This window comes from Canis lupus, chromosome 28 (assembly GCF_011100685.1).
Source record: "Canis lupus familiaris isolate Mischka breed German Shepherd chromosome 28, alternate assembly UU_Cfam_GSD_1.0, whole genome shotgun sequence".
Lineage (NCBI taxonomy): Eukaryota > Metazoa > Chordata > Mammalia > Carnivora > Canidae > Canis > Canis lupus.
This window is the reverse complement of record NC_049249.1, coordinates 6,163,630-6,307,808: the sequence shown is the minus strand read 5'-3', so window position 1 is coordinate 6,307,808 and position 144,179 is coordinate 6,163,630. Positions and strand designations below refer to the sequence as shown.

Here is a 144,179-nt window from a genome sequence, read left to right as displayed (position 1 = left end):
GGGTGGCCATGGTGTAAGAGAATACCCTACCTACCCTCCTCTGTCCCAAGAGAATGAGTCTTGATTAGTTTCAGCCAACCACAATTCTACCCTTTCTGCCAGTGACTGGTTTGGGGATGAGCCCTGATATGACACTAACTGATATAACCTGAAGGGAAACTTGTTGGTAGGGGCTTTGGGGAAGGTTTTCTTTCATCTTAAGGAGCCATGATAGGGAAGGTTATAATCTTAAGATTCTGTGGTTTTGGAGTTTGTTGGATGAGGGCAGAATGCTTGGAGTAATTGCAGCCAAAAAGGGTCATGTTGAAGACAAATGCCAATACACTATGGATGGCACAGCGGATGGTGTAAAGAGCTCAAGCTCATGATGGCATTGCTGAGTCAGTGGATTAGCCAGCCCTGAAACTCCTTTACCTCTGGACTTTTCATCAACTGAGGTAACAAAATGTCCTTACTGTTTAAAATAGTTTACTTGGGTTTTCTGTTATCTGTCTCCCAAAGCATCCACACAGCCAGGTAAGATCAGATTCCCAAAGCAGTGTTTACATGACTTCTTGGAATGGCTGGAGTGATCCCTGTGACTACCAGAAAGTAATAGGGGAATAAAGAAGTGTTTGGGATCGTCAATGTAGTAGCAGCTGGATCGAGCTCCTATACAAACTGGGGACTCCAAGGAAGATCTCACAGGTGGGCCTGAGATTTGGACTTGAACCCTGCAATCAGTAAGATTAAGGCTTCATATGACAGGAAACAAAATGATAGTTTCCACCTCCAAGGTGCTATTCTTTCCATAATACTTGTTAACAGTGGCAGTTCCATGAAGTCCTCAGGGATTCAAACTCCTTCCACATCTCTGATCCATCATTACTAGGGTGTAGCTCTCACTTGTATGTCAAAAATGGATGTTAGCCATCATCACATCTAAATCTCAGGCAGACAAACAGAGCAGGAAGAATTGTTATTCTCCTTCCTTTAAAGGATGAAACAGGATTTTGCTGTTTTTTGTACTGCTCCTCCTCATCATTCCTCCTGTCTTTTTTCTTTTTCTTTCCAAACAACCAATACAGAGGCTCAAAGTAGATTTTAGGCCCGACTATATTTCAAATTTAGTCTTTTGATATACAAATGCTCAAAAAATGTTTGTTTTTGATGATAATGGGAATATATGACTCCCTTTGCTGCTTAGCTTTTAGGGCAAGGGTCACCACTCCCAATGTCCTACAGGGACAGGGAAGAAATAATGGGGATGGATAAAGTAGTTTGATGTAAAGAAAATGAATGGTAACAATTATCATAAACTGGAGAACACAACCCCCTTGAAAGGAGGCTTTGTGATCCAGTTCTGGCTAATTGTTGACAGGTGGGAATACAAGTTTCATGTTGCCAATGCTTCCATTATTTAATAGAGCTGGGGGGAAAACTCTGTCTTTTAAATATGTCTGTTAAATATGATTTTAAAATATTAGGTCAATTGTGTTTTTGTTGGGTTTGAGAGCACCTTGAGGTCAAATTTTGTAGATGATTAATTCAGCAGAATATGGAATATAATGGGAACTCAATATTTGTTGAATAGATAAGTTCAAAATTTTCCACTTACTTACTTCTTCCTAAAAGACTGAATAGAACATCTAGTTTTTTAACATACATGCTTTTGTCATGTATATGTTAATTGTTCCAGTTTTATTTCTCTCTCAAAACAGAATCTAATAATCTCTAAGGCAGAGACTATCTCCATCACACCAGCTTCTTCCTCTTAAAGGAGAGTTCACATAACACTTTCACATATATCTCATTGGACAGAACATAGTTATCTTGCTGGGAATGTAGGAAGTCTTATAGCTAAGTGAAATTGCTTGATTAAAAACTAGAGTTCCTTTACCAATGAAGAAAGGGGAAAGAATATTGGGAAGTTACCAGCAGTCCCTTCCGCACAACACTGAAGAGAAAACTCTCTTCAGGGGCAAAGCAATTAATAGTCACTGAATTCTATGCTACAGTAAATATTATTTATTATAGGATTACAGGATGTATTATATGTATTATATGATCTCCGAGCTAGAAATGGTCATAAAGCGTTCTTGTACAACTCATTCATTTTATAGGTAGAACATCTGAGGACAAAACTAGGGAAAGAATACACCCAGGGTCATATGATAAAAGCAGCAGTCCTGATACTGTCTTATACCGAAGGTCTCCACCAACCCTTATTAATGTCCAAAGCCCAGTATTCAGCCGTCATTGATTTCTCCTTGCCATAGAAATGCACCCAGGCTCCTTCACTTTACCACCACTCTCAGAACTCAGTATTACCTCACCATCTTTCCTAGTCAAGTCTCCTCTACTGTCTTTCTCAGTTCCTCCAGCCCAGAATGGCTTGTAGTTTTCATCATAGGGAGGAATAGTATTGGTTTGTAGAGGCTTCTGGAGGTAATCTCCCAGGGATAATTTTGAGGGCTCAGTGAGAAATATTACTGGGATTAATGAGGCGATAGTGGTTGCTGCTCAAGAAATGGAGACTCTTGGGATGCTCAGGTGGCTCAGCAGTTAAGCGTCTGCCTTTGGCTCAGGGCGTGATCCCAGGATCCAGGATCAAGTTCCACATCGGGCTCCTTGCAGGGAGCCTACTTCTCCCTCTGCCTGTGTCTCTGCCTGTGTGTGTGTGTGTGTGTCTCATGAATATATAAATAAAATCTTTAAAAAAAAAGAAAAAGAAGACTCTTGGGGCAAAAGTTTGTTATGAGACCTGGTTTCTTATCCCTTAGGGGTGAGGAAAAAGCCTTCTTCATGGACATATGAATAAAGTGTATGGTATTCACATGTGACAGCTCTATTCCTACAAGCTAGGTTAACCTTCTATCACACTGTAGCCACCTGGGAGGAAAGTGGGCAGTGTGTGACTTCTCACATTTCAGAAGTTCAAGGCCATCCATCACCCCATGCAGACTGCAATTGGCCACCAGGGCAGGCCCATCTGATCCTATCTTGCATCAGAAAGATAACTCTTATCACCACTCCACAATGTGAGCTTGTAAAAATAGGCAGGATTAGGTTGTGACCAGTGCCCTGAAGTTACCAAGGCAGTGAGGTTCCAGTGACAGTTCTGTCACAGGTCAGACACTAAATATATCTTCCCCACAATGACAAGGAGTGTCAGGGAGCACACTAGCCATATGATCCCTCTCAATCACAAGGGAGAAACCCCAGTCACTTTCCTCTCAGAGTCTATTCCTGAACCAGTCTCTGGCCCAGACTAAAAATAGATTCTGTGTCCTGGCCAACTGTCCTACTTGTGGTCTCCAGATAGGACACCACGTGTCAAGCGTGTGGGCAGCCGTGGAGCAGATGGCAGGACTCCTGGGTACTCCTGTAAGAATTCTTTGGGTCAGAGAGTGAACACATCTTCTACCTGCCTCATAGGTGGTGGGAAAGGGAGGAAGCCCAAGGCTGGAGGGGAAGGGGGCTGGGAGCGCTCCCTCTAACCCCTGCAAATCCACTGAAGGTGCCAATCTGACTCTCTCCTCAGCAAATCTATCAGTGATGTGTATTTGCTCAGATGTGCCCATTCTTTCCCTAACACTTCATTTCTTTGAATAGAGTACATCTGCTAGCCAGCTCAGTTAAATTTCTAATTATGCAAATATTGCATTAATACACTTCTGTTGCAAAAACCTTCAAACAATACAGAAGTTGGTTGAGAAAAATGTGAAAAATTCCCTTTTCCCTTATCTCTTTCCAATTCTATCTCTGTCTCCAAAAGTAATTGTAATCAACAGTTTGATATGTATCTTCTAAACTTTTTCCATGCACACATCACACATCATACCAAAACACATGCAACGTGCATGCACACACATATACACACAGAATATAGTATAAGAGGTTAATCACTCTAAGATTGTCTGGGCTCGAATAGCTATATATCCTTGGGCAAAATACTTTGCTTCTCTATGCCTTGGTTTCTCCTCTATAAAATAAGGATAATATTGTTCTCTATTTCATAGGGTTGTTGTGAAGATTAAATGTTGGTGCTTTTAAAACAGTGACTAATGCAGAGTAAGGGCTTGAGTCTTATTACATATGCAAATAAGGAGGTCATATCAGTTATTCATTGTTGCTTAACAACTCACACCAAAATGTAGTGGCTTATACACCAAACATGTATTATCTGTGGGTCACGAATCCAGGAGCAGCTTAGCTGGGTGGTTTTTTAAAAATATTTATTTATTATTTATGATAGTCACACACAGAGAGAGAGAGAGGCAGAGATATATAGGCAGAGGGAGAAGCAGGCTCCATGCACCGGGAGCCCGACGTGGGATTCGATCCCGGGTCTCCAGGATCGTACCCTGGGCCAAAGGCAGGCGCTAAACCACTGCGCCACCCAGGGATCCCTAGCTGGGTGGTTCTTTTTTTTTTTTTTTAATTTTTTTTTATTTATTTATGATAGTCACAGAGAGAGAGAGAGAGGCAGAGACACAGGCAGAGGGAGAAGCAGGCTCCATGCACCGGGAGCCTGATGTGGGATTCGATCCCTGGTCTCCAGGATCGCGCCCCGGGCCAAAGGCAGGCGCCAAACCGCTGCGCCACCCAGGGATCCCTAGCTGGGTGGTTCTAATGGCCTCTCATATGATTAGATGTTGGCAGGGGCTACAACCATCCAAGACTTGACTGGATGTGTTAGAGCTGCCTAACAGAGGTACACTATTCCAAGATGGCTCACTCATATGGCTGTCAGCAGGAGGCTTAATATCTTGCCACATGGATACTGCCACAGACTGCTTAAGTGTCCTTGTGACACAGCAACTAACCACCAGAGTGAGCAATCTAAGAGAGAGTGAGGAAGAAATCAAAGCATTTTTATGACTTTGTCTGAAATTGCATACGACTACTTCTGCTTCATTCTATTTATTAGAAGTGAATCACTACATATGGCCCACATTCCAGGAAGAGGAATTGAAGGAAATTGTAATAGAATTTATGGACATGTTTTACAATCACCACAAAGCTTATCCTAGACATATGTGGGTGGTATCATGCTCAATGTGCTGTCTTGCAACTTGCTTGTTATCATTCAACACCTTAGAGATAGATCTTTCCCTATCAGCAGATATAGAACTACATCAATCTCTCTAATTGCCGAATGGTATTTCATTGTAAATATATACCATACTTTTCACTGTAAATATGTACCATACCAAACCATTCTCAGTTTGGTGGGCATTTAGGTGTATTTTTCTTTCTTTGCAGAAAGCAAGAGCCTAAGTATGGAAGGGGAAATTCTTAGAGATCCATAGTCCACAGAGAAGTTTAGGGGTGCCTGGGTGGCTCAGTCGGTTAAGCGGCCAACTGGATTTCAGCTCAGATCATGATTTCAACATTGTGAGCCAGAGCCTTGCCTCAGGCTTCGTATGGTGCATGGAGCCTGCTTAAGATACTCCTCTCTCTGCAATAACCCCTCCTCCCCCGCCCCCACAAAAAAAAACCCAAGAGAAGTTTATAAGTACCTAATCCAACAAGTTAACAGTGGGAGAGGGAGCAAAGAGACCTCTAGATTCCAAGTGACTCGACAGATTACAATCTGAGGACACATATCAACATTTGGCTCACATAAGAATATTAACATACACCATTGTCACCACTGATTCCAGAGCAGCTGTTGCTGCCTCTGGCGTTGACTCTTTTTTTTTTTTTTGCTGACTTTTTTTTTTTTTTTAAGATTTTATTTATTTATTCATGAGAGACAGAGAGAGAGAAAGAGGCAGAGACATAGGCAGAGGGAGAAGCAGGCTCCATGAAGAGAGCCTGACATGGGACTCGATCCTGGGTCTCCAGGATCACGCCCTGGGCTGAAGGGGGCGCTAAACCGCTGAGCCACCTGGGCTGCCCTCTGGTGTTGGTTCTACTTTCCCTCCTAAGTGAGGCATGCCTGGAATCACAAGGTATGTCTTCAGCCTGATGTGCAGCTGATATGGCCAAGTGTTCATACCATTAGACATTAAACTCCACTGGTGTCTTATACTGGTTTGAACCTAACTCACTGTGACAGACAATTTTAGCCAGTTATCTGCCATCCCTCCCTTCACCCTACAATACCATGATTTTGTTTAGCTCTTCTGATTACCCTGGTTATGTTTAGGATGGCAATGGCCTAGTTTCAGAGATTGAATCTGATGAGTCAAAGTGATTCACTGTAATTTCATTTACCAGATACTTATATTTCCAGCCTCCCTTACAGTGAGGGCTGGTTCATGTAACCATTTTGGCCAATGGAATCTAAGAAAAAATCAGTTGAGGAACTTCTTAGAAAGACTTTGCATTTTGAATGAAATAATCAGACATGGCTAGCAACACTCTACACTCTCTTTTTGCCTTAAACATAGATATAATATCCGGAGCTGTGGCTGCCATTTTGAGACATGTGACAGGCAAAATTGAAAAGCCACCATGCTGAAGATTTGGAGTAGAAAACAGGAGACATATAGAGATTTTGATGATATTGTTGAGCTGCTGAAACAACTTTGGATTGCCTACCTACAGACTTTTTGTTATGGAGAAAAATAATTCTACTTTTTTAAAAAGGTATTCCTTGCTGGTTTTCTGTTACTTGCATCTGAAAATATTCCTGATGCATTTCCTGCTTCTCTCTAATCTCTGTAAGTACAAAGACTCTGTCTAACATGCTTCCATTGACTCACCAGTGCCTTTGGGAGACACATCTTTTCTGATACCCAGACAATTCCTACATTTCTGGCTTAGCAGAAGGCTGCCTGGTGGTTCCCCAGACAGGCAGATGGTTTCATGATACCTAGACCACTGCAGAAATGTCTCCCTGTTATATACTATCAGTCACTGGGAAAAGTAAGACATCAAATCACTCTGTAAAAGCTGAGAAATAAAATTTTATCTTTTTCTAACTAAATACTCTTGGGTAAGGTCAGAATGCACCAGTCTTATGTGAAATTCTGCTCATCAGCAAATAGTGTTATAGCAGGGCAGAGACTAGGGAAAGCCTCCCACTAGTGATAGCCAAACTAGGGAATGTTGGCTGGTACATTATCCAGGAGAAAGAATACTATCTTCTAGAAAGTGAAGTGGTTCTTTAGTAAAGTGGAGAGGAAAATATTTTAAGCATCTCATAACTGTTGACATAAGAAGAGACTGAACTTCAAAAAAAGGCATCTTGAGCCTGTTGAATATAATATGACTCCTGTAGACAATTCCAGAACCAACTTCGGGCCATGTATGGGGGTAAAACAAAGGCTGAATTAGCCTATAATCATCAGGCTTATGATAAATATAACTGGGACTGGTAGCATCTTAATTTTCTAGTGTGTTACTGTAGAAAGAAAGATTTTTGGAGTTCACAAACTTAATTGAAATCCAGCTTCCAGCTCCTACTAACTCTGTGACTCTGGGCCAGTTACTTTCTCTGAGCTTTGATTTCCTCCTTCATAATACTCCCGACCTCAAAGGGTTTTTATGAAGATTTAAATAAAATCAAATGGGCAAATAGCTAGCATATATTATTACTACTGTTACCACTTCCTCTACTATCACTACCAGTATTACTAACTACCATCACCTTCACCATCACTAATATTTACTATGGAAAAGACAAAGCAAGTTTTGCATCAGGATTAGTTCTGTTCTAGATGGAGCTTTTATTTTATTTTATTTTTTAAGGATTCTATTTATTTGAGAGAGAACACGAGCAGGGGAAATGGCAGAGGGAGAGGGAGAAGCAGACTGCCCACTGAGTGCAGAGCCGGCCCAAGGCCCAATGCTTCCCCTAATGCTGGTAGGAAAAGCCTACCCAGGGCCTGATGCAGAGCCCTGCCCTGGGGCTTGATCCGACGATGCTGGCATCATGACCTGAGCCAAAGTTAGACACTTAACAGACTAAGCCACCTAGGCGCCCCTAGACAGAGGTATGTTAAGTGAAGAAGACAAACGTACCTTTCAATGAATGAAGAGGGAAGATCATGGAATCAAATTCCTCTATCCTGTTGAAACAAATCATCTTCCTTTGGGTTTTAGAAGGACCATCTGGCAGGTGAATTGTCCTTGCTGCTTTTGGTCAAAGATTGGGGAGAACTGCTGGCTTTGAAGTAGTGCTTTGATAGCCTTTCAGGAAGCATGCCACCTACCTCTGCTGCCTTTTTGTTTACAGGGCTGTGAGTTTCCATTTCTGTCCTCCAGGAAGAATTTATGATTTACTCCCTAGCATTCCCTCTCCTCTAAGCCCCTGAATGCAAAAGATAGCTCTCCTCACCCCCCACCCCTCCAACCCTCCACCCCGTAGACGCTGCAGGGGTATTAATTGAAAGTCTGCTCTCTCCCAGCCAGAGGGAGCTTTCTCCACTGATGAACACCTTGATGATATAAACAGTGCTTCTATTTTGTTAGGAATGCTATCTCTTTCTTTCAAAACAACAAAACAAAACCTTTTTCCTTCTGAAAATTGTAATGCACTTGCACTATGGAAAGTACAGATAAGCAAAACAAGGAACATACAACTGCCCATAACCAGAACGTATCAGCATTCATAAATAATGTGCAGGCTTTTAGTCTTTTTCCTGTGCATTTTTATACACTTTATTTTCAAATTGGAATCTAATCACACTCCATACTATAGTCTTCAGTATATTTTCATTAATCAGTGAGAAATCAACAGCTTTCTACATCTTTCAATACCTGTTTTAAGCACTGTTTGCTTCCATTGAATTCAATTACGTGAGTACCATCATTTACTATTTTTACTGGTTCATGATTTAACCAATTCCTTGTTGGGCATTTAGGTTGTTTACAATTTTTCACTATTCTTAATAATGCTATAGTTATTAACAGCCGTCTCACTCATTCCTAATCTTCTACCTAGGGTCTAAGGCCTAGTGGAAGATCTGCTGGGAGGGCTATGCATATTTTAAAGGTTTTAAAAATTCATATCACCAAATGGCATTCCCCAAAAGGCTCTGTCAGTTTACAGTGTGTGTGGCAGCACCTCACATTTTTCAAGGTGCTTTCTCGGCAGTTCCTCATACAGGCCTGTATGACAGAGCAGATGTGACTGTACACATTTTAGAAGCTGAGAGAACCCAAGGACAAAGAGGTTACCAAAAAGTGTCCTCAGGTAAATGAATGGAGTTGCTAAAGAGAGATCTGTGTTTGATAGAACAAATTCTGAAGAACAGTTAACAAAACGACTATGGTAGTTGCTCTGAAGCTTTTCTTTTTTAAAGTAATTAGATCTTGGAGACAACTGTCTATTAAGTGTTGGGCCATAAAACCATGTCATCAGCATATAGGAGAGCACTTACCTTTCTGTTTTCTGTCCTCAGAGCAGGCACTTGGAGAGTCAGGAGTTCAGCTCAATCCAAGATTCCAGAATGGTTAAGTGACTTGGCAAAGGCCACTCAGTGAGTTAGTGGCCAAGTCAGGACTGGAAGCCAGGTCTCCCCATGACTGCTTTCTGAGACACATAATGTCCTTCTCTGTGACAGCTGGGCTGTCACCATTGACAATGCCACTCAATCTTTTATAGTTTTATAGACTAGAGCACTGACCTGGGGATCTTGTTAAAAAAGGCAAATTCTGGCCCAGTCTGAGATAGAGCCTAAAGTTCTGCATTTCTACCAAATTCCCAGGTGATGTCTAGGTTCCAGACCACTCTGAGTAGCAAGCAGCTAGAGAATGGCTCGGATAAAGACAAAGCAAATGACCTAGATAAAGACCGGGCTTATTGATGAATAGTATAGCATTTGAATGTCATTGACTGGAAAGGAGTTTCTGGTATTTATGAGTCTTAAAATAAAGGTCTTGTCCTTTTTCCATCGGAAACACTTTGACAGGAGACCAACTCAACAAGCCAAAGGAAGGCCTGGGGCCCTGGTGGCCAACTGATGTTCAGACACACCCAGTGGCAGCACAGTAAGTCCCTTTGTTGTGAGGAAGCAGGAGCAGCAAGACCAGCAGAATAAAAGCCACTTTGTTTAACATTCCAAAGGCGTTCCCAGTGTCTCCCAGAGTTCTCATTAACTACCTGGAGAATTACCAACTTCTCGAAGGAAATCTCGGATGGGATGCGCATCTCCTTCAACTGCCTTACAACAAAACTCATGACACCTGGATGATGGAAAAGCTGCACTTGAGAAGAGGAAACAGCCTGGGCACAGCAAGAGCTTTGGCTTGTGAGATTTCGAAATTACAGGCACAGCTTGCCCTCCCGCGAGTAGAGGCAAAAGATGTCAGCGTTATTAGCTGTCCTGGGCACGGAGCTTTGGGATTGCAATAATAACGGTTTTCAAAGCATGGGGGATAGGCAAGGGAGGGCCTTTTTGGTGCCTGGAAGGGTGAGGGGCTGGGTCCAGGCTGGGCCAATCACAGGGCCGGGGAACAAGGTCTCTGTGAATGCTGGCTGTTTATTTTTTCTTCCACATAAACTGCTCACTTATTAGCCTTGGGACTGCAACACAACAGTTTCCAGTAAATACACTGAACTGCATGAAGGTGACAGAACAAGGGGAGGCTCAGATGCGTGAGCGGAGGGTTCCTTCTTCCATGTGTTCTTGTCGTCGTCGTCCTGTATGGCCGAGAAGCCTTGGATCCGGCTGACCTTCATGTCGCGCATCCTCTGGGTCTGCCCGAGCCCCCGCGGCCCCTCCAAGGTGTGCGGGAGGGACGGCACACAGTGCGGCTCCCAGAGCGGGGGGAGCCACCGCCCCGGAGGAACATGGCGGCGCCCACGAGCCACCGTCTTGTGCTTGTGTGTGCTCCTGTTCACGTCAGCAAAGCTCTCACAGAGTTTAATGCGGCACGATGCGACATTTTCATCAAAAAGAGAGGCTGCTCAAAGGGGCCTCCTCCTTTTATTTCAAGGCCCTCTGGCTGGCAGAGAGGATCCTGACGTGGCCGCATCAGGCGAGGGATAGTCCGCGCTGGTCGACATAACTCGGAGAGCACGGGTTTCACTCCTCACGACACTTCCAGGTGCTCACACACACCCGGAGGTGGAATGGCTCGCTTGCCAGTTAGGCCAAATACTCCCCTGGTCACCAACATTCGTGCCGCTGCGATGGGAGCCGCCAGCCGAGCTCCTCTTCCTCGCCCCTTGCACGCAACCGCAACCGGAAGGGCGCTGGTTCTTTAGACTTGGAACCAGGAAGCGCTGCCATTAAAACTAGAGTAACAGGATCCCAGGGAAGAAGATTTTAAAAGTCGCGTTCCCTGGAGTTATTTCTGTGAGGTATAATGGAATGTGGGGCTGGTCCTCCTCCTCCCCCCATTTTAGCATCACTTTTGTGTCTATACACTGGGATTCTGATTCTGATTTATTTCTCTAAAGGGTTGTGTACTTAAAAATGGTTCCTTTTTAACTTCTTCACTTGACAGGAAAGGAAGATACCTCTCTGAGACTTAAAGCCAGTTCACGACATAACGCTATGGTGTTCACCACCACCCCTGCTCTGTCACTGTGGTGGTGCGGTGTTACTCCAAATCACATAGGACCCAGAATACCTGCCTGGATTCTTTTCTCTCAGAGAGGCCCATTTATTTTTTCCAGTTCTCCAGTTCCCAAAACCCAAACTAGTGCCCAGATTTATAATATTTCATGTACATCATGGTCTGGAAATAGGACTGACCTAAGTCGTGGTGAACAGGTTTGTCTGTGTCCCTATCCATTTAACTGGAATTCCCACCATGGGTTGGGCCAGCAATTTTCAAACAAACTCAGGTGTCGGTGCACCTGTGAGACACCAGAAATTATTGACTTACTTAATTCCATCAGACAAATAAGAAGCCACTTTGCCAGCAGAAAAGCCAGCTGGTAAAGCATACAATATTACTTTGTAATCACACACACCATATTAGTCATTAAGACTAGTCCCACATATTTTGGTTCTCCTGTGCACATGGTGAGCTTGCACTTCTCCATTTTCTTTCATGGGCATTGCCGTATAACATGGTTTGGCCAAAGAAATGTAAATGGAAACTTCTAAAGTCAGAGCAGGGTGCCCCTTATTCCTTTCCCAATAGTACAGTCTTTGTGGAAGTCTACATTGAGATGGAGCCCTTGTTCAACAAAGTCACAGAGTTGCTATGATAAATAGAGCTTCTCTGCCAACATACATTAAATGCAGTATGAACAAGAAATACATCTATGTCTGTTTAATAATTAATTAATAATTTGGAGTTTTGTTACCATAGCAAAACATAGCCAAGTCTAACTGATATATTCATTAAAAATAAAGTAATAAGCTGTTAAATGGAGTACTGCTGGTTTCCTCCTAACTTGTCTGTTAATTCACTTGTTCATCTTTAACTTGAGAGATCTACTACCTAATAGCCACATGATTGGAGAATTCATATCAGAAAGATTTAGGACTGTATGGGCAAAATTTTGCTAGATGGATAATAAGTACATGAGCTGATGAAGGCTTATGAATTATCTTACTTCATTAAAATACACCACAAAGACAGCACATCAAATAATGAAAAAACCATGATAGATAATATTTAATGATACCAAATACTAAAATCAATGATATTCAATGCACCTTAAATTAGTATCAATGGCATCTGAACCATCAATTTCCATTTATCATCCTTATTCAAGAGGACTTCTTCAGGATTACCCTTCTTGACATGCTAAGAGATTTTTAATTTAATTTTATTTATTTATTCATGAGAGATACAGAGAGAGGCAGAGACATAGGCAGAGGCAGAAGCAGGCTCCCTATGGGGAGCCCTATGTGGGACTTGATCCCAGGACCCCAGATCACGACCTGAGCCAAACACTGATGGTCAACCACTGAGCCACCCAGGTGCCCCCTAAGAGAATTTTTTCTAAGTCTGGGTCTTTATTTCAGGCTCCATGCCTTTCTCTTTTAATGGCAAAAGTAGTTGCCATCCATCTCCACTTGTCCTGCTACGGTACTAGATATCTATAATAATTTGGGTTTTTGAGACTGAAATTATTTTGTGCAATCCGTATTTATTATTTATTTTAAAGATTTTATTTATTTATTCATGAGAGACAGAGAGAGAGGCAGAGACACAGGCTCCATGCAGGGAGCCTGACGCTGGACTTGATCCCAGGTCTCCAGGATCAGGCCCTGGGTTGAAGGTGGTGCTAAACCATTGCACCACCAGGGCTGCCCCTGCAATCTGTATTTAATTTTGCTCTTAAACTCTCTTGCAGGTATATACTCCTAAGCTCTGCTTGTGCCAATGTCACATCAGCTTTTATGTGGCTTCCAAGTAATTTGGTACCAATTTTTGTTCCAATTTCACATAACTGTGTGGCTCTACATAACTTACTAAGCCTTTAAGCCCTAATTCCTGATTGCTGAAAGAGAGAGGGTCCGATTGGCTCAACCTGAGCCAGGTATTTATTCTTGATGCAGTCAGTTGTAGGCAGAAGAGGATCATGTGGTACATAGGACTGCCTTTTCCTAGCTGTAAGAAAGATGGAATTCCAGAGAAGAGAATGAAAGACATTAAGGGCCCTTTTAGCACAGAGAAATTTGTATACTTAGCAGGAAATGCTTGTTGTTAGAACAACTACAAATTTATAGAAGCAAATTGCATATTCTAGAATTCCATGTGAGGTATTGCAAGAGATTATTGTTTCATTTCTTGTTTATTTTGTTGACTACTAGCATTCGCTAGTGGAAAGCAACACTGGGTGCCAAATGTATAAGGAAAATTTACCAGAGAACTTAAAATTAAGTAAAATTTTTATCTACCAACTTATTTTTTGTATAAATTAGGAAAATCTCTATAAGAGCATTTTTATTTCAGTTGCCTAACACTTTGAGCTGGCTTGTAGGATATTGTAGAAGCATTGAGACAGACAATAAAAGCAAGAGCATAATTTTCATAAGCTTCAATTGGTCATCAGGGTAGGGACAAAGCAGAGGTTCTGATCCTTTTCTGGCCCTAGGGTCATGAGGGGACCTTAAAAACAATGTAATATGCTGACATACACACCAGAATGACAACCCAAGGAGACTGATGATACCAAGTATGGGTGAAGATGTGGGATAACTGACACTCTTATACAGTTCAGGTAGGAGGTGCAAATTGGTACAGTCACTTGAAGTAATCGTTTCACAGTGTCTACTGAAGCTGAACATAAGGTATACCCAAAGGACCCAGCAACTCCACTCCTAAGTATACACTCAAAAGAAATGCTTGCATATGTTCACTAAAAGATATATGCTGGCATATACACTATTTATAGTAGTCTTAAACAGGAAATTCCCCAGATGTCCATCAACAGTAGAATGGATCACAAATCGTGGTATATTCACACCATGAAATACTGTTCTACAATGGGAATGAACATGTTATAACCACAGCAAACAATACAGATGAATCTTAAAAGTATAATTCTGAGCCAAAGAAGTGAGACATCAAAGATGACATTCTGTACCTTTCATTTATACAAAATACAAAAACAGGCAAAAGCAACCTATATTTTGGAAATCAGAATAATAATTATCTTTGGTGGGAGTTTTAGGTGCTGGAGATCTCTTTCTTGATCTGGGCTTATGGGTGTTTGTGAAAATTCATTAACATATATATTTACAATCTATTCACTTTTATTTACATATGTTACACTTGGATAAAAACTCTTAAAAAAAAAAACAGTGATGCTTGGACCTACTTTAGACTAATTCTAATTTTTTGGAGGTAGAGACTGAGTACAGCATTTTCCAAAGCTCCAGGCAATCTTCATTTATAGTCAGGGATGTGAGCTACTTGCTGGTCAGTAAATTGAACCCTGGTCTGAGAACTGGGAAACCTGGATATTGATTCTGGCCTTGGGTAAATCACTCTCCTCCTCTCGGCCACATGACTTAGCAGGTGACTATAATGTCCCTTCTAGGCCTGTGATCCTAAGGCATTAGCATAACTCTGTTAATCCAATAGATTTATCAACATAATAGGTTCTGAGGGGGATATAATGGAAAAATAGAGTGCCAGGATTGTGCTCCAGGTGTTTATTGGCCCAGCATGATAGTGTGTCCAAGGGTCAGTGGTGTCCGATGAAGATGCACAGATGACATGGGAACCTACCTTAGTCTCTTTCACAGTTTTATCTGGAGGTGGAACCAAGGAGAATTTTTAAAAATAATTTTAATTCCAGTATAGTTAACATTCAGCATTATATTAGTTTCTGGTGTACAATCCCAAGTGGAAATTGAATTCACTTTTTTTTTAGTTCAATCTCATCATCTCTTTGGAATAGATTATGAATAATCTGGGAAATAAAGTTTCAAAAAATATCAACACTTGATGGAATCCTATAGGTCATTTGGTTTAGTAGTTTGCAAACATTTAGAAATAAGCTGTCCCTCCCACCCCCCCCTGCCAAAATAAGCTCTCCTCCACTGTTTTTCAATTTAAATTTATGCAGAATTCAAAATTATACCCAAATAATGAAAATGAATGGGTTCTTAGGGAGTTAAAATGTTTATTTTTTTAGTGAACAATATTTCACTTCTTGAGGAACAACTTATATGATCCAACTTTCTAATTTTATAATTGGATGACTGAGATCCAAACAAGTGAAATGACGTGTCCTAAGTTACACATTAATTAGTGACAGAGCCAGAGCAAATCCTATCTCCTGATGTAGTGATTCTTTTGCTCATTCAGCAAGCATCTGCTGAGCATCTACATGTGCCAAGTACTGTGCCAGGCTTGTAAGATCTGATGGTGAACAAGCCATAGTGAACATGGGATTGTCAGTCCTTCATCTAGGCCTTGTCACTAAAGTCTAAGCTGGTGTCTGTCACCTTTATCTCTGATTATTCTGGGAGTAGTCTGGCTCTCTATGGTCACCCTTTGGATGACACTAATGGCACTTGGAAAAGTGGGACTCTGAAGAGGCTCTCCTCTCTGGCGATGCTTTGAGGGTGGTTCAAAGTGAGCTTGGCTGCAGGTGTTAATATGAAGGAATGGTGCCACTTCAGGTTGCCCATCACTGAAGGGTGTTGCATAGGCTGGGAATCAATGCCAAGAGATGGCTAAGCCTTGGAACACTGACCATCAGCTGACTCTTAGGGAAATATGCCTGCTGTAGACTTGTGACCCACTACTTTAGTTGGGCCAGTGATCTTGGCTGAGGATGGGACCCTCTCTGTTCTAGAAGCAGCTGTGATTTGAGAAGCTGTATTATAAGTAAAGATTCATGAGAAACGAGAGACTATGACTTATATTCTATTTTACCAGATCACATCTCCCACTATAGCATTTTTTACACAGTATGTTACAAAGCCCCTGGTACTCCTAATAGACCCCTCAGAGCTGCTGGAGCAGGGATGGGGGATACATGGAAGATCTTGGTATCCATGGCTCATTGGATCTTGCAACTGGTTCCCTCCAAACTGCTCATATTTCTCTAGTTTAAATATTGAGATTCTGTAAAGATTTTATTCAAATAGAGATTTGTGACTAAAAATGTTTGACAGCCACTGCCCGACCCAAAAGCTTTCCTGATGACTAGTGAGAATCAGTCTATTATTATTATTTTATCTTCATGAATACAATCTGACAACTTTTTAGATAATATGTTGGGAGAGTCTGCCTTACATAAAAATTAAGTCCTTGTGTCACAGTTTTAGCCTGTTCGAAACATCTCTGTAATCTTTGAAGTTGAAAGTGGGACTAGCTAAAGGCAGGAGCAGCCATAGACATAGACATGCTGTGTCTTCCCTGGCGTCCGCCTGCTTTCCCACTCCTTCCTGCTAACCTGACATTGCTCCTTATCCTGGGCTCTCAGGCTCCTCCCTCTTCCTACCCTCTTCCTACTAGTTAGCGTATCTTGGCTAACTAGTCACCTGCTTTATTGCTGCAGGGTGTTGCTGGGAAATATCTTGCTTATTTCTGGAAAACTATAACCACATCATTAGGTTAAAATACCAATATGCTCAAATTTCAATCTCTTTTTTCCAGTTAGTTGCTCTAGCTCCTCTTTTCTTAGTAGCAAAAAGACTGATATCTGCTTTTAAAGCTTATCTCCTTTAGAATTAGCCAAAAATCACAAGTGGCCATCAAAACCATTTCCAGATCGAGAGTACTGGAATGTTCTATCATTCCAACAGTGTCACTATTTTGGTTATGCCATTCCATCCCTCACTGTCTGTGGACACTCATCTAACGATGCAGAGAGCTGTGAGTGATCACAGCAGGGCTGTGACCCCAGGGTCATGGTTTTCAGCTCTCTTATGTGCTTAAGGGATTCTTCCAAAGAATGATACTGATCAGGGTGGTTGGAGTCCAAAGGACCCTGTGTCCTGTGTCCTCACCCTGTGCCACACCAATTACCTTAACTTTGTGTTAAACTCAAGACACCAGTCCATGGCTTTTACCTTGGGTCAAGTTCCTTCTGGGCTGTTTGTGTCCTTTCCAGTGAGCGGGACTAATTGCTTCTACCTTTCTGCTCTGGGAAGAGAAGTGTGGTTGTGGTCTCTTCCTTTCCAGAAGGCTCCTTTGCCAATTGCTTTTCATCATTTCCTGGCTCCACTACTCGGGGTTTCTACATGTAGAGCTGTGGGGAGGAGGCAGCCATGGCCAGACCACAGGAAAGAGTCCCCATTTTTCCCCTTCCCTGGACAAGGGGTCACTCAAGTGATTTTTCCCATTAATACAAAAGTCTGCTTCAAGATGACTAGCTGTCTCCACCCCTGGACACAGAGAAGACTGGCATTGCATAATTTCCCTCAGCAGTCACCCCTTTTCAAATAATGCAATAACTCCAGCAATGACTATGGCCAGCAGTGACTCAATATGTCACACCCCAGGGCATTCATATCCTAGTCAGACAATTTGCTTTTTAAACATGCCCAGAGCTTTCCTGTTTTCAGGCCTATGTTCTACTGCTTCCTTCTCCTGCTTCCAGAAGTCTTTTCTCCTCGATCTCTATCCACAAATCCTGCCCATCCGTCAGACGCACTCAGAAACCCTGTCCAGACCTATTCAGCTTTTCCAGGGTACCTAAACTGAAGGTCACAAAACAACCAATTCTCCTTCTTCCTGCCCTTTGCTTCTGCCTCATTCACTGCACTTCCATGTCCTCCCTGGCTTTCAAGCCAGGTGGTATAACAGGGTGGAGGTACTTGGTCTGAATCCTGGTTCACCATGTTTTGGCTATGTGGTCTAGGAGATGTATTTAGCCTTTTAAAATCTTATCTGTAAAACGAGGATGATGATAATTCTTGCCTCATGGAGTTTTTGTAATAACCATGGATAAACCATGCATGCCTGGTACATAGAAAGTTATTCATTTAATATATATTTATTGTGGGGCTACTGTGTGCTGAGAATGTCACAGTGAATAGACTATGTATGCCTTCACGGAGCTCACATTGTAGTGGGAAAGAAATAAAAGAAACAAATAAATTAATAATAACAGCAAGAGCTGTCCCATGTTAAGCAGTTTCTATATACCGGTCATTGCTCTAGGAATTTTAATTATTCTCTTTTGTCCTCACAAAAACACTCTGCACTACATACAATTATTATCTACCAACAAGAAACTGAAGCTCAGGGAGTTACTAATTTGCCCAAAATCATACAGCTAGAAAGTGGTGAAGCTAAGACTGGAATCCAGACAATAAGACTTCAAAGCCTGTCCTTAAGAGGAAGAAAATAAAGCCAGGAGGGAGGCAAGAGAGTGAGGATGTGTCAAAAGGGGGCAAGGGAGATGGATAAAGACTTTGAGAAAGCGACATTGAGCTGGGGAAGGTCAGGAAAGGTATGAGAGGGACAAATACAGAGACTTTGCAGCAGGAATGAGCTAGACTTATGTGGACCAGGAAGATGGCCAGTCTAAGTCAGACTTAGTGACTAAGAGGAGAGTGAGCAAGGTGAGGTTGAGGAGCTGTTAATATTGACTATTTTACCTGCTATCAGTTTCCAGCCTTTATAATTACAGTTCTTGTGTCTCCTTGTAGCCTGTGAGGCAGAGACAGTGTTTCTTGTCCATATTTGTGTACGCCCACAGGCCCCAGCTCAATGCCTTATTAAATAAAAGACACTTAATATTTTGTTGTTATTGAATTAGATTTTCAATCTAATTAGGAAAACATAGGTTCTGCCAAAAATGAGAACTGGCTTTGCATCCTGACCCAGCCACTTCCTAGCATCCACAGGCAGCTCACACGCTCTCTCAATCTGTTTTCTCATTTGCCGCATGCAGAGAGGTCACATTTCCTTTATGGAATTTTTTTCAGGATTAAGAAATAGAATGTAAATAAAGCAGCTGGTACACGTTAGATATTCAATAATTCTTACTTCTTAACCTCTCCTTCTCCTAATACTCTGTTCTCTTGTCCTTAGAAGCATCTCTGAATCACCCCCCCAAGAAATGTTTGTTGTTGTTGTTTTTTAATTCCTTGAAAGCCTCAGAAAACTGACCTATCCTATACCCCAGATGATATTTGTGGGCAAAATGGTTCCTCCCTACTGTCTGAGCTCCATGGAAGCTGGACTGGCTTGTCCTGGGGCAGTCCTTGCTCCAAATGTGCCTTGTGAGGATCACCTTGACAACAAGCTACGATTTCAGAACTGTGCATTGTCTTGAAACTCATCCCCGCAGGATCTGACTCTCAGCCCACCGATGCCAGCCAATTGGGACTCGCATGGGCATCTATGGGATCAATCACTTCATGGAGAGCAAGGCTGTACCTGGGACCTGAGCTGAGTGTGCAGTATGATTGGCTTCTCCTTGCCAACTAGGCCTTTTTAGGAGATTTTGTGGTCCCTCCTGCAGATGAATGATTCTTATCTTAGCTTGTGGTCAGTTCCTGGATGACATCCTCAAATGGGAGGCTACCTTTTTCATTATTGGTCACTTCGAGCCCCTCAAGAAACTGGAGCCTTTTCCTTCTCTTGCCTGTGAACCAAGACCTAAAATTTGATTCCTTGTTCCTCTTTCTGCCTTAAACTTGTTTTGTGGTGAATCATCTGAAGCATATGACTCTCCCAGAAATTGCACTCCCCTGCTAGGAATTTCAGGGCATACGTGATGTATAGGAAAGCAATTTACAGGTGTGCTCCAAAGTCTCCAGATCCACAGTGGCCTGGCTATATGCATTCTGGTGATCACCTGGTCTGTTCAGTGAGTTTGTTCAGCCTCAGCTTTTAGTGAAATCTACTCCTTTCTGGCTGGACCTCACACCCAGCTCTTCTGCAGCCACTGGGGTGCTATTGGTTCCTTCTTTTGGATTCCACGCTCACTTAGGAACCTGTAATGTTTCCTCCACCTGGGATCCTGAGCCTAGAGAAGTTTTATTAATGTCCATCATCTCATTCAACTTCACATGTTTATCTTTTTTGTAGGCAGGTAGGCACTTAGTCTCGAGCCTTCCATTTTCTTTTACTTCCCCTTCACTCAGAGAAGAATCTATATTTACAAAACAACTCTATGTACACTAGGATTATTGTTAGTCTCAACAAAAACAAAGAAGGTCCAAAATGTTGATTGATACTGACTACTCATCAGGCCATTGGGCAGTTGCCATATAAGCATTCGTATATTTGTTTTCAAATATATTCAATTCATTTGAATTGAATTAGTTTTTGATGACTATACCAGGTTACATGGTTTTCAGAAACCCAACCCAATGCTTAGTGTGTCTCAGCTAAGATGCTTTCTGCCTTATCACTTACAAATGCTTCTGTAGGAGGGTAGGGGATCCTTTTTCACTGTCCTTTCAAATGGAGCAGGTGCTGATGGGCTGAAGGTAGAAAGAGGTAATAGTCATGATCATGGGAAGGCAGAAACTGGGCTGCAATTCGAAGCTGCAACCTTATCTATTATCCACCAGATTAACTGTAACAGAGCAAGTGGGCCTTCTGGCATTACAGCTGTGGGCACATGGCTTTGGCAACTGTCACAATGACCAACACAGCTCAATATAGAATCCATGGGCTTAGTAGGCTCTGGAAGCAGAGGCTGTGGCCCATTTAATTCTGCAATGCCAGTGCCTGGGCCTCGTACATCATTAGTACTCAATAAATATTTGTTTAATAAATGAATAAATCAAGATATGGACTATATATAAGTACTATGAGAATTTTAGAAGAAATATATTTTACCCTTTCTCAGGGCTTTGAAGGATGAGATATGACATGGTTGTATAATGTGTTACTAGGTAGGGAGCAAGCTAGAAAAACAGCTTAGACTGGGCAACCACCAGCTTACCTCTGAGAGGATGGGCATAGCTATTCACTGTAGTGTCTCTTTGTTAAGCAAATGTAAGCAGACACCTATGGCCTCGGAGAAAGGTATAATGGAGACTTGTTTATTGGCTTCTCCCTCTGGTTTGTAGCACTCTGAAGAAGGTTGGGTCAATTTGCACACATGGCCCTTCTGAGAAGGGAAAGGGCAGGAGCAGAGTTTGGAAATGAGAGGAATCTGATGGGGGCGTAATGGGGTGGTCAGGACTTTGAACTGACTAGCAGAATATCACTCCAAAGTCTCCAGAGAGGGACTTACTCCGAGGAAAAGAGGAATCTGGCTTTGTGACTTGGGCTCTACATGGCCTAATGACAGCAGTGGAAGTAACTAGAATAAAGCTCTGAGGGCATGGCTCAGCAGATAGCTGTGATTATAAGAGCTGTAACTTGCAACCTGAGTTAGGACCTGGAACAGAGCATAATCACTGGGCAGACAAGTATCCCAAGATGGTGCAGGGCAACCCTTCAACTGCATGAGGTAACAAAAAGTGAACAGAGTTTCTTTTCCTTTCTTTTTTTTTTTTTTTAATGATTTATTTATTTGAGGTGGGGAGAGGGGCAGAGGGTGAGAGAAGACTCTGCACGAGCACAGAGCCCAGTGTAGTGCTCAGTCTCACAATCTTGAGATCACGACCTGTGCAGAAACCAAAAGTCCAAGGCTTAACCATCTGCATATCATCCGGGTGCCCCCAGATTAGATTTTCTAGTTGGTGTATTATTTGTACTTAAAAAGCCCCTAGTATGCTTATACAAATTTTAGGAGAACACAAAGAGGAAAATATCATTCTAATAGGAGGTCTAATAGGATCTCCAGGGGATTAATTTGGGAAAAAAAGTGACTATGTTTGTACTCCAAAATAATAAAGTGGGTCACACCAGTTATAGGTTGAGAGCAGAGGATGATTGTTAGATGGGAGGCACCAAATGAGCAAAGATGTGGAAATAGAAACAAAGTCCAGAGTGTACACATTACTCCTAGGAGGCCATGGCATGTAAATATAGGAAGTCATTCTGATGATGTGACCTCCATTTTCTAGAAAGAATTGAGGCACAGAGTTTAGGCAACTTGCCCAAGTTTCCAGTAGTTAGTGAGAAGCAGAGCCAGGACTCAGTTTGATTGCTCTTAAACAAAATTGATAGTGGATTGGGAAGATGGAGTAGGATTCATTGAAGGATGTGGTGTTTGAACCGTGCTTAAGAACTAAGTGGGCACTTGATGGATGTGAAAGGGGCAAATAGTGGGAATGGAACCTGCAAAAGCACACTGTGTCTGAATGAGCACCTTGTTTGCTCTGATTGGCTATATGAGAGAATTTGGACTCTCAGGAAAGTTTTCTAGTATTTCCCAAAGTATGGAGGAGTCCAAGTTCTGAGGACAATAATAGGTGTATATTAATAGGGGCACCTGGGTGGCTCAGTCGGTTAAGCGTCTGCCTTTGGCTCAAGTGATGATCCCGGGGTCCTGGGGTCTAGCCCTGAGTTTGACTCCCTACTGGAGCTTCTCCCTCTTTCTCTGCCACCCCTCACCCTGCTCATGCTCTCTTTCTCTCTCAAATAAATAAATAAAACCTTAAAAAAAAAGATTTTATTTATTTATTCATGAGAGACACAGAGGCACTGACACAGGTAGAAGGAGCAGCAGGCCCCATGCTGGGAGCCCGAGGAGTCCATCCCAGAACTCCAGGATCATGCCCTGAGCAGAAGGCAGATGCTTAACCATTGAGCCACCCAGGCGTCCCAATAAATAAAATCTTAAAAAAGAAAAGAAAAGAAAATGTGTATATTAGTTAGGATTCTCCAGAGAAACAGAACCAACAGATGTGTGTGTGTGTGTGTGTGTGTATCTGTATAGAGATATTTATTATAAGGAATTGGAGGCTGAGAAGTCCTGAGATGTGCCGTCAGCAAGCTAGAGAACCAGGAGAGTGGGTGCAAATTCCAGTCTGAAAGTCAGCAGGCTGGAGACCCAAGAAGAGTTGATGTTTTAGTCCAAGTGCAAAGGCTGGGCAAGACCAGTGTCATAGGTCAGGCAGTCAGGCAGGAGTTCACTCTTGAGTTAGCCTTTCAGGCTATTCAGGTCTTCCATGGATGAGTTTACCCACATCAGGTGGGGCAATCTGCCTGACCAATTCAGATGTTAATCTCCTCTAGAAATGCCCTCACAGACACACCCAGAGTAATGTTTAACCAAATTTCTGAGGACCCTGTGAACCAGTCAAGTTGACACATAAAATTAACCATCACAGTGTGTTAGGTGTAAAGGGGGTCTGTGGTTTTAGTTGCCTGTGAATCGGCTCTCCTCTGCCTTCCTACTAGAGCTCCACTTTTGTTCAGAAATATATTTCTGCTCCATACAGCCACCTGCTTTAGGGAAGCTGACCCACTTCTAGCAGGAGAGGGATTGATCAGAAGGGAATGATATTTCTTCTCCCAATGATTGATTCAGGAGTGGCTATGATACCTGATTTTGGCCAGTGAGACCTGAGTGGATGCCAGAGTCCTTGCAGAGAAGTTTCTTCTTATGAAGGAATCATCTTTCATCTTTCTCTCTCATGCATTAGGCCTGAGCGTGATGCCTCGAATTGCCATCTCATGGTGGGTCTGACGTGAAAGCTGCAACGGAGAATGCCAGACTAGAAAAATCTCCAAAGCCTGTTTACCCTGCTGAACGTCTGTTTTGTGAAGTATCAACTTCCACTCTTGTTCATCACAGTTTTGAGTCAGAATTTTTGTTACTTGCAGCTGTATCCTACCTGTTAATCATGAAATAAGACTGGGGGCTTGGCTTAAACAAAGTTAATAAGGTTTCCTTTGTTCTGGGATTTCTTAGTGCAACAGCCTTTATTTTTGATGGATATCATAAACATCCAAGAATAGCCTGTGATGTGCAGCATCTCCCAAACAAGCATGACCATGCAAATGTGCATAGAGAAGGACCCCAGGAGACTGACCTTCGACAGAAACACTGGTACAGGTGATGGGAAGACTCATGGTACATGAAGCAGGCAAATGATAGCATCATGTGCTCAGGAAGCCCTGCCCCTAACTCCCCAGCCACACCAACCATGATGTCTCCCAAGACCATAACATTTAAGGAAACTTGGAAGTAGCTCTTCAGAAAAAGGTTACAAGCCCTGACTTACTCTCCTAACTCATTTCTTAGCCTCCCTCTGGTTCTCAAATTCTGTGGGGCTTGTAGGATTTAATACATTCATCTCTGAGCTTGGAACAAAATTTCCCCCCTTTTTTTTAGTCACTTGCCAACATCTGTGAATGAAGTTGAAGTTGGCAAGATATATATACACATACATGTGTCTTTGACCCATCTTTTTCTGGAGTTAGTTGTTTTAAAAAGCCAGTTGAATGAATCCTTACTCAGTGGGTCTCTAACATTCAAGTTTTTTTTAAAGATCTTATTTATTTATTCATGAGACACACAGAGAGAGAGAGAGAGGCAGAGACAGGCAGAGGGAGAAGCAGGCTCCATGCAGGGAGCCTGACATGGGACTCAATCCCAGGACCCCAGGTCAGGACCTGAGCTGAAAGGCAGATGCTCAACAACTGAGTCACTCAGGAGTTCCCAATACCAAGTTTTGCTCAGGTTCTGACTACATATTTTATTTCTCTGGGTTGTTTTTGGTCCAACAGCCTCAGGGAAATGTCAGAATGTTATCTCTGCAGTGAGTGACAGGGTAGACACAGTGGCATAAAATAGAAGCATCTACTCCATCACAGGGAGTAGATGGGAAAAACTGCTTCTGCAATTTTTCTTGATCTATGCTAAATTCCACATAGTTTTCAAACTGAAACCACTTTGGCCCCAAAAAAATAAAAATAGGAAGAAGAAGAACATGTGGCAGAACTCTACATGAAGTGAGTGTACCCCGTAAGATACTGAAAAACTGTGGAATTTTGGCAGGTTAATTATCCTCAGTTTCCCTTTCTATGCCAGGGAGTGCTGGTGGTGACCTGCTAGGAACAGCATGCTGTCGATGGGAACTAAGAAGTGTGGCAAACATCTTTCGATGGACACCAAGGCTCCTTCCACAGTTTGGCTATTGTGGACATTGTTGCTATAAACATCGGGGTGCAGGTGTCCCGGCATTTCATTGCATCTGCATCTTTGGGGTCAATCCCCAGCAGTGCAATTGCTGGGTCGTAGGGCAGGTCTACTTTTAACTCTTTGAGGAACCTCCACACAGTTTTCCAGGGTGGCTGCACCAGTTCACATTCCCATCAACAGTCAAGAGGGTTCCCTTTTCTCCGCATCCTCTCCAACATTTGTGGTTTCCTGTCTTGTTCATTTTCCCCATTCTCACTGGTGTGAGGTGATATCTTATTGTGGTTTTGATGTGTATTTCCCTGACGGCAAGTGATGCAGAGCATTTTCTCATGTGCATGTTGGCCATGTCTATGCCTTCCTCTGTGAGATTTCTCTTCATGTCTTTTGCCCATTTCATGACTGGATTGTTTGTTTCTTTGGTGTTGAGTTTAATAAGTTCTTTATAGATCTTGGAAACTAGCCCTTTATCTGATAGGTCATTTGCAAATATCTTCTCCCATTCTGTAGGTTGTCTTTGAGTTTTGTTGACTGTTTCTTTTGCTGTGCAGAAGCTTTTTATCTTGATTAAGTCCCAATAGTTCATTGTTGCTTTTGTTTCTCTTGCCTTCATGGATGTATCTTGCAAAAAGTTGCTGTGGACAAGTTAAAAAATGGTGTTGCCTGTGTTCTCCTCTAGGATTTTGATGGATTCTTGTCTCAAAATTAGATCTTTCATCCACTTTGAGTGTGTCTTTGTGTATGGTGTAAGAGAATGGTCCAGTTTCATTCTTCTGCACGTGGCTGTCCAATTTTCCCAGCACCATTTATTGAAGAGACTGTCCTTTTACCAGTGGATAGTCCTTCTTGCTTTGTCGAAGAAGAGTTGAGCATAGAGATGAGGGCCTATTTCTGGGTTCTCTATTCTGTTCCACTGATCTATGTGTCTGTTTTTGTGCCAGTACCACACTGTCTTGATGATTACAGCTTTGTAGTACAACTTGAAATCCAGCATTGTGATGCCCCCGGCTCTGGTTTTCTTTTTCAATATTCCCCTGGCTATTTGGGGTCTTTTTTGATTCCATACAAATCTTTTTTTTTTTTTTTTTAAGATTTTATTTGTTTATTCATGAGAGAAACACACAGAGAGAGGCAGAGGCGGAGGGAGAAGCAGGCTCCTCACAGGGAGCCCGCTGTGGGACTTGATCTTGGGACTCCAGGATCACACCTTGAGCCAAAGGCAGATGCTCAACCACTGAGCCACCCATGCATCCCGATTCCACACAAATCTTAAGTTGATTTGTTCCAACACTGTGAAGAAAGTCCATGGGTATTTGCAATCCCTATCAGGATTGCATTGAATGTGTAAATTGCCCTGGGCAGCATAGACATTTTCACAACATTAATTCTTCCTTGAGCATGGAATATTTATCCATCTCTTTGTGTCTTCCTCAATTTCTTTCAGAGGTGTTCTGTAGTTTTAGGGTATAGACCCTTTATCTCTTTGGTTAGGTTTATTCCTGGGTATCTTTTTTTTAAAGATTTTATTTATTTATTCAAGAGAGATACAGAGAGAGAGAGAGATGCAGAGACACAGGCAGAGAGAGAAGCAGGCTCCATGCAGGGAGCCCGACATGGGACTCATGCCAGGTCTCCAGGATCACGCTCTGGGCTGAAGGCGGCGCTAAACCACTGGGCCACTGGGGCTGCCCATTCCTAGGTATCTTATGCTTTTGGATTCAATTGTAAATGGGATCGATCTCTTAATTTCTCTTTCTTCAGTCTCATTGTTAGTGTGTAGAAATGCCACTGATTTCTGGGCATTGATTTTGTATCTTGCCACACTGCCAAATTGCTGTATGAGTTCTAGCAATCTTGGGGTGGAGTCTTGGGTTTTCTATGTACAGTATCATGTCATCTGTGAAGAGGGAGAGTTTGACACCAAATTGTGGAAGGAGGCTCGATGTCCTTCAAAAGATGAATGGATAAAGATGTGGTCTATGTATACAATGGAATATTACTCAACCATTAGAAACGACAAATACCCACCATTGCTTCGATGTGGATGGAACTAGAGTGTATTATGCTGAGTGAAGTAAGTCAATCAGAGAAGGACAATCGTCATATGGTTTCATTCATATGGGGAATATAAAAAATACTGAAAGGGATTAAAGGGGAAAGGAGAGAAAATGAGTGGGAAAAATCAGAGGGTGACAGACCATGAGAGACTCCTAACTCTGGGAAACAAACATGGGGTAGTGGAAGGGGAGGTGGGCAGGGGGATGGGGTGACTGGGCAATGGGCACTGAGGGGAGCACTTGACAGGATGAGCACTGGGTGTTACAATTTATGTTGGCAAATCAAACTCCAATAAAAAAAATATACAAAAAAAACCCCACAAAAAAACAATAATGTGGTGATACTGACAATGCTGGATCAAATCTTTCCTGAAGGCCACTATATCTTTGGACATTTTAGTTATATAGCCAATAAATTTTCCATATTATTTTTTTTAAAAAAAGGAATGTGGCAAACAGCAGCATCCCTGTGAGGATGAGTTGAACATCGCCGGTCTTCTCTGCCCTTGTGCTGTGCTGCAGGCTGTCTATGGTAGGTGGTGACTCATCCTGACCTGGGGCCCCGGAAAGAGACCCCTGCTCTGTCACAGTCTCTCCGTTGTTAGAAGAAAGGCCCTGTCCCTACCCAAAAGCCCAAACCTCAAAGACCTCCACCTCTTTACTTCTTGGAGGATCATGCTGCTCAGCCTGGGCCTCTTATTGATCCAGGGTTGCCCAACTCAGAAGTCCCTTACTTCTCTGTTGACTGAGACCAAATCAATATGGGAGTTGCTTTAAAAAGCCCTGCTAGGACCAGGAAGGCCAGATGAGTGGACTTTCAGGGCAAGGATCGCATGTTTCTTCTGACCAGGTCATCTTCGGTTATGGGACAAAGAGGAAGCCTGATCACCAGTCAACAAAGTGAAATTAAAAATTAACGTGCTCCTGTTTGCTCAATTATAATCTTTGAATCAGTCAATACCCAGAGGCTGTGCCAGTTGCCTGATTTGAGGGTGGCCACAGATTCTACTTAGAGACCAGCCCAGATAAACAGTTAAAGCTGAGACCAGTTAGGCAGAATGGGCATTTCCTGCTCAAGGAGGAGGTGGTGGGGCTTTGTGTAGGCCTAGGAAATTCTAGTCTCTTCTGGCCTCCAGGGCAGCCTTTCTGCCAGCCTTTCTCAGCAGGCGCAACCTCTGCCCTGGCCTCCCCAGCTCCCTCCCAGGAGCCCTCAGCCCCAGGGGTGCAGGAAGCAGGGTCTTAGGGGAGGATGGTGTAAGAGGGAGCTCCCAGCACAGAGAAAGAAGCAAGACTCTCTTCTTTGGTCACAAATACTGACCAAACCCAGTATTTGTGCTGAAGGACCTTCAGAACTTCAGTGCTAAGCCCTCATTTTATGGCCGAGGAAACAGAGGCCCAGAGAGGGTAAAGGCTTGCTTAAGATCATCACACAGTGAGTTAATGTCATGGCTGGGGCTAGAACCCAGTTTCTGATCCCTAAGCTTAGGGGTCTCTTGCTGCTGCTCCAGGACACTCCTAGCTTCTTGCTGTGCCTACCAATTTCCCCTCTCCGTTCCCATCACCATAGCAGCCTCTGAATGTGTTTGCCTTGGACTGAGCATGGTCCATGTTCTCAGGATAAAGTTTTTACCTCTGAAAGTAGGGGCTGGTGAGATGCAAGAGCAGCCTGTTCTCTGATGCTCAGGCTGGGTCAGGTGGAACGTCCTTAACCACCTTCTAGAGTCAAGCCAGTGAGGTCTGGAAAGTGGTTATGAGGCAGAAACCACATGGCAGTGACCTCATGTTTGGCAGACTGGGGGCAGTACCAGCATGATTAGCCTTGGGGATGGATGTGTGTGTGCGTGTGTGTGTGTGTATAATTATACACACAGGTTTGTGCAAACATAAGTACATGTGGATTAAGTGTGGGTGTACAGCTATTATAAAGGATCAAATCCATATTGAGTTGAAGGAATGCCCAAAAACTGTTAAAAGATGTAGGTTGCTGAAAAACAAGTTTAGTAATGATCCTGTTTTTAGATCTAAAAGTCCCTGGTGAGTGTTTCTATGTGTTTGTATCAGGTCAGAGAAAGATACAAGAGCATATATTCCAAAATGCTAACACTGATGACTTGAGGTATTGAAATTATTAAAGTATAATCTCTGTAATATTTGGCCTATTATAATTATAAATGCCTTGTAATTATACAATCTTTTAAAAAGATTTTATTTATTTATTTGAGAGAGAAAGAGAGAGCATGAGCAGTGGGGAGAGGCTGAGGGAGAGGGAGGAGCCTCCCTGCTGAACAGGGATCCTGACTCGGGGCTAGATCCTAGGATACTGAGATCATGACCTGAGCCAAAGGCAGACACTTGACCGACTGAGCCACCCAGGCGCCCCATAAAATCCTAAATAAAATAAAAAAAGAGGCGCACCTCAGTGGCCCAGTTGGTTAAGTGGCCAACTCTTGGTTTCAGCTTAGGTTGCCATCTCAAGGGTAGTGAGATAAAACCCCGCATTGGGCTCCAAGCTCAACAGGGAGCCTGCTTGGCTTTTTCTCCCTCTGCCCCTCCTCCTTGCTCTCTCTCTCTCTCTCTCTCTCTCTCCCTAAAAATAATAAATAAATCTTAAAAAATAAAAAATAAAATTCTGTAATTATGCATGCAAGTGAATAGATTAATGTGTATACACGTCTGTATATGTCTAAGTGTTTACATGAGTGTGGGTGCACATGTGTGTATATGGGGGATGAAGTCTCAGGTGACAGCAGTACTTTCAGTACAAATCATTCAAACCTTGCAGTTTGGAAAGAACTCTTAAGGATATGCACCTTACTTGAAACTTTTGACATAAACATTTCCTGCATTGCAGGTGTGGCCTGTTCCAGGGGTCCTTGCTGAACTGAAGGGCCCTGGATAAATCACAAATGGAAGAGGCTGGAGGAGAGGCTGTAGCCTTGCAGCCAAGACCACTGGTGGTTTAAAGCCTTCTCTGGGAAAATCCACATCCCCTTGCACAGTGTTTGTGGGACACCCCCAGTGTACGGCGTGCTGTGTGACAGAGGAAGTAGTTTTCGTGAGAGGATGGCTGCACAAAGGACAGGGAACACTTAGGAGGCTCAGTCTATGTAGGTCAGCAGGACTTCCCAGGCACCAGGATTTATTAGCTGAGATGACTGGCTCAAGGAAGGAGTTAAAGCTGGTTTCCTGCTGACCTGGGCTTTCGAATTCCCATCTAGAGCTGCAAGAGTCCATTTCTACCAACTAGGGGTTAAAATGGCTCTTTCCTAATGTGGGGTGGATTACTGTGCCTGTGTGTATGTGTGTGTGAGTACCTGTGTGCTTGTGCGCACATACACACTTAAGAAGAGGCAGCCTGCCCCCTTGAGGATACATGCCAAGACTGACCCAGGGTGTGTTGGCCATACCTGGCCACAGACCTCTGAGCAATGGAAGGTCCCTTGCAATGGAAGCCAGCCTTTCTAAGGAGCTGATGGCCTTTCTGCTCTAAATGCCATTGCATCCCTTCTCCCTACAAGCTGATTATCAACAGCTTGGAGAGTTTTGAGAGAAAAAGGGGCTTCCTGTGTCATTGAACTGGACCTTCTCCTATGGACAGGTTTCTGGGGGTGAGGCAGTTGGAGCTGGTGGGAACAATTAGCAGAAGTGTTCTGGCATCGTTCTGCTCTTCTACGTCCAGTGAGTAAGGGGGGACTGTCCTCCAAGAATTGGAGGCATAGCTGGGGGCAACTTTTCCCCCAGAAGCCAGGAAGTTAGAAGGGAAGGAGGCAAAGAGGAAAGAGAGAGAATGAGGAGAGGGAGAAAGAGAAGGAGGTTGGGAGGAAGAAAGAGGAAGATGGGAGGAAAAAGGGAAGGAAGAGGGATGGAGGGGAAATGACCAGTAGCTCAGAAGAATTTCCAAAAACCCAGAAGGGACCTTGCCAAGCCATTTCCTAACCAACTCGGGGTGTCAGGATGAGGCTTAACACAGATGGAGAGCAGCTGTGTGTGTCCTCAGCCTGTACAAGGGGAGATTTTGATCTCCTGGTTTCTGTGTCTATTCTCCATGCTTAATCCTGGAGCTCTGCCGTTTCTGCCTTCCTTTGTGCTTCTCCAGTCGGCCCATCTTCTTTCTGGATGCCTCTCTCCTCTCTAGCTTCCAAAACTGGGGCCCCCCTTTCTGGGGGGCTGAGGATCTCCTAGTGATTCTCCTTGTCTCCAGTTCCCCCTGCATCGCTCAGCTGGACCTCTGGCACGCCGCTGCCCAAGAGCCTGTGCCATATAATGAGATGGTAATGAGGCATGAATGGTAAATGAAGATAGGACATCTGGTGACTATAGGTTGATGGACATAGGAGAAGAAAATGGAGGCCACCCCCCCCCCCCATGGGGAGGTCCCAGAGAAGGAGTAGAGGCAGAAAGAAGAGAAAGACCATATCCTTGGACTATGGATAAGCCAGGTTCCTTTCTATGTCACTAGGTCTCAGACCATAGCACATTATGTGCTTTCTCCAGAGACAAGAGCTTTTAGGTGGGAAACAAGAGAAAGTAGCTTGCTCTGACTTGCTACTAGGGGAGATGGTCAGTTTTGTTGGGATGCCTGGGATATGTTCTTCTGGTCAGACTTCATTTGGTCCTACTCTTTTGAGGCCTTTTGAGCATACTGCATAGCCCAAAATTATTGGCTAAGAGATGAGTGAGTAGCCACCAACCCACTCAGATTAAATTAAGCAAAAAAGAGGAATTTATTGGCTTATGTAACCTTTTGTAACTGGAAGGTCCAGAGCTGCAGTTGATGTTAGGTACACTGGATTAAGAGGCTCATCAGGGTTGGTTTATCTCTCTCTACCTCTTTGTTCATCTCATCTCCATACCGCGTCATTCCTCTGACTGGCTCTCCCTATCTGTCAATAAGGCTGCTGGTACTCCTGCCAAAAGTGAATCCACTCATGAGGAAACAGTCAGACAAACCCAAATTCAGGAACATTCTATAAAACAACCAGCCTATATATTTTTTAAAATGTCAATGTCATGAAAAACAAAGAAAGACTAAGGAGTTCTTCAAACTAAATGAAACCACAGAGTCTTATTTGTATTCATGAAAATTAAATGCAATGCACCATCCTGGATCCTTGATTCGATCTGGGAAGAAAAGTTGTTATAAAGGAATTTACTGTACCTAAGGTAATAGTATTGATTCAACCTTACATTTCCTGAACTTGATCATTGTATTATGGTTATATAAAAGAATATTCTTGATCTTAAGAGATAAATGTATTCAGGAATAAAGGATCATGATGTCTGTAACTTTTCCTCAAATAGTTCAGTAACAATTACAAAATAACCACAATAAAACTATAATACCACAGAATAGAATAGAATTGAACAAAACAACATAGAACAGAAAAGATTATGTAGAGAAGGGAAAAGAGAAAAAGTGATAAACAAATATAGCAAAGTGTTAATCTTGGTGAAGGACATACTCAGTTCATTATACTATTCTTGCTATTTTTCTGTACATTTGGAGTTTTTTGAAAATATAAACTAAAGCAAAATTTAAAAAGATGTTGATGGCAGACTTCTCTCTCTCAAAGTCTATGTATCAGTCTCATGGAAGAGTCTAACTGGTTAGCCTGGATCACACTCTCATTTCATTGAGATGAGAGTTGGACACTGTGATTAAGAGAGTCACTGGAGACCTTATGAAATGGAGAGGGATTCCTCAAAGGATCTAAAAGAAAAAGTATGGGAAAGTGTTCTGTACACACAGAAATAAAAACCAACACATCCATCTCAACCCTTTCTCAATCTTCTCTCTTTTTACAGCTCTTGGTCTCCCAGGTCTTTGGCTGGTCTTCCAATGTCCATACCCTGCCTGGCCCATCTTCCCAGACCATCCTTCCCTCCAAAATGGTACCAGAGGTAAGTTCTTCTCAACAAATAGCTCTGCACTTGGGACTTTGGGGATTTCTCTCTTCTCTCATGATACTCTTTTGGATCTCATTTCTCTTGGTCCTACTTTCTCTTAGCTTGTGGATGAAATAATGTGTTTCTGTGTGCTTTTACCCTTACCTTATAGATCCACATTTTGTTTGAGCCTTAATCTAAGCAAGTAATGTCAATGACAGGAATCTGTCACTTTAGTGATAAAGGTAGGTTCACATGAACATTCTAAAGGTTGTGCTATGTTCTGCTCAACTCCAGAGAGTGCTATTCCCAAAGGACCATATGTGGCAGCCCTAGGTTAGGGGCATTGCACTGAAATTGCATCGATTGGTTTCAAATCTGTTTCCACCACCTCCTAGATTCTTCACATCTCTGATTTAGTGACCTTATATGTAAAGTGAGGATGCTCTCTTCCTCATAGGGCCACTAAATGAGAGAATGGGGACTAAATAAGTGAATCTGTCTTCAGTCGTCTGAACAGTTTAAATAGCATTGTAATGATGTGTTCCTAAAGGGTTGATAGAATACTCTTGGGAAGTAGTCTGGGGCTTTACTCTGTGTGTGTGTGTGTGTGTGTGTGTGTGTGCTCCTGGACATTCAAAAGGCACATCCCAGACAGCATATTATTTCACTTATAAATACAGTATGTGCCTGTAACAGAAAAGGACTACAATAAAAACCAAGCAACAACAGTCCACCTGCATACAGTACTATTATCATATAAACATAGTTAATAATTCCTAATACCCCGTTCACGTTAAAATTTCTCAGTCTCAATGACTTTTTCTTCTCGCATCCAAAATGTATTCATTAGGATGGGTTCCCATTCATCCTGATGCAGGGTGCTTTTAGTACCGCTTCCACCCCAGGGAACATCATCCTTGCTTTTCCTCCTGTGGCCTGGCTAAGAGGGAGACTCTTGTTCATTACCCCATCTCCAGCTCCTGGCAGTGTCTGGCACAAATAATGAATAAGTATAAATTCAGTTGAACATTTAAGGATGCTCCCAGTGCCATAGACACTGGTGATCATGGAAAATTTTCAATAACTCAGAAGTGGAATCATCATTCTTTTAAGAAAATCAACAATGCTGCATTACGCTCATAAGCAGATGCCAGGATTTTGCCATTTCAAAGGGAAAAGGAAAAAAGAGTGCATTCGAAGCTGCCCAGCTGGTGCTTACAGAAACACTGCTCCTCGATGTTTCTTTCTTCACCCCGGAGAGAATATTTTTAAAGCTCTGATTCCAGAATTATACAGTTGCATGCGAAATGCCTCGGCTCCTGCTGATGAAGTGATTTCTGCAGAGGACTGGCTGCCTTTCAAGAGGAAGGAAGGGCTCCTGAGATGCTTCTGAAAAAGATGAAAGAAATTCCAAAATAGCAGCTTAATGTTGTACCACATACGGGATTTTCAAATTCACAGCTGGGTGGAAAACCATTTCCGGCATCAAGCCATTTGACTTACTGTCTTCAGGGCTTTGAGCACCCAGAGCTTTATTTATCTCCTGGTTACCAGGGAGTTTCTCCTTCCTTTTCCTCCCCCAGTCCCTCCTTCCTGTTGAGTATTTCCAGTTGTGTGAAACTAGCATTTGACTAAATAACCACATAAATAGAAGCACCATGGAGATGGTACCCCTTTGATCCTACAAATAGCTGTATGTGAATATGTATTTAAATTTTTTTTCAGTAATTTTTTCTTAAAGATTTTATTTACTTATTCATGAGAGACACTGAGAGAGAGGCAGAGACATAGGCAGAGTCCAATGCAGGACTCGATCCTGGGACCCTGGGATCACAACCTGAGCCAAAGGCAGACACTCAACCACTGAGCCACCCAGGCATCTCTGAATAGGTATTGTTGAATAAATGAGTCCCCAGTCAAAAGGCTGAATGCCAGTCAAAAAGGCATACAGGAGAATCACTTATCAACATAAAAGAGAATATTGAAACCTACCTAAATCCTCAGTTAAATGTGTTCTCTGTGCCCTATCACACACACTCGCTCTTCCAGTTACTATTGCTGCATAACACGCAACCCCAAAATTTAGTGACTTTAAAACAACCATTTTTATTATGCTTACGGGTTCCTTGAGTCAGGGATTTAGACAGAGCACAAAGGAGATGGCTTATCTCTGCTCCGTGCCATCTGGGACCTCAGCTGAGAAGACTAGAAGGCTAGGAGTGACCTCAGAGGTGGGGGCCATAGTCACCTGGAGGTTCCTTTACTTTCATGTTTGGTGCCTTGGCTACTATGACTTGAAGACGTGGACTGCTGATCAGAGCACCTACATTTGGCCTTTCCCTGTGACTTGGGCTCCCTCAGAGCATGGCCACCTTGGGGCAGCTGGAATTCTTTCATGAGTATTTCAGCGAGCCTAAGTAGAAGATGCATCACTTTTTATGACTCAGCCCCCAGAACTCAGTGTTACTTCCTGCCCTATTCTATTGGTCAAAACAGTCATAAGGTTTTGTGACTGAGTTTTCCACAGAAGGGAAATCTGCTATGCCTCCTAATGGCAGCTTGGCAAGGTTGCACTGTAGAAGAGAAAGTGGGACAGATTAGGGGAAACAAGAGAAAATGAGTGGGAAAAATCAGAGAGGGTGACAAAACATGAGAGACTCCTAAATCTGGGAAATGAACAAGGGGTAGTGGAAGGGGAGGTGGAGGTGGGGTGGGGTGACTGGGTGACTGGCACTGAGAGTGGCACTGGACAGGATGAGCACTGAGTGTTACACTATATGCTGGCAAATCAAACTCCAATAAAAAAATATACATACATAAAAAATGTCAAACAAAAAGAAAGAAAGTGGGACAGGCATTTTTGCAGCTGTCATTGTAAAATACAGTCTGGCATACTTCCTCCAGCTTCACCTCCACCTTTACTGGATGTTTCATGAAGGATCAGCAGTCAAGGCAGTCTCATGTTCATAATGAATCTTTGTTGGGATTTCTTTTTTTCATTTTGAGAAGAGGCCCCTCTCTTTACCTTCTGAGTCATGATTGATTTTTGGCTTAGGAAATGATTTTTTTCTTTAGATGCAAATAGATAGACAAGATAAGAACAACATTTCCCACCTGTGTTAGTTATGAAGATACTAAGAAGCGTTTGCTGGGAAAAAAGGACTTAAAGTTTGGAAAAAGTTTTACAAATGATTTTTCTTTTAGAAATTAACCCACATTGTGGAGAAAGGGGAACCCTCTTACACTGTTGGTGGGAATGCAAGCTAGTACAGCCACTCTGGGAAGTATGGAGGTTCCTCAAAAGGTTAAAAATACAACTGCCCTATGACTCACTGGTTGCACTACTAGGTATTTATCCAAAGGATACAAACATGGTGATTCAAAGAGGCACCTGCACCTCAATGTTTATAGCAGCAATGTCTGTGATAGCCAAAATATGGAAAGAGCCTAGATGTCTATCTACAAATTTAATGGATAAAGAAGATGTGAGATAGATATACAACGGAATCAGCTATTAGAAAAAATGAAATCTTGTCATTTGCAATGATGTGGTTGGAACTAGAGGGTATTATGCTAAGTGAAATAAGTCAGTCAGAGAAAAAGAAATACCGTATGATTTCACTCACATGTGGAATTTAAGAAACAAAACAGGTGAACATAGTGGAAGGGAAGGAAAAATAAAATAAGATGAAAAAACTGACAGAGACAAATCACAAAAGAGGCTGAACCCTAGGAAACAAACTAAGGGTTGCTGGAGGGGAAGTGGGTTGGGGGATGGGCTAACTGGGTGATGGGCATTAAGGAGAGCACTTGAAGTGATGAACACTGGGTGTTAGATGCAACTGATGGATCACTAAATTCTACCTCTGAAACTAATAAAACAAGAAATTAACCTGTACTATTATAAAAAAGACTGAGTAATCTTGCAACAACAACAAAAACCTTTTAAATAGTATTTAAATTGGGTACTTTCAGGTGGTGAGCAAAATGTTAATTTCTATCTTGGGTGATCATTGATGGACTGAAGCTTTCTACGCCTTGATTTCTTCATCTATAAAGTGGTGATTTGAATATTTCCTTTACAATAATGCCAGCATGTAAAATATGTCCAATAAATTATCATTATTTAATAATATTATTATTAATCTTCTCTAGCTTCCTTTTTCAGCAAATCAACTGTCCTCTTATTCTTTCTTATGTCTTCACCATGAACCAAACACTGCAGTTTCCACCTCAGTATCCTCCCTTCCTCCCACCTCCCTGCCAACTCTCCTCATGTACCCCCTGATGCAGACATAAGAAACCCAGCCTATCCCTTATATGGGAGTGGCAAAATGCCACTTTTCTTAGAAAAAATTACCTTTGGGAAGGCCACCAAGACTAGCCATCATGTAGAAGACATATTAGCGGTAAGAAATTGTGAGGTGGAAGATGCCTAATCTCATCTGCTTCACCATCCCCACCCTTCATCCCCTAGCCAGCGAAATACTTTTCTTTTCCTTTGCATTTCAGGCAGGCGCTGCCACAGCCCTAATGTTCTATCACATTCTATCATGTCCAGTCTATTCAAGGGAGCTTGGCTTTCCCAGGAAACAAAAGCATATCCATTCCCAAAACCATGTAGGCTTCAGTTTTGTGCTTCAACAATCAGGGAGACTGCAAAACATGCCAGAAACGATCAAGGGGTGAGAAGATCACTCCGGCACAAGAGGAGCTTAGCCTGGAGCCTCAGGCTGGGGCATGCACATTTATGTTTGAGGGGTTGGGCCAGAGGGGCAGGGGAAAGAACAAGAAAACCTGTTCAACTTTGCCACTTCCTGGCTCTATGGCCTGGGGCAAGTCACTTGCCCTTTCAGGGCCCCAGTTTTGCTCAAATGAAAATAGTGCTGGGGTAGAACTCTGAAACACATATGGTGTATTTATTCAATGCGAATTGGAGACTTGGACATAAGACCCGAAACCATAAAACTCCTAGAATAAAACATAGGCAGTAAGCTCCTTGACATAGTAGGCCTTGGTGAGGATTTTTAAAATCTGGCACCAAAAAGCAATAGGAACAAAAGTAAAAATAAAAAAATGTAGTTCGACTACATCGAACTAAAAATTGGTGAGGATTTTTAAAATCTGGCACCAAAAAGCAATAGGAACAAAAGTAAAAATAAAAAAATGTAGTTCGACTACATCGAACTAAAAAGCTTCTTCACAACAAAGGAAATCATCAATAAAATGAAAGGTAACCTACTGAATGGGAGAAAATATTTGTAAATCATATATCTGATAAGGGCTAATATCCAAAATATATGAAGAACTTATACAACTAACCCTCCCCAAACAAAACAAAACAAAACAAAACAAAACAAAACAAATGCCTCATCATACAACTCACTAGCAAAAAAAATAATAAATAAAAAAAAAATCCAATTAAAAAATGGGCAGAATATTTGAATAGACATTTTTCCAAAGAAGACACACAAATGGCCAACAGATAAATGAAAAGATGCTCAATATCATTAATCATCAGGGAAATGCAAATCAAAACCACAATGAAATGTCACCTCACGCTGTTAGAATGACAAGAATAAAAAAAAATAAGAGATAATGTATTGGCAAGAATGTGGAGAAAAGGGAACCCTCCGGCACTATTGGTGGGAACGTAAATTGGTGTAGCCACTGCAGAAATAGTATGGAGATTCTTCAAAAAATTGAAAATCTACTGTATAATCCAGAAACTCTACTTCTGGGTATTTATTTGAGGAAAACCAGAACACTAATTTGAAAAGGTGTCTGTGCCATGTTTGTTGCAGCATTATTTACAATTGCCAAGATATGGAAACAACCTAAGTGCCCATTGATGGATGACTGGACAAATCATGGTATATGGACACACAATGGGATATTACTCAGCCATGAAAAGAAGGAAATCTTACCACTTGTGACAACATGGATGGACCTTGAGGGCATTATGCTAAGTAAGATAAGTCAGACAGAGAAAGATCAATACCATATGATTTTGCTTTATGTGGAATCAAATTAAAAAGCAAAAAATAAGCTGATAGAGAAAACAGATGAGTGGTTGTAATAGGCCAGGGACAGGGCTGGGAGAAAAACTGTTGGTTTTTTTAGTTTAAGTAAATCGAATAAAAGCTTTTTTAAAAAGATTGTTTTCTCACTATACTACTTCAAAGGCAGAAATGATTTTTTTCTAACGAAAAAATTACCAAGTCAAAATATGCTGGGTAGTGTGGTGGTTTAGTAGAAAAATCACAAAGTGGGAACTGGGATATGGGAATTCCTGTTCCTGTCACATAACCTTGGATAAGTTACTTCCCTTGTTTGGACCCCAACTTCCTCCATTTGCAAAATAAGAAAGTTGAATTAGATTATACTGAAGGTCTAGTGGTCCCCCGGGGAGGCTATCAGTTCTTCAAGCCACCAGCCACCAACAGATCAACCCACAACAGGGTGCTATCATGCACATGCAGTTTGAAGATAATCCCCCTCCAGACCGCTGACAATTTACAAAACATAGAGTGGCCACTGGAGGCCCATCTCCTCCTAACCTGCTGAGATACCCTTGCCCCATCAGACTCACAGGCAGTCATGAGGAGTGAGTGTGAGAGTGTGTAGCAGAGATGTTGTATGAGCTGGACAGACATTGTTTACTACTGTGTTGTCATAACAGTTCAGAGGCAAGATCAAAGTCCAACCTGCTTCATCTTTAAAGTAACTAAACTGAGGAGTGGGTGGACTGTTGACAATACCACTGACTACTTAAAGTTGAACTCGTACACCATCTATCAGGAAGAAAGTTTCAGACAAACAGATTGGAATTCATGGATGGAGCTAGGACCAATAGGTCGGGTGTTGAAATCCACTGAGCAAACAGACAGGTGTTTCCACAAAGCTTTGGTGACTTTGTGGTCTCTTGGTGAAAGGACTCACTCATTTGAAGCATGTGATCGTGGCTGCTCTCTCTGTGGCCCCTGAGAGACCCTCATGCCCTGTCCTCACTGTAGGCCATTTGGGATTTGGGCCAGTGAGTGATGTGTACCACTCAACCCAGGCTGCATGAGTCTACCAGTTGTGAAAGTAGCCAACATTTATTAAGTGCTTAATAAATACCAGGTCCTACACTAATCATCTTACAAGTGTGTTCTATTTAGTTTCCCAATAGCCCTCTGAGTTGGGTCCTATTATCATTCCTATTTTATAGATGAAGAAACTGATGTTCAGATAAACCACATACTTTGTCAGAATTTGAACCCAGGTCTTCGGATTACACAGCCCATGACCTAAACTGCAATAGCCTTTGGCCTCAGATGGTTTCCTCCTTCTTGGAAATAATGTATACTGAGCAAGCGCAATGGGCAAGCATCAAGCACACAATCTTCAATAACTTTCAATGGCCCAGTGAGATGAGTATTATTATCCCCATTTTACATGTGACCCTGGGCTAGAGATGTTAACATGCACCAAGTCACACAGCAGGAGGATTTATACTTGGTCTGCTCAGCCCAAGTCCTTATTCTTCATCCTTCTACTCTCCTGATCCTCCCTGAGCTGTCCCAGATCTACTCACTTAGAATTGATGGCTCTCTTCTTGGGATTCCATGGCTCTTTGAGAATTCTCTCCCACAGCACACACCACCTCTAGGGACTAGAGCACCTAGATCCCATCTCCCTACCAGACGGTGATCTCAGCAAGAGTAGAGTCTTATTTCATCTCTGTGTTTTCTGTGCCTTCATGCCAACAAAGCAGAGAAGGAAGTTTGGAGCTGCATTATACAGAACCTTAGCTGTAGAGTCCTTGGGTGGAATTTTGGGGGTAGAGATGAGCCAGAAGAATCCTGGGATCTTATGGGCAAAGGCCAGTAAATTGAGACAAAGGTCTTTTTGTGGGGGATAGGGGATGACAATCCTCATGCTTTGGAGATTAAATGCCTGGACAAAGATTTAGGAAGGAATTCAGAGACACTCATCATTCCCATGTTCTTGTTTGAACTGCTCTTTCAGAGATGCCAGAAAGACCATCCCATCACCCCCTTGTTCACACAGTGTTTCATCAGTGCCCTGCAGTGGCTTGGTTACAGGCAACAGGCAGGGTGACTGGGAGACAGGAAGGGCAGCCTCCATCCCTACCACGTGCCTCAGTGCTGGGCCATACCACATCGAGGAGCCTAAATGTAAACTGTCTGGGGTCAGTAATGATGCAACCACAAGCTTTGTTGCAAGTTGACATGGTTGTCAGAGCTCCAAGAAACCCTGAAAAGAGAAAGAGCGGTCCAGGGGAGCCAAGGTGGAGCCTGGAAGGCCCAGCCAGGAATGTGTTTGGTGTGGCGCAGGTTGTCCTCTCCTTTTCTTTGACTCCTCCCACAGCTGTGCCCTGAGGAGGCTGGATTAGATGGATGACTTTCTCTACCTAGGGTTTTGGAAGGCTTGAGTCCCTTGGGGTCCATGTCAAATGAAGCAGCTCCTCTCCTAGTTGATTTCTTCTTAGTTCTCTAGGGCCCCCTCTTATCTCCTCACCATCCTCCTCTGCTCCTACCCTGAGCCTTGACCTATTTCACCTTCCACAGCCCACCCTTAGATAGGAAATCATCAGGTCTTGAGAAGGGAAGGAAGGTGTGATGAGTCATTTCATTCCTCAGAGTGGAGGAGGGAGGGAAGACTGTCAAGGTGGTCATGGCACTGCAGAACCATCTGCCTTTTCTTGCTTTCTGGCACATCCTGGATAGTGAAACTGAAATATGATATGGTCATTCTCCTGAGTGACTCCCAGAAGTCTGGGGCCTTATATGCGGTAAGATCATCCATTTCCTTTGCAACCTTGCATTCAAAGCTCCTGATGGTAGGGCTGTGTTCCTAGATGGCTTCTGAGTTCTGTTTCTGTGGCCTTGTCTTCCCTTGTAGCCAGACTATGATACTGTCTACAGTGAGGAGGCAAGAAAGAAGCAGGCCTTCAACAAATCAACCTTTAGTGGTACACAGTGACTTCCTCATAGTCCCCAGGCATTTGAACACAGGATCTCAGAAGGAACAGAAGGCCTCCATTGGAAGAAAGATCTTCCTGATGTCTGAGATCTGGTCTCACATCCACCCTATATTCCAAAACCTGCCATTCTGGATAGAATTTCTAGGACCACACCTCTGGAATAGAGAATAGCTAGTTGTCTTTCCCCACTGGTGAATCCTTGAAAATTGGAAATGATGAGAACAACTCTAGAAGGCTCTGGAGGGGATGGTTCAGAATTCTGAGTTGGAGTAGATGCTCCAGTCCTTATTCATCTCATCCCCATAGAACAAAGCACATGTTTCCAACTTTCAAGGGAATGTAGCTATGTAGTAGCTGGATCTATATGTGTGGCACCAGGATCCCACTTCCTTGGAGATGAAGCCCAGTGACTTTCTGGGATCAGGCTTTGCTCATGGGTGGTGACACACTGGAGGTGTCAAACAGAAGCAGCTTTTACCCGTTCACCAATGCTATGTGTCCCCAGCATCTTCTACTATATGACTTGTCCGGATTGGAGGAGAGTATGGTGGCCACATTAACACCAGCAAAGAGTCTGGTGAGGAAACACCAAGTAGTATCTCCAGGATGGCTACTCGCTGGGCCTCCTTTCTTCATAGGCTCGCACCTACTGGTGAGCTGGGGGGCCAATGCTGCTATATTCTGAGACCTCCTGTCCTGACCCTCTGGGTGAATCTCAGGCTTTTCTGCATGTGAATCTTCCAGTTCCCCTGATGCTTAGTGAGTGATGTAAACATCCTCAGTAATTTTCAAAAACTGCTCCCATTTATTGGCACTGATATTCTCACTGGCCAGAGCCATTCTCGAGTCCATGAGTCATAGCATATTCAGTTCACTCAAGAGAATGGCCTTGTAAAGCTCTACATTTAAGGAGCCAGGGGGCTACATAGCAAATTGTCAAGACTGTAGCGTTAACAGAGATGCTGCTTTGCAACAGGAGCAGCCCAGTCCCTCCTGCCCGCCAACCAACCTTCCATCCATTTGCAACATGTGCATCTCTGGGCTGTTTGAGTCACCCATGCTTCTGATCCTTCCCCATGGTCACCAGTAACCCAGGTCCAGGTGACAGGGGGCATGGGCGGCCAGCCATTGCTGCACACCTGGGCCCTGCGAACTCACTGGAACCCAGGTTGGAATCCCTCCAGGAAGGCCCATGTTCAGTAGTTGACCGGGGGTGGGAGGTGGTGGTAGGGGGTGGGCAGGGAGGGCAGTCAAGCAGCAAGAACAAAACTTCCAGAATCCCACAGACCTGGCTTGAATCTCAGCACTGCTCCTTACTAGCTCGTGATCGAGATCTGGGCCTCAGGGGGCAAGGGGCTTCCTTCCTGACTTCACAATCTCTTTTCTCTCAAAAGCCCTGGGGTTCCGCCGTCCTGAGGAATGGGGAACGGCCTATTTTGTTTGAGTGGACTGAGTGTTTTCCAAAGTAAACAAACCCTGGTTACTAATTACATGACCTACATTCCATGTGATTATAATGGCGAGGGACAGACCTCAAATTTCTAAAGAGAAATTGGAAAAGAGATAATAGGAAGCACCTGGAGGTGAGACTTAAGGTTCTCACTGACTGGACAGAATCCTGAAGCTTTGATTCAAGCTCTCCAGCAAAAACTATATTTTAGAAAAGCCGCTTTTTTTTTTTAAGCTTGCATTTATTTATTTATTTGTTTGTTTATTTATTTATTTATTTATTTATTTATTTATTTATTTATGAAAGACACAGAGAGAGGCAGAGACAGAGGCAGAGGGAGAAGCAGGCTCCCTGCAGGGAGCCCGACGTGGGACTCGATCCTGATCCGGGGTCCCGGGATCACGCCCTGGGCCCAAGGCAGATGCTTAACCACTGAGCCATCCGGGCATCCCTAGAAGAGCCTCTTAAACACAAACAAGCACTGTCTTATTTTCTCCTACTTATAAAAAATAATGTGAGTTTATTATATACATTGCTGTATTATACATAACATTTTGCATATATATAAAAGTACAATTGAACATTATTGAAATTATAACTTAGAAAATCTGTAATCCTGTAGCTGCTTTCTCCCTGTGGCGCCCAGTCCCTATTAACACAGTTAATAGTTCAGTGTATATGCGTGTAGGTATTTTCTACGTAGAAACAAACCCAAATCTATTATTTTATGGAAATACAATAAACATGCTGCTCTGAGGGTTGCTTTTCACACTTAACCACATATTTTGGACCTTGGTCCATGTTAGTGTAAGAAGAGGTTTTCTTTTCTTTTTTTTTTTTTTAATTTATTTTTTATTGGTGTTCAATTTACTAACATACAGAATAACCCCCAGTGCCCGTCACCCATTCACTCCCACCCCCCGCCCTCCTCCCCTTCTACCACCCCTAGTTTGTTTCCCAGAGTTAGCAGTCTTTACGTTCTGTCTCCCTTTCTGATATTTCCCACACATTTCTTCTCCCTTCCCTTATATTCCCTTTCACTACTATTTATATTCCCCAAATGAATGAGAACATATAATGTTTGTCCTTCTCCGACTGACTTACTTCACTCAGCATAATACCCTCCAGTTCCATCCACGTTGAAGCAAATGGTGGGTATTTGTCATTTCTAACAGCTGAGTAATATTCCATTGTATACATAAACCACATCTTCTTTATCCATTCATCTTTCGATGGACACCGAGGCTCCTTCCACAGTTTGGCTACTGTGGCCATTGCTGCTATAAACATCGGGGTGCAGGTGTCCCCGCGTTTCATTGCATTTGTATCTTTGGGGTAAATCCCCAACAGTGCAATTGCTGGGTCGTAGGGCAGGTCTATTTTTAACTGTTTGAGGAACCTCCACACAGTTTTCCAGAGTGGCTGCACCAGTTCACATTCCCACCAACAGTGTAAGAGGGTTCCCTTTTCTCCGCATCCTCTCCAACATTTGTTGTTTCCTGCCTTGTTAATTTTCCCCATTCTCACTGGTGTGAGGTGGGATCTCATTGTAGTTTTGATTTGTATTTCCCTGATGGCAAGTGATGCAGAGCATTTTCTCATATGCATGTTGGCCATGTCTATGTCTTCCTCTGTGAGATTTCTGTTCATGTCTTTTGCCCATTTCATGATTGGATTGTTTGTTTCTTTGGTGTTGAGTTTAATAAGTTCTTTATAGATCTTGGAAACTAGCCCTTTATCTGATATGTCATTTGCAAATATCTTCTCCCATTCTGTAGGTTGTCTTTGAGTTTTGTTGACTGTATCCTTTGCTGTGCAAAAGCTTCTTATCTTGATGAAGTCCCAATAGTTCATTTTTGCTTTTGTTTCTTTTGCCTTCGTGGATGTATCTTGCAAGAAGTTACTATGGCCGAGTTCAAAAAGGGTGTTGCCTGTGTTCTTCTCTAGGATTTTGATGGAATCTTGTCTCACATTTAGATCTTTCATCCATTTTGAGTTTATCTTTGTGTATGGTGCAAGAGAGTGGTCTAGTTTCATTCTTCTGCATGTGGATGTCCAATTTTCCCAGCACCATTTATTGAAGAGACTGTCTTTTTTCCAATGGATAGTCTTTCCTCCTTTATCGAATATTAGTTGCCCATAAAGTTCAGGGTCCACTTCTGGATTCTCTATTCTGTTCCACTGATCTATGTGTCCGTTTTTGTGCCAGTACCACATTGTCTTGATGACCACAGCTTTGTAGTACAACCTGAAATCTGGCATTGTGATGCCCCCAGATATGGTTTTCTTTTTTAAAATTCCCCTGGCTATTCGGGGTCTTTTCTGATTCCACACAAATCTTAAAATAATTTGTTCTAACTCTCTGAAGAAAGTCCATGGTATTTTGATAGGGATTGCATTAAACGTGTATATTGCCCTGGGTAACATTGACATTTTCACAATATTAATTCTGCCAATCCATGAGCATGGAATATTTTTCCATCTCTTTGTGTCTTCCTCAATTTCTTTCAGAAGTGTTCTATAGTTTTGAGAGTATAGATCCTTTACCTCTTTGGTTAGGTTTATTCCTAGGTATCTTATGCTTTTGTGTGCAATTGTAAATGGGATTGACTCCTTAATTTCTCTTTCTTCAGTCTCATTGTTAGTGTATAGAAATGCCACTGACTTCTGGGCATTGATTTTGTATCCTGCCACACTGCCGAATTGCTGTATGAGTTCTAGCAATCTTGGGGTGGAGACTTTTGGGTTTTCTATGTAGAGTATCAGGTCATCGGCGAAGAGGGAGAGTTTGACTTCTTCTTTGCCAATTTGAATGCCTTTAATGTCTTTTTGTTGTCTGATTGCTGAGGCTAGGACTTCCAGTACTATGTTGAATAGCAGTGGTGAGAGTGGACATCCCTGTCTTGTTCCTGATCTTAGGGGAAAGGCTCCCAGTGCTTCCCCATTGAGAATGATATTTGCTGTGGGCTTTTCATAGATGGCTTTTAAGATGTCGAGGAATGTTCCCTCTATCCCTACACTCTGAAGAGTTTTGATCAGGAATGGATGCTGTATTTTGTCAAATGCTTTCTCTGCATCCAATGAGAGGATCATATGGTTCTTGGTTTTTCTCTTGCTGATATGATGAATCACATTGATTGTTTTACGGGTGTTGAACCAGCCTTGTGTCCCAGGGATAAACCCTACTTGGTCATGGTGAATAATTTTCTTAATGTATTGTTGGATCCTATTGGCCAGTATCTTGTTGAGAATTTTTGCATCCATGTTCATCAGGGATATTGGTCTGTAATTCTCCTTTTTGGTGGGGTCTTTGTCTGGTTTTGGAATTAAGGTGATGCTGGCCTCATAGAACGAATTTGGAAGTACTCCATCAAGAAGAGGTTTTCTTAATGCTTTGGGGACTTTAGAAAAAGGAGGAAACCATGATGTATATAAAGCTTGTTTTCTTTCATTTTCTATATTATTCCTGCTGTATTTAGGAAGAGCAGAATATCTAAAATTAGTTTTCAAATACTTCAGACACAGTTGAGTAAAAAAACCATCACAAGAATGACGCTTGCATTGCTTCAGTGAGTAAATGAAAAAGACCCGCTTTACTGTTCTGACCTTTCCTTATTCTTATGTCCATTTTGTCTTCAATTGGACTTCGTTGGTTGAGCAATGCAAAGCTTTCTGTGGCAGACAGAATGATGGCCCCCAAAGATGTCCACGTCTTAAGCCCAGGAATTTGTGAATATATTGCTTTAGCCGGAGTGGGACTTTGCAGCTGTTACAAAGTGAGGGATCTTGAGATGGGCAGATTATGCTGGATAATCTGGGTGGGCCCAATGTAATCACAGGGGCCTTTATAAGTGAAAGTGGGAGGCGGGAGCCTCAGAGTGAGAGATTACAAGATGCTACAATGCTGGCTTTGAAGATGAAGGAAGTGGTCACAAGCCAAGGAATGCGAGCAATCTCTAGAAGCTGGAAAAGGCAAGGAAACAGATTCTCCCCTAGAGCCTCCAGAAGAAATGCAGCCCTTCTGACAACTAACTTGATTTTAACTTGCTAAGACCCAGAGCTATAGGAAAGTAAATTCATGTTGTTTTAGGCATCTAAGCTTGTGGTAATTTCTCACAGCCGCCATAAGAAACTAATACACCTTCATTCATTCGTCTTGCCTGCTGAGATGCCAGTTGGTCCCTTGGATTCAAACACAAACACCATGTCTGAAACCATGATATGTCTGTGGTTCTGGATGAGCAGGAACTAACCCAGGATTCAGTATAACATGGCCCTCAGGTAAGCCAAGAGTCATCTTGTAGAAACCATTTTTGGTTATCAAAATAAAAAAGAAAAGTGACAAAGGAGAACCCATTAACCTCAAGGAAGATGTGCACAGAGCCGGGAGGTTTACAAACTCAAGGTTTACAAACTTGATATTATCACCTCATTTAATGGTTATATCATGGATGCCCTGCGAGGTCACTTGTTCAAGGTCACAGAGCAGGCAAGGGCCTGAGCAGGGCTGAGATGGTCTCTTCCTCTTAGTTCTGTGATGGTTTCTCTTCTCTTTAAAGGGAACACAAGGCTTAGGGTACCACTGAAGGGTGACAGGAGGAGGAAGGGTAGGCCCAGATTTGCCTATCCCACCAGGCCCTCCTTTGCAACCTTACTGCTCTCACTGACGTTGGCACCAACCTGCCAGCTTCCCTGCTCAGGGCGGTGAGCACCCAATGCTGGTTGCCTGTGAATCCAGATGACTAGAAGTTAACCCAGGTAGCTTCCCTGGCCAGCCAGGACGTGTGTTTGGCTTGAATTTCCCAATGTTCTCATGTGAGAGATCAAAGAGAAGAGCTTGGCAGCTGTGTCCTAAGCTATGACCAGCACAGACAACTTCCCAACTTCTCCTTTGACCACTGGAACCTCAGAAATGACAGCAGAAGAGAAAAGTAGGTCATTTGGTATAAAGTGGGGGATTTATTTCTAGGTTTCTAGATTTTTCTCTTGGACTAGAAAGCAATTATAGGCCTTCAGCAGCTCAGAGGTCAAGGCTGATGGGCCCATACATAATCTAGGGCAGTTGTGTAATTCAGAGGCCATTTTCATCTCCTCCTTTTACTTAATAAATCACTCCAAACACTGATAAGCTGGGCACCTAATGAGGTTGTTCATACCCTCAAAGAAGTCCAATTCAGCAGGAAAAGCTGCAGATGGAAGCCACATTGTTCAGGCACTTCTTGTACAGATACTCTATAGACATTAGTGCCAGGGTTAGGTTCCTGTGCCCATCACTCTGCTCTCTTCAGGGTTATAGCAGGTAAAGTAAGCACATGTGGCTAAATGGAGATCAGAGTATCTATCTGCTGTGACATTGAACTTCCAAGCACAGGCTCCTCTTGGGCTTGGGGAACATGCAGAGATCTTGCCTGTTAGCTGTCACCATGCCCTGCTCTCCCCTCTTCTTGGGCCTAGGGCTGGATCACATTTTTCAGACTTTCTTGCAGTTAGGTGTGGACATGTATGGCAGACATAGAGCTGTGCCTCCAGACATCCCTTCCAGGAAGGGCCTGCTGCCCCCAGGCAGGAAGCGTGGTCAGGTAAGTGTGGGCTTAAGCTACAGAGAGCCACTTCACCCAACATCACACCCTTCCCAGGCCTGCCAGATTGCCTGAGGCATGACAGAAAGGCCTGGCCATTTTGACCCAAAAAAGAGAACTCTGACAGGTAATATTCACTCCAGAGTTCCCAACTGGGTTGGCCATTGTGTTGTATGATTGTGTTGTTATAGCCTGGCTTCTCCCTCTGCCCTGTTCTGCTTCTTCCCCTTTCCTTTCACAGGGATTGCTTTTGAATGACTTTTGTGTACCCCTGAACTTCAATGGCAGCATCTGGTTCTTGAGAATCCAGCCTGTGACTCTGTGTCACTGAGTTCTCTCCAAAGCAATATGAGCAGACACAGTGTATGCTATTTTTAGGCCTGGACCCATGAAAATCTTCTGGGTGGATTGCCATGCTTTCTCCTTCAACACACTGGATGCAAACATCAATGATGCCCTAAGGGATGGTGGAACCACAAGATGGCAATGGCCTGGCCATGACAATAGAGACAACTGTCCTGCTGACCTGAATCTCCTCCCAGAACTGTTGAGTTAAAAATTAACTTCTACTCTACAAAGCCATGAGTTTGGGGCATCTATTTGTTTCGCTAGCTGGTCATCCCTGACTTCTCTCCCCTCCGCACTTACTTCCCCAGACACAAATGGAGGAGCTAAAGAATGATGAGCCTCATAGGCATGGCCATTGACTGAGGAGACTGGAAGCTCAGGTGACCACTGTGGCTAGGCCAGAGGTTCCTAGAGGACTAAAGAGAAGCATAAGCCCTAGGGCAGCTTCTCTGTGCATAGATCCATACTCCAGTGAAACATAGCCCAGTGAGCCTGGGCTCTCATCAGCCCAAAAGCAGCTGCCCCCTTGGGGGCAGAGAGTGGAGAGAGTGGAGAGAAAGCATATTTTCATTCTAACATGCACTGAGTGAACAGGAGAATCAAAGGCCTTGTGTGTGTGTGTGTGTGTGTGTGTGTATGCACACCAAGGCTGGTATGCAGGAGAAGAAGGAGGATTTCCCCAACAATGGACTAATTCAGTTGTTTCTGTAATTCACAGATGGCTAGGTGATAGATGATAGACGGAGAAGTAGATGATAGATGGTATATAGATAGATATTTTTTTTCTTAAAGATTTTATTTATTTATTCATGAGACACACACACACACAGAGGCAGAGACATAGGCAGAGGAAGAAGCAGGCTCCATGCAGGAAGCCTGATGGGGGACTCAATCCTGGAAGTCCGGGATCACGCCCTGAGCCAAAGGCAGACAACCACTGAGCCACCCAGGCATCCCTATAGATAGATATTAGATAGATAATGAATAGATAAGAGTAGATGATGATAAGGACAGGTAAGTAGGCAGATAGGTAGGAAATCAAGGCCCAGAGACATTGAGGTATGTCTCCATAGTCCTATAACCACTATGGAACAGAGGAGGATTCAAATCCAGGTCTAGTCTGACTCAGAGGTGGGACTTAAAAGCACCATATACTTTTCTCTGCTGAGGATGATGCATAACATGTCTTGTTTGCCTCATACACAGGTTTCACTTGCGCATAAAACATTTTGTTTGCTTTTGTTTTCTTACATTTAGGATTAATCTACTTGTAGCTTGTATTTTGTCATCTGGTAGTTTTTTTGTTTGTTTGGTTAAGATGGGCATTTAAGGGTCTGTGTTCCCTAAATTCTTGCATGCTCAAAAATGTTTATTGTAGGGTTCCTGGGTGGCTCAGTTAGATCTCAGCTTAAGTCTTGATCTCAGAGTTGTGATTTCAAGCCCTGCAGTGGGCTCCACACTGGGCATATAGCCTATTTAAAAAAATGTTTATTGCATTTTTGTTCAAAGAATAACTTGGGTGTCTACACAATTTCTTAGTAACACTCTCAGAACTTTTTTAATACTTAAAAAAATATCTCATTTATCTATTTGTGTGTGTGTGAGAGAAAGAGAGAGAGAGAGCACAAGCAGGGAGAGGGGCAGGGGAGAGGGAGAAGCAGACTCCCCACTGAATGGGGAGCTCAATGATGGGGCTCAATCCCAGGACCCTGGGATCATGGCCTGAGCCAAAGTCAGATGCTTAACTTACTAGCCATCCAGGTATCCCTCAGAACTCTTGTTATGGCTTTTCAACAAGTCTGGAAGGTTTACGATGTATTTGAAGGAGAAGCATAGGCACTAAGGTTAATTAAATTGGGTTGAACAATGGAAAGTCTCCGATCTGCTGCCATGTTTTGACCCTGTGTTGTGGGCAACAGAGAGCCATTGAGGGCTTCTGGGAATGATGTGTTGCTGGTAGCTGGGGCGTAGATGGATTTGGGAGGAAAGAGGCCACAGAAAGACCAGATTGGAGCTCACCACGTAAGTAGGTGGTCAAGGCCTGGACCAGTAAACAGATAATGCTGTGGAGACAATTGATGGAGCTCAGCAACTGCTTGGACAAGGACAAGGACAAGGGAGACCTGGGGTTACCAGGTAGGTGGTATCATTTTTTAGCACCAGAGAAGAAAGGTGGAGGAAGAGAGATTAAGGACAATGGGAGGATGAGAGGAGAAAGGGAGGACCTGAGATTGGAGATCTAAGTGGCCACATTTTGGAGGAGCTGTTAGGACCCTCAGGGGAGCAGATTTGGGAGAGAATTCAGAGAGGTTATGGCGAGGGACAGAGCAGAACAGGAAAGAGTCCAATACAGTTTCTTCCTCCCTAGCCATGTTTCTGGAGGGTGCTATGAAAATAGCCTCTGACATCTGTCCTGTCAACCATGTTTTCTTCCAGATGGTGACGGTGATGGACTTGGCAGCCTCTGCTGAGGAGAAACATGGGCTCCGCAGCACATCCTGCCACTTGCAACTGCTTCTCCTTTCTAATCTGGGGTGGTTTTCCCCTTTTCTTGATTAATATTTGATAGAAGTTTATCAATTTTATCAGCCCCTTCAAGGGATCTGCTTTTGGGTTAATGTCTCAATTATACTGTTTTTATGTTTTCCAATCTATTTACTAATGCTTCTCATCTTTTTATCTTTATTATTCTTTGTTTCCTGTTCCCCTCACTGAAATTTATTTGTTGAATTAATGAATTTTATCTTTTAGCAATAAAAATATTTAGAGCTGTTAAGTTTCCCCATAAATACTCTGCCTATATTCCAGGTGATCAGATGTATAGTGTTTTACTATCATGGTTTCCCTAAGGTATTATTGTAGATGAAATTTCTTCATTGACCCAGAGGAAATTATTATTCTGTACTCTATTTTAAAATTCCAAGAATATCTGTCATTTTTTTGGAAGACAAAATGGAGGCAAATAAGGAAATCATCAAATGTTACACACTTCTAGCAGCATAGTTTAAACTTAGGAGTTTCTGGAGAGCCTCACTAGTTTGGGAAAGCATTTGAAATGGAAAATCATATTTAGAGTCAGACAGACATGACTTCAAATTCTGCCTCGGTTCCTGCATGGCAAATGTCTAGACTTATCTGAGTTTCAATTATCAATTTTGTACTGCTGTTGTAAAGATTAAATGAAATGTGAAATGGTGTACATAAAATGTCTCATATACCATAGGTGATCAATATATATATATACATCTCTTCTCCTTCAATTAATATTCTGTAGATGATTAGAGTACTAGACAACTGTTTTTAAAAATAAGTGTTTTTTCCTTCTTACAAAGTGTTCATTGCAGAGAAATTAAAAACACACAAGCAAAAAGACAATAGTAAAATCATGCATAATCCCAATGATAACTACTAGTAACCAAGTGCAATATAATCTTTCAGAACATATGCACACATATACATACATTTATGTACACACATATATACATACTCACATAACCAAAATTTGGATTATACCACGAAACTATTTTGTGGTCATTTTCCCCCCTTTCACAGTTAATGTACAATGACCGCCACTGCTCATTGATTTTGTTTCATTTGGAGAACGAGCCACTCGGTAATTGGAGGTAGGCAAGCTTAGGCTCCATGTAGTTTGGAGTGGAAGGGTAGGCTTAGGCTGATGGGAACATGGTTGTAGGTGGGGATTCAGAAGGTTTTCCCAGCCTTTCCCCAAGGCTGACACACTGGAGTCTTGATAGCCAGGGTGTGGACTGATTTGTGTGAGTCAGAACAGTAGGCTATGATTAACGATGAAACTATATACCCAAGCAGGGCAAGTAGTTCTCTGGTTCACTCCACTGATTTGATGACTCTTTCACCTGCCCAGTCAACAAGTCAGGGAGAATACTTTCTGAGTTTACTGACCCAGCACTGTGCTAGGTGCTAGGTGGGGACACAGGAAATACTTCCGTTCTCAAGCTGCTGATAATGCATATACTGAACCACACACCAGTTTGAAAACACTGAGCACCACCTGAGAAATGAAGATAGGTAGGATGGTGTGAAAAAAGAGTGAAGTTTACCTTCCAGCTAGCTTTTTTGTTTGCGTAGGGGGTTAGTAATTGTTCAGGCAAGGTTTGGCAAGGGAGAGAAAATTCAAGTCTGGGAGGCTATGGAGGGCAGGAGATGTGAGCTGATTAGGGGGTAGGGCCAAGGGAGGAGTTGGATGGTAAGAGTTGAAGGAAGAGTACCCCAGAAGCACTAGGCTGAGCAGGGATGGGACTGAACAGGGCTGTTCAGTAAAGGAGCTATATATCCTCTTGGAAGTTGGTGTTGGGGAAAATAGAAGTGGAATGCATGTTAGGTTTTGGAGTTGGAAGGTGGTCAGGTAAGCAACTTGATAGCAAGGCATATGACAAGAGTAGAATTTTATAAAGATTAACTGTAGGAGGGATCCCTGGGTGGCTCAGCAGTTTAGCGCTTGCCTTTGGAGTCCCAGGATCAAGTCCCACATCAGGCTTCCTGCATGGAGCCTGCTTCTCCCTCTGCCTGTTTCTCTGCCTCTCTCTCTCTCTCTGTGTCTCTCATGAATAAATAAATAAAATCTTTTTTTTTTTTTTAAAGATTAACTGTAGGAGCCCTCGGATAATTGAGGGAAGAGTGAGTCTACAGTCAGGGAGGCCAGTTAACTATCAGGGGTTGAGTGTCTAAACAAAGGAGGAAGCTGTAGGAGTGGAATACAAAGAAGGGTCAAATGGGAGAAACATCATGCAGGTGAAGCTTGCTGATAAGAGGTTGAAGAGTAGGAAAAGTTGAAATGAGAGCATTCTTTACAAGCCAGGTCAATCAGGAGAGTAAGATTGCCACTGACAAATAAGGGAGGCATATTGAGAGGTGGCCTATATACATGTGGAAACACAGCACGAGATTGTGCCCCCTGAGAAATCCTACTGAAATGATTCTATATTTTTTCTATTGTGATTTGTATAGGTGTGGGGGTATATGTGCATATAGAAAAAGCCAAGTTTTGTTGCTGGAAAATCCAGCAGCTAAACTCAATGGGGACTAATATTCCTGTTGTCTGTACACCCATGGGTTCAGTTAGAATGTCTAAATGGCATGAAAACATTGAGTTGTATAATTGCTACAGTGTGGGAAACCTGGAGGGCTTTGGCTGAGAACAACATGGAATTACTCTGCTAAGGGCACCTGCACGATTCAGGATCCAAAAGTAAACAGAAAATGCAAAAACACAAAATCACAAATCACACAAGGAAACAAATCACTAAGAGAGCCAGCAGATGAAGAAGTACAAGAATTAGGAGCATCTGGCTGGCTCAGTCGATGGAGCATGTGACTCTGAGCCTTGGGGTCATGGGTTTCAGGCCCACATTGGGTGTATAGATTACTTAAAAATTAAATCTTTATTGAAAAAAATAAAAATAAATAATTGGTACTTCAAGAACTAAAGAGTAGAACCATCTAAAAGAGAGTATCAAACAAATATGCTGAAAATTATTAAAGAAATAAAACTGGGTGGCATATGAAGGAAAGAACAGTGTGAAGAAAGGGCAAGTGAGCTTGAAAAGGAACTAAAAGAATTTCTGGAAATAAAAAACAGAGCCACTGAAAATTAAAAAAAAAATCAGTGGGTTGGCTAAACAACAGATTAGGCACATAGAGAGATGGAATGGTTGAATGAGATGTTCCAATATATGCTTAATAAGAGAAATTAGAGAGAACAGGAAAGAAGCATTATTTAAAGAGGAAATGGCTGAAGCATTTTCTAGAATTGAAAGATGCAAATCCATAGACTTAAGAACCATAATGAATTCTAAGTGGGATAAAAAATACACTATATATATACATACATATACACACACACACTATATAAATATATAATCTTTGATGTTCAGTAGTGTCATGAGAAAATATTAAATAGAAAGAGATTATCTACCAAGAAATGGCAATTATACTGACAGCTTATTTCATATCAATAATGAAACCCGAACATAGATTAATGTATTAAAAGTCCTAAGAGAAAAATAACCATCAGCATAAAAATGTATGCTTAGTAAAGCTATCTTTCATGAATAAAAGTGAAAGAAAGTCATTCTCAGATGAATGAAAAAAAGAATTTACTACCAACAAACATTAAAGGAGCTTCTAATAATTGTAATTTAGGAAGAAAATTGATCCCAGAGGTAAATGTGAGAAACAAAAGATGAGGGAATGGTGTGCAAGGAAATTGTAAATATATGGTTAAATCTAAACAAACATCAACCATGTTTCATTGCATGAACTACATTAAAATTAAAAAATTCGTATTATGAAAGTCAGGCCTCATACTAAATATCTCTAAATGTATAAACTATGATAATAATAGTCATAATACCAAACATATGATTAAGGCTCAGGCATAAATATAAGTATTTATTTAGACACGAATATTTTATTTTTAAATAAAACTGACCAAATGTTAACATTTGTTAGATCTGAATGTAGGGACATGGTTTTATTAATCCCTGAAATCTCTGTATTTGAAATATTTCTTTAAAAATAAACTCATCTATGACTTTTAAAATTATGCCATTTACATATCTGTAAAATAGTCTTGGAAGCCCTTGCCTAGAGGATGTGGACAAAGGGGAACACTCATACACTGTTGGTGAGAATGCAGGCTGGTGCAGTCACTCTGGAAAACAGTATGTTCCTTGAAAAGTTGGAAAACAGAGCTACCCTATGACCTAGCAATTGCACTACTAGGTATTTACCCCCAAAGATACAAATATAGTGATCAGAAGGGGCACCTGCACCCCAATGTTTATAGCAGTAATGTCCACAATAGCCAAACTATGGAAAAAGCCCAGATGTTCATCTGAATGGGTAAGGAAGATGTGGTATATATATATGTATATGTATATATATACAATAGAATACTACTCAGCCATCAGAGAAAAATGAAATCTTGCCATTTGCAACGATATGGACAGAATTAAAGGGTATTATGCTAAGTGAAGTAAGTGAATCAGAGAAAGACAATTATATGATTTCACTCATATGTGGAATTTAAGAAAGAAAGCAGAGGATCATAGGAGGAGGGTAAAATAAAACAAGATAAAACCAGAGAGAGAGAGAGAGAGAGAGAGACAAACCATAAATGACTCTTAATCATAGGAAGCAAACTGAAGGTTACTGGAGGGGAAGGGGGATGGGGAGATGGGGTAACTGGATGATGGACAGTAAGGAGAGCACGTGATATAATGAGCACTGGGTGTCATATAAGACTGATGAATCACTGACCTCTACCTCTGAAGCTAGTAATACATCAATGAAATTTAAACAAAGAAAATAAAATACAAAGAGAAATTGATGCAAAAAAACCCAAACCCTTGTCTAGTGAAATATCTAGAAGGATAAATTCTAAAGCACTGTTTCTAGAATAAGAAATATTCTAACACAATTTTAATGCCTCAGAAGCACTTTGTGTTCTTTAATTTGTGGTTGTCCCCAGTGTCTGATATTCAAAACTCTGCAGAAGGCTTCAAAAGCAGTGGTTTTAAGACGTTATCACATTAGCACCATGGTCCCTCTTGCATCACATATTATTTACAATATGCCAGGTGCTGTGAGTGCTTTACACACATTGACTCATTTAATCCTCCTACAAGTCTACCTATGAGATAGATAGGTATATTTCCATTTACAAATTATTTTCACATGGTAATTGAAGCATGGGGAGAGTAACTTGCCGAAGGAAACCAGCTAGTGAATAGCAAACCCAAACCCAGGTATTCTGGCTCCTAAGTGTGGTTCGTAACCACCACACCAGACCACCAGACCAAAGGCTGTGTGGCCATCTAGGTGAACTAATCTTGTACTTCCCACTGTGAAAACCTACCCTGGTCTTTCTTCCTCCTACTAAGCTACCTATCTTTCATTAATCAGTCACCTCTCTTCTTCCATGAATCACCAGGACATTCCTCCCTACATTCTCATAATATCCTCTCTTTCCTTAAGCATAGGAGATGTGGGCAAGGGAAAGAAGGCCAAACTAACGGTTTTGGGGAGGAATACTAAAGATCTGAAGTTGCCCAATGAAATGTCATACTTGGTTCCTTTCTGGGTAGCCTCCGTGGCGTTGTAACGTTCATTTGACAGAATGGTCTGGGACCATCCAGACACTGGATAGACATTGTTTCATACTGTGAAAATGTGAAAGAAGCTGATTTTATTTGGTGTCAATATCAACACATATCTTTTGAAGCTGTATGTATCAGAAGTTGTCCTAAGCACAAGTTTAAGAGTATAATGAAGAGAATGGTTTGATTTTATAAGGTATTTTAAACTTATGGTTTTAATTAATTGCCTAATATTAAAAAATTGAGCTGAAACCTGACTGTATAACTTTAATATTTGAAAAAATTTATCCAGAAATGAACAACTTAATACAGATTTGTACAAAAAAGACAGACTGTTAAAAACTTTTGATGATACAGACAAAAATATGATTAAGCAAAGATTTAAAAAGGATAGGACATTTTGTAAATACTAATACTGCACAATGCTTTAATTTACTGTGGCAGATATAAAAATTAAGAATTCTCTAACAGATTATATTAGAAAAAGCAACTACATGAATTTTCTAGCTATTTAAATTTACGAAATAGAACAGTAGTGGGGTTTTTTTGTTTTTTTGTTTTTTTTAAGAAAATGAGGTATTAATACACTGTAAACCAAAAACAGAACATAAATAAATAAAGGCAATGTGTAATTAAGTGATAAATGGTTACAGATTTCAACTTAATAACAACAGACAACAATAATTTTCTAGTTACTTATGGACTTTGTCATTTAAAAATTTGGCTTGCTTGTGTACTTATCTAAAAGTGACAGCTATCGATATACAAGCACATCATTAAACACATGCAGACCAAGCCAACACAATTTTTCCATCTCTACCAAATAAAAACTGTTTACATTTTATTTAAAATACTTAAATCTGATTTCTGATACATGATTCTTTTGTGCTTATTAGTAAGTAGTAACCTACATTAAACATCTTACGTTCTAATTCAAGCAGTGTAACAGAGAAGCAGTTTTATTTGCATATATGGATAAAAAACTGAGCAAACCAAACAAAACCAACATGCCTTTAACTCTCTTAGGCTTTTCCAAGATTTTTAAGAGAAAACTCCTTTACGTAGTATATAGTCAGTGGGAAAGCAGAGTCACTGCTGTCTCAAGGAGAACAAATGGTAATCTAACTCCTATTCCTCAAAGATTCTCGAATTGGCTTTAGCACTACAGGAGAACAAGCAGATTCATTCCCCCACCCTGAAAGAATTCTGCTGGTGGGGTTCAGGAAGCATAGCAATAAGAAAACAGTGTAACTAAGAAAAAATTGGGGGAGAGTATTATTTGCCTGTGAACCGTATGCTGGTACCAAATGCTGGCTTCATTATTATTGCAAATATATCTTCAGAGTTTTCTGAAGAAAAGCTATCAAAGTATAATAGAGAAGTCTCGATTCGGAAATATTTGTACCATGCCAATAAAACTGCTTCATTTGCTGTAAATAAAAAGAAAACCATTTACAGTCTGACTTAAAATGCAGTTTCTTTTTACATGCTACTTTTTAGAAACTCCAAGAAGGGTACTTTTGAATTTACTACATTCAGAATCCAGTGAAATACAAACATTTTGGCCAAAATGTTGAACTTTATTTTTACACCAAGCTACATCATTTTGACACATGTCATCATTATATTCACTTTTGTCAAATATCTTATCCTAGCCTTTCTCAAAAATTAGTGTTTCAGTGTAACTGGTGATCAAAAAGTATTAGAAATAAGCCTTGTACATCAAAGTATATATAAAAACAGTTCTTTTGTGCTTGTAATTGACTTAATTTATCAACAATTAGTTAGATCTGATTTCCCTTCTAATGTCCTGACCCTTAAGAAGAAATGATCATTATACAAATATTACAGAATACTCAAAGTAACTAGTTTACTGCCAATGTGCATGCAGACTAACATTACTTAAAAGAACAGAACCTCAAATCCAATTAGTCTGAAAATAGTTAACACTCTTGTACAATCATCTTTATTGATTTGTAAAAGCTGTATACACATCTAAAACCCTGAATTTACTTTGTAAAAATAAATCTTTTAGCAATAAATGGCACTATCAAAATCCCATTAATCTCAGGCTATTATGTAGTTATTTACATGCTTTTCAGCAAGTTGAAAAGAATCTTAAAGGACCAAAGCCAGTATATCAAAAAAACCCTGTAAACTGCATTTTATACTATTGTTGTTCACCTCTATATGAAAATATGGCTACATGCTTTACATTAATGAGAATGTAGCTATGTGTGTTGCTACCGTGTGCTAGCAGCACACAATCTGCCACTGGGCTCCACTGTGTGGTCAATGCATTCTTCACTGTGCTTTGCTTTCCCAGTGGAACACCTGTGAGAAACTACTTATGGAGAATCATAAAGTGCTATAAAAAAGAGGGGCTGGACCCACACCTGTCTCTGCCATCTGGTCTTTTCCTCACTCAAGTAATTTCTGTGTTTTCAGAAAATCATGCCTCCTCCAGTGAACATATTTCATATTTGATTTTTAAAAAATCAGTATTTTAAAGTTGGTGAGCTTTATCAAGGTACTGTGAGACAGAGACATGAAAAGGTTAAAGGCACAATAAGAGGGAAGTGAATGCTACATATAAAATATATTTCAAGTCTTCTAGGTTACTCAAGTCCAAAACCTTCTGAATTTGAAATTCCAATGATCAATTTCTGTTTTAGGTCCTTTTTGCTCTTGTAGGGGGGAAGGCAAAGTTGATTGAAGCAGGTGTGGGCCACAGGCAACCTAGGGAAAAAAAAATTTTGTTAAAGACACTAAGTCTCAAAATACATATAGGCTAAGAGCTAAGCTACTGTCAAATATGGCCAATTCAGATCTCTGCTGCTGTACCAAGAGGTGACTCATTAATTTCTTCATGGAACAGATACTTACAGGGTACCTCCTATGTATGCGCACTGTTGTTCTAGACACTAGGGCTGGGTTTATGGACCAGTCAATGTCCCTATGCTCTTGTGAAACTTGCATCCTGGCGGCATTATTGTTGGAGTCAGACCTGAATTTGAATGCTGTCTCCCCAACTTACTGGCTGTGGCTTCAGGTCTCCACATGTCAGTGTCTTTGTTACCATGACAGGGTAAACCTATCTAAGTAGGTTGTTTAAAAGATTTCAAGAGCTATGTGTATAAAACACCCAGCAGAATAGTAGATAATAGAGCTGTTACTATTATTTCAGTCTTGACTATACAAAAATAATTGAAAGAACATTTCTGGATATTTGATGCCCATACTTTCAATGCCGCTGCCCTCAGGGCACGTGCAGCATTCATCCTCTGAATCTTCTGGACCAGCCCCCAGTCCCTTTCCCTGATGATACTGTTCATCTTCACTTTAGATTGCTACTGATTTCTTATGCCCTTTCTTCAGACTTTATGGATTTCGCAGCATCAGAACAGCTGTCAGTCAGAGAAGGCAGTGAACAAAAATAGGGAAGGTACCAGAGAAAAGGAGAACATTTTTAAAGAAGTTTGTATGATTAGAAACTAAACTTCGATAGCCCTTGTTATTAAGAGACTTAAAATTGTTATAATCAGTTTGCATTTATTGAGTGGTTGGTCTACAACAAGTATTGTGCTAAGTGCTTTTATATGCAGTGTTTAAGCCTCAAAGCAACCTAAAAAGTGGTTTTTGTTATCCTCCTTTTACTGATGAGAAAAAATAAACATGGGAACATACACGTTAAGCAATCTGTCTGACATTATAGAGCTGGTAAAGCTGTAGACCCAATAATCAAACCCTGATTTGTTTGACCTTACACCAGTACTGTTGCCATGTAAAAATTGAACACTCTTATTGAACAAAAATCTAATGGATCTACAATGGTGATGACCATCTTTGATAGTCAACTATATTTAATCTATGTGAATGTCCTACTGCAAATCCTAGAGTTGTGAAAGATTTATGCCTAAACCATGTGTGCCGACAAAATAATCCCTGAAATGATAACAGAAAAGTTTGGTTGTAATGTCACTTTTTGTTTTAAATTGCATTATTCACATTATCCTTTATTACTTATTCATTCATTCATTCATTCATTCATTCATTCATTCATTCATTCACCTCCTTCCTTATTTTGAAAGTTGGCTCCACATTGGGCATGGAACCCAATGCGGGATTGAACTCACGACATGGAGATCAAGACCTAAGCCAAAATCAAGAGTTGGGCGTTTAACCAACTGAGCCACCCAGGAACCCCTCAGATTACTCTTTTTATTTATTTATTATTTATTTATTATTTTTTTTAGATTACTCTTTTTAAATTGACAATAGTTTTGTTAATATTCTAAAAAATTAATTTCTGTTAAGTAAAAAAGCCTATATAACCTTTAAAAAGCTTCTTTTGAATTTTTTTCATTTTAGGTCTTTAGTTGTAAATCTTATTTGGACATTTTTTCATTATATATACATATGCATGAATATTTATCTTGTATTTTAATATAATGATGTTGACTTAAATATTCTTTCAAGAAACACTTATCGGGCACCTAATATGTGTGTGGCTACTTGAAAATTACAAAGATGTATAAGACATGGCCTCTGTCTTGAGGGGCTAAATGACTAGGATAAAGGTGCAAAATGCTAAGTGACATTAAGACTTCTATAAAACAATTGATGTGCACATTAAAGGAATGATTTTTGGCTTTACAGAGGAAATTGATGTGAAACTGGATCTTTAAGGAGGGGTAGAACTTTCATGAGTAGAGAGATAGGAAGTTTTTTTTTTTTTTTTTTTTTTTTTAGGAAGTGTTTTAAGAGAATTACTTAAACATATGAAAAAAGGAAAGGACAAAATGTGTCTTTGTATCTAAGGAATAGCAAAATAGCCTGCTGACTAAAGCAAGACAAGAAAGGAAAATTGATATGTAATCTTGGGGAGAAGACTGTAGAGCATAATTTATCTGACAGGCTCCAGAGTCTAGAACTTAAACTGAAGGAGAGCAGTAAAGCTATTATGGCCTAAGGAAATAACCATGAACAAAGCAGTGTTAAGGACAATGAATTTAGTAAGATAAAGTAACTAAGAAGGGAAGAATCTGAGCAACTAGACCAGGAAGAAGTCCATTTCAATAAACTAGGAATGAGGCAAAAAGTAACTACACCAGGGTGGTGACAGTAGTGAAAGGAAAGAACAGAGTCTAGTTTTAAAATGAAAGGAAAAGCTGACAAAACTCAGGGAACATATTGAGTGGGAGAAAAAAAATGATTCTAATAAAAATAGTGACTACTCAAATCAGCTTTGGAAATTATAAGGTGTTTGAGAAAACAAGTAGATAAGCATTAAACCCATCAATACTATTAGAAAATAAAGCCATCATTGTTATTTTCATATGCAAAGCATACTAGATTAAAAAAAAAAGAGAGAGAGAGAGAGGACTACTACTAGAGGACTTGTATTAACTGCAGTAGCCAAAAAAACTCACCTTAATATTTTTAATAAAAAACACCTTTAAATAAAAAAGAACATTATACAGTATACTACAAAAAGCCAGCTAGATTCTAAAAGAGACTACGAAGCAGTTGACTTAGCAAAGTAAAAAGCTGATAGAAAGGAATTAACAGTTGGCATTGATAAGTGTTCAAAATTAGTAGAGAATTTGAATGCATATTTTGTCTCATGTCAAGGCTTTATTTACTCCCAAGATTTCTCCTACAAAAATGACTCCTGATTGAAAGAATCCTCTAATTCCAAACACATTTTTTTTTTTTTTAAGGATTTTATTTATTCATGAGAGACACAGAGAGAGAGAGGAGGCAGAGAGACAGGCAGAGGGAGAAGCAGGCTCCCTGCAGGGAGCCCAACGTGGGACTCAATCCAGGGTCTCCAGGATCACACCCTGGGTTGAAGACAGGTGCTTAACTGCTGAGCCACCCAGGGATCCCCTCCAAACACATTATTATTAGCAAAATTTACAGATTAAAAATAAAATTACAATCTGGAAGTTTACCAGTTAGTAGAAGTTTCATTCTTTGAGATTTTAAAGTTCAAGTCAGCCATTCCTCCTACCGGTACTCTGTCACTTCCTGTAGTAAAATGTAGCAACTTCTTTTGAAGATCAAGAGGAAATCCAAGCACAACATCCCAAAAATATCTAAAGAACACCAAAGGAAATTTATATAAAAATGTCTTGTTAAAAATCCTACAGATCAGAATAAGGTAACATAAAGTAAACTCTTAAGGAAAAAAAATTCCCTTAAACATACACAATAGCCCTTAATGTGAAGTTAAGGAGCCATAAGATTCTACATATGAATTGGATTTTTGACTAATATTATTATAAAAGTAACTTTTTTTTTTTTAAAGTAAACCCCATGCTTTGCATGGAGCCCAACATGGGACCTGAACTCAAGACCCTAAGATCAAGACCTGAGCTGAAATCAAGAGTCAGACACTTAGTGAACTGAGCCACCAAAGCATCTCAAAAGTAACATGTTACTTTATAGAATTACAAAAGTAATCCAACAGTGGATAGTACCAAAGTCACTTATCTCCTATATAATTCACAAGTCTTATTTTTTTTCAGCACAGTATTTTAAAAATGCTATTTATAAGTATAGCATCCCTGAAATTCTAGAACCAAAGCCATTTTTTTTTTCAAAGCCATTAAAAAAAAAAAAATCTTGGAGTACGTGGGTGGCTCAGTAGGATAAGCATCTGACTCTTGATTTTGGCTCAGGTCATGATCTCAGGATCATGAGATTGAGTCCCGTGTTGGGCTCTGTGCTAGATGTGGAGTCTGCTTAAGATTCTCTCTCTCTCTCTCTCTCTCTGCCCTACCCACCCCACACTCTAATAAAAAACAAAAACTTTTTATACTTTCGTAGAAACTTATTTATATCACTTTCTCCCAAGGGGATTGCTAAATGATTTCATATTTAATATTCTCACATTACTTTCTAAAGATAAAGCAAGGTAGGACTCTACAATATTTCAGCTAACTTGATTTAAAGACTAAATTATACAAGTAAGTCACATTCTCTTTCATTCCCTCTCTGGCAATCTCACTTTCAGAAGTAGAATGAGCTAACCTTATAGTTAAGTCTGTTTTGGCATAGCCATCATACTGAGTACTTCTTTGTAGAGCATACATATCCAGTTCAGGGCTTCCACATACCAGAATTTCAACCTCTTCTGGACGAAGCAGCTGCCAATAATCATTTTCCAAAAATGATTTAAAAAAAAAAGATGATTAAAAAAAAATGAAATTGGAACTATCTTCACTGAATCATATTATAAAACACATGACTTCTCTTATAGTAAATCAAGCCATTTTTACTGGGGAAAAAATCTCCATTTTTATTTTTCTACTGAGGCTAAGGTATTTTTGCTTCTAAAAATTTATAAATCTTGTCAAACTATTAGGCTCTCCCTTTTGCAAATAGTAATTAGCAGTTTGCCAGAGAAACAAGCAGATGACTAAGCATGAATCCAAATTACAACTCTTCCCACAAAGCCTGCTTGAAACTCTCCTAGCTATTTCAGCCTCCTTCCAATATCCCACACGTCTCCTAGGTGCACTGCAGAGTTTGGATACTTGGTTATACTCTGCCTCATGTCGTTCACTGGTTTTTCACTTACATAAGTTGTCTCTCACCTAAAGAGATTAAAACTTAAGAATAGAGACCATGCTATGCCATTTACTTATTTTCCCTTCCTCCAACCCCACAACTACCAGTGCTTCACAGACAAAAACCCAGTTAGAGCTCAATAAAGTGCTCCTTTTTCAAAGGTGCTTCTAATAACAAATACGTGACAAAAGTTACCTTAAAACAAGCTCTCTCCTATAATAGTAAATCAAAGGGAAGACCTTACTCCATACCCTCATAGTAAAACTGAGGGGAGATACAAGTGGCATGATGGAATGCCCCTTGTGTAGCTGGGCCGGAGAGCAGTACTTCTTTAGAAGAATTTTACCTTAGGGTAAGGGTAATTCTGACACGGTATTCACATGACTAAGGCAAGTCAAACCAAACAGAGTTTATCATGACTCTGAAGACATACTACTTCCGATGGGTAAAAAGTGACTCAGGAAGCAGTTATAAATATATTCCTTAATCAGAACTTATGGCTTCGGCCCTGGAGCTTACGTGTTAACTCTGTTTTCTGTGCTTTGTCCCTCAGGATTAAGACATTGAGCCTATGGGATCTCTTCATCTACTCTTAAGGAAAATTCGTAAGCCCCAAAAGATACAGAATAAGACACAGTCCAAGGAAAGAAAAATCGAGTTGACTGGTCTTTTTTTCCATTAGAGAATTAAGGCTAAAATGAGAAAACTATTTTTATTTCTAGCTCTACTTTTAAAAAGTAAAACGTATTTTCTGCTTTAGAAGCTTATCTATTTAAGGACTTGTCAATATTATAGTATTACAAAACCTAATTGAAAGCATAATTTAGTTTTAAACTCACCATCAGGGCATTTGAAGCACACACACTATGAAATCCATAATAAAATGCAGCAAACTGCTTATAGATGGATTTGTTGAGAAGAAAGTCAATATAAAGCTGTACATATTCTGGAAAGCAATTTTATATCCATTAAATAGTAAAAGTAAATGGTAAACATTAATGCATTTTAATTAAGAAATGGTGTTTACTTACCTTTCCTATTTTGATTGGTAACTGGAATTTTATCACCACCTGGCTTTAAATTGTAGGACTTAATTATTCCAAATTCTTCTTGAAAAACCTAATGGAAGATTCCAACATAAGATATTTACTGGTATGGTTAAAAATAATAGACTTCAATGAACAAGTTTGTAAAATTTAAGCATGGGTTTCCTCCCACTTGTCAACATACAAACTACAGGGACTGAGCCCGCTCTGTTGAATACAGTTAAATACCTTACTGCTGTTCATCAACTTGTGTAGCCATTGAGATAATACTCAGCTCTTTGCAGCTATGTGGATTACTCTGACTTCCATTTCCCAATTACTGTTAAGGGAAAGGAAATGAGACTGTTTTGGTCTGATCCATTAGTTTCTGCTCCTAACTTCTTGTGTTTAAGCTATAGGAGAGGCTTATTTTTAGAAGCTGAAGAGCTCTGAGAAAGTAACTGAAGCAAGGGAATATGCTAGGTGCCTAGCAGGGTGCCTTCACCCTTGGGGAATTTCTTTAGGCACTTTCCTTGACTGTTCATCTCCAAGTATCTGCTGCACTGTCTCTACTTTATCAGGTTAAGACCCTTTATGATAAGGGATGGTATGGTGTGTGTTGATCAATTCTCGGTCATCTTTTCTAGTAATAGGTGTTGAATAACAAATGGCAATTTTCTTATATGAAATACATGGTTAACAGAAAGCCATTTGCCCTTAACAGTACCTGGAATGTTGAATAGAAATCTTCTTCAACATTGCCTTCATACGACAAGAGTTCACTTAACCCATGGGCCAACTCCTGTAAAAAGAAATCTGTTACCTATGTTTTTAATCAAAAAATATTACCTAAAACTAGTTAAGCAGATCTTAGAGTGAACTCACATGTAAGATAGAGTAGATAGACTCTTTCAGATTTTGAACTAAAGATAGTATTTCAGATATATTTTTCCAGGGCACACAATGTTTGTTAATGATTTCTACCACATAAAAGGCTTGGAAAAACTCACTGGGAAAAGTCATGTAAGAGGAAAACATCCAGTTCAAATGATAGAGGCATAATTCTGGGACCTATTCTTATGCAGCAAGCTAAGAGCACAGCTTTCCACTATAATTTACTGCCATCTGCAACATTACTATTTATGAATTTGTAGTATTTCTCCATATATAATCTTTAAAAATCTTAGGATTAATCATTTAAGCATAAAAAAACAGTTCATACATGTTAAGTAGTTTCTACATTTCAGTTACAGTGCTCTTCTCTCCCCCCAAAAAGTTGGAAACAGTGGAAGAAATATATTCCTATAATTCATGTTATCCATGAACAAAGATTTACAAACAGAAAAACTGACCCAATATTTATTATTTTTTTTTTAAATTTTTATTTATTTATGATAGTCACACAGAGAGAGAGAGAGGCAGAGACTCAGGCAGAGGGAGAAGCAGGCTCCATGCACCGGGAGCCCGACGTGGGATTTGATCCCGGGTCTCCAGGATCGCGCCCTGGGCCAAAGGCAGGCGCCAAACCACTGCGCCAACCAGGGATCCCCTGGCCCAATATTTAAAGATACTTTTCAGGTTTTATGAAAAAAATTAAAGTTTTATTTTAAATTATTAGAGGAAAAAGGTAAGCAGCATAGTTAGAATGATCTTACATATTTATACACGTAATAAATTTTCCAATCTCTTAAAATCAGAAATTTTTATACAAATCTAGGCTGGCATAGATTTGGTATGACTGTCATCATTTGCTTCAATTATTAATAAAAATCATGAACACTGAAAATTGAGTTTCCATTTTTTTAAAAGATTTTATTTATTTATTTATTCATGAGACACACACACACACACACACACACACACACACACACACACACACACAGGCAGAGATACAGGCAGAGGGAGAAGCAGAGGGAGCCCGACCTGGGACTCAATCCCAGGTCTCCAGGATCACGCCCAGGGTGAAGGCGGCGCTAAACCGCTGAGCCAGGGCAGCCCCGGTGGCGCAGCGGTTTGGCGCCGCCTGCAGCCTGGGGCGTGATCCTGGAGACCCCGGATTGAGTCCCACGTCACGCTCTCTGCATGGGGCCTGCTTCTCCCTCTGCCTGTGTCTCTGCCTCTCATTCCCTCTCCGTGTCTCTATAAAAAAATAAAATCTTAAAAAAAAAAAAAACAAAAAACCGCTGAGCCATCTGGGCTGCCCTGAGTTTCCATTTTTTTAGGAACTCCACAGACTACCAGGTGAACCCATGGAAAAGGACTTACCGTCATAATCTTTTAGAGATGAAATTTTTAATGACAAAATACAAAGTCAATAGGTTATGAAGTTATGTATTCAAATCTGTTTTATTTAGGACTATTAGGCCCTTTATTTCCAGACTTTGTATTTTCAAACCCCTATTTTTGTTGAGATTTTTTTTTTTGTTTACCTACACTGTCAATCTTAGTCTTATAGACTCTTAACTATAATATGCTATTTCTGAAATATGATTAATTAACCACTGGGCAGTATTCAGTGTCACACTGAAGACACTGAATACTGCTTTTACACACCATTTGAATACCCTGCTTAATCTTATTTTATTTTTTTTTTTGCTTAATCTTATTTAATACAACATATTTGGGAGTGATTTAAGCAGAAGAAATATTATAAGTTGCTGATTTCAGGATATGCTTGAGTCTCTATTCTCATCTAAAACCCTCGAGTATAATCTTACAAGGCTGTGGTTGGGAAGGTTTCTTATTGTTCCCGCTGGACAATCCCAGTGCTCTAAGGAAACAGTGGAATATTACTGCATTTATTGGCACCACACTGCAGGAATCTTGATTCATTATTAAAGGGCCAACATAAGAATATGAAATTAGCACAGTGAAATCTTCAGCTCCATAATATAAAACATTTCAGTGTAGTCATTCATAAAATATCCATTAACTTAAAAAAAGCTAGCTCTAAATAAGCCAATATTGAATAGCTTTACTCATAAAATTACGCAATTTATTGGCAAAAACCAATAATAAAATTATAAAGTTGGTAAAAAATTTGACAGAAATGGAATATGTGTAATTTTTAAAAATCACAAAAATCTAAAATGAGATGGTTAACTCAGAGATTAGTTTATTTCCTACATTTTACAGTAAGGAAATTAAGTGAATAATCGAGAGTCAAAGCTAATATGTTTCAGAGAGAAGATTACAGAAAGGAGACCTTTCAGTTTCTTAATCAGGACCTGCTCTATTAACTTGTGCACTCTCATGTCACACTATTTTTCTATTAAGTCTTTTTTTTTTTTGAGAGAGAGAGAGAATGCACATGTTGCGGGAGGGAGTTGGGGGATGGAGGCAGAGGGAGAGAATATTAAGATGGTTTCACACCCAGCACAGAGCCCCATGACCGGAGCCAAACTCAAGGGTCTGATGCCCAACCAATTGAGCCACCCAGGCACCCCACTATTAAGTCTTCTAAAAATGTGGCTTTATGCCCTTAATTGAAAATATCCTAAACCAACTTCCAAAAAATGTGCCTGATATCAAACCCCGCAGAGTATGAAGATTAGTTTTCTAACCAAACACATGTTCTTTTTTTTTTTTTCCAAACACATGTTCTAAAGAGATTTCTCAACTTTCACAGGAAAGCACCAAACTTATATCAAACTCATTAGATTATTAAAACACAGGGCTATTTAGATAGGAATATTTAGTAAAAGAGATTCTTCACATCTAGGCTATTTGCTAAAGATATTACCAAGAATTTTCTGCTAACCAACAGTTATCAAAAATCAGCTGTAAAAAATACTATAGAGGATAGTCAGAAGTATATGTATAGTATCCACTCTTCTGCTAAATTTTAATCTTTGATTACATTTGATGATGAGAAATCTAATTTCTGAATGGAGGAATGTTATGAAAGACAGTACCATTAAATTCATTTGTTGTATTTATTTTAGAGATGTTTTTGCAGACACTATTAACCAATATGGCACAGTATCATCTAATTTTAGAATCCACAGGAGAGCTTTATTATCTCATCTAACCCCCCAGTATATAAGTTTTGCTGTCCCACTGATCACATAAGGAAACTAGAGGTCAGAAAGGTTAAAAAAACTTATCCAAGTTTATAGAACCAGTAAGTGGCAGAGCCTGAATTCTAATCTCTGTCTCTCTCACTTCAAAGCCTGTTCTGCTATGCTGTAAAGGCCCAAGAGTGCAGCAAAGTGGGTGCTAAGTCTCTATGAGGAAGGAGAAAGCTAGACAAAAAAGGAGATGGGTTACATAGGTAGACAGAAATTATATTTAAAAATAAGAAGAGCATTAGGAGGAGAAATATTTCAGGTAGAAGACAGATGATTCAGCATTAAGGAATAAGATGCTAATAACTTTATACTTACAGGCATAATTTGACATAAGTCGTCAGTGGTCACACTGCAGATGCCTACTGGTATATTTTGATCACTAGGAATGATGGGAGGGCTCAATAATTTCTTGTAACAGCAGGGAGGGAAACGAATATCCAAGGTGATGCTGTTATACACAGCTAGTCCCATAAGCTATGCATACTGAATGTTAAGCATTAACATAAAATCCATGACAAAAAATGAGTTTTGAATTATGCATCAGTCTACTTCTTGCATACTGTCAGATCTAACACTGACTTTAATTAATCCCACATACTTCCTTTTCTTTATTTTCCCTTTATTTTACATAATGTAATTCCTTGATTACCAAAAGTTATGTGAAAGGGAGGGGTCGGTTGATAGTATTTGATGATTTCCCTAGAAAATTTTATCTAAGATCATAACAGATAGCAATTTCAGACATTTCATAAATTATTTGACACAAAAGAAAAACATTTTCTAAATTTAAATGGTGTTGGTGACTTTATAGGTAGCAGCAGCAATTTATTCAGAACTCCACACAGAACACACTACTAATTTTGGTGATCATTTTAACTATTTTAAAACTAAATACAGACTATGTAAAGAGAGCTGAACTGAATAAACATATGGACACGGGAACACACACAGATGTACACACTTACTACTGATAGGCTAACAAGACAATTAATCTCCTACAGAAATACCTGAAAGGCCTTTATTACTTGAAGTGTACACAAAGTGTTGAAGTTAAAAGCTACAGATATTATACATATAAACCTTGCCCAATTATATTTTATTTATTACTTATACGGCAATATGTAACTTATCCATTTGCTGTGAGGGGTTTTAAATGTCATATTTCAGCTGTCAAAGTTATTAAAGAAGTCATCAATTTTATTGGCTCAAAGGAAATCTAAATATATGGGCTGGATAAATTACTGAAAATAATTTTTAAAATTAGAAGACAACCAGTATTTCAATTTGTCAAGGCAGAATGAGAGTTAATAGTAATTTAAGGAATAGATATATTACTTTATAGGTAACCATATCAACAGGGACTGAGCAGTATATTCAAGGGACAGATATTGAAAATAAGGTCTAATATACTTCTATACTGTGATGATAGCAACAATGATAGTGGCCATAATACTAAGATGGTTACCATTTATAATCATCCACCACAGTGCCAAGTTCTAAGTATTTTTTTATTAAAAAAAAATTATAACCCTAAAGGCAGGTTTTGAGCAGTTGAGTAGGCCCATAAGATTTGCCTCAGGGCATTTTCATATGCAGACTACAGTGTTTCATGTCATACTAAGTCAATCCATGCTGGCTGAAGCAGGGACGAGAAGAGGACGGGGGAATTCCGCTGGGCCACTGAAGCATCACGTGGTGCAACCAGAGTTTGAAAATCCTGTTTCAAATGCCCCATTTGGTAAAAGTGATTATAGTTTTATTATTTTTTTATTTTATTTATTTTTTTTTGTGATTATAGTTTTAAAAAACTGTTATATTTATAGCTCTTCATGCAATCTTCAAAACATTCTATAATTATTATTACAGGTTTTACTATAACATTTCTTGTAAACTCCAAAGCCTTATTCTATTTAAAATTGAGGTATTAGGAATGCAATGCTGTCAGAACTACTAGCACGAGAAATCTTTGGTCCTAAAATTTAGAAAGTGAAAATATGTACAGAACCAATGATATTTTCTCAATATAGAATGTGTGTTCTCAATTTTTACTTCTCCTCACCGGTGATAGATCTATCACCTACTTACATGATCATAATCCATTATCATCTCATATTTTTCCTATATATTAATCGTGCTTTTTGGGCACCTATTTCATGTCCTACAGTTTCTTTGTGAGTCTGCATGTGAGATAAATACACATAATAATGAGATGGCAGTGGCCTTAATAATTTAATTTTAGCTTTAATTAACTAACTTGAAATATGCAGCATATGTAAGTATGCTTAATGACCTTGCTCTTTTGGGTAATGATTGGAATAGAAACTAATGCCCACTGCAAAAGCAGCTGATTAGTAAACTTATGATTTTACATATAACACCATTCTAAAAATGAGATAGCTAAAGTAAAATCTAATACTGCATTATAAATATCTGAAAGTCAAAATATCACACAAATCTAAACTGTGCTAAGAATGTAAAGTATGACAAACATATATGTCAGGGAATTCAAATAGCTCATAATGTAGTGAAAGTACTGGTGACTCAGGCCTTCAATGAAACGGAAACATTCAACAAATGATCACTGTAGAGAACACAATAAAACCAGACATCTAAGAACTGACAGGACTCCATATTGTGGAACTTGGTGTTTAGATCTTTGGACATGATGACATATATAACATTTCAAATAAGGTTTACCATCTTAACATGCAGTTTTCTCCCTGCTAACTTTTTTCCCATCAAGTTTAATATACATTCCTCAGGATTTATTCCATCAAATGCAACTGAGCATTCCAAGCCCTCTCCAGCATCACTCCTGATCCCTTTGTTGAAGGTATCCTCCGTGACTCCCGGGGGGGCCCTCTGCTTCACCCAAGGGGCCTAGGACAATGTAGCCTGCTTTCCAGCCATTCTCCCAGACTGTTTCCTACTACCTCCAACGCTGTGCTAATCAGATAGAATGGTTCCATTTATAAGCCTCTCCCTTCTCTGGGAGGAATACACCTATCCTCTTCCATCTCAGAACTCCTTAGTACTTAATGTCACAAAATCATGAGTCTGAGAACTGATGACCTTGAACTGGTAGTCCTCTGCCTATCTAGACCATAACCTTCATAAGGCTATTCATTAACCTTCATAAGAGGATATTTCCCCCTCTTTTACTCTACGGATCTCCAGTGTGTGCTCATTTATTTACTCTTCCCTTCTTTCTTCCATAGTCAATTATATCTCTTAGAATTAAAAAAATACTGTGGAAGTTATCTTTTCCAATCTCCTACCCAGTGCAGGAATGTCCTCTCCACTACACCTGATAGGGATCAGAGGATAGCACAAGGATTTATATAATTTAAAATATACTATAAAATAATATATACTTTAAATATTCCCATTCCATTCAATTTTTAATTTTTATGGATATCTCCAGATTTAGGGACATATTAACAACCTAGATTTAATTTCCACAATTTCAATTTATTAAATTAAGCAAAATAAGCACAAAGTAAAAGAACAGAAAAGTAGTTCCTTATGAAGGGAAAAGATACTTTAATTTTAAAAATGTCTTAATTTTCTGACAATTCAGATAATATATGAAATAGGCAATAGTTATTTTTATTTTGAGATCACATTTTCAGAGAAAAATAGAGAAAACTCACAATTCCTTTTAATTAATTAACTCTGGTGACATTATATAGCTGTGATATTGCAAATAATTGAAAATCTATTAGTAAATTTGACAAGAATGTTATATCTGAATAAAAGGCTTAATGAGAACAGTTTTCCAAAATTCAGATAAAATTTAAAATCTCTAATGTACTAGCACCTCCTAGTGGAAAGTTTAAAGGATACAATTCCAACCAATCGGAATTCAGAATAGTTATCACATTTAAAACTGCTAAACCAATGGCAGTGTGAATCCTTGTGATATGTAAACATGCCTGAAAAAAAGAAACATTAACATGACTGATTAAAAAAAAATTAAAGTATTAAAAATATACATAGTATCTCATCTGTTAGAAGCAAAATATTTCAGCAGTAGTTGTTATAAACCATTTTTCATGTTAAAATATATAAAATATAAGCACACTGATGTCTAAGAGCATTTTACTCTTTACTGGTATCCTGAACCAATGGTATAAATGGGCTAAAAAGATAGAAAACTCAATAAGTTGATTTTCTTTTATAAAAATGATAGTTTTATAACATGATCAAAATTAAGTTTGAGAATTATCTAAAGATTTTAATTTATCTATGTCATCGCTATTCTCCATTCCCAGAAAGCGGTCATACATACAGGTATACAAAACAAAGAGTAAGAAAAACACTTAAAACTCTCTTTGAAGAAAGATCTTTTACAGATACTAAGGATTATATAAGTTTTCTCTAAATAAGGTAAAACAAAATTCAAAAGTTTACTCATGTCTTAAAAATTAACGAATTCTTATTTATCAAAATGGCTCAAAATCTAATGAAAGAGGCTTCAAATATTAGTACGGAGGAAGCTACAGTCTTGTTTTTAAATTCTGAATGTTCTTTATTTCAATGACAAATTTTCTTGCATTTGGTTTGTTCAGGAAAGATGGGGATGCTACCTTGCAAATATATACTTTCAGTCTTTATAGTGTAGGATTTACAGTAAGATAATGAACATTTTGATCATCAATTTGGGCACTTTTAAAGAGGTAAATAACAATCCTTAAATTATTCAACATTTATGGTGGACAAAAATATCCATAAAGTCATATGGTAGGTTGCAAATGAGAGTGCCTACTTAATATAATAATTATGAAGATACACTGTTCATAAAAATTGAATACTCACCATAATCTGGATGAAAAATTTGGCGAATTAGAAGAAGGAACCATTCTTTAGTCAAGCCACCCATGTCCAAACCAGCTTCCCCTACAAATGTAACTTTCAACTTCTTTTTTAAGTCTGCTCTTTTCCGGGTTAACTATTTAAAGAAATTATATCGAAGAGAAGAACAAAGGGCAGTAAAAAGGGAAATTAACTTTTTCAATTCTGGGAGATGTATTAGGCAATCTTTATCTTTATTTACAATGTCACAAAATTCACTCCATCCATTCATTCAATAATTTGTCAGTTACTGTATCAATTAAGCATTATTATGTTTGCTGTAGAGATCAAGAGAATTAGGTCAAGTATCAAGTATCTTGCTCAAAGTTACTGTATCCTGGTATCATATTGCCTCCAAGATTTCAATTTAGCAGATTATATCATAAAATATTTAATTTCCTTCTTGATTTTAAAAATCACATAATGACATTAGCCATTATCTTGTAATGAAGATCTGGCTGAAGCACCGTGCAATACATGTAGGTTAGTAATATACACACAATCAAAGTACACTGGGGCCTGAGTACACTCTACACTCAGTCTACCCTGGAGTACAGAACTCTAATTTTGTAGATGAATAATCTCAGGCCCAGAGAATTTAAAATGGCTTGTTACATACCCAACAAGTAAAAAAGATGGGTCCAGTATCTAAGTTACATATTCAGAAACATGAATCGCTCACTTAAGTGTTCTACATAAAATCCTTTTCTGAGGTGTTAATAACAAATTATTAATAAACATATAAATAATGAACATATGGCTTAATTGTGAATACACAACTGATTTTAACAATGGTACCAAAATATAAGGAAGTACACTTATTAGCATACAAAAATAAAAAACAGATTTTCATAATACACTATATTGTAGAATTTATTTAAAGTTTTAATCAGTGAGTGCCATTTTGGAATAAATGATCTATATACCTCATCAAGCGAGTCACTAACCAAATGTGTCCGTCTTACTTTCATATTTAGAAATAACATGTTCATATCAGGTCTCTGTCTTCGAGATACTTTATCCACCAGACTTTGCTAATTAAAAAAGAAAGCAAGCATTTTTACTTTTACTTAAACTGTAATTTCATTTAAAACATTTAAGCACTATAGTAAAAATTACTTAAATCCTTCACTATGCTATCTCTCCTGTATTTTCATAAACTCAATTATGCAAATTTTTGTTATTATATAGATCTTTTCATTTTGAAACAATGGTAGCCAAAGGCAGTCCAAAATGGAGGACCAAAAAAATTCACCTTCTATAGTAAAGAATGTTGCATTACAGTTTCCATGTCTCATCTCTTAAATAGCAAGGCTTTTTGTTCAATAAATACAAAGTGGGAACATCTGAAACGAGGTATATACTACTGATGATAAACTTGGTTTAAGCTTTTTAGATACTGAATTTACCATAAAAGCACAATTAGTCTACTTTTAGAAAGTTATTTGTTAACATTTATCAGAAACATTAGCAATGTTCATACCCTTTGCCCCAATAATTTCGTTTCTGGGAATTCTAAACAATGTTTTATACAGTGAGATGTTCATCACAGCATTACCTATAAGAGTGAAACTTTAGAAATATATATGTATCCATCTAATAGAATATAATACAACTATTAAAATGGATGGTATAATTATATAAATAACATGGAAGATATTTAAGAAAGGTACAGATGAAAAAACAGGGAACAAAAGTATATATACAAAATTGTTTCAACCCTATTGCCTTTTAAAGATAATATAGAGAAGAAATATCAAAAGAAAGTTTACTAAAATATTAACAGTTGTTATGTCTGGGTAATGGAAATGTGGGTAATTTAAAAAATCTATTTTTCATGGTTTTTCAAAGTATAAGTAATGAGTATGTAAAAAACACATTAAAATATGTTAGAAATATACAGGATCATAAGAAATCTACATGCTTGTATAATTCAAGTTTATATAATCTAATTAAATTATTTTATCAGACTACATCTTCTTTGCTAACAAAGAAAAATTATTGTACATACTAGAGATGAACATTTCAGACATTTTAAATAGTGCAGAGAAGTGCTTTAGTAGGTAAAATTTTAATTTAATAAAATCTGTAGAAGGCCATGTTCTTGATTTTGTAGACTGCTATAATAAAACACTCTAATTCAGAGCACTTCATTTCTCCAATTTCCAATTCTAAAGGCTTTTAATATTGTGGGTTTTTTTTTTCTTTTCTTTTTAGGGCTCCCCCTTTGATGCTCAAATGGATCTGTATTCCTGGGATAGTATCTTATGTCATGGACCTATTGTCCTACCCTTTCCTATGTTGTGTTCATAGTCTACTCGTGGAAAGCCACTACACCGGAAATATCCAGCAAACAAATTCATACTAAGATGCTAATGGTAGACAAGGCTTAGAAGCCACTCCTCTCATCTGGAATATTTAATAGAATATGCCTCAAATGAAAGAAATAATCTCCAAAAGTAGAATTTAGACCCAATCTGATGAGGAAGTTATTTTTAGGTTGGGGAATTTCTGTTGCAATTTCAGATACCATATAAGTTCTTGTTTATATTAACTACCTGTAAGGCTGTCTGTCCTCATGTCAAAATAATCATCGGTCATTAATTCCAAGTGGTGTGGCAGTTTACAAGTTAAAATGTTGGGAGATCTCTGTAAGAACAGATGATGACACCTAACTCTTCAATCTCTACTCATCTGTGTCCATCCTCTGTGCAAGACAGCCTGTGACAGAGTCCACACCTGCCACTCTCCTTTTATTAGAAGAAAACTTCCATAATAGAAGATATTTGACGTTTTAAGTGTGAGTGACATGGCAAAAAACTGCTCAGAGAAACTGAGGTAAACTTCTAGCTCTTTGAGTTTTGTTTTGTTTTGTTTTACAAATATAAAAGTCATAGCCCAAGGTAAAAACGTACTAAAAAGGCATGTGAAATTGCATAAATGCAGCTAACAGAAACTGCCAAAATGACTAGTTGTATAGACTAATCTTTGTGCTAGTATCTACCCAAGATTAAATAATAATTCTGATGCCAAATATACCTGTTTAAATTTACTTTTCAGGGGGGTAGAGTGGCTTTGGAACTCTCTTGGTACACACAGGCAATAACGTTTCTTCTAATATTCTCATAGTCAGTGTAAGCTGACTCTGGGATGTCACCAGTCACTTAAATCTTTTGTCCTGCTCTGTGATAGAAAAAAATACTCACCTTCTGGGAACTGAATTACTGAAGAATAAACATTTCTTATTTTTAAAAGCATTTTAAAGCATTATAATTTATACTTTAGGGTTGTTTTTATATTCTTGGACAAGACATGGAAATCATTTTTTTTTAAATTTGAGAATCTCTTTTTATCTTAAGAAGACTACAGCCAGCCTTCCCTCTAATTTTTAAAGTAGTTTAGTGTCATGAAAGCAGATACTCAAAATACATGAGCATTTAAATGTATAGTCTAGTGCTCCAATAAAAGAAAAACTGCTCACTCAGTCTGTATCTCTTAGTAACATACGCAACTTTACTCTGCTGTGCCGAAAAACAAGTGGTAGGGGGTGGTAAGGCTAGGCCCAGAGAGAAATTTCATCCTGCTACATGGTCTGCCTACAGCCAGTCTTGACTGCTAGCCTAGTCTCTATGGTCTCAATGCATTTTAGTTTCCTAAGACTCCATAAAACATCTTTCACCTCTTTTGGATATATTTCTCAGTTTCCCAAGGTTGTACATCTTCTAATTTTTTTGTTGTTTCTATTTGATTTCAGTGGTTTCAGTGGTTTGCTCTTAGGGACACTCCTTGCCTTTACGGTAGTCTTCACCAGTGCTCTGTTGGCTACCGTGGAGCTGGAATATGGTGTTCACATGATGCCCAACAAGTTCCCAGTACTTTGATGGTCTGTGAGAGGCATTTAATCTTCCTGCGCTATTTATAATATAATGAGAATTTGATGAGGGGTATGTATGTCTTTCCTGTATCGTGCACAGGTTTAAGCAATTTGGAGGGAGTTATGAAATGAATTTTACTTTTAACATTTCCTGATTATGCTAGAACAATTCACAAGACATTTGATTTATTTATTAAATTATTTACTATATTGATTATAGTCAGCATAAATATGTTTTTGTAGCTGGCTTACCCTTGCGATGCTTATCATCTGTTGTTCTGAGTCTCTTTGAATAATGATTTTTTTTGCAGCTATAGAAATAACGAATGGGTACTGACAGAAGGAAAACCTGCTCAACAAGTGAAAACAGAAAAAGCAAAATGGTGTATTTTTAGCAAAATTATACTAAGGGAATATCTAAGGTACCCCTCCTAACAATATAAAACATTACTTTTGTATTGTGTTTTACCATCTACAAAATGATTTTATGTGCATCATTTCTTTTAATCCCCACAGCCTTGTGAAGCTCGTATCATTACTAGATGCACTGTGCACTCATTCTCTAGAGAAAGCTACATCTAACATTCTGAAATGTACTAACCATTTAGATGGTTTATACAAATAGTTTCAGTTTATGTAGTCACCTGTAGATCATTACCTGTGAAAATATGGCCAACACCAGAACCTGGAGACAGAAGTACTAACAAAGGAGGATTAGGAGAGAAAGTTCATGTGCAGAAATTATTATAAAGATCCATGATTACATGGATATTTCTGATGTGCAAGCTTCAGAAATGAAGAAATCTAGCAATAAGTACAGTAGTAAAAAGAAAAGTAATAAATTTAAGATCAATAAAATAAAAGGATGAAAAGTATGTTGTTGCTGGTATTGTGTTTAATGGTGTAGTAGTATGAAATGGTATGTATCTGTAAAGTATAACATTATGATTGAAGGCCAAGAAAGTAACTTCCTTTCTGGGTCAGAGCTGATCCTATGTTATGTAAAAAAGCCACCAACTACCCAGAGAGAAATACATTTCGAGAGCTAGTAGGTGACAGTGACACTACAGAAGCCAAACTTCCGTCAGAAGTGGCTTCAATGAATTCATCAGTTACAGCTAGAATCCATCCAAGTTAGTCAACTTCACTGGATGTGAAGAAGGCATGATGAGGGAAAAAAAGGAGCCCTTGTGTGAATCGCAAATAAAATGGCTTTCCCCGAAATGCAATTGTTACTTAATGAGTTGTTCAGCACTAATATGTAATAGTATTGAATCAATAAGGGCTAACTAAAAATCTGGAAATGAAAGAAGTACAACGAACTCAGTAGGATATATATTGGTCTTATCATGTATCTTAAAATGGTGTGACTCAGCCTTTCTCTAGTTATGCACACAGAAAAAGTGATACTCTGTGTGACACACTGAAATAAACAGATGTGGCTGCTCATCACCAGAGGTGACTTGCCCTCAGGCCCCAGGTACCCCTCTAAGTCCAGGCTGGTTTTCCCCACACTGAAAGGATCATAGCATCAAAACTCCTTTGTAACTTGTTCTCAGTACACCAGTGCTGTGACACAGTGGTTAGAAGAGCTCTGTATTTATTAAAAGATGGCATTGAAATATGCACAGTAGCTCTTGGGAGTTGTTTTGTCTACAACAACACAATTATATTAAAGTTGGAGAAAAAAGCGTCTTTGTAAAATAAATATACTTTGTCAAGAAAATATCCATTTGACAGAACAAGGTCCTTAGAAACAATTCCTATTTAGTTGAGTGTTCAGATGTGGACTGAGATATGTCTAGAAGGCCAGTCTATGGCTATGGCTGATTCTGATAGAAAGGGTCCCTGGCAGACTGAACCAATTTATAAACTAATTTAGGGTTTTGAGGTTTCTTATATCCCTATTATATCTCTTAAGACTTCTTTAGAATAGACACACTAAGATATCAACATGGTCTGGGAATAAATTATGTTTGGGATACTCATGCTGTTTTAATCCAAACTAGAAGTATGGATATTGATGTAGTATATTAAAGAATTTGGTCAAGTGTTCTGAAAACCCATTCTACTACTGTAATAAATAATTTGTGTGAAGCCCTTTTGCTGTAACTCCCATTCTTTATTTTATATTATGTATAAGGGACAATCACTTTTTCTACAGAATAAAGGAGAAAAGGAGTGAAACGCATGTGTGTATGTGCACATGTGTATGATCACTGTGTTAGAACAGGCATTGGCAAACTAGGGCCCATGGGACAAATACGGCCTACCACCTGTATACAGAAAGTTTTCTGGGACTCAGACACACCTGTTTATTTACATATTGCCTAATGCTGTTTTTGTGTTACAATGGTACACCAGAGTTCCAAAAATATTTACCATTTAGTACTTTAGAGAAGTACTTTTTTTTAGAGAAAGTCTGTGCCCCTGTACTGGATGATAGCATATAGAAAAAGGAGATATAAGAAACTTGCATACTAAGATAGAACCTTTCCCTTCTTAAAAAGATGTTGTTAATCAAACCAAAATCAAATTAACATGTACATAAATTCAAAATGTAAGAAAAAGAAAATGTTTTAAGAAATGTAATGATATTTCAGGGCTGGATATCTAAACTGTAAGTTTATATATAAAGTTATGTACATACTTAAATTTATTTATACAAATTTAACATCCAATCACTATTTTGAATAGTATTTCATTTAGGTAACTAATCAAAATGAGCTTCTGATTGTACCTGTGAGAGTTTCCAAAGCTCTGCCAGGTGTGGTATTCTTCCATAAGATCAATGTGATCCAATGTAGAATTATAGAAATCAGTATAAGGAATAAGGGAAGGATGAATCAAACTGTTTGCAGTATCTGTAAAGATAAATTCTAACAATGATCTTTTCCAACACGTGCATGATTCATTCTAATAAGAACATTTTAATGTTCACCAGATAGTCTTTATCTAAAAATTCCTATTTTAAGCTCCAAATTAAAAAAGTAGTTTTAAAATTGTGGTTCAGGGGATGCCTGGGTGGATCAATCGCTTAAGTGTCTGCCTTTGGCTCAAGTCATGATCTCAGGGTCCTAGGACGGAGCCCTGGGAGTCTGCTTCTCCCTCTGCCTCTCTCCCTGCTCATGCTCTCTCTACCCCCACCGTCTCTCTCTCTCAAATAAAATAAAATCTTAAAAAAAAAAAATGTGGTTCAGATGTAGCCAGTAAGTTCTTGCTTTTATAAAACAACTTGTGGGGATCCCTTGGTGGCTCAGCAGTTTGGCACCTGCCTTTAGCCCAGGGCGTGATCCTGGAGTCCCGGGATCGAGTCCCACACCAGGCTCCCTGCATGGAGCCTGCTTTTCCCTCTGCCTCTGTCTCTGCCTCTCTCTCTCTCTCTGTGTGTGTGTCTCATGAATAAATAAATAAAATCTTAAAAAAAAAAAAAAACAACTTATGGTGGGGATTAGAACAGTACAGAGAAGGGAGTAAACAGATGAGCACCTCTTCACACCACTTTCCTATCAGCATGTTCCCCTGCAGGAGTTCTCATAAATTAATGCAAGTTCTTGCTTTCTTAGGGGACTCTACTTAGCAGGTCACATGCAGCAGATGGACACAGAATACTGTCCAATAAAATGCATAAAGCTTTTTTATGCTTATAAATTGTGAAATCCATTATCAAATATCAAAACAGGAAATAAATTACAACTCTCAACTTTAAAGAAGGTTAAAATTTAAGAATCTCCACAGCACTTTGAGATCTTTATAGAAAAGTCCCTAATATTTAACAAAAGAGAAGATAGAATAATAAAACCTACTAAGTAAAGCCAACACTTTAGATGCTGATGGGATCCACCAGGAACACTTTGTGATAGGTGGAAATTCTTCAGGCTTTGCAGGAAACAGGCGCAAAGAAATAAACTGCAGCAATCTCTCTACCAATTGTTTGAACCTCTTCTGGGATATTCTGGTAAAGATTTTGAAATAATTCCAATCAAATTCACATTTTCTATTTTGGCAATATGTTTGTTAGATATCAAAATGCATTCTGTACACATAAAGTTTTAGAATATCCCCCCAAATTCTATTCCTTTAAAGTTGCCAAATGTTTGAAAAGATGCAAAATCTTACCTGGAGTATTGTTTCTTAAATAAGAAATAAACACCAAAATTACTATAGTGGTAGCATTAAGCATTTCATTTTTAAGGCTTTTAATATTCAGTCAATCCTTGTTCTTTAGACTCAGTATTTGCAAATTTCCCTCCCTGCTAAAATTTAATTGTAACCCCAAACTCAGGGTCAGTGGAGTTCAGTCATAGGCATCTGCAGATGGGCAGAATGGCCAAAAATGGGAGTTGCCAGATATGCATGCTCCCAGATGAGGTGGAACAAAGAAACACTCTGCCTTCTGGGTTTAGCTCTCAGATGGTAAATGAGTATCTTTTACACAGTTTATTTAGAGTCGTGTTTTTCACATTTTTGTGCTTTTTGTTAGTAATTCTGGTGTTTTAAAATGGCTCCCAGCATGTAGTGCTAAAGTTCTGTCTAGCGTTTCAAGCACAAGAGGAACATGAGGTAGCTTATGCAGAATAAAGTTCTTTTTTTTTTTTTTTCAGAATAAAGTTCTGTTAGATAAAATTCATTCAGACATTAGTCACAGTGCTGTTGGTTGTGAGGTCATTGTTAACGAATCAACAACTTCTATTAAATAAGATGTCTTTACATACAATGCAGATAAAATAAGATCATGTATTCATTGGTTGATGGAAATGCTATGACCAACAGCTCATTGGAACCTAACCCTGTTATGTCCCATAGGATCAGTGATTCAGTATTTGTTAATTCAGTGTTAGCAGTGACTTTACAGAACATAAATATGAATAATGAGAACCAACTGTCTTTAAAATTAATTTTGAAAATATTCCCTCTAACATTTTATCAAAAATGGAGAAAAATCATTGTGTATGGGAGTGTACTTCTATGGAAAAACAGACTGTTTTTTTAGTAAGTTGATATTGATGGCTACCCTATATTTTATGGTGCCGTCATTAGGTAAGGAAAAGGTACTATGGAAGTAATGATGAACAGGAAATAAGAAGACACAAATTGAAGTAGCAGTATCTGAGAAAATCCAGTCACCACCTTTGTGACATATGAAAACCACTGACAGGAAGGTGCTGTGTAATAAGCTAGAGCTGTGGACAGAAACTTGAACAACAGTCTGCACCAGCAAAATGGTTACTTGCTTTCAAAACAGATGTTTAATTATCTTCTCTGTGGTACTAAGGTATATGTTTATAATTGGCTTTGAATATGGTTAAGTAGATCATTTCTAAAGACCTGAAAACATTTAAATATATTTTATTATAAAATAACTAATATCAAACTTGATACTGTACGATTATAAGAGTTCTTATTAATATGATAGAATGATTTACTTTTTAAACCAGTGAACTAGGAAATGATGATCAGCTTCCACTAAGGTAGCTATCTGCCGTAGCAAGTGAGCATAGATGACATACGTAGATGTATTATTAAATTGAGGATTCTGAAAAAGATATTAAAGATAATTGTGTTAAAATTTTGTTAACATGTAAAAGGAAAGACACTAAGCTTAATGAGCTAAGTGGTAAATTCGGAAACTAAATTTGAGACTATGAAATACTGGGTGAAATCCTAAAAAACAATAATCTATTTGTTTAATTATTTAATTAACAGAGACTTTGATTTTGGCTGTGGTATAGCAGAAAGAGCATGGGCTTTGAAATTAAGACAGATCTGGGTCTGAGGGCTGATTCTACCACTGCAGGCATATTCCTTAAAGTTTGATTCTCAATGTCCTCATCTGTAAAATAGGAATGATAATATCTATCTTATTTCTTTTAAGTAGTAAAAATAAAGTGTATGTAAGGCACCTTGTTCCATGGTAGTCACTATGATCCAATTAAGCAAACAAACAAAAAAACCTAGTTCTTCCTTGATTAAAAAAGAATGCTAGAAAAATGAAATAAAAGCTGGTTGTGAAACTTTTGCCACTGTGAAATGAATTCGGTGCATGTCTTACAAAGAATAAGGAGAGAACCACATCACAGCTTCTGGCAGCTTTCAAATGTCAAAGGGACACAGAAGGAATGCTTGGAGTCTCTAGTTACATCTCTAAAACCTATACTCTCATCACAATGTGTATTTCAGAATTTCCTGGAAAAAAATCAGTATTACTGAAAAATAAGCTGTGGGAATTAAGCACCATCTATTTTTCAAAACTGACTTAGTGGCAAGGACAAATTCAAAATCAGAGTACCTCCAGCTGATAGCCTCACCTAGTGGTGCTCATGAGAAGGCATCATGGGCAGAGCTTACCGCTGACCCACAGACTCGCTCACAAAATCCAAACTTCAGCTGTCATTTCTCTAGCTTTTACTGTCTACATAGATGTCTGTTCTTTTAGTGTTGCCTTTGTCCTTCCTATTTCTCCTTCTTATATCTCTCAACTACCTCTTGTCTATTTTTCTCCTTTTTCTCCAATTTTTTCTCCTTTATCCCCCTTCTTTTATTTTCACCATGCATATTTCCTTTTACTGGACATAATATTAAACTGAACTCTGTATCTTATTTTTCTTACCTTTAAGTGAGATAATAATATATGCAAACACCTTTTGTAAATTGTAAAGACTAATACAAAAGCAGTATGCTAGTTATGTAATAACATACTTCTTTCTCAAAAAAATAATACAAACTAAAAATCGCTTTTCATTTGTTTGGACCTTTTTATTTGTATCTACAAATCTGTATCTTTCAAGAGGAGAAAGTTCATCACCTTTCCTTCAGCAAACATAAGCAACCACCTTGATTTTTCCATTGAAATGTAATGTAAGCAATTATTAAAAATACCTAGAGAAGTTAGAAAACTACTAGTTGGGAAATAAAAGAAAGTTCTGGAGCCCAGTAAAGCTAGTTAGAAGAAGGTGATTAGAGGAAGAAAAGGTGCTTTCATTCTGCTTATTCCTGAATACCACAGCAGAAAGGCAAGAACTACATTAAAATTTTAATCCCAAATATAATTTAGCTTCTCATTGTTTATCTGTTATAACTTTCATGCTCTAGTAACACTATAATCTAAAAAATATCAATAATGTTGCAAAAAAATAATACCTAGCACTTGGTATCATTTCCCTTAACACATGCATAGATTGAGATCTCAATTAGACAACTTTAGTTCTTGCTTTCTTACCTGTAAAAGTATAAAATATGCTCTAAGATCATCTTTTGTTCGTGGACTGTAAAAGAAACAAGCATAATTGCTTACAGATTAGTATTTAATCTTATGGCATCTAACAAAAAATGATCAGCACATGTTTTTGTGAGAATTCAGTTGGTAAAAGCCAAAAATGAGACTTAAGTTAATATGTATAATTACTGAGACATAGAAATATATAGATTCTTCTGTGCTTATTCTTGGCTGGTTCAGAAGACACCTAAAAAGTGAATTAAGTAGGGGCGCCTGGGTGGTCCAGTCGGTTAAGCATCTTATTCTCAATTTTAGCTCAGGTCATGATCTCAGGGTTGTGAGATGGAGCCCTGTGTTGGGCTCCACACTCAGCATGGGGTCTGCTTGAGATTCTTTCTCTCTGCCCCTCCCCCTGCTCATGTTCTTACATGCTCTTTCTCTCAAATAAACAAAATCTTAAAAGAAAAAAATGAATTAAGTGGGCTATAACATTTTATAAGGTAAATATCAAGACTAACTCAGGAAAGAGTTGAAAGCCTGAAGAATAATCAACAATTTTAGAATATTTATATTTTTGTTTTAATAAAGGATAGTTGATAGCTTAAAAATATTGATGAATTGAAGAAAGAAAATATGCTTGTGTTTATACATCTATTTCTGAAATGATATAGAAAAGTCTGCAAATCAAATCACACTGTAAATGCATCTAGTATGTTTCTAATTAAATTTGAAATTAAATTCGTATTTGAATACCTCTGGGAAGTAACTAATATGTAATCTTTTTCCATATTAATCTGGATATTCACATTATCAAATTTGACCAAGAGTTGTTGTTATCCTCAAAGCTGCCGAGTGTTTCTTTCTTGCCCTCTCAGGATCTACTGAATACCCTTTCATAAATACTCTGAAGTAACTTCTTGAATTAAAAATGGTTCACCTCAAAACCATACAATTTAAGGAAAATGCAAATTTATTACAATAATGACAAATTAGGAAAAATACTGTTAAAAAATCACATGAAACTACACAGTATAGTTTCAATTGTTTTAAAAAGGTGACTAGAAAAAAGATGGCAAAATATTGACATGTTTACTTTTAAAAAAAAAATACTAGTAGTGCTTTCTCTAAATTTTCTGTAATAACCATGAATTTCTTTGACAATCAGAGCAATGCTATTAAAAAAATAGGGTACATTTAACATTTAGTAATAATTTTAAAAATTTATTTGAAAGAGAGAGAGAAAGAGAGGGAAAGTGCATGCATGTGAGTGAGGATGGGCAGAGGGAGAGAAGCTCAAGCAGATCCCCACCAGAGTGTGAAGCCTGATGTGGGGCTAGATCCCATGACCCATGAGATCATGACTTGAGCTGAAACCAAGACTCAGGTGCTCAATTGACTGAGCCACCCAAGTGCCCCTTAACATTTAATAATTTTTAAATGGGGCTTAATATTATATTTAAATGGGGCTTAATATAAACATTTGAATTATTATTTCTTTGGCTTTGGTAGAAGCTATTATTTAAGTTATACGCTACTTAAATAATATTAATTACATTGCTCATCATTCCTTATATAATGATTCAAGATTTAGTTCCAGAAAAAAAAATTTCAGTAGCCAAACTTATATTTCCTTATATTAGAAAGAAGAAAAATTTTGCTCTAGCTACTAAGAAATCCAAGGCTAAATTTAATGTCCATATAATTTAATTCTAGGTTACTGATGTAACTATCCACCCCATTTTTATACCACACATATATCTGTACATAACAAATTTTATATACAATTTTAAAGGATTCACAGATTCTGTGAAGCCCACCCTTTATGGAGCCTTCTGAGAAGTCACAAATCTCAAGTTAAAAAGTTTTGTCATAAGTGTTTTACAGGGTTTTTTTGGTCATAAATGGTTTATAGTTTCTTTCTGATCTGTTTTTAAATCAACTAAAATCTGAGAGTAAAAAAAATATATATTATAAATATATATTTATATATATATAAATTGGTATATATTTATATATACCAATAAGTATATACTTATTTATAATACATATATATATATATTGTTTGGGACATAGAAATTATTTATATTAACTAAATATTAGGTAAAATTACCCTTTCCATTCTCGTAATAAGCTGTTAATGATTCCCTTTAATACTGTCTTCTGAATGTCTTGAGGCTACGGACAAAAGAAAATAATAAAAAATCAGGATTAGGTACTTAGGTGACTTTTATATGTTATTTGTATTTACAGAGCTGTTTTAATAACTAAAATAAGGCTTGATGACTGAGGACTACCATTTATGGCAGTATGATTTTCACATCTAAGCACTAGAGCACCAATGTCATAAGAGTACAATGAGAATGCTCCCTGAGATGTGCTGTGCACAAAAAAACCCTGCAAAATGTATATGGTGGCCCTCTGATGGCCAATCAGTTTTATATAACTGAAAAAAATTTCACTTTCCCTGGCTTGGCAGGATAAAATCATGAACACAAATCAAAGAGTAGCATGTTTAACAATAGAACACAACTGCATATATTTAAATAAATTTATTACTACCATTAACAAGTTACAATTAGCAGCTAAATCCACAATTCATTATTAAGTGCAATAAAATTATGTTCAATAAAAAATACTATTTTTATCATAACTGGACTTGGAAAAGGCATAAAATAACATTCCTATATAGTTTAATAATTCAAATATTAAAAGAAAAATCTTATTTCCATTTTAGAGAGTTTTCCCCTTGTGTTGTAGCTTTAATTTTTTAGTGTCTATAAAACACTGATATCATTTCGAGCCAAAAGAAGTCAGACAAATGTCCTAGGAATGGAACATTTTGGGTCACAGTATATATACATGCTTAGTGTTAGTAAATAACGTCAATTCTCCAAAGTGGTTGTACTAGTTTATACTACTACATCACGGTATGAAAGTTCCAGCTGTCCCACAATTCATGGTACTTAAAAAACCTTTTACTCATTTTGAATGGATGTGTAATGTTATTTACATTTCTCTCATGACAATTGTTATTATGTAGCTTTTCACGTATTTAATAATAAGTACAAAGATTAGAAATAAGACAAAGATACTATTACTTCTTTCATGCAAAATGATACAAGAGATTCTAGCCAGTGCAATGAGGCAAATACTTATATCTATCCATCCATATATGCAAGACAGAAGGACTGAAGAGGTGAAAGTCTTATTTTTCACAAATGATAAGGCTGTCAATACAGAAAATCCAAATAAAATGACTGATGAGCTATTAGAATTAATGAGTGAATTTGGCATGGTAAATAAAAATAAATATATGAAAGTATTTCTATATCCTAGTAATTAGAAAATGAAACTACAATAGCATAAAAAATTAAGTATTAGAACTAAATGTAACAAGATATGTATAAGGTATTTATCCAAAAATTACAAAGCATTACCAAGAAAAACTAAAGAAGATCTAAGTATGATTGGAGAGATATACCATGCTCATGGATTAAAAAATGTCAACTCCTCATAAATTCATCGACAGCACTGTAGTTCTCAAAATGTGGTCTCTGGGAACTTGTTAGAAACATAAATGCTTGGGCTATATGCCAGACCCAATGAATCTGAAACTCTGTATTTTAAGAAGCCCTTCCTGTATTCTGATACATACTAAAATTTGAGAACCACTATAGATTCAGTGCAATGTCAATACAATCAAATAATTTATTTCCTTTTGCTGACTAAATGAAGCATGATTTTATTTCAGCGAGCTTTCCCAAAGAAGGACTAGACATAAAAGTATTTTCTCCTTAATTCTCATTTAATAACAAAAAAGTCTAACTTTTGAGAATTCCAACTAAATTTACTATAAAATTATATAATTAGGCTACAAGGTGATTATTACAGTATTTGTGTGGCTGCTTTTGAAATACAAAAGAGACAAAGAACTATAATATTTGCATTTGTTCATAAATAGTACTTACAGTATTAAGTAAGGCATCATACACAGCATTCACAAATTTAGCATTAATCCCAGAATCTTCAATGGTATTAAATGAGGCGGTGGCATCTTTCTGCAAATGCAATTAATAAATTAAGTGTATATAACATTTAAGGACTGTTCTTAGTAATTTTGAAACATAACCATTACTTCACAATTTCTAATATTTTTTACAAGGATGATGAAAAAGAACTTTTAGGCAAAAGGCTAGAAATAAAAATGAATATATAAGAATTATTTTAATCAGTTTGTTTTTTAAAACTAAAAGAATGGAGTCAAACTTCATCATTAGTACAAACACAATCTTTGAGATAACACTTAAGTAATATTTATTTGTGATGGGTATAATTTCAGAAATTAATATATACATATGTTTGTTAAATAGCTGCTTAAGTCATTATTAGGTAGAAAAAGAACTAAGTTATCATATCTTCTTTGGAAAATTTAAAACTAAAACTGAAAAATGTGTTTTATGTGTTATTACCTTAAATGCAGCATTTAGTTCTGGGAAAGAATCAAATGTTGTTAGATAAAAATCATGTACTGCTTTCCAATCTCCTGTTGACTTAGCTTTTTCTACATCTTCCCTAAAATGAAAACATACATTAACTATAACAGATAGAAATATTATTCAGATAAAATAGCATTACTTCTTTAAAAATAAATGTCACCAAATATGTAATCTGAAACACTGAAGCTGAATACAGTATGTTCCAGTTAATGTAAATATAGTTTATGAACTTATAATTCTTAAATAGATGATATTAATTCAGCTTTCCATTCACTTGCTCTTTAAAAAGGTCATTCTTGACATGCTCCTTACAATTAATACTTTTCATAGCCAAACTTCTTGAGAGATTCTGTTTACATTCTCTGTCTCTACTTTCTTATTATCACTTAGTCCTTCTAGTACCCATTTGGATTATTTTTGGTAGTCACATAGCTTTTACAGTTTATGTGTCACATAGTAGATGAAATTGTATTTTTTTAAAAAAGGAAACATTATTTTATCACCACCTTTACCTCCTTTTGTCTGTTTTAACTCATATTCTTATTTAGTGTTGTTTCTTTTGCTGCAGCATTAGCTACCCCTTACCGGTTATTTATATATTTATTTTCACTTTCAACTTGAGATATCCAATCTTTTGTATCTTCACTCTTGACCAAGGCCTTATAAAGAGCCGCAGGTTCAATCAATTTCTCACACAAAAATATTAAATGATGTAAAGTACTGGCATGCAGATGACTGTATGTCTACACATAACAGTGAGCTGAAACTTACTGAAAGTCTTTCATAGTTTTGGGCTGGCGAGGAAGGACAGGTTCTGGAAGAACTGGGGCCTTTATTTCAGATGATAATGGGTCTACAGAAATGCGCTGTTTTTGTCTAACATCAAGGCAAATTGATGGTAGGTCTCTCACTGGGAAGTATAAAAAAAGCATTCAATGTAATTTTTAAAAATTTTTTTATTGATTCATTCATGAGAGACACAGAGAGAGAGAGGCAGAGACACAGGCAGAGGGAGAAACAGGCTCCATGCAGGGAGCCTGATGTGGGACTGGATCCCAGGACTCCAGGACCACACCTTGGGTGGAAGGCAGGCACTAAACCGCTGAGCCACCCAGGGATCCCCCATTCAATGTAATTAATAGTAAAATTTTTCTAAATCATAAAATGTCAGGCTAACTCAACATGAACAGAAAGCAAATGAATTATTTGGGATTGCATTCCCCTTGAGATCATATAACAGAAAATCTACCACAGGGAAGGGTACTTACTGAAGGCTCTATTGCCACCAGTCCCCCCTAACCCCAACTTCATCCACAACAGATATTAGGCCATATCTTATATTAAACATTATCCAGAGGTAATGTAAAGTTTCTTTCCCTTTTTCCTTTCCCAAAAGTTGTCTTCCAGGAAGTACTTTAGTAAGACTCAATGTTTTTAGTGTTATTACCTTTCTGAATATAAGCAAACCATTTATTTACATTCTCTGTAACTATTGTAGTTTTTGCCTCTTTAAAAAAATCAATTTGTATGACATTTTAATATATTTTTTTGTTAAATATTTGCCAGTTTACCCTTTGCCTTTTTGTTGCATTTCATAATCTTTTAATTGGAAAGAAAATAAATACAGGGGATCCCTGGGTGGCTCAGTGGTTTGACGCCTGCCTTTGGTCCAGGGCGTGATCCTGGAGTCCTGGGATCGAGTCCCACATTGGGCTCCCGGCATGGAGCCTGCTTCTCCCTCTGCCTGTGTCTCTGCCTCTCAATCTCTCTCTCTCTCTCTCTCTCTATGTCTATCATGAATAAATAAATAAAATCTTAAAAAAAAAAAAGAAAATACAAAAAAATCTCACAGAAGGAATCTATGGCTTAATGAGTTATTATAAGATAAACACCTCTGAAACCATTGACCAGTTGAGGAATAGAGTCTTACCAAGTTCCTCCCTGCTCCAATTATCCAGATGTTAGACTCTGCCTATTTTAATTTTAATTTCTCTCAAATTTTTAGCTTTCTTCATTTCTTTTTAAATTTTAAACATTTCGTTCATCTTCTAGTTCTCTCAAGGCATTCTCTGGTATGTGTGTTTGTTTGCTTTTGTGTTCTTTCTGGTTCATTTTTAAATTCTAAAAAATATTTCTAATTGTTTCCTTGTAATTTTGATTTTATCACTATATAATGTCCCTTTCTCTCTCCAATAATTTCTTTGTGCTAAGTCTGCCTTATCTGATATTAATACAGCCATTACTATATATATCTTTTCCCACCCTTTTACTTTCAACCTGCCTATATTATTGTATTTGAATTGAGTTTCTTATAGACGGCATATAGTTAGGTCATGTTTTTTAATCTACTCTGCCAATCTCTTTTAGTTGATGTATTTTAGACCACTTACATTTAATGTAACCTGGCTATATTGATTCATTAGGGCTTAAGTTTGTCATTTTATTTTTTATTTTCCATTGGTTTTCTTTTTCCTATTGTCTTGTGGATTACTTGAACATTTTTTAGAATTCCATTTTGATTCATCTGTTGCTCTAAATATATTATATATACATAACTTATCATAGTCTATTGGTGTTATCATTTTATCAGTGTAGAAATTGTACCTATTACGTTTCTTCTTCAGTTCTCAGTTTATAATTATTAATTATCCTTATTCTGTAAGTAAGGGGGTGTTTCTCCCTGGCTGCTTTTCAAAGGTCTTTAGTTTTCAGAGATTTAAGTTATCATATATCTTGACATAGATTTCTTTGGGCTTATCCTGAATGTGGTTTGCTCAGTTTCTCAAACCTGTAGGTTTAGGTCTCTTGCCAAATATAGGAAGCTTTCAGTCATTTCTGAGTACTTTTTCAGCTTACCCTCTTTCTACTGTCCTTCCAAGACACCAATGACAAGAATGTAACTACTTCTGTTATGGTCCTGCAGGTCCCTGAGATAATTCATGCTTTCTAGTCTATTTTCTGTCTATTGCTCAGATTGGGTAATTTCCATTGTTCTATATTCCAGTTCATTTATTCCTGTCTCCTCCATTCTGCTGCTGAGCCCATCTACTAAGCACTTTATTTTGGTCACTGTATTTTCTTAATTATTAATACTTTCAAACCAATAGAATAGGTGAATATTTTACATATTCTAAATTCTACAATAGTGGAATGTACATATGTAGAATTTTAATTCTATTCTTATGTAATCAAGATACATTTTTGAACTAAACAAACATAGCTATATCAATCATGACAGTAGTAACGCAGCTATAAGGTATTTCCTTATCCGCTCTCCCAATAAATATCTATTCCTAGATCTATCACTAACTTCAATGAACTAAGATAAATTTCATTAGTGTTAGGGCATATTTTATACTAAAATGTCTTTCATATTAGAAGATACTACAGAGATGCCAATTTCTTATAATTAAAAGCGATGATTTTCAAATTTCACAATATATCAGAATCACATAGAGAGCTTGTTAAAACACAGATTACTAGGCCCTTCCCCAAAGTTTGTGATTCAGTAGGTCTGGGGTGGGGCCCGAGAATTTGTATTTCTAACATGTTACCAGATGATGGTGATGCTGCTAGTCTGAGGGTCACACTGAGAAACATTGTTCAGTGGTAAGAGGAAAGAACCATGGTGCTGACAGTAAAAACATTAAGTTTCTTTCATTCACTTCTACATAACTGATTTTTATATCCTTTATTAAGTATGGAAATATCCAATTTCTAGTAATTTTTACTTTAGGCACATATTGGACAGATGTTTAATTCATTAGCAAGTAAGATTAGATATCTCTACAAATGATTTATTATGTTTGGAAATCTTTATTAAGAAAGAAAGGGCATCTCAGCAGCAAAGAAACAGATGATAGTCTCTTCTCTCCAACACTAGTCTTGTTACTATTGTCTTGAGGCTCCTCTACAGTTTCTCTTCCTCTTCACCAGGCTTACCCTTTCCTATCCCTTCCCACACACCTTTCCCAACCTGGCTATAAACACCCACTATTAGATACACACAGACTCATTCAAATATAAATTAACTTATTCACTCACAAGAGCATATATACACATTTTTATACCCACTCATTTTTATTAATACCATGCTGAGGTGGAAGAAGAGTGAAATTTTAGCAAGAGAATTAGATTTTGGCAATGCCTGAGAGTGGGAAGATTCTTACGTAAGAGAAATAGTAATGGTAAGGCCAAGAGGATTATAGGGTGAGATTAGAACCAGAGGCCCAGACAGGATTTATTTTTAGGTCAGAAGGTAACTTGGACTGAAAAGTAATACAGAATGCTAAAGTACTATGTAAATGGAACTTGAGTCAGAAAGAAAGGCAGATCATTTGCTCACATTAGTGAATGAAAGCCAAACTACAGGATGTGACACTCAGCTATTAAGAAAGGAAGAACAACAGCTCACAGCTGCTCTCATGTCCCTAAATATCAAGGCATTGTTTCCAGAGACAAGCTTTCAGTCTGTTCTCACAGATGGTTATTAAAATCTAATTCAAAAGAGAAAATCAATAAATGTAGTGATGTGAGATTAATTAAATCTCAAACTGATATTATAAATGGAACAGGCAATTCTTTGTTCCATCACATACAGGTTTTTTTCTGCAACATAGAATACCGTAAATTCACTGAAAAAAGCCAAAATATATTTATCAGCGAAAACCTGTCATTTTGGTTTCATTCAGCCAATACTTGGGAACACTGTGTGCTAAATTGATAAGCAGTAATCATTTTCCCTTGCTTTTAATATAGTGCTGCCAATTTTAGTTGGTTGCTTAGAAACATTAAGTAAAACACTTGAAGCCAGTGCAAGAAGAATAAGGGTTCTAGTAGAAGCTGAAAGTATATAGAAAAAAACCATGAAGATCATAATACAACTGTGTATGAGAGTGTGAGATTATCAGTCAAATTTTGCCAGCCAACTCACTGTTTTCAAGAAGCTATCAGAAGCTGACTCTGGTTGAAAACTAGTAATATGTGGTTTTCCACAACTGTAGTCACCAAAATTAAGACTGACATTTTAAATTGGCCACATGATTAGGACACTGAAGATTGTTCCCCGCCATCTAGCACAGATGGCAATGACAACATCACAGGTAAACAAGAGTCTCTATGGAGGTTAGGTGTTCGTTCCTTATCCCTCTATTGCTGGAAAGGAAATATTGTTTTAAAAGGTTTGCGGCTGGTGACATACTGTTGCAAAATGCTATACTCTACGTTTCATCCTGAATTAAGTTATAATTAAGTAAATAATAAATAAGTAGTAACAACAACAAAAAAAGCACCAGCCTTGGGAGTAAGGGGCTTGGTCCTGTTGTTGGCTAGGTCACTAACCTTCATAACCTTAGATAGGTCACTGAAATTCCTTAAACCTCAATTTTGACATTATAAAATGAAAGAGGTGACCTAAGTCTGTTGTTCCCAAGACTCCAAAGAACTTCAAGGGCTACCTCATGGGACTGGTAATGGCGGGTATGTTTACTTAGAGCAGTTCAGCTTTCCTCTGTTTAATATAATGATGCTCTAAGAAAAATTTTACTTTTCAAAAGTGTTTTGCTATGAAAATAAAAAATAAAAATAGGTTTGAAAACCACTAGTTTAATAATCTCTAACTTCCATCTTTACAACTATTTAAGAACAAAATGGGTAGGGCTTACAAACCAATCAAAAAAGTTAAAATTCTCTATTAGAGTGAACTATATGAAGACATATAATAGAGAAACTGAAGCAGCATGGAAACTTACCATGCATAATGTCATCTAAACGCCTGATTTTAGTTACGACTTCCTATCCCCACAACAGGGTATAAGAAAAAGTTCTAAAATAAGAGTCAAAAGATCTGGGTTCTCTTTTGGGATTTTACGTTGACATGATGCAGTCATTTTAAGGTCAGTCCATAAATTCTTTTAGATTCCTCTATGAAAAGATGGAGTCTAACTTTTCTCCCTTGGAATATGGGTCAGCCTTAATGGATCCCTAACTAATAAAAAAATGTGACAGAGTGATGCTGTATGACTAGGTTATAAAAGGTAATAAAATTTCTGCTTGGCTGCCTCTTTTTGGGGTGCTCCACCTTGGAATTCAGTCACCATGCTGTGAAGAAGCCAAGCAGTCCATGAAAAGGCCAGCTGTAGGTGTTCCAGCTAGAACCTATTTAAAGTTTAAGGCCTATAGCCAGTATCAACCACCAGCATGTGAGTGAACAGACTTCATGGGATTTCAATATTGTAGAAACCAAAACAAATAAACAAGAGCAACCTTGAAGAGTCAGAAATCATGCAGGGAGGGGAAAAAAATGTAGAAACCTATCACTAGACTTTCAGCCAGAACTACCATCTTCTAGTAATTTGCCAAAATCATCAACTCATAGGGAAAGGGGAAAGGCACCTGCTATGTGTTCTCTAGGACTTTTAGAAAACATGGAGTTGTTCCTTTGGCCACATAGATGCTAATCTACAAGAAAAGTAATATTGTCGCCACCAAAGGAATGGGCACTGTTAAAAAATGAATGCCCCATAGATGTTACCATGGCAAAACTGGAAGAGTCTACAACGTTACCCAGCTTGCTGTTGGTATTGCTGTAAACAAGCAAGTTAAAGGCAAGGTTCTTGCCAAGAGAATTAATGTATATATGGAGCATATTAAGCACTCAAAGAGCCGAGATAGCTTCTTGAAGTTCATGAAGGAAAATGATCAGAGAAAGTAGGAAGCTGAAGAAAAAGGCATTTGGGTTCAACTGAAGCACCAGCCTGCTCCACCCAGCAAAGCACATTTTGTGAGAACCAATGGAAAGGAACCTCTGCTGCTGGAACCCATTCCCTATGAATTCATGGCAGGATAAATGTAAAGAACAACAACAAACCCCCCAAAAACCCCTTGAGACTAAAATACATGCATAAATACATAAAATAAAAACCTATCACTAACTTAGAGGGATAAAACACAGTACAATCAGGAAACAAGAGGGTTCTATAAAAAATGAAATATTTAGAGAGGGGAGAAAAAAGAATTCCTATTCGTTAAAAGTATATTAGCAGAAACAAAATATTTAATAGAAGGGTTTTGAGGGAATGCCCTTAAAATGTATAGCAAAAGCATAAAGAAATGGAAAATAGAAGTGAAAAAAAATACGGAAATTAGGAAATTAGAAAGTCTGGCTTTTGAGTAATAGGAGATCCTATTACTCAAGAAAAGAGAAGCAGATGAGAGGAAATCATCAATGAAAAGTTTCTAGAAAATTTCTTGGAATCCAAGGACATGAACTGCTAGATGAAAAAGGCCTACCAAACATGTTGCACAAGGGATGAAACTAGACCCACACCAAGTCACAGCTCTGTGCAATTTTAGAGAAAGCCCCAAAGCAACAAGATCATTCTATGTATGTATGCATGTATTTTAATCTTGAGGGGTTTTTTGTTTTTGTTGTTGTCCTTATACAAAGGACCTGGAAAGTGAGAGCTGTACCCCGCACACACTTAAACAGAATGACCCAAGAGTGAGTCATTTTGATGCCTGCCAACACCAAGATCCTGACTACTTCTGTACTCTTCTTTTTAAACTGAAGATAGAAAGAAGAGGTGAGCCCAGCCCAGACTGTTATCTGTACTTTGGCTTGTCTTGCCAGTGGGGTGATGAAATCCCTGGTCTCCATTTCTTGCTGTGCTATCTGAATCAGCTGAGGGCACTCCGGTCACCTCAGGGCACTTTAACCTGGTACTCCTGACAGATGGAGGGGTTGTATTTCTGTCTGACATCTAATACATACATAGTCCAACAAATCACAGCTCTGTCAGACATGCTTTGTTCCTCTGGACTCACTCATGACCTTGCTCACTAACTTCCCCAGAAAGGAGTCATGCATTCTTATGGAAGCTGAAGCTAGATCTGACTCAAGAGACTGTTCAGACTATCATCTCTTCACCTAATAATGGGAATACTGTCCCTTAAACACCCAAAGTTTATGCTTGCTATTCCATTTTTCAAAACTAAGCAGTGTGTGTATGTGATTACATATATAATTTAAGCAGTATATTGCTTATAGCAATGTATAAAGACAGCAAAACTATTTTTTTTTTAAATCACAGGAACAGGGATCCCTGGGTGGCGCAGGGGTTTGGCGCCTGCCTTTGGCCCAGGGCGCGATCCTGGAGACCCGGGATCGAATCCCACGTCGGGCTCCCGGTGCATGGAGCCTGCTTCTCCCTCTGCCTGTGTCTCTGCCTCTCTCTCTCTCTCTCTCTCTCTGTGACTATCATAAATAAATAAAAATTTTAAAAGAAAAAAAAAAAATAAATCACAGGAACAGTAGTTACCCCTGGACAAAAAGGTAGGGCAATGCAACTGGGTGGGTTCACAGAAGCTTGTAATGTTCTTTTTCCTAATTCGAGCACTAAGTTCATGTGCTTTCCTTTTATTACTAAAACCGTATACAACTGTTGATTCTTCTATATGTGTGATGTTTCAAATTTTTAAACATTTGTGCAATTACTCATGAAATAAGAGAAAGAAAACTGAAACAAGAGAAAGAAAACTCCTGCCACCACAGCCCCTTCCCTACAACTTAGCTGCCCATAATATTATCACATTTACTGAATTTCATAAGGCATGAAACTGAATACTTTTAAATGCTTTTTTTCCATTTATCCTTACAGCCTTATGAGGTAGCTTCTTTGTTATGCTATGTTACAGACGGAAAAACAAGCACAGAGATCTAACTTTTCCAGAATCATCAGTTACAGAGCCAGGATTCAAACCCATCTGGATAAGTTACACCACCATGTTTTTTCCACAATCAAATAATGCCAAATCTTCCACCATGTATAAGAACAAGTAGCAAAACTGAACCCTAAATTTACATGGAAGTAGGACTTGGTAAACTATGAAATATCAAAACAAAGCTCAACAAGGATCAAACAAAATCACTATGTTAGAAAATGAACCCTTTAAGTCACAAAACTTTGAAGTAGAGGATATTTTACAACTCATAATACTCCAATTCCTCATTCTATAAATGAGTAAATGGAGGCTTATGAGGGCTAAGTGTAATGTCTAAGATCGCAACTGACAGTTACTGGTAGTAATTAGCTCAAATACTCAGTTCTTATTTAATATCATAATTTACAATGTGTGGGTATCAGACAGGTAATAAATGAGCTACAAACTGAAGGATCCCTCTATCAATTCAGTATTTTTACTGCTTTTGACTATGTCAGTAGTGGCAGGCAGGCAACTGAAAACAGGGAGGCCAGAGTGATTAGTCATAACAGGTGGTGTTTACATCATTGTCTTTAGGGTGATTTTCTAAACATTTGGCAAAAAATAAAATTGAAGGTGGGAGAGAGAAAGGAAGAAAGAGGGAGAAAAAAAACCCTCTGACTCATAGGACTTTAGTCACCAGAGCCAAATATATTGCAATATTTTCATTAGTTTTTTGAAGATGTACTTTTTACTTAGTTTAATGATGTTTATGTTTGTAAAACTGCAATAAAAACACAGGTGAAATGTTCTTTACAGATCTAGTTATAAAAATATTCAAAAGTCCTTTTTACAAAAGGTTACCTCTAGTGGAAAGGATGCCTTATACTGGATGTATCTTAGAGAATTTATTATAGAGAAAGGTCTAACATTCCAACAGGGAAAACTGACCAGAAACCCAGATATATTTCCTCGTTTAGTAAACTATCTGCCAAGTAAAGACCCTATGTACCACAGAGGCTAGAACCTGAAGATACACAGATGAATTAAAAACTCAAGGAGACTGTAGATGCATTTACTCTCAGACCCAACAATTCCACTTTTAGGAATATCTTAGAAACACAAAAAGATGTATGTACAGATTCATTCACTGTGGCATCATTTAGTAAAAGAATGGACACAACTCATTTCTTTTAATAGGATTTAAAAATTTTATTTATTTATTTATGATAGTCAGAGAGAGAGAGAGAGAGAGAGAGAGAGAGAGAAAGGCAGAGACACAGGCAGAGGGAGAAGCAGGCTCCATGCACCGGGAGCCCGACGTGGGATTCGATCCCGGGTCTCCAGGATCGCGCCCTGGGCTAAAGGCAGGCGCCAAACCACTGCGCCACCCAGGGATCCCTAATAGGATTTTTTTTAAAGATTTTACTTATTTATTCATGAGAGACACAGAGAGACAGAGGCAGAGACACAGACAGAGAGAGAAGAAGGCTCTATGTAGGGAGCCTGATATGGGACTCGGTCCTGGGACTCGAGGATCATGTCCTGGGCCAAAGACAGACACCCAACCGCCGAGCCACCCTGGCGTCCCTCTTTTAATATGATCTTATTAAATAAGTTATAGTATATCTAATACAGTGGAATTATAAAAAAGAATGACGGATCTCTTTATATACCAATAAAGAAAAAAAATCCAGATGTACTAACTAAAAACAACAAGGTGCTGGACAAGGCATATACAGTTATCTTTTCTTTAAGAAGAGGTGGGAAATGAGAATGTATATTTGCTTTCATTTGCATAAAGAAACACAGGAAATAATAGACAGCAGAGAAGAAGGTAAAGATGAGACATCTGAAACATATTTTTAAAAACAGTTTCGACTTTGGAAACACACAAGTGTGTCACCTATTCAAAAAACTAACTTCAATATAAAAAATAAAAAGGATAGGCCTTTCCCTCTCCAAAATAGAGGTTTAAGAAGCCTAAAAACTGGTAAAGAGACATGTAAGTAAACAAATAAATGCAGCAGGGTACTCTAAGTTCTTGATAGATACATTTCTCCCATAGGCATAGTTAGCAAGAGTCAAGTCCAATGTACTTACTCTGACCCAGGGGAAGGATTTTGGAGATTGAGTCTAAAATCAGTTCATTCTCCACAAAAACCTGGAGATGGGGTCATTTGAGGCTTTGTAGATACTTCTTCTAGGGTAAGATTCCTAAAGCAGCTATTTCAAGACCTTTTCATCTTCCCAGATGGCAAGTCCTGCGCTGAGTTTCTTCTAACAGCTTGCTTCTCTGTCTGCTTCTAAAGTTGCTCTTGGAGGAACTGTGAAAACTCTCGGGTACTTCACCTGTGTAGAATTGCAGGACCCCACCACGCAGAGATCCAACCGCCATTTGAGCTAAAGACCACTTTGTTTTTCCCTGAGCTATTTCAGAATGGTAAAGATCATGATCTGCATTCCTCCAGAGTTAGGCAGAAAACTGCAGTGCTCACTATGTCCCATTGGGGCTCCTCTAGAGCAAACTCATGAAATGCACTGAGCTGGGAGAGGAACAGTGTCCCTGAGGTAAACGTCAGAGTTCCTGTCTACTCTTTTCTGAATTATCAGGACTGCAAAGACATTATAAAAGATATGGGGAGAAACTGCTTCACCTCTTCTAAAGATATTCTGTGCTATTTAAAGACATTTAAAAAAATGTTTATTTATTCATGAGAGACACAGACTGAGAGAGAAAGGCAGAGACATAGGCAGAGAGAGAAGCAGGTTCCCGATGTGGGACTCGATTCCGGATCCCAGGATCATGCCCTGAGCTGAAGGCAGGCTCCCAACTGCTAAGCCATGCAGGATACATTAACAGTTTAGAAAGAAAGATACAAAAGAATAAGAGAATGTAATGCTAATCCCCTTCCACCATTACTTACCAGTTTATATTGTTTTTCTGAAGATGTATCATCCCTAGCAGCTGTTGTAGTAGGTAAAACTCCTACACTTCTCTGATCTTCAAAAGGACAGCCAACTCGACAGGCATACCTAGTCATGTGATCTACAGGGAGGAAAGGCATCCCTCAGCTGTTAGGTAAACCCACGCTGGGCTTTTGCAGCTTCTCTAATACCACTTGAAGATCAGATGGGGAGACAAGCTGTTAGAGAATACACAGCATAGGTCCTGCTACCAGAGAAGAGGGAGGAAATGATAATAACTGCCAAAGATGGTACATCTTTGAGGAAACAATCTAACTGGCAAGTAAAAGAGGCTTTCCAAAAGATCAAGGAGGTATAAACATGCTTACATTTAGAAGACTGAGTCTAATTTCCCATTCAATAAAAGAATTCTTTCTGCAACAGCCCTGACAGTTCCATAGTGTATGAACTCCAAGTCACACCTGAATCCAGGTGGCATCCAGACGAAATAGCTAGAAGAAGTTAACACTAGGAGTTCTAATGAAGTAAAAGAAGTGTGCTAAGAGTCTGCTTCTCGAGAGTGGTGTAAACACATACTCCAAGTTCAGATTGGGGCTGATTCCAGATTCCACAGGACTGGCACAGATGAGAGGGAAACAGACAAGTGGTGGGAGCTCAAACAGACAGACCATATTCAGAGTCAGTGCATCCACCCAAGGAGAAGGCAGGTAGGTTGTGGGCAAATACATTGGTTCAGACAGCAGGATTTTGGTACAGACAGAATAGAATATAGGAATCAGAGTGGAAGCAAAGGCTAATGAATTTGAACAACAGTCCAAACAAAGAAGGTTATAGCTATTCATGACTTTCTGACTACCATTCTCCATAGCAGACATTTCAATGTTCTTAAGATTCTTAACACTGTTGTGCGCTGAACTGTGTGTCTGTCAAATAAATAAGTTTGAAGATATTTTGAAGTCCTAAACTCTATGACCTGTGAATGTGACCTTATTTGGAAAAAGGGTCTTTGTAGATGCAAACAAATTAAGACGAGGTCATACTGGATTAGGGTGGGCCCTAATTCAATGATTGGTGTCCTTACAAGAAGAGGGCAATTTGGACACAGACATACAGGAGAGAATGCCACGTGAAGACAGAGATAGCAATTGTTGAGAGGCATCTACAAGCCAAGAGACACCAAGGATTGCTGGTCATCACCAGAGGCTAGGACAGAGGCATGGAACAGATTCTCCCTAAGAACCTTCAAAAGGAACCAATTCTACCAATGTCTGGATTTCAGACCCCTCCAGAACCATGAGAGAATAAAATTCTGCTGTTTTAAGCTATCAGGTTTGTGTTCTATGTTATAGCAATAGGAGGAAATTAATACACCCTCCAAGGAGATTAGTGAATTCAAGGCAAGAAGAAGTAAGTTTCCTACTTCCATTTCCTCTTCCTACTTCCTCTCTTCCCTCTCATTCCATAGTATAAGAAGTGCTCTTCTCTCTTTGCTGGAGCTGACAACTTAACCACTGTGGTTTGCATTTTTTCTTTGATCCTATCCTCATACCACTTCTCTATTCTACTAGTTTGTTTTATTATTCTATTTTCCCACTGCAACTTTAGTCTCTCCATCTGTATTAGATCCTTTCCCTTGACCACACTACTCTGCAAGATCCCGCTTTTCTTTCAGTTCAAGCTAAGCTAAATAAAGGCAGTCTACACTGTCCCTATATCCTTGCCACTAATCTGTCCCCTAACTTTCTACAACTTGAATTCTTCTCATACCATCCTATTAAAACTGTTATCTTAAAAGCACCAATATACGCATTAAACAACAAATCCTTGGCTTTGTCTCGGTGCTTACTCATCTCATCGGTGTTCTCACTTAGCAATGACACTGTAGACAAAATCCTCTCCTGTAAATTTTCTCGATTTTTTAAAAGATTTATTTATTTAATGTAGAGGAAAAGAAAAGGGTATAGGCACGATGCAGGAGTTGGGGGAGGGACAGAGGAAGAGAATTTCAAGTACACTCCTCATCAAGTGCAGAGCCTAACGAAGGGCTCCACATGGTGCCTGACCTCATGACCCATGAGATCATCACCTGAGCTAAAACCAAGAGTCAGATGCTTATCTGACTAAGCTACCCAGGCACCCCTCTTTTCCCTTGATTTCCAAGTCACAGCACAACATGGTTCTTTACCCTCTTAAAGGACTCACTTTCTTTTCTTTTACCAACTCTTTTAATGAAGGCATTATCCAAAACTACCTTTGGCTCACTTTTCCTTTTTCTTTGTCTGCCATTCATTAGCTATATAAGTTCCTGAAGGACAAGTCACTTAAAACTCTCTGTGGCCTAAGTTTCCTTGCCTTTAAAATGAGAAAATAATTCCAACCTTTGGCTACTGTAAGGACTAAATGAATTCATATATGCACAGTGCTCATAACACGAATGGCACATAGTAAGAACTACATGAAGTTGCTGTTGTGGCTGCTGCCTTTATTGCTTTGGCACAAACACTCTGACAGCTATTTCCTCTGCCTTGAGTTCTCTCTTTTTTTACTCTATGCAATAAACACAGTTGACCCTTTAACAATATGGGGGTCAGGAGTACCAAACTCTCGTGCAGTTGAGGTATAATCCATGTATAGCTTTTGACACCAAAACTTAATTACTAATAGCTTACTATTGACTGGAAGCCTTAATGATAATATAAACAGTTGGTATTTTGTATGTGTATTATATACTGTATTCTTATAATAAGCTAGAGAAAATAAAACAGGAAAATCACAAGGAAAATACATTTATTATACTGTATTTATTGAAAAAAATCTGCATATAAGTGGACCTATGCAGTTCAAATCTGTGCCATTCAAGAGTCAACTGGTCAACTGTACTTGCTAAGAACCTCTAATGGACAAGGTAAAAACTGCTTAGGGCCTGCAAAGATTACAAAGGTATTTATTCCTTCATGGGATACAGTCTAAGAGATTACAGTATTCAAATGATAATATGTAAGACTAAGTGACTGATAAGAAGTAATAACAAAGGAAAATCTAAATGGAAAGTCAAAGAAGGGAAGAACTATATCTGGTTGGGGAGAATCAGCAAAGGTTCAATAAAGAAGTAGCATTGACGGATAGGATCTGTCAGGTAGAAAAGAGGAGAGAGTGCATTCCAGGCAGTGGGAATAAACTGGCAAAATCTCTGAGGTAAGGTATGAGGCATCCAAGAGAACAGCTGAAATATAAGTTATATGTAGGAGAAAAGTGGGAGATAACATTGAAAAGCTGTCATATTTTGAATGTCCTTGAGTGTCAAGGTAAAAATTTTTTATTTAATTTTGGAAGCATTAGGGAGTATGAAGATGATGTAATTAGAGTTGTATGATTAATGTGATATGATTAATCAGGCAAGAGAAACAAGTCAATCAGGAATTTCCTCTGTCAGATAGAGGAACAAAAGTTTTGTCAGAAAATGTGGATTGAATATTGGTTTGGACATTGGACATTTAGCAGTGACCTCAGCCAAGTCATTTACCCTCTCTGAACTTGTTTCCTTACAAAATAGTGTGGTAAACAGAAACTAAGATGGCCCCCATTAGTCTCAACTTTTTCATGTCCCATCAGGATTACATTACATTACATGACAAAAGGACTGTGCAGATATAAATAATTAATTGGTTGACCTTAAAACAGGGAGATTATCCAGGTAGGCAAAACCTAATAACACAAGACCTTGAGAAGCAGAGTTTTCTCCCACTGGTTGCAAAAGACAAAGTCAGGGAGACTAGAAGCATGAAGGGGATTCAACACAAGGGCTCCTGCCACCAGCCTTAAAACAGGAAGCGACAATACTCCAAGAGGCTCTGTGAGTGGACGTGGCAGACTCCAAGTGGTCTTGTTAGGAGCGGAGAACAGCCCTGCCTGATAGCCAGCAGAGGTTCTGCCAGCAACCTGAAGATGCTTGGAGGAGGATTCTTTCCCAGAGTACAGCCCAGCCAACACTTTGTGAGATCTGAGTAGAAAACCCAGCCACACTCACCAAGATCTCTGACTTAAAGAACTATCAGCTAAGAAGTGGGTATTGCTTTTAAACCATTAGGTTTGTGGTGATTCGTTAGACAGCAATAGAAAACTAATACAGCAGGGATTCTAATATCTACTCTATTTTACGTGATTGTTGCGAGACTCAAAAAAATGTATATACATAAATATAATTTATAGCTGTTTTCCAGTTAACATGTCATTTCTCTCAACTCATCAAATAGGCTCAATTTCTTTATTTCTTTAAAGGTACCACAATTACAGGCTTGTTTTGTTTAGTTGTGGGTTGGGGGACTGAAATAAAGGGCACTAGTGCCTCCTTGGAGGGAGACTGAAGTGATAGAATGTGTGTGTGACTGTGTGTGTGTGTGTGTGTGCGTGCGCGCACACTGTGAATGTACAAATAAAGGAAGAAAGAAGTTATCAAAGGCAAAGGTTGATAAATGAAATAATGTAAAGATGAACTTGCAAAAGCATAGAATAAGTCTAGCACTAGCATGGAGTGTCACCTGAAAATCTGTGTGAGAGTAATTTATGCCACATGCAGCTTATGGACACAAGCAATTTACCAAAAACTATGTCCTTAAACATTTCTAGGTTTGTTTTGTGTCATTTGGATGCAGGGACATTTGAAACTTTGCAGATTTGTTTTGTTATAGGCTAGGGGAACTTAAAATTATGCAAGTAATGGATGTTTCCTGAGACAAAACAATACAGAGCTGTATGAAGAAATAAAGCATATTTAAATTCTACTTTCTTGAGGAAACCATAAAACTGATTAGTGGGCATCCTTCCATACCTCTTTATATGCTCAAAGAAGTATAAAAGGTTTCCTCACTCTTAAAAACCTGGAGTCATATTGCACCTATTATGTATAACTTGTGTTTTTCATTTTACAGTGTACTGTGGGCATTTCTCCTAGACACTTTATACACGTATCACATTTTTCGTAACCAGGCATAGTACTCCAAGCTACTCATTCATAAAGTGCCAATTTTCACACTCCCTAGACATCACAGATGCAAATCCTTTCATTCTCTGCAACCACAGAGGAAAATGTTAACTTATTGTTATTTGTACTTTAAATACAAGATTGTATTTAAAAGGATTGAGCATCCTTTCATATTTAGTAGTAATTGCTTAAATTTCCTCTTTTGATTGGTCTGTTCAGATCCCTTGCCTTTTCTTTATTGGAATGTTCATTTTACTGATTTATTAATAGTCTTTATGATCAATGATATGTTTTTCAAGGACTATGACATTTGTAGATGTTTATACTTTATGACTTTAAGGAATTCCTATGGAAGTTTTACATTTTTTTATGTATCTAAACTTGTCAATTTTTTGTTTTATGGCTCTTGACATTGTTATTGTGCCAAGAGATTTTTTATATAAATAACCCCCTGTGTTTTCTTCTAGTACTTTGTAGTTTTAAAAAATCTCAGGTTATTATTAGCAATATTATCCAGTCATCCTAACTCTATTTTTTTGAATAAATGAATACCACTTACATACTATATTTTTTACTCATTTATCTCTACCTATTTGGCTGTCTTTGTGGCAGTATTGCAATTACAATAGCTCTATAATATACGTACTATGGAGGAAAAGGCTCCTTCATTATTTTTGCTTGCATTTTCTTGGACACTAATTCTTATAGCGCACAAACGGCATTACTTTCTTACAATTCACACCCCCCTCGCCCCAAAACTGTTGAAAAACGTATTAAATGCAGAGAGTAAACTGGATATACTTGACATCTTGTTTTTCCCTCTCATGACCTTTTAGTATTTTGATAAAGTCTTACAGTTTTCCTCATACAGGTTTGCTTACCTTCTTTTAGGTTTATTTCTAAGTATTTCATTATTTTCCATCAAGTCTTCTAATAGATTATTCCTCAAATAAAAGAAGTCTATTGAATTTTCATATATTTGTATTGTGTCTGGCTGCCTAACCAAATTCTGTTATTCATCAGCTTTGTATGTCATTCATGCCTTACCCCAGGTAACAATCACCTAAAAATAACAATTTTGCTCCTTTCTGTAAATATTTATACAGCTTATTTTTTCATACTATATATTAACTTCACCTACCAAAAAACTACTTTTTAATAGTTTGATAATACATTTTCAGCCAAAATATACAGACTGTGTGTATAATAATAATAATTATTATTTTACCATTCTTGATGTTAGGGAAAATGAGATGTGTAGGTGAACTTCTGTTTTCAGCAGCTTCTTTCTTCTGGTTAACAGTTGAAATAAAACTGCTAAAAGTGGAAGTTTGACCTTTGGATCCTCTGTCCAAACCCTAAAAACAGAAAAGTTAACATTGCAGCATAATTCTCACTAGCTATATTTAAATTATTTTATCGCAGAAATCATAGACACTTATAACCGAGATTTTAATTTGATGATAGATATGATATATAAATAAAATATATAACACTGACTTACCTTTTCTAGGACCAAATTATTTTAAATATAAAATGAAAATGGTTGTATCATGCTACAAATTGATAAAGTTTGGAAATAGAAATATTAATGGTATCTTCCTTATAGGGTTACTGTGAGGTTTCACTGAGATAATGCATATAAAATCACTGGCACAGCTCCTCATACATCGTACATGCTCCATTCGTGTTAATGGCTCTTTTGACTTTGTATTTAGGTAACAGTATTTTTATGAGCACCACAAATATTATTTTCAATAGTTAACACACATGTGATAGATACTTCATTGATTCATTGAAGGTTTTCTTGCCTTTTGATGCAACTTTAACAGTTTAGGTAAAAAGATAAACTTTTTAGAGTTCATTTCTTTTTAGGCACTGTGACTATACTTTGAGTGTACCAGGATTTAAAAAGGTAATGCTAACATAATAAAGGCCATAGATGAAAAACCCATAGCTAATGAGGAAAAAACTGAGAGCTTTTCCTCTATAGTCAAGAACAAGACAGGGATGTCCACTCTCACCATTGTTATTTAACATAGTCCTGGAAGTTCTACCTACAGCAATCAGACCACAAAAAGAAGTAAAAGGCACCCAACTCAGCAAAGAAGAAGTAAAACTTTCACCTTTTGCAGACGACATGACACTATACATAAAAAACATGAAAGACTCCAGGAAAAAACTGCTAGAACTGAAAAATTCAGTAAAGTTATAGGATACAAGATCAATATACAGAGATCTGCTACATTTCTCTACACCAATAATGAAGCAGCAGAAAGAGAAATTAAGGAATCAATCCCATTTACAATTATACCAAAAATAATAAGCTACCCAGGAACAAACCTAACCAAAGATATGAAAGCCTGTGCTCTGAAAAAACTGATGGAAGAAACTGAAGATGACACAAAGAAAGGGAAAGATAGTCTATGCCATGGACTGGAACAACAAACACCATTAAAATGTCTATACTACACAAAGCAGCCTACATATTTAATGTAATCCCTATCAAAATACCAATGGAATAGTAATAATACTGCTAGAACAAACAATCCTAAAATTCATACAGAAACACAAAAGACCCTGAATACCCAGAGCAATCTTGAGAAAAAGAAAAGCAAAGCTGGAGGCATCACAATTCCGGACTTCAAGTTATATTACAAGCCTATAATGATCAAGACAGTATGGATATTGGCACAAAAACACGCATATAGATCAATGGAACAGAACTGAGAACCCAGAAATGGACTCTCAACTCTAGAGTCAACTAACTTTCAGCAAAGCAGGAAAGAATATCCAATGGAAAAAAGATAGTCTCTTCAACAAATAGTGTTAGAAGAATTAGACAGTTAGACACAGATGAATGAAACTGGACCACTTTCTTACACTATACACAAAAATAAATTTGAAATGGATGAAAGATATAACTGTGAGGCAGGAATCCAGAAAAATCCTAGAGGAGAACACAGGCAGCAACGTATTTGGCCTCAGCAGCAACTTCTCACTACACACATCTCTCTCTCTTTTTTTTTTTTTTTTTTTAAGATTTTATTTATTTATTCATGAGAGACACAGAGAGGGAGAGAGAGAGAGGCAGAGACATAGGCAGAGGGAGAAGCAGGCTCCATGCAGGGAACCTGACATGGGACTCAATCCCGGGTCTCCAGGATCAGGCCCTCGGCTGAAGGCGGTGCTAAACCGCTGAGCCACCGGGGCTGCCCATCACTACACACATCTCTGGAAGCAAGGGAAACAAAAGCAAAAATGAACTACTGGAACTTCATCAAGATTAAAAGCTTCTGTACAGCAAGGAAACAATCAACAAAACTAAGAAGCAATCTATAGACTGGGAGAAGATATCTGCAAATGACATATCTGAAAAGGGTTAGTACCCAAATCTATCTATAAAGAACTCTTAAAACTCAACACCCCAAAAACGAATAATCCAACTAAAAATGGGCACAAGACATGAATAGACATTTTTCCAAAGGAGAGTACAGATGGCCAACAGACACATAAAAGATGTTCAACATCACTTATCATGAGGGAAATGCAAATCAAAACTACAATGGAGCTATTCCCTTACACCTGGTCAGAATGGCTAAAATCTACGAAACAAGAAACAAGGTGTTGGCGAGGATGTGGAAAAAGCGGAACCCTCTTGCACTGTTGGTGGGAATGCAAATTGGTGCAGCGACTCTGAAAAGCAGTATAGAAGTTCCTCAAAAAGTTAAACAGAACTACCCAATGATCCAGCAATTACACTACTAGGTATCTACCCAAAGAATACAAAAATACTAATTCAATTATGGAAAGAGCTTGAATGTCCACCGACTGATGAATGGATAAAGAAAACGTATACACACACACAGGAGTATTACTCAGCCATAAAGGAGTGAAATCTTGCCATTTGCAACAATGTAGATAGAGCTTGAGAGCATTATGCTAAGTGAAGCAAGTTAGAAAAAGACAAATACCACTGATTTCACTCATATGTGGAATTTTAGAAACAAAACAACTGAGCAAAGGGCAAAAAGAGAAGGAGGGGGGCAAACAAAGAAACAGACTCTTAACTATAGAGAACTAACTGACAGTTACCAGAAGGGAGATGGATGGGGGGATGGGTTGGGTTAAACAGGAGATGGGATTAAAAAAAAAAAAGATAATGCAAAGCACTTAGGGATCCTTAGGTGCATATAACAGCACAGTCTTTCTATAGCACAGAATCTATCCATTAGCGTACTTTCCACAAAACAGTAACTGTATAGTCCATAACATGTAATTCATCTGTACTTTATAATTATAAGTAAAATATTATGAGGGCAATATTCAATTATGGAGCTACCTCAGGGTTTATTCCTAGCTCTAGATCTTTCTAGCTTACAGATGCTTAATAGAACATAACTACCTCCCTGATATTCACTCCTTTACTCTAAAGGTAATTTCTTTGCTTTCAGAATAGTTTCCTTTTCCTCTCCTCCTTCCTAATTCACTGAGTTCCATTTGCCTTTTCAGAATTAGCTCATATACCATGTAGCAAAAACATTCACGATTACCAAGGATTGACTCTCCCACATTCCTGACTCTCTTATAGATAACATGGGATCATCTGATTCATTTTCATAGGGCCACAAGTATAAATTTTGCTTGCCTACTGACTAGATTTAGGTTCAGTGAAGACTCATTAGTATTTACGTGTTAGGATTAGTCTACATGAGCCAGTCTATTAGACATGTTGCCTAACTAAAATAATCTTCTAATAGATGTAATATATGAATCTGGTACCACAATCATAAACAGTATCATTTAGAGTCCTGTACAAAACCTACAACGTGATGAGTGGCTCAACAAATGCCTATAATATATAATTCACTTATTGACTACTTGCTATATAGGCATGGTGTTGTATTAAGTACCTTAATATACCATTCCTCTGAGATATGTATTTATACCTCACTATATGAATAAGGAAATTGAAGGACCAAGCCCAAGTTCACAGAGCTGGTAAGTGGGAATTCAAGCTCTGAATGACCCTGAAGTCTGTACCCTTAAATAACCATATATCAATCTCTCCATATAGTAGATATCACTATTAAGAGTTTATCCTGTGACAGTAGGTATGTTACACATATCAGACTGTTTACGCAACACTTTGTGGCTACTCTAGATTTTTACAGATATATGCTGAATGAAAATTCTATAGCTTTAGAAGCAATTCACGTAAGCAGAGGAAATCAACATAAGGAGAAAAACTTAAGTGTATTTTAAGGAAATTAGGTCCTAGCAATCTAGGAAAGACTCAACATTTTATTTTCCTCCTGCTTCTTCTACCCCTTCTCAATAAAAGAAGTTCCTAAAGAACATTGCTTAGTTCACTTGTGGATTCTCTGAATAATAAAAAATAACTAATTCAATCAACAAATCCATTTAACAGCCAATCAATTCTAATCGCTAACAGATTCCTGAGGAAAGAGAAAACTGGGGAATGCGATAATAAGACAGTGATATCCAGTATTTTTCTTGGTAAATTATAGCAATAAACTCAAATTCACAGAACAAGTATGTTGATTAGAAAAATAAAATCAGGGGGATCCCTGGGTGGCTCAGCGGTTTAGCGCCTGCCTTTGGCCCAGGGTGCGATCCTGGAGTCCCGGGATCGAGTCCCGCATCAGGCTTCTGGCGTGGAGCCTGCTTCTCCCTCCTCCTGTGTCTCTGCCTCTCTCTCTCTCTCTCTCTCTCTCTCTCTATGTATATCATAAATAAATAAATCTTAAAAAAGAAAAAGAAAATAAAAATAAACTATACATTTGAAAAAGTAAATCATTCCTTACTATAAATATGAGGATACTTAAAAATTTTGTTAACTACTAGGGCCATGTTTGCTTACTTGTATGTTTTGTTCTATAGAACATCTTAAATACTAGTGGGAACAAAAGCCAAATTTGATGAATTATATTTCATTTATACATAGTAATTAATAAAATAACCAATTTGTGAAATGAGATCAATGAATAGCCTCTCAGTAATGTAGCTTTGTCGACTTAGCTTTAAATATCTGCAATAATTTAATATACCAAGGGCAGTGTTGTTTTTTCATTGATAACTGTCAGAAACAGTTAACTGCTATCTAGGACTGAGCAACAACAGGATTTAGGGAGCAGTGTAGTTGAAACAGAGAATCAGATAGGGAGAATGGCCCAGTGAGATGAGACTGAAAGACAGGCAGAAACCACATCATGAAGCCCTCAAGCCATGGAGTAGAAATGATGTGCTAGAAGGAGAAAAGGGAAAAATCACTGAGGACTTCTAAGCAGGGTGTGACATGATCATATCTGTAACCTAGCAAAATTATTCTGTCAGCAGTGTAAGGAAGAGGCTAGAAGGAAGTAATACTAAAAGCTAAACCAGGCCTATCAGAGAACATAAAGTCTGAAGAACCAAGACAACAGGAATAAGGAATGAGGAGTCATGAAAGGCTGGGCCAAAGAAATGGCATGATATAACAGTTACTTCAGTTCCAAATGTGAAGCATAATAAGAATCACAAAATGTTTCTGTCAATTACAAAATAAATAACATATAATGCTTTATTTCAAAGTTCAAGAGAACAGGCACTCTTTGACACCTCATGATAAACAAGAGGGTGTATGTCTTAAGAATATGTAAAAACTCGAAAATTCTAGACTGGGTTTTATAAGAATATGATTTGTGAGTGACTGGAAAAGGAATCAATGCACACTAGGTAAAATCATGTTTCTTGTGCCAAAATAATGGATTTTTTCCTAATTGACAAGGTTATCATCATGCCACTGTCACATAGCAACTGTTATACAAAACTAATATAAAGACAGAACTGTGGGAAATATGGACACACTTCCTTTTATTATACTTTATTTTTCACAGATACTGCATTTTTACAAATTTAAGTTTTGTGGAAACCCTGGATCAAGAAATCTATCAGCACCACTTTTCCAGCAGCATTTACTTACTTTGGGTCTCTGTGTCACATTTTGATAATTCATGCAATATTTCAAACTTTTTCATTATTATCATTATTATTATGATCTGCAATCAATGATCTTTGATGTTACTATTGCAATCGTTTCCACAAATCACACCCATATAAGATGGCAAACTTGATCAAGTGTGTGTGTTCTGACTGCTTCATGACCAGCTGTTCTCCCATCTCTCCCCCTCTCCCACTTCCCTACTCCCTGAGTCACAACAATATTGAAATTAGACCAACTAAAAACCCTACAATGGCCTCTAAAGTATTCAAATGAAGGCAAGAGTTGCATACTCTCACTTTATATCAAAAGCTAGAAGTGATTCAGCTTAGGGAAGAAGATATGATGATGTATGAAATGTGTGAAAATTAGGCCTCTTGCTCCAAACAGCCAAGTTGTGAATACAAAGGAAAAGTAGTTCTTGAAGGAAATTAAAAGTGCTACTCCAGTGAACACACAAATTATAAGAAAACAAAATAGCCTTATTGCTAATACAGAGAAAGTTTTAGTGGTCCACATAGAGGATCAAACCAGCCACAACATTTCCCTTAAGACAAAACCTAATCCAGAGCAAGACTCTAACTCTCTGAAATTCTATGAAGGCTGCGAGAAGTGCGGAAGCTACAGAAAAGTTGGAAGCCAGCAGAAGGTGCTTCATGAGGTGTAAAGAGAGGAGCCATCTCCATAACATAAATGTGCAAGGGAAGCAGCAAATGCTGATATAGAAGCTGTAGCAAGTTATCCAGATTTAGCTAATTCATGAAGCCAGCTGCACTAAACAAGTTTTTCAGTGTAGACAAAATAGCCTATTGGAAGAAGATTCACGTAAACTATAAAACTTTCATAGAAAGAGGAAGTTAATAAATACCTGGTTTCAAAAGACAGGCTGATTCCCTTTCTAGGGGCTAATGCAGATGGTGATTCTAAATTGAAGCCAATGCTCACTGGCCATTCCAAAAACACTAGAGCCCTTAAATATTATGCTAGATCTATTCTGCTTGTACTCTTAATAGTGGAATAATAAAGCCTGGGTGACGGCACATCTGTTTACAACATGGTTTACTGAGTATTTTAAGTCTGCTGTTGAGACCTACTGCTCAGAAAAAAGATGTCTTTCTAAATATTACTGCTACTGACAATGCACCTGGTCACCTGGGAACGCTGATGGAGATGTACAATGAACTGAATGCTGTTTTCATACCGCTAACACAACATCCATTCTGTAGCTCATGGATCAAGGAGTCATTTTGACTTCTAAGTCATATTTAAAAAATACATTTCATAAGGATGTAGCTGCCCTAGATAGGAATTCCTTTGATGGATCTGGGCAAAGTCAAATGAAAACCTTCTAGAATAAAAACCTTCTGGAAAGGATTCACCATTCTACATGACATTAAGAACATCTGTGACTCAGGGGAAGAGGTCAAAATATCAATATTCACAGGTGTTTGGAAGAAGTGGATTCCAACCCTCATGGATGACTTTTAAGGGGTTCAAGATTACTGTGGAGAAGTTACTGCTAATGTGGTAGGAATAGCAAGAAAACTGATTTAGAAGTGGAGTCTAAGATGTGCCTGAACTGCTGCAATCTCAGGATAAAACTTCAACAGATGAGGAGTTGCTTCTTATGGATGAGCAAAGAAAGTCGTTTCTTGAGATGAAATCTAGTCCTGGTAAAGACTGTTGAAATGTCAACATAAACTTAGTCGATAAAACAGAGGCAGGGTTTGAGACAATTGTCTTCAATTTGGAAAGAAGTACTATTGTGGATATAATGCTATCAAACAACATCACATGCTACAGAGTAATCATTTGTGAAAGGAAGAGTCAATTGATACAGCAAATTTCATTGTCTTATTTTAAGAAACTGCCATAGCCACCCCAACCTTCACCAATCACCACCCTGATCAGTCAGCAATCAACATCAAGGCAAAGCCCTCCACTAGCAAAAAACAAAACAAAACAAAACAAAACAAAAATTATGACTTACTGAATCCTCCGATGATGGTTAGCATTTTTTAAGCAATAAAGCATTTTTAAATTAAGGTATGTATATTTTTCTCAAGATATTATGCTTTTATATACTTAATAAGCTACAGTATAGTACCAACATAATTTTATATGTATTGGGAAATGAAAAAAATTTCATTTGACTCACTTAACTGTGACACTTGCTTTATCGCAGTGGTCTGGAATTGAACCTGGAGTATCTCTGAGGCATGTATGATATGAGCTGACAAAGAAGATAAAGAATCAATAGCCAAAGAGATGTGCAATCCAAGAAAAGGTGATGTGTTACAAATGAAGGGAGGATCAAGTTTCAAGAGAAGTGGGTCGATGATGTTAAAGAATGGAGACTGAAAAAAAAAAAAAAAAAAGAATGGAGACTGGTTAGGTCTAAAATGTGCCTACTAGAATGACCAACTGTGAAATCTTGTGGACACTGGAGACCACAGATTCAGTAGAATGCTGGTGGCAGAAACTATATGAACTGGACTAGTGAATGACTGGGAAATTAGGAAATGTAGGCAAAGAGCAAGGATTGCTCTGTCCAGAAGTTTTACAGAAGAGGAGAAAGGCTAAATGGCTGGAAGGGGACAAAGGTTTGAGGGAAGGTAACACTGAGCATATTTCATGGCTGCCAAATCCAATGTTTGCTTCTGTGGTCCCCACAGCATTACTGCTATTCTTTGTGCAGGAATGGCCACAGATGGGAGCAGAGATAGGCACTCAACCAGAAGGCAGCCATCTGTAGCCTGGGTGGCCACATGTTAGGTGGCCTGGCATAAAGAGCATTGATGCTTTCTAGTATGTAATCAGAAAGAGGTCTTTCCAGATTTTAGATGAAGGAATATGGAAACGAGTGCCCGCCCAAGAGTGAGAGAACAGCCAATCTCTGTTCCAGTTTGCTCTCTGGTTCTGATCTATGTGTGTGTGTATCATTCCAATAAACCCCCCTTTTCCTAAGGGAGGCATATATGGGCTGGCTTTCTGTTCCTTGTATTAAAAAACAAAAACCTTACAAGACAATGGGGGAAAATCCTTGGTCTAGTAAGTCTTTTAAGATGGCTATGTTCCCAATACTTTATATTTGAAATGACATGGAACAAATCATGTACAATTTCAGAGGCTGACAGCACACTACAGATGATTAATAAAAGCAAACTTGCAAATCTGCCGTTGCCCCAGACTAGCTCATAGAAGAGAAATCTTACACATAACCTAATACTTTCACAAGAGAAAAACAGGGCAGCATTGTTTGGCCATGGTAAACTAAAAAATAGAGAATGAACTCAAGAAGCTATTGGGTACTGACATCAAACATCAGACTAAATTGAAGGTTAGAGAACATTACTGAGTCTTCTAAGAATTGGATCTACCACAGTTTATTACATCTGGTTTCCTGAGGAGTTTTGGAAATGCAATCTATGAGTTCTACAGCAGAAGAACACTAAGGATGAAGCCCTGGAATGTGGCCAGCCTACAAGCAGTGGGCTGGATATGCTGAAGAATAGAGAGTAGCAGGATACCAAACCAGCTGTTACAGATTGAGGATAAGCACAAATAGAGAACACGGGTTAAAAAAAATCAAGAATTCATTGAAGAAAAAAAAAAACCCTCAAAAATATTTAAACCTGGCATAATAAATAATAGACTTGACTCTCTAGGCAAAGGTTCAACAAATAGCAGAAAAATGTTCATGTACTAATTATGTAACTAATCAAAGATCATATTTCACAAGTACTAAAATGGACCTCAGTGGTCTGACTATTCATAATCATAAATAATTTCAAAAAATATAGACAAATACTTAGATTATGTTCTGCTATTGTTAACATATAATATTACCAATCTTATTTTAAATTTTAATACAAACTTCTATTTCCAACCTTTACTAAGGATCAAACTACACCTGAGTTATATTTCTGATTTATCATATTTTTAAAAAGACTTTATTTGGGGCACTTGGGTGGCTCAATGGTTGAGCATCTGCCTTTGGCTCAGGTCGTGATCCCACTGTCCTGGGATAGAGTCCCACATCAGGCTCCCTACAGGGAGCCAGCTTCTCCCTCTGCCTATGTCTCTGCCTTTCTGTGTCTTTCATGAACAAATAGAACCTTAAAAATATGTATTTTATTTATTTATTTATTTATTTATTTATTTATTTATTTATTTATTTGAGAGAGAGTATAAGCAAGGCAGAGGGAGAGGGGGAGGGAGAAGCAGACTCCTCACTGAGCAGGGAGCCTGATGGGGGCTCAATCCCAGGACCCTGGGATGATGACCCAAGTGGAAGGCAGATGCCTTCTCGACTAAGCCGAGCCTCCCAGGCGCCCCCTTTATCATATTTTTCACCAGGTGCTAGTAAGACAGCTATTCATGGTTTTCTGTGATAACTTTTGTACTGGATACCAAGTTCCATCATATTCAGGATTCTGGTAAAATTTACCTTGCTTATCCTCTATCCCCCAAAAGCTGCTGCAGAAGATACAACATTTCTGTTCACATTCTAAACCAATCACTGATAAAAGAATACGTTGGCTCTCTCTGTTCCATCATGAAACACATTTTAAGACCATAATATCTCACTATCTTAGAGTTTTTGAATTAAAATATTTTAAATTGAATTCTTATATCTACAAAATTAATTATTCATAACATGTTTTAAATTACTAGTTTTGTGAACAAGCTGGGAAATGTTTGCATTTTAAACCATATCAAGTAAAAATTAATATTACATTCCAGCTATTTAGAAGGTCAATTGGCAGAAGTTTTACTTACTGAAGAGACAAATGCTACAAATATATAGATAGGTGGACTCTGCATAGAGCTCTGTGATGAGGTCAGCTCTGGATGCAAAGCTGTCACAGGGATCCAGTTAACAGGACATGTTAAATTGTGTTTAGTATCTTCTGAGAGGTACATAAAGTATTTTAGAAAACGCTCCATACAATAAATAATGATTAGGCATTCTAAAATGTTCAATAACACTTGGTTGGTTGGAAAATACACTTATGTAGAATACTGGTCATCAATAATGCCCAATAAAAAGCAAACAAAGAAAATTCAACATATGTTACGGTAGTGGCTCTCAAACTTTCTGGTCTCAGGATCCCTTTACACTCTTAAAAATTATTGCATGTATTAATTCCTTTTAAGATAACAATAAACCCATTTATGGAAAATATATTTTCTCAAACAACAAAAAAATCTTAGTGAGAAGAATGGCATTTACATTTTGCAAATCAATTTTTTAACATCTGACTTCACAGAAGACAACTGGATCCTTCTATCTGCTTCTGTGTTCAATTTGTTGCAATACCAAGTCACGGTATCCTTTAGTAAACTACACTCTACACCCAGGAGAATGAGTAGCAATAAGACAAGACAAATGACATCTTCATATCATAAAAGTAGTTTCGACCTCATGGACCTCTGTAAGGATGTGGAAGACAACACTTTGAGGACTGCTACAATAGGGATAAACAATAATTAAAACTACAAATGAATTAAAGATATCTTGGGAGGACAAGAGGAGATCATCTAGATCTACACTGTCTAATATGCCATTTGCTAGAGGGGGCTATGCAGCACTTGTAATGTGCTAATCCAAACAGATATTTAGTAAGTGTAAAATACACAATTTTCAAAGGCTTTGTATGAAAAAAAAAAGAGGTAAAGTATATCAACCAGTGTCTATATTGATTAAATACTGAAATGATAAATTTCCAGATATGTTGGGCTAAATAAAATATATTATTAAAAGTAACTTTACCTCCTTTTTCATTCTTTTTGATGTAGCTATTAGAAAATTTTAAATTACATATGTGGTTCGCATTGTATTTCTCCTGGACAGAGCTCATCTAGACAGATGAAAACATATTTTCCTACATTAGATCCAATATAGCATACAAACTTAGGAAAAAGAAGAGAATTATTCTGATTCAGAATATCCCCACATAATTTTTGGAAGAAGGGATTTGCTGGAAAGGTAGTGAATTTAAATATGGTATAAAATACTCCACAGACAAAGCATAAGAGATCTCTAAATGAATAAAAACTGAGTTTCTTGCTTTGGTAATCTCTGATATGGATATAGGGACAATAGCAATCTATACTTTGGGGCATACCTCACCAAATTTATTTTTCAAGTTTAAAGATAAATATTTCAGCAACAGGTTAAGTACTCCTAATATAATGCATAATGCATGTATCATTCAGTATCAACGAATCCAGAGACTACCTATAATGCACAGAAAAAGTACAGAGAGTAGCTTCCTATGATACTGAGTGAAGGCTAGTGTGTCAAAAGACAGATGAAAAAAAAAGTACATTTATATGTTTTAAGTTAAAATAAAAAAATATTTAAGATAGTCTGCTTTACCAACTTTTTATAGAAACTGACCAAGTAGGGTCATATCAGATGAGAGGGCTCAATTATATTTAGTTTACAAAGGGGACTATTTTAGGCCCTGTTACCGGGTAAAGATACTTTTTCTTTTTTGTATGTTTTTTCACAGTTCCCTATTAGGGTGCTGGGTTATAAAATCAGAAGTGCTAACTTTGCTGGACAGCCTTCTATTAAGATGTGAAAAGTTAGCTATTTGCAAGGGGTGAACTTCCCTCTCAGACTAAGTAGCACCAGTCCAAGTGGAATTACTTTTCTTTAAGTGATATAAATCACCTCTTTCAAAGGAGACTAGGAAATAAGGATGTGGATTCTGAAACAAAATTTCCACACCAAGAAAGTTACAATGCAATTAATCTTACAAAGAACTGAAAACTTTATACAAAAGAAATGTTAGTCGGAAGCTCAGAAAATTCAGTGTTCACTCATCAAGAAGGCAAGGTGGCATGGGGGAGAGTCTATTCACTTATTTTACAACCTCGGAAAAGAAAAAAATTGCAGCAATAGATTATCATTATATAGTAAAATACTACTTTAAAAATGTATGATTTGATGCAATCACAATTCCTCAACCAATCTGCTGTTCTTTAATAAAAACATGTGGATCAAAACCAAGTTATTTTGAAATAGAGCTTTCTTTAATGACTAGGCTCAGACTTCCGACAGACTTTTCAATTCAGTTGAATTAGTAACATTTCAGTAATTTCTATGTTTAAAAGGCATATTCATTTACTATAATCATTCCCCAAAACATGTTTTTTGACTGCTTACCAAAATGTTACTAAGTTACAAATACCAACTTAGGAACAACTAGTTACTCATGTAAGGCTTACTAGTCTAACCTTTTTGCAATGCAAGAAGGAATCCTTCACCCACAGAGTAAACTTATATTAGAAACAAAACAAAACAAAAACAGTAGAAAAAGTAGGGAAATCAAAGCTTCCCAGAGTTTTCTCAGCTCCACCCACTTCCTTATTTGTCTTCTGTTGATCTTTCCCTACTCTTGTCTTCCTCAACTCAAACAAAAAATAAGCAAGTTAATTTCCAAACTCTATGCCAAAATAAGCTGCTACTCTGGCAACACTAGTTCTACCCTTTTGAAGCTATTTGTTTTCCTCTTCAAAAAGAAATGTATATGACCCCAGGCATACACCAGCCCCAAAGAGTTCAGAGAATGCATGATGTCCTCTAATTCAGTGTGTGTATGTGTGTGCGCGCCACAGTGGAAAAGGAAGATGGGGGTGGTACAGGGCTGGAGGCTTGATATAGAACAGTAGGAAGGAAAGTACCAAAGCCACAGGACAGAATTAGAAAGGGCTGGCTGGCTTACAAACAGATTTCCAGCTACAGAGGTTGGTTTGAAGATAACAATATCATCATCCAACATTTATTGAGTGCTCACTATGTCAAGTGCTCACTATGTCCTAAAAAATGCCTATGTATATTAATTTAATCTTCTCACTATGGTTCAGTATCTTACAGGGTACTCTTGGAGGTTCCCTGGTTCATAACTTACAATGACCACTTTTCTCCAATTGTTACATAGAGTCAAATTACTTGTGTCCTAACATCCTGAATTAGTTACAGTTGAGAGAATAAGCAGGCAACAACATAATGGCCATGCAGTTAAAAAAAATTGACAGATTTTACAACCCACTCAAAATTAGAGACACCCTGGATATGTATTAATATAGCTATCACCCTCCTTTTTGTGTCTTAAAACTCTGATTATTTTTCTTTAAAGAGATCGTTTTATTTTACATAGAAAATTCTTTCATTCATACCATTAAAACTGACACTATCAGATATCCTAGAACACACTTTCTCCTCCATAATAGTTCTATCTCTGGTAACAAAATTTTGAACAAACTTGTCACTGGACCACATCCTCTTCTCAAAAATAACAAATATTGCTTTAGGTGCAGGCTCTTTGAACCACATTGCCCTGACCATAGATACGGTATATAGAAAGAACATGGGTTTCTGAGTCAGAAACATATCCATTTTAAACCAAATTTTTCTCCTTACTAGCCATTTACCCTTCAGCAAGTAACAGGTAATCTCTGTGACTCTTGGATTCCTTTTCTGTGACATGAGAATAGCTTCCACACCATCACAGTGGTTGTGATTGTTTTTGATTGCAATCTAAGCAAGAGATATAGGGAAGATGCTTAGCATACAGTAGGTACTCAAATACTAGCTTGTATGTTACTTATATATATTTAACATATACATATAGGATGTATTTTTATAACATCTGTGGTTTATTAAATTGCCTAAAACACCTACGGCATCACAGCCTTCACTCTTTCCCGTCTCACCTCTTATTTAAAACACAATGGACAAAGGGCACAAGAGTCTTCATATATAAGATCGTTCCAGCTGAGTGAAGTAAGTCAATCGGAGAAGGACAAACATTATATGTTCTCATTCATTTGGGGAATATAAATAACAGTGAAAGGGAATATAAGGGAAGGGAGAAGAAATGTGTGGGAAATATCAGAAAGGGAGACAGAACATAAAGACTGCTAACTCTGGGAAACGAACTAGGGGTGGTGGAAGGGGAGGAGGGCGGGGGGTGGGGGTGAATGGGTGACGGGCACTGGGGGTTATTCTGTATGTTGGTAAATTGAACACCAATAAAAAATAAATTAAAAAAAAAAGATCGTTCCAAATGCCTACATGATCAGTGTTTATGTGAGTTCACACACACATATGTGTACTTGGAATGCTGTTGGCTGGATTGCCTTTTGATGTAAACATTTTTCTCTGAGAGAATTTGTCTGGAAACTATAGAATCTTTTTCCGTATCAATCTTCCTTCTTTTCTATTCTGTTCTCTAATAAGGTTCCACATCACATGGGTTCTTCCATCTCTTTCCATTATCACATGGCCACCACCTGAGTGGACGCACCTGTCACCTTGGGTACCAACTTCAAAGCTCAAAGCTCCTTCCTTTGTGCCCTTCCTCCTCCCCCTCCAGGCCAACTACCGCTAATCACTACTGTGGATTTCATTATGTCATTCCTTTATTTTAAGCAACTCCAGGGGCTTCCCAGTAACCACAGGAAAAAAAAAAAAAGTCCATACTTCTGTGCCTAGTGATCTGGCTCCAGCCCCCATGCAATCTTACTTACCTCCCACAAGTTCCCAGCACGCTTCCATTGGGCTCACTGTATTACTCCCTAATGCTTTTCCTTAAGCCTTGTTCATGTTGTTTTCCCCACTGGATCACTTACCCCACTTTCTTTTGTCCATCCAAATCCTATCATCCTCCAATGGCCAGCTGGCTTAAATAATTACCTTTACTTGAAGGCCTTTCTTCATAGTTCTGCACACAATGGTTTCCTTTCTCTGGTCTCCTAGAGTGCAAATTGTTTCTACAGCTCATTGTGACTTGCTTTCCTTTGTTATGCTTTCATGTGTTAGCCCTGCCTCCTCTGAGGCTGGAATTCTCTTAAACCATGTTTTTGTGTTTTCTGTAGCATCCAGTCCAAAGCTAAACATAACAGATGTTCAATAATGTTTTGGCTAGTGGCTTCACCAAGCCCATGTATACACACCTGACACAACGTATATGAACTTCTCATGCTCGCTACTTCCTATCAAATCCTCTCTGCAAACTTTATGCTTGCCTTCAAAACCTCCTCCTCCTCAGCTTCTGTTCCACCTCCTTGACAAGTCTTCTGACCTTCGTTGTGGGCAAACTTCCCTTTGAAATCCTAAATTGATTTTCTCCATTTTCCTTCACCTTCCTGACTTAATTAAATCTGGCTCTTGCTTGAACCCATTTCATTCCTTGCTAACCTATCCTGTGGAGAACCTCCTCCCTCTTCTTGTTCACCTGGTTTAAATGCTGAAGTAGACAAACTCATCCTCACTTGCCACTATTATTTCTTTTCTTTTTTAAAGATTTTATTTATTTATTTTATTTGAGAGAGAGAGCACGAGCCCTCGCTCATGCCAGGGGAGAGAGAGAGGGTGACAGAGAATCTTAAGCAGAGTCAGCACTGAATGTAGAGCCCCATGCAGGGCTCGAGCTCACAACCCTGAGCCGAAACCAAGAGTCGAACACTTAACCAACTGAGCCATCCAGCCACTATTATTTCTACTCTTCCTTTGACCATTTTCTTCTTCCTTATTCACCATTATTCCCCTAACTTTTGGATTATATCAGTAACTAATTTACAATATTCTCCTCCGCTCTCTCAACCTCAGTAGATTCAATGTTCATACCACCATCCCTTTGTAGCCAAGTCCTGCTTCCAATTCCTCAACTCTCTGGACTTGCATCACCTCTCCACAGCAACAAGGCCAAACCATGCACCCTGATGGTTTTCTGAGGTCTCTATCTTGAGCCTCTTGAGGATCTCTTAACTAGAACTGCTAGAACCACCATTTCTCTCCATTCCCCCACCTTTTTGATTTCTGATGTGCCTTTCACTTAATCCATACTTTTCACCAGTCCATTCAAATGTTGCTCCATAAACTAAGTAGACTTGAAGAAATGTAGTTAAAATACAGATTTCATAGAGCACTTAATTTAGTACATAAAGCATGAATTTTCAATCTTAGCTACATCTGAGAATTAAAAAGAAGTCTAAGCCCCATCCACAGAAATTCATTCAACTGGTTTGCAATAGAAACTGAGCAATGATGGCTCTAAAAGTTCCCGAGGTGGTTCCACTGTGCATCAAAGGCTGAAAACAGTTGCTCTGAGGTGAGACCTTCGAATCAGGAATCAGGATTTTAACGTGCCACCAGGGAAACTCTGGTCAGGTTTGAGAACATTTTGTTAGGCACTTCCCGGCTAGAATGGACTTCCCTCACACTAAAGTGGTCTTAGAATCAATCACTTTAGGGCTGCTTTTTCCAGCACCCTCAATCCCACCCTTGCACATTTCTTTATACTTCTAGGATATAGTCCCAGCTCTTCAAGCTTAATTTGGGTCATCGTAACCTGGCTTTCTTCTTATGCTAGGGAGCTGTCACTCTAAATTATTTCCAAACTCCCATAAAAATGTAATAGAATGATTTTTGGAAAAAGCCAATAATGTAGGGTCACATTAATTGAGTCATAAACTTAGTCTACATAGAACTGTTCACCTGGGGCAAAAAGAATCACTAAAGTGGCCCAAAGACAAAGTTACTGATGGTAATCAGGTTCCTAAGCAAACCTCCAGAAGCTTCATCTAATCCGCACCAGAGGCTGAAAAACAACCAAACAGGCCACAAACTGTCTTTTCCTGATCCTCCACACCAAGGCCTTCCAAGTCACCTGCTGCTGAACTCAGATATCATCCCAACTCTCCTGCCCTCTGGAGGGCTAAACACATATTTTCCATTCAAGGTTTTAAAAACTTAAAACTCTACTCTTGTTTAGCTAGTAGTAAAAATCCATAAACCTTTATTCATACTTCTGAAATCCTATAAGCTTTTAAAACTGAAAGGTTTTTATAACTCATATGGTGACAAAACATATACCTGACCTAAACTCGGACAATCCAACCTGATGTGAACTGATATGAAGCTATTAACACTTAAGCCTGCCTTTACCTCACTTAGTGTGAACACACACATACATTTCACTCCAGAGCTACTGACATGCTTGACTACAAAGAATTAGTTGGCCAGGACCTCACTGTGGATGTTATCTATAACATATGCATTGAATTGCCTTTCTAAACTCTGAAAAACTCTGGATTCCAAAACTCTAAACTCCAAGGGCTTCAGGAAACAGTCTGTAGACCTGGGTCCATATTGTGTCAATTTCTCCAAGTTTTTATTCCAAACCTTCAATTTTTCAGTTACACTGAGATAAATATGTTTTGGGAAGGGTGCTAACTTGAGGACCTAAACCATTTCATATAACTGTTTCTTATAAGCATATACGTTCATTGTTTTAAACAACTGATTTAGAATTTTTTGCATGTTCGGAATGTCCTGAATAAACTCTGAAAGCCTAGGGTACAAATGCAGGAACCAAGTCTGCAGAAGTTGGGTGACAAAGTCCTTTAACGCATTTCCCTAAGTGATTCTTTACCGCGCACAACTCCAATAGACCACTCGATTGCAGCTATATTTTAATACGTATGTCCTTTTATTATTGTCCACATCTTGCTAATTTAATAAGCAGAGCTTGTTCTAACAATTTCCAGTCCTTAGACATTTTTGAAAAACCTACAGAATCAAAACATTATTCCTAACACTTTAAAGAGTGAGCTATTTTAGTAACTTCTTAGTCATTTAAGAGGGAGGTTTCAAGAAATGAATTGCAAGTAGGAATAAAAAAAATGTATCATGTTCTCTAAACTTTTACTATTTTGTCAAGCACAGATGCATGACAAGTCATGGCCTTTAAATGTATGAAAGCAAACTTTCAAAAAGTATTTAAATGTTAAGTCAAATAAAAATCTCAAAAATCAGAGATTAATTTGTGTGTGTGTGCTCCAAAGTAACGAGAGTCATAACCACCAGTAAAAACAGGGAAGGGGGGGGGGGAGCTGTCCCATTACATCATCTGGCAATATGTAGTTTGAAGCCTCAGAGCCCTCTCCAAATAATCCTTAAGAAAATCCAGCTGGGAAATCATCCCTGTGAAGCTTAGATAACTTGAGTTTAAATAAAAGGTTAAAAAAGCCTCCCCGCCTTACGTCACATGTCTGTGCCTTATGAAAAATAAAACCATCACTGAGGCATCTACCTCCCACTATCCTGACAGCAACGGAAAGGTCACAATTAAGTGGAAACTCGTCGCACAGCCTGTTCAATCAGAGGGGGGAAGGGAAGGAAAGGCGAAGAGATTCCAGGGGGAAAATCTCCGCGCCCCAAAGGCAGGCGGGCACCTCCGCGGAAAACCCACTGTCCCCTGCCCGACACATTGTCCTCACCCAACAGATGTGATCACGTCGACCCCGGGGCGCTGGTCACTTCCTTAGAGAAAGTGCCCCCTCCCAGGCAATAACCGCGAACAGGCAGCCGACGCCCCCCCCCCCCAACATTTCCCAGTTTTCGTGGAAGGTGCAGCTCGAGAAGCGCCGGCGGCTGTCCACGAGGCACACCCCGCGCCAGCCGGCGGGGACCGCTCGGAGCATCTCCGCCGTCGGGCCTCGGGTCGCCGGGCGCCCGCGCCCCCGCCCCCGCCCCCCCCCTCCGACGCCAGCCGTCGGGGCGCCCGCGGCCCCCGCCCGCACCTACCGCCGCAGCCGCCTACGGGCGCACCAGCGACAGACACGATGGGCGGCAGCTCTCGGCCCGGCTCCCTTCCTTCCTGTCCTCCTGGCACGGCCGCGCCAGCTCGGGCGGCGCGGCGGCGAGGGAACCCGCCCGATTACTAATGTCGGGCAGGGCGGAGGGAGAGAGCAGGAGCGACGGCGGAGCGGGGAGGAGGGCAGGAGGTGGGGGGGGGAGGCATGATGCAGAGGCAGCGAGAGGGCTCTGGGACAGCCGCTACCAAAAAGCCGCCGGCAGCCGAAGCAAGCGCACGCCCCAGGCGAGCCCGAGCACGCGCCCGCCCGGCCCCCGAGCGCCGGCCCGGATGCCCCCGCCGCCGCCCCCGCCCGCCGCGGCCGCCGCCCCGCACCCCCCGCCCCGCGCTCCCGGGACGCGCGGGTACGCCGCCCGCAGCTGCTGCGGGCCGCCCCCGAGGGCTGGGACCCGGGGCCCTGCGGCCGACGCCGGCGGCCATGTTGCTCGCCGCCTGCCGCCGACCCGGCCAGCAGGCCGTGCGCCGGGGGGTCTGCACGCGGGACGAGGCGAGGCCCGCCGAGGGTGGCGCCGGGAGCGAGAGCGCGCGGGTGGCGGGGTTAGCGCGGGGCGGCCGCGGCCTGGGCCCCGGGACGGCGGGCGTGGGCCGGCGGCCTTGCCCCCCCGCGGCCGCAGAGCCGCGCGCCTTGGGGTCACGACCCGGCCCCGGCCCCGCCCCGCCCCCGCCCCCGCGAGCGCCCGGGAGCCTGCGCATCCTCGGGCGACTGCCTTTCCTTCCTTAGCCCACCGATTCTTTCCAGATGCCCTGAGAGCCTCCACCTACGGAAGAAGGATCTGGGGGCGGGGGGAAGTGAGACGTCGTGGGCTCCACCTTCTCCGCCACCGGGCTGGACGGCCAGGCCACACTTTCCATTCCTGTTCCTTCGTCCCCCCTTCGGCTGCCAAGTCCGCCTCTCCCTTCCCGTCCCCACGCGCCTACATCTCGCTCTCTCCCTGCATCGCTTTCCTGCCTCCTATCCCTGCTTTGTTCCTTTCCTTTTATAAGTTACAGATGGACAGACTCAAATTCCGCTGCTGCTCAGTCTCCTATTCCTTAATGTCAGAACATTAATATGGGTAAGAACTTTCAAACTGAAGAGGAAAGCTTTTAATCATAACATGAACACCTCCCCCTCCCCGCCCGCCAAGCCACACAGACGATTTCCTTTCCTTGCTGGTCTCCACCGCCCCCCTCCTTTCCCTTTTCTCTGTCTACTGGAGCCGCGGAGACACCTGCAGATCTAAGAGGAGGGAGAGTGAGAATGCGCTGTGTCGCCTATTAAAAATAGGCAATTTCTCGACATTCAAGTCTTCAGGTTTTTAGGCTTTGTTATTTTATTTGAGCTTGAGTGAATTTCAGATCGAGGATACCCAGATCCAAATGTGAGAACAGCCGGGTGGCGCAGCGGTTTGGCGCCGCCTGCAGCCCGGGGTGTGATCCTGGAGTCCGAGATCGAGTCCCACGTCGGGCTCCCTGCGTAGAGTCGGCTTCTCCCTCTGTCTTTGTCTCTGCCACCCCCCCCCCTTCTCTCTCTCTCTCTCTCTTTCATGAATAAATAGATAAAATCCAAAAAAAAAAAGAACCAAAAATATATCTGAAACAAAGCCAAAGATGATGTTTGAATTACCTGTTGTTTTACATAATTCAGAATTATTAGCATAACTAAGTACTAAAGTGCATCGTTGGATGAGGTTGCATCTTTTTCAAACCCAGAATTTGTAGCAAGCACATCTGAAGCAACCAGTGGAATGAATATAGCAGTTAGTACTGAGTTAATTTCTTTTTTTTTTTTTTTTTAAGATTATTTATTTGTTCATGAGAGACAGAAAGAGAGGTAGAGACACAGGCAGAGGGAGAAGCAGGCTCCTCACAGGGAGCCCGATGTGGGACTCATCCCAGAACTCCAGGGCCAATCACGCCCTGAGCCAAAGACAGATGCTCAACCCCTGAGCCACCCAGGCGTCGGCGTCCCTATTCAGTTAATTTCTAAGTTATAAATTCTGACTCATTTATTGAAAGGCTTTCTAGTTTTAATATAGTTGCTGTCGTCACCTGTTTAAATATTAATTAGTTAAAAATATGGAGTGAGTGCCATATAGTCAGGAAAAAGTATTTATGTGCCAAATAGCCTTGGAGGGAAATGATGTATACAGACATTACTTTGAAACATTCTTCTATTTTTCTTGAATTCTCTTTCAGGATTTTCTTTCCTTCTTAAACCTCTGAAATACTCATCCTATAGAGAGGAACATGCAATCACATCCTACTTTTAGCAGGTCAGCTTGCTGATCTTTTGCTATGGCAACAACTCAAATGTTGTTTTAGAAAGAGAAGCCTTTATTTTAACTATAATTCAATATATTCTGGGCTGCCAAGCTAGGTTGGTAGAACAAATACTGGGGGGAGGGGCAGAAGTATTCTCCTTCTTACTGTTTTCAACTAGATTGAGTAATTTGTGATAAAAATGCTTGGATGAGAAACCACTTAAAGTACATGCCTTATGCTTTCTCTTTTCCTGTGTAAGACTAAATAAAAGTGTGTCTGTACATGTAGTCACATTCAGTAGAACAAAATGCCTAAATATTGGCAAAACAAGGCAAGTCAGAAATTTTAATTTCTGCTACTGCATTAGTATGGATAATCCATTTCTAAACAAGTCCACTGATTAATTCACCTGTGAGTTATGTTCCAAAAATCATATTTTGCTGATGTTTTCTTTTACTTCCTACTAAATACTTTGTCCTGTAGGCACCACTCCATCCTTCTTTAATGCACATGAACTCCAGGGTGGGGGTTGGAGTCCAGATGGAGCTGCTAGAACACTGCAGAATGATAGCCCGTGGGGAACTAATGGGCTTGAGAGGCACATTCCCAACCACCACCAATGTGCCTCCAGGCCCCACAAGGCTTGTAGAGCAGGACGTGCTGAGAGCTCCAGCCGTTCTGTGCAAAGGTGCAGAGATGCTTTTCAGCTATGTAAGTGTCAGCCAGAAGTGCAACAGTGATGGCTTCCGAGTATAAACTCATTAGCCTTCGGAAGACTGGCAGTGAAGCTGGAGAAACATTTCACCTTCCTGAATCCAGGTGGAAAACCAAGCTCATTAATTATACCTATGCAGAATAGGAGTTTGAGGGGGGGGGGGGGGGGAGATAGGTCAGAGAATTGGTCATTTCCATGGGAGAAAAGGAAGAAAAGGAAGGACCAAATTACAAGGTAATGGAAAGTCTAATTATAGACAACATTCTATTATAATTACATAGAATAATACTAATCTAGTGAATAATAGCAAAGTTTTGGCAGGTCATTTACGAGTGACTTATAGCTATGAAATAGTAAGCTTGTTTTGTTAAAGAAAATGTCCTTTCACATTTCAACTGACTGTTATCCTAAAGTAGTAGTAAACTTGGAAAAAGACACGATTTTAGCCATGTTGGCATTGTTAAAAACATTGTTAGAACGCTTCCTTAGGTTTAATGACTATGGCTTTTAAAAATTACTATTTAAAAAATAGGGATCCCTGGGTGGCGCAGCGGTTTGGCGCCTGCCTTTGGCCCAGGGCGCGATCCTGGAGACCCGGGATCGAATCCCACATCGGGCTCCCGGTGCATGGAGCCTGCTTCTCCCTCTGCCTGTGTCTCTGCCTCTCTCTCTCTCTCTGTGTGACTGTCATAAATAAATAAAAAAATATTATTAAAAAAATATAAAAATAAAAATAAAAAATAGCTTTTCCGCTCTTTCCCCGAGCAGCCTGAGGTGACCTCTGAAAATGGTTTGCTACTCACTGGACCCAGAATACCCTACAAAATTCTGCAAATCGAGAGGTTCAGATCTTTGTGTTCACTTTAAGAACACGCTTGAAGCTGCCGTGGCCATCAAGGGTATGCATTTCTGAAAAGCCACCAAGTATCTGAAAGATGTCACTTTGCAGAAGCAGTGTGTGCCGTTCCGTTGCTACAATGGTGGAGTTGGTAAGTGTGTGCAGGCCAAACAGTGGGGCTGGACACAGGGTCAGTGGCCCAAGAAGAGTGTGAATTTTTACTGCACATGCTTAAAAATGCAGAGAGTAATACTGAACTTAAGGATTTAGATGTAGGGATCCCTGGGTGGCGCAGCGGTTTAGTGCCTGCCTTTGGCCCAGGGTGTGATCCTGGAGACCCGGGATCGAGTCCCACGTCGGGCTCCCGGTGCATGGAGCCTGCTTCTCCCTCTGCCTGTGTCTCTGCCTCTCTCTCTCTCTGTATGACTATCATAAATAAATAAAGAATTAAAAAAAAAAAGGATTTAGATGTAGATTCTCTGGTCATTGAGCACATCCATGTGAACAAAGCCCCCAAGATGCGACATAGAACTTACAGAGCTCATGGCCGGATTAACCCATATATGAGCTCTCCCTGCCACATCGAGATGATTCTGACTGAAAAAGAGCAGATTGTTCCTAAACCAGAAGAGGAGGTTTCACAGAAGAAAAAGATATTCCAGAAGAAACTGAAGAAAAAAACCTTATGGCCCGGGGGTAAATTCTGCATAGAATAAATGCAAATAAAAACAAAAAAAATAGCTTTTCTTTATTACATAAACAATACATTGTCATTACAGAAAAAGATAGAAAATACAAATTAGCAAAATGAAAAAAATAAACTCTGGATCCTACCCAGGTTCAGATAATTGCCAAGATCTTCATCTGTATCTTCACAAAATCTTCTATCTACACACACACACACACACTGTTTCTTGATTTGTTTTTATAAAAACAGAAGATGCTAAAATGCTGTTTTGAATCTGTGCAACTTATTCTTTAGAATACCCCCAGGATGACTTTTTTAAAAAATTGCACAACGTTATGTAGAGGCAAAACTGAAGAATGGAGTGGATAATTACCAAGCTTTGAATTCTGAATCAGATCGCTATTGAATCTGTTCTTTCTCTCTGGATTCTCATGGCCATTGACCTACGCGGGCCTTCAGCATCTCTAACCCAAATTATTTCCTTAGCTTGCCAGTTGGTCTTGCCTTCAGTGTTTTACCTGCTCCAATTCCTATAAGAATAACCTTTTCAAAAATACACAACTTCTTGTCAGTCTTTTGTTTAAAAAATACTTAGTGATCTTTCAAGGCAAAACTTTGAAACCCCTTATTTAGCTTTTACCTGAATTCTTTATAAAGAAGGCATTTTCTTAATTAGAATCAATTGTTTCTTTCTTTCTGCTCCAAGAGCATATTGTACACACTTTTTGATTTTTTAATTAATTTTTAAATTTTTAAATTTAAATTCAATTAACCAACATATAATACATCATTAGTTTCAGAGGTAGTGTTCAATAATTCATCAGTTGTGTATAACACCCAGTGCTCATCACATCACGTGCCCTACTAACACACTTCCATTTATACACCTATTACTTTACATCTTAGCTTTTTCTTCCCCCAGTAGGTCATGGCATAAAGAGGAAAGGGCATGTCTCATTACTCCTTGAATCCCTACATTCAGCACACTCTCTGGAGTGTGCTGTTAAGAAGGCACTTGATATGCTCAGAATAAATGAAATAAGATATTTTCTTACTATGGCTTGTAAAGGTTCTGAAGACAGTTTCCAAAGAGGAATTACAAAAATGCTCTGAGTGATGGGCTGCACTCATTCAGATAATTTGGTCTGGTATCGCTTCTTAAAAGTCTTGATCTTCTAGAGCAGTGCCATCTGATAAAACTTCCTGCAATGGTGAAAGTGTTCTATATCTGTACTGTCCTATGCAATAGCCACTAGCCACATGTGGCTATTGTGACTGAGGAACTGAATTGTTAATTTTAGTTACTTTATTATTTTTTTAAAATATTTTATTTATTTATTCATGAGAGACAGAGAGAGAGGCAGAGACAGAAGCAGGCTCCTCGCAGGGAGTCCGATTGGGACTGGATCCCAGGTCTCCAGAGTCATGCCCTAGGCTGAAGGCGGCGCTAAACCACTGAGCCACCTGAGCTGCCCTAGTTATTTTTGAGTAGTCAATGTAACTAGTGGTGACCTTAGTGCACAGCAGTGCTCTAGAGTCACATCTCAACTCTTCAGAAGTCTTCTTGAAGTACCCCCAAATTAGTGGCATCTTTATTAATGAGCTTTATTGCATCTTAACCTCATTCTTTAGAAGATATGCAAGCAAATCTTCCCCAAATAATGAAGGCAGATCTAAAAGAGTTCTGATAACAAGCTTAACAGCCTCAATAATTTCTTCCTTTTTTAAGTTCTTTTTTTATTCTGTTTTCATAGGAGTTTACACTTATGGGTGAAGCAAACATCTTGTCTTAGCCCAGTGCAACGTAGAAGAAAGTATTAATGGCAGTAAAATAAAAATGTCTCCATGTGTTTTTAAGTTGGTTTTGGATGTCTTTTTAAAATATTTCCAAAGAAACATCAATGTATCAATACACACACACATATATGGGTGTATATGCCTAGATACCTCAATATAGGTACACAAATGTTGCTTTTAAGTCTTAACCCCAATTTTATATTTGTTTTCTACTCATGTGAGACAAAAACAACAATAAAACAATGGCACAACAAAAACATCTCATGCATGATGCACTCATTTCAAATTTTCATGAATCTAAGTTAAAAGAAACTTTGTCGGGGCACCTTGCTGGCTCAGTTGGAAGAGCATGCAACTCTTGATCTTGGTAGTCATGAGTTTGAGCCCCATGTAGGGTGTAGAGATTATTTAAATAAAACTTAAAAAAATATTTATTTTCTTGAGAGAAAGAGTGTGTGTGAGAGAGAGGGAGAGGGAGAAGTAGATTTCCTGCTGAGCAGGTAGCCAACACGAGGTTTGATCCTGGAATTCTGGGATCATGACTGAGCCTAAGGTAGACGCTTAACCGACTGAGCCACCCAGGTGCCCCTAAATAAATAAAACTTTAAAAGTAAATTACAAATAAAAAAATTGTATGTTCTAAGGTTGCTGAAGATATCAAAACAAGTCAAAATGGCAAATGTTGCTCTTCATTCTTTGGCTTTATCTTGCTAACAGAACCCTGATTCAATTGAGATGGCACGATGTCCAGTTAAAGGTGGTTGCTTTTCTGGACTTCCTTGTAGCTAGCTACACATGGCAAAGTGACAATTCTAGCCAATGAGGTGTAAGCTGAGTATTTTAGGCAAACTTTTGCTACTTTGTTTTTTTCTTAAAGATATTATTTATTTATTACTGAGAGACACAGAGAGGCAGAGACATAGACAGAGGGAGAAGCAGGCTCCCTGCAGAGAGCCCGATGTGGGACTTGATCCCAGGATCCTGGTATCATGCTCTGAGCCAAAGGCAGATGCTGAAGCACTGAGCCACCCAGGTGTCCCTGAAAACACAATCCTAATCAAGTAAACTGTGTCATCTTAATTTTAAGAATAATACTTTGGAAATTACAATAACCTTTGTACAAGCATTAACATTTCCCTTCAGAGTTAGAAAAGATGCCTCTGTGTTTCAACTCAAGGTATTGGAGAGAGTAAAATTATGAGTTTTAGAGCATTGGCTTTTAGTTCTGGTTCTTCCAATTTTTAGCTAATTATGTGGTGTTGGCAAAATCACTCCATCTTTGAGTTAATTTCCTTATCCTTGCATGGATATTGTGAAGCAAAATGAGAAAACTATACAAAATGGTTTGTGAATTGCGATGCATTTAAAAAATATTATTTATTTATTTATTTATTTATTTATTTATTTATTTGAGAGAAAGAGAGAGAGACAGCATAAGTGAGGGGAGGGGTAGATGGAGAGGGGGGAAACAGACTCCCAGCTTAGCACAGAGCACGACATGGGGCTCAATGCAGGACTCAATGTGGGGCTCAGTGTGCGGTTTGATCCTAGGACCCAGAGATCATGACCTGAGCTGAAGTCAGACATTTAACTGACTAAGCCACCCAGGCACCCTGTGAATTGTGATGCATTTTAATAAATCTAATTTGATGACTACTTACTGGGTACCAGAGTCTGTGCTAAGAACTTTCCAAGGATTGGTTGATGTATTCTTCTCAGGAATCTTACTTTTAATATTGTTATATAGAGTAGGGACTGTTGACCTTAAAAGTTAAACAGCAGGAGTGCCTGGGTGGCTCAGTTGGTTAATCACTCGACTCTTAATTTCAGCTCAGATCTTGACCTCAGGTCATGATTTCAAGCCTCATGTTGTGCTCCATGCTGGGTGTGGAGCCTTCTTAAAAAAAAAAAAAAAAAAAAAAAAGTAAAACACCAGATGAGTTTATTTGGAAATAGCAGAGGAATTGCAACTCAGGACATGCAAGCTATGGGAAAACAAGCAAGTCTGGAGATCAAAGGAGAGCATCTTTATAGACAAAAGGAAGAAGTTGGGAACGGCTGCTTTAAACTGAAGTCCATTGGAGGAAATGGACAGTTCAGGTTAATGATGGTTTCTCACTGACTGAGCTTATTGCTGGGCAAGGAGAACTTCTTTCTACCTCCTAATGTTTTCTGAAGAAAAGAGACCAAAACAATATTAGAAAGTTTTCTATAAAATTGCAACATGCACTGCTTTTTTAAAAACACCGGTTGGTTGACTGATAAAGGGACAGTGTGTGCATGAGAGCAGGGTGGGAGGGGGTGGTAAGGCAGAGAGAGAATCTCATCTCAGACTCTGCAATGAGTGTGAAGCCCCACAACCTGAGCATCTCACAGCCCTGAGATCGTGACCTGAGTTAAAATCAAGAGTTGGAGGCTTAACTCTTTGAGCCACCCAGGCACCCTGCAACATGCACTTTTAAAAGACCTCCACTCAATTAAATAAGATAATCTTTTTCTTTTTAAGATTTTATTTATTTATTCATGAGAGACACACTGAGAGAGGCAGAGACACAAGCAGAGGGAGAAGCAGGCTCCATGCAGGGAGCCCGGTGTGGGACTCAATCCCAGGACACAATCTGAGCCAAAGGCAGATGCTCAACCACTGAGCCACTCAGGTGTCCCATAAGATAATCTTATATGATTCTAAGAACCTTATCTGTGGCTTGGGTGAAATCTTCCTATTTGGCAGCAGAGGTCACCAAATGACTGATTGCTTGAGGCAGAAATTCTGCTGGTCAGTATGGTAGGCAGAATTTCTGAAATGATCCTCAAAGATGTCCTGCCCTACGATCCAGCTCCCATGAATGTGATGACATCTCTCTCGTGTGTTTCGGGACACAGCTGACCTTACGATAGGGTGATTATTGGGGATCCCTGGGTGGCTCAGCGGTTTGGCGCCTGCCTTCGGCCCAGGATGTGATCCTGGAGTCCCAGGATCGGGCTCCCTGTATAGAGCCTGCTTCTCCCTCTGCCTTTGTCTCTGCCCCTCTCTCTCTCTCTCTCTCTGTGTCTCTCATGAATAAAAAAAAAAAAAAAAAAAAAAAGATAAGGCAATTATTCAGGTGGATCTCCTCTAATCACATGGGTCTTGAAAAGTGGTGTGCTTTTCCTGGCTGGCAGCGGAAATCAGAAAGATTCAAAGTGTGAGAGGGACTTCATGTGCCACAATAGCTTTGACGATGAGGGAGGCCTAAGAGGGAATGTAAGTGGCCTTGAGGAGCCGAGAGGCCTCAGTGACTGCCAGCCAGGCAGCAGGACCTCAGTCTTATAACTCAAGTAACTGGATTCTACCAACAGCTTGAATGAGCTTCTAAGTGGATTCTTCCCGGAGCTTCCACGACACGAGCCAGCTGGCCAACAGTTTGACCCCAGCCTTGTGAGACCCTAAGCAGAGAACCCACCCAAGTCTCCTAGACTTCTGACCTATAGAACTGTAAGATCATAAATGGGTGTTATCATAGCAGCCAAGTTTGTGGCAATTTTTTACATTGTAATAGAAAACTGATATGGTCAAGAAAAATGCAAGCAGAATATTTAAGGTAGAAGGGACCTCAGAATGCTTTTAGGCCACTGGTTTCCTAGACAAAGAGGGTCTCTAGACACAGGAAACTGTGCAACTACAAGCAGTTTCCAACTTGAAAAAGCCTACATTAAGTCATGCATTTATTATTAAATACTGCCACACAGATTTACTTGATCTTGGTAACCACCAAGTTTCTCTGTTTTCAGCCCTACTGAAATAGAAGTTATTCCCATTATGCTCAATATTAAGAACAGAACCTAGGACAAATAAATGATAAATAAATAATAAAACATTTCAGTTAGAATTATATCAAGTCTGTATTATAACCACAATTATTCAATTGTTGCCAATTATATTTTTAATTCATTAGAAAGATAATAATAAACTTGCTTGTGTAGAAATGCAGTTAGATTGGTCAAATCATTCAAACCACAGGCTTGTTGGGCAGGGGATAGTAATAAATGGACATTAGTTATTAATTTGTCTAAAAAAACAACTATTATTTTTGTCCATATCCCACCCTTAAAGATGCAGATGAGGGAAGTAGTTAGGCTAAATTAGTATGTAACTGTTAGCTAAACCATGGCACCAGTTCTAAATGTTTATGATAGAAAATTTTCTAATCAAACAAGAATCAATCCAAGTTTAAAACTAGTAAGTGCTGCTGCTCGATCAGTTGTGTGAAAAGAAAGTGGAAATAGACTGAAAGAAAGAGTAGGCTTTAAAAAAATAATAAATAGAAAAATTTAAAAAGCAGGCTTTAGAGTCACAGTGAAACACTCATTTCCATTCGGTTTCATGAAACAAAATTTACAGAACACCTACTATACATAAGGTATCGGTAGACACTCTTTGGATTATGAGGATGCAGAAACCTGCCTTGACCCTACAGGTGTAACAGCCCTGGAGGGGAGCAAAGAGGCACATACCCACATAAATGCATACAGGTAGAATGTCTGTGGGGCTGTTGGGAATAAATAAAGGACTATGGGAGCTAACAGGGTGGAGAGCTTCCCTGCGGCTGGAAGGGCTGGAAAGGCTTCATGGAGGTGTCCTCTGGCACCATGACGATGGTCATTGAGTGGTTTCCTCCAAAGTTTATTACATTATATAGAGGAAATGTCTCATTAGAAACTTGCCCCTTGAATGCTTGTCCTGTCAAGGGCCTGAAATGTGAACAGAAGGAAAACCAGCTGTGGAATTGCTGTTCCTCAGAAATAGATACACTGAAACTATTTAGATGGAGAATTGTGCTCTATCCCCTCAACATACACCCCACAGATGTAATTCCCATGTCCTGTAGATTTTCCTTAAGTGAAGTGATGCTTGACTTCACTTGGGATGAATGTGGAGGATCAAGCTTTTTTTTTTTTTAAGATTTTATTTATTTTTTATTAATGAGAGATACAGAGAGAGAGAGGCAGAGACACAGGCAGAGAGAGAGGCAGAGAGAGAGAAGCAGGCTCCATGCAGGGAGCCCGATGCAGGACTCCATCCCGGGTCCCCAGGATCACGCCCTGGGCTGAAGGCAGGCGCCAAACTGCTGAGCCACCCAGGTGTCCCAGGATCAAGCATTTTTAAATATGAAAAGATGGAGCACCAATGTTTCAGATCCCTGTTTCATGTCTGAGAGGAACAAGGAGCATTTAATCGCATTTGTAGTGACTGGTTTCTTCTCTCTAGGCCAGGGACTTAATTCCTAGATGTCTTGACACTCAGGCACTTAGCCTCTATTTCAAGTGTTCTTTTTACATTTGTGGAATGTTTGCTTAAACTGAGGTACAGAATTTATCAAAAGGCATGGCAAAAACAAAACAAAACAAAACAAAACAAAACAAAACAACAAAAAAGCAAAAACCAAAGAACATCTGAAAAAGGATACATTTTTTTCAAGCTATTCATCCGGAACTATAGCAGTGGTGTTCAGTAATCTTGACTACATTGCCCTCTAGTGGTGTCAAGTACAGTAAACATTTCCTTTCAGGTAGTCTTAACATTTATTGAGCATCTACTGTATAGCGCTGAGACAGCTTCTGAGAATAGTGAGATGTTAAGAGCTGGTTCTTACTCTTGCTGATTTCTTGGCCCAGCAGTTGAGGCATTAACTACAGCACAGTGTAGGAACTACAGCAGAAGTATGTACAAAGATCTATGAGCATGCAGAAGAAAAAATAATTAATTCTCCCTACGTGTGTCTGGAAGGGATTTTCCAGACACTTGAGAAGCATCTTGAAAAATGCATAGTTTTCCAGCAGTGTGTGTGTGTGTGTGTGTTGCTTTTATGATTGAAGGAGCAGTCTGAATAAAGGAAGCAAGTCCTTCATTATTAAAAAACACAGTGTGTTCCGGTGATGGCTAGGGGCCTTCCATGTGAGATTCAAATGTGTTTCAGCCTGATAATATAATCCTGCCTCCCCATGTGGTACACACAAAGCACTTCATAAAGTTCCTGCAGGTTTTATATTGGAAAGATAGGGACAAACTACTTAAATAGGCCTTTATATCATAGCCAAGAATTTGTTCTACCATGATTCTATCTATTATGATTATATATGTATGTATTTTACATAATAATATGTAAATGATTGTGTTCTTAATAATAATCCAGGCTACTTTATAAAACATGCTATGGTTCTCACCCTCCCCTTCTTGGGTGTATGTATAATACTTTGTTTTACCATCCCTTTTAAAATTCCTGTTCCTTAATTTGTGGGATAAAAACAGACCTTGAAAAATACATTTATTTAACTATCAGACTCCAGTGGTTTGTGGGTTTGCTGACCTGCTCTGTGGGCTTCTTCTCCTTTGGCTGTGCAAAAAATGCAGCACCTTCCTGGCTTCTGGGTGTGCATCCAGTCAACACTAGCATAGATTCATGGGCCATCCCCAGCTTAGCCACCACTGGGCTGCATGCCTTAGGCAATTTCTCCTGGTGCCCGCCATTCCCTCCCCTTTTGTCAGATCTGTGGAATGGGATGAGCAGAATAGGTATGACTAAGGTAATACAATCTATGACACAAGATACTTTCCTCTACAAAAGCAAGATCCTGTAGAGAAGCAAACATGGGTTCTGAAGGCAGATAGATTGGGTCCAATCCTGGCTCTCTTGCTTATTAGCTATGTGATGCTGGCACATGTTTTGGCCTTTCTGAGCTGTAGTTTCCTCCTCTATGAAATGGAGATATTAGTTTCTACCTCCAGGATTGCAGGAGGGATTAACAAGAATGTGTGAAAAGTATGCAGCACAGAGAAAATGATCAGTGAAGATTTGTTCTCTTCCTAACTCCCTTTATTCATTGGAACAAGTGTAAGCTGTTCCAAACTTCCACATAAATATGAGCACAGTAGAACAACACTTTTTGTGTATTGCATTTTGTCAAAACTACCTAACATTTAAAAAGGGCCTTGCCATTTGAAACTCAATCTCCTTTGCCTCACTTCATTGGATTGGCAGCCAACCCTGTGAAGCACAGCATTGTAACATCTCTTGCCCATCATTTATTGAAGGTCTACTCTATGCCAAATAAAACGCTGGGATGAAAGCATCCATTGCTACCCTGCAGAGGCCCTTTAGTCAGGTGCAAGGAGGCAGATGAGAAAATCAGCTACAATTCAGCTTAGTAAGGGCTGTGGGTGATCTGGGTGGGGGTGCTAAATGAGCCCAGAGGAAGGGCATCTAATTTAAGCTGGTGTTTGGATTGAAGTGGGCTCTCCACTTGAAGTGAATCAGGAAGGATAATAGTTTCTCCTGTGGGAAATGAAAGGAAGTATGCATGGGGGATGGGTGGGTGGGTAGGAAGATGGGGGAGGGGACAGAAAGTGGTGAAGATGGAGAGAGAGGACTTTTCCAGAAAGAGAAAGCACAGATTATTGAGGCTAGAAGAACAAAATCCATATTTGTGATCAAATGAACCTTCTAGATCATTGTATTTTGGTCATCTATTTATGTGCCTGGTGAATGTGATATGGTGAAATGAATGGGTTTTGTAGCCCAGGTAACTGAAGCTTCTCGGAAAAACAGGTTCCTGTACCTGAAATAACTCCTCCACGGGCTAGTTGACGCCAGATCAAAGCTGTTAGTTACACCGCAGTGTCTCTAATCCTAGTCAGAGTAGCAATAAATTATTCACGAAATCATGGTGCCAGTACTATTTCATATACATGAATATTCGTGTGATGTATTTTTTCCTCAAAGAAACTCCTGGATTTTCTAGACTACAACAACCACCTTAAAAAGAAGGAAAATTTTCTTAGCCAACAACATGATTTATTCACTCTGTGCATTCCACCCCTGTACCCCAGCTACTCACCGAATGTGGACATCTTGGATTCACTCCTCATCTTGCTGAGTTAAAAAAAATCAGAATGCCAATAGTGAGCTAAGGAGCACACGCAGCAGCATGGTGAGCAGGCTTCCAAGCCGTGATGGTGAAGGAGTTGTGTTTCGAGAGGCACAGCAGATATTTTTCCCCCCTCCCTAACTTGTGCAGGGATGAATTCACTTCTCCTGCCTTGTTTCTTGGCATGAACCCCCACCCCCCGCCATTAGCATTTTTAGAAGTCCTTTTTCTGGGTGAACGTTTGGTGTGTAGAACTTTTCCTCCAAGGATAATTTTAGCACTGAAAATGCATCAAATTATTTCAAATCCTGGCAAGTTTCAAAATATGAGTGGGTGACTTCGGAAGGATCTATTTTCAAGAAATAACAATGGTGTCAGCACAATCCAAGAGACTTGGAAAAGAATTTATACACACACACACACACACACACACACTCCTTCACCTCCCAGAAATTGAAATTGATTTAACACTTTGAGATTATGTTACTTGAGTGTTTCTTCTAAATGCCAAGGAATAGATTTATTTTGATATTAGAGACAAACATTTTTAACCCACAGAGAAGAGGACAGACAGTTTGGGCTTCTCAGGTATTATAACAGAATTATCATTGCAAATGCAACCACCTCCCCGCCCCCAGCATACTACCCCTCTGTCTTTCCTGGGGCTTTCCTTCCGGGAACCCTCAAATCAATACAGCAATTAAGGTAGAAGTTCAGGGTATATACTACTCATCCTGTAGGTTTCAGAATATATATTTGCTGCCAGGGCAAAATGAAACACCCAAAATGAACAAGTAACTACACATTTGCACATGTAATTATTCATATTTGATTGCATTCCTTATTCCTTTTAATTTCTCCTACTTCCCAAGTTTAAAGAAAGAAATACAAGATGTATTTTTCTAGGTAAAATATCCCTCCCAGGTGCGCTGCCATTGTCCTTGGTAGCAGGTGAATAGACTTGGAGTGATTGCTCTATTTTTGTATATTTCTATGGAGCCCAAACCAATAAAAGAGCTCAAAGTAATAGTTCTGTGCACTTACATAAGGAAAACTAACCTACTGATATATACCAGTTTAGCTTAGAGAATTTTTCTTTCTAAAAGACAGGAGAAAGTCAATTATATTTTAAAATTTGAGAATTTGTATATCTTTTCTTTGGCCTTGCTTCCTGATGTATACATAACAATTAAATAAAAATTACCCATACACCCACAGCACAGAGATGGCGATTGCTAACAGGTGCACACATCCTCTGCATGTGGATATATGTTGTATGAGCAAAACATACCCCATGTACTCCATCAGGAGGGCCACAATGAGGTGGTCACCAGGCCAGGGGTGCAAATTTGCCGAGGCGTTGCATGTCGGGGCACTTGGCTGGGGTTGGAGCACCACTGGATGTTCTACACTCCACAGCACCTATGGCTTTGCAGTAGGATCAAAAAGAAGCAAATGAAAGTATCTTGGAAGTAGGAAGAGAAGCCTCTTTCTCCTCCAGTCCCTCCAATGTCCTGTGCTGATGATGTGTAACACTGTGCTTGCTACAACAGAAGAAAATGCCTAGAAGGTCCATCTAAATGATCATAGAGCTGTGCAGTGCAGAGGTCCCTGGGGGGCCTCAAAGAACACACACATCTGCCACGGGGAGAGCCAGGCTTCAGCTGTCCATCACGACAGAGGGCATCGTTGGTTGAGGCAGCACCAGCAAAGTAAAAAGACTGCCATTTTTCTTTTGTTTCTGACTCTGGAAGATCCAGAAGCAGGCAGAAAAGGAGTAGAAGAGCATGGAAAAACGGTAGACGCCAGCAGGTCCCTGAGCCACGAGT

The 144,179-nt window shown here is 39.1% G+C and overlaps 1 protein-coding gene and 1 long non-coding RNA gene across 2 annotated transcripts; one reads left to right on the top strand and one right to left on the bottom strand.

Annotated features, from left to right (window-relative positions):
- Positions 1 to 58,003: 58,003 nt before the first annotated feature.
- On the bottom strand, positions 58,004 to 129,030 carry HECTD2 (HECT domain E3 ubiquitin protein ligase 2). The gene is made up of 21 exons (XM_038578182.1): positions 128,926 to 129,030; positions 108,713 to 108,842; positions 91,647 to 91,785; positions 90,849 to 90,951; positions 90,348 to 90,437; positions 88,490 to 88,554; positions 86,383 to 86,428; positions 84,590 to 84,699; positions 82,970 to 83,118; positions 81,904 to 82,027; positions 79,416 to 79,512; positions 76,216 to 76,323; positions 75,254 to 75,386; positions 74,282 to 74,370; positions 70,751 to 70,909; positions 67,093 to 67,167; positions 66,372 to 66,459; positions 66,180 to 66,286; positions 64,801 to 64,916; positions 63,720 to 63,863; positions 58,004 to 60,501 (listed from the first exon to the last, which is right to left on the bottom strand). The coding sequence occupies exons 1-21, from the start codon at positions 129,013 to 129,015 to the stop codon at positions 60,381 to 60,383; spliced, it is 2,283 nt and encodes a 760-aa protein (XP_038434110.1). The 5' UTR covers positions 129,016 to 129,030; the 3' UTR covers positions 58,004 to 60,380.
- On the top strand, positions 128,830 to 134,538 carry LOC106557967. The gene is made up of 3 exons (XR_005380418.1): positions 128,830 to 129,218; positions 131,891 to 132,111; positions 134,403 to 134,538. It is a non-coding gene; the product is annotated as an uncharacterized LOC106557967 (long non-coding RNA).
- Positions 134,539 to 144,179: the final 9,641 nt, after the last annotated feature.

Bases quoted from the DNA above. Each gene is read 5' to 3' on its own strand.
- HECTD2 (XM_038578182.1), bottom strand. From the start codon at position 129,015: ATGGAAAGTGTGGCCTGGCCGTCCAGCCCGGTGGCGGAGAAGGTGGAG. The intron at 83,119-84,589 runs GTAAATCATTCT...AATCTTTACCAG, and splicing joins CTAGTTCACTGGTTTAAAAA to AATATCCCAGAAGAGGTTCA. The intron at 66,287-66,371 runs GTAAGTAAACAC...ATTGCTTTCCAG, and splicing joins TACCAATCAAAATAGGAAAG to AATATGTACAGCTTTATATT.